The sequence below is a fragment of the Lissotriton helveticus genome, chromosome 3_2 (assembly GCF_964261635.1).
Source record: "Lissotriton helveticus chromosome 3_2, aLisHel1.1, whole genome shotgun sequence".
In the NCBI taxonomy this organism is placed as follows: domain Eukaryota; kingdom Metazoa; phylum Chordata; class Amphibia; order Caudata; family Salamandridae; genus Lissotriton; species Lissotriton helveticus.
The window spans coordinates 363,486,531-363,630,709 of record NC_136062.1 but is presented as its reverse complement, the minus strand read 5'-3'; positions in this window follow the sequence as shown (position 1 = coordinate 363,630,709).

Below are 144,179 nucleotides of genomic sequence, written 5' to 3'. Positions count from 1 at the left end.
GCATGTAAGAGTCGATAACCCTAGTAATGTGCAGATTTCTTTATTGACAGGCGTACATCTCACATCTGATATTCTATATATGTGAGGTTTGATACACTTGTAGTGAGCAGATCTTTACATGAACAGGTTCACATCTTACATTTGAGTCTCTGTGCATGTGAGCTTTAATAACCCTAGTACTGTGCAGATCATTTCATTAACAGGAGTACATCTTACTTCTGAGTCTCTGTGCATATGAGTTTTAAAAACCTTAGTACTGTGCAGATCTGTTCATCAGCAGACGTACCTCTTATGTCTGAGTATTTATTCATGTGAGTTTTAATAACCCTAGTTCTGTGCAGGTCTGTTCATAAACAGGCATACCTCTTACATCGGAGTATTGATGAATGTGAGTTTTAATAACACTAGTATTGTTCAGATCTGTTCATAAACAGGTGTACCTCTTACTTCTGAGTATTTATGCGTGTGAGTTTGAATAACCCTAGTATGGCGCGGATCTCTTCATTAATCTATGTACATCTTACATCTAAGTCTCTGTACATGTGAGTTTTTAAAAACCCTAGTACTGTGCAAATCTGTTCATAAGCAGGTGTACCTCTTGCTACATCTGAGTATTTATGCATGTGAGTTTTAATAACCCTAGTACTGTGCAGATCTGTTCATAAACAGTTGTACCTCTTACATCTGAACATTTATGGTTGTGAGTTTTAATGCCATAGTACTGTGCAGATCTCTTCATTAACAGGCGTACTTCTGAGACTCTATGCTTGTGAGTTTCGAAAACGATTGTGCAGATCTCTTTATTAACAGGCGTGCATCTTACATCTTAGTATTTATGCATGCGAGTTATAATAACCCTAGTACTGTGCAGATCTTTTCATAAACAGGCGTACCTCTTACATCTGAGTATTTATGCATGTTAGTTTCGATAACCCTAGTATTGTGCAGATATCTTTATTGACAGGCGCGCAACTTACATCTGAGATTCTATAAATGTGAGGTTTGATACGGTAGTAGTGTGCAGATCTTTCCATTAACAGGTCCACATCTTACATTTGAGTCTCTGTGCATGTGAATTTTAATTACCCTAGTACTGTGCAGATCATTTCATTAATAGGAGTACATCTTACTTCTGAGTCTCTGTGCATGTGAGTTTAAATAACCTTATGCATGTGCAGATCTGTTCATCAGCCTACGTACCTCTTACATCTGAGTATTTAAGCATGTGAGTTTTAATAACACTAGTATTGTTCAGATCTGATCATAAACAGGCATACCTCATACTTCTGAGTATTTATGCATGTGAGTTTGAATAACCCTAGTACTGTCCAGATCTCTTCATTAACACATGTACATCTTACATCTGAGTCTCTGTGCATGTGAGTTTTAAAAACCCTAGTACTGTGCAGAGCTGTTCATAACCCTAGTAATGTGCAGATTTCTTTATTGACAGGCGTACATCTCACATCTGATATTCTATATATGTGAGGTTTGATACACTTGTAGTGAGCAGATCTTTACATGAACAGGTTCACATCTTACATTTGAGTCTCTGTGCATGTGAGCTTTAATAACCCCAGTACTGTGCAGATCATTTCATTAACAGGAGTACATCTTACTTCTGAGTCTCTGTGCATGTGAGTTTTAATAACCTTAGTACTGTGCAGATCTGTTCATCAGCAGACGTACCTCTTATGTCTGAGTATTTATTCATGTGAGTTTTAATAACCCTAGTTCTGTGCAGGTCTGTTCATAAACAGGCATACCTCTTACATCTGAGTATTGATGCATGTGAGTTTTAATAACACTAGTATTGTTCAGATCTGTTCATAAACAGGTGTACCTCTTACTTCTGAGTATTTATGCGTGTGAGTTTGAATAACCCTAGTATGGCGCGGATCTCTTCATTAATCTATGTACATCTTACATCTAAGTCTCTGTGCATGTGAGTTTTTAAAAACCCTAGTACTGTGCAAATCTGTTCATAAGCAGGTGTACCTCTTGCTACATCTGAGTATTTATGCATGTGAGTTTTAATAACCCTAGTACTGTGCAGATCTGTTCATAAACAGTTGTACCTCTTACATCTGAACATTTATGGTTGTGAGTTTTAATGCCATAGTACTGTGCAGATCTCTTCATTAACAGGCGTACTACTGAGACTCTATGCTTGTGAGTTTCGAAAACGATTGTGCAGATCTCTTTATTAACAGGCGTGCATCTTACATCTTAGTATTTATGCATGCGAGTTTTAATAACCCTAGTACTGTGCAGATCTTTTCATAAACAGGCGTACCTCTTACATCTGAGTATTTATGCATGTTAGTTTCGATAACCCTAGTATTGTGCAGATATCTTTATTGACAGGCGCGCAACTTACATCTGAGATTCTATAAATGTGTGGTTTGACACAGACAGACCTCTTACTACATCTGAGTATTTATGCATGTGAGTTTTAATAACCCTAGTACTGTGCAGATCTGTTCATAAACAGGCGTACATCTTAGTTCTGAGTCTCTGTGCATGTGAGTTTTAATAACCTTAGTACTGTGCAGATCTGTTCATCAGCAGACGTACTTCTTACGTCTGAGTATTTATGCTCGTGAGTTTTAATAACGCTAGTTCTGTGCAGGTCTGTTCATAAACAGGCATACCTCTTACACATGAGTATTCATGCATGTGAGTTTTAATAACACTAGTATTGTTCAGATCTGTTCATAAACAGGCGTACCTCTTACTTCTGAGTATTTATCCATGTGAGTCTGAATAACCCTAGGACTGTACAGATCTCTTCATTAACAGATGTACATCTTACACCTGAGTCTCTGTGCATGTGAGTTTCAAAAACCCTAGTAATGTGCACATCTGTTCATAAACAGGCGAACCTCTTACATCTGAGTATTCATGGGTGTGAGTTTTAATGCCCTAGTACTCTGCAGAACTCTTCATTAACATGCGTTATTCTGAGACTCTATGCATGTGAGTTTCGATAACCATTGTGCAGATCCCTTCAATAACAGGCATACCTCTTACATCTGAGTATTCATGCATGCGAATTTAATAACCCTAGTACTGTACAGATCTGTTCATAAACAGGCGTACCTCTTACATCTGAGTATTTATGCATGTAAGTTTCGATAACCCTAGTATTGTGCAGATTTCTTTCTTGACAGGCGTGCATCTTACATGTGAGTTTCAATAAATGTGAGGTTTGATATGCTAGTATTGTGCAGATCTTTACATTAACAGGTTCGCATCTTAAATTTGAGTCTCTGTGTGTTGGACCTGGCCCTTTTTGGCAGATGCACCCCGAAACATTTTGCTTTTTCCTAGCCTGTTTCTGGAACCTGGGTTGGTGATTTTAGGCCTCTGCGCACTTTTTCACTGTGGTACAGTGTAAAGTGCGTGTGCTCTCTGTGTATGTGTGGTGAGTGACCTGCCCTCCCATAGGAATGAATGGGGAATATGTATGCCCATGGTAGTTCCTGATGTGTGGGGAGTGCAGGGTCGAGTGTGATATGTGTGAATTCGTGAGATTGAATGGTGCGTAATGGTGTATGCGGCATGGTTGTGTCTAGTCTAGAAATGCCACTTTTAGAAGTTGGCATATTTGTGTAGTGAGTCTGCTGGCACGTGATTGGCTGGTGAGCCTGACCCAGGAGTGCCTGGGCCTGCTTGTGGATTGACTGTCTGGTTTGAGTGTGACAGGGGCTGCAGAGCCCCCAGGAGGTTGTCTGAGTCAGCCCGTGGATGAAAGGCAGCATCTGCTGCCAGGGAAGTGGGAGGAGATAGCACCTGATAGTGAAGGGCTGTGCCTGCCTGCCACAATGCTGGCTCCACCTCCCTGCTGGGCGACTGTCACCTCTGTCCCCGACACTGAAGAGAGTCCCCTATAACCAGTCCTAGCTGGTTCTCACACTGCCTGCACAAAGACTTCAAAGACTTTTCTGTGCATAAGAAGGGGCTGTGTCCCCTTCCAAAATGTTCTTGTTTTTGGACTTGAATCTGCCAGGGGCGTGCTGCTGCTTGGGCTCAGGGGAATCCCTGGGCCCTGCCGAACCTCTGGACACCTGATGGACTTTCCTGGACTCTTGGGGGACCCCTCTGCCTTGCTTGGGCTGATGGAGGGACTTGGCTTTGCCCCCTGGGAATCTCTGGGACCTTTTTGCAGCATGGAGAAGCTGCATTTTCCTGCAGGAAGCGCTGTGCTTCCCCCTGAGCGCCTGGGAGCGCTCTGCCTGTTTGCTAGCGCTTTGGAGGGCTTTATTTCCCCCTAGCGCTGAGGAGCGCTTTATGTTTGCCCCTAGCGCTCAGAGGCGCTGTATTTGATTTTAGCGCTGGGGAGCTCTTTGGCCGGTGCCCACCCGGCATTGGCCCAGGATTGAGGAGCCTATCGAGTGCCCACCTCGATTTGATTAAGTATTTAAAGCTGGTGCCCACCCGGCATTGCCCCGTGTTCTCACCGCCGCGGCCTGGGGGCCTGAAATTGACTAGAAGCCGCGGAGAGAGAAACGAAGGGGCCGCGACCTGATTGGTCCTTCGCCGATAGGAGCCGCGCTCTGATTGGCCGTTGCAGGAGGCCTGTCCCCGAGAGTCGCGCTCCTAATGGCCGCATTGCCGGCAGAAGCTGTGACGTCAGGAGGGGCTCGTCCGTGGAGCCGCGACCTCATTGGTCGACCCCAAGGAAGCCTGTTGTTCCGCCCTCGTTGCCGGTCTCCTGTGTGGAGAGGGAGACCGGGAATGCAGCCTCGAACGGGGAGGGACTCAGGGAAGAGAGGAGGAAGCGTGGCCTGCTGCTGGGGCTCCCGTGTGCTGAGGGAGCCCCAGGGAGTGCAAGAAGACCGGCGCGCTGGACCGGTGAGTGGGGCAGATGAAAGGGAGGGGCGCCGGGACACATTGTCGGTGTCCGCCCCCCCCAGTAGCGCGAGCTCGCGCTCATGGTCAGTGTGAAGCCACGAGGGCTTCATGGGCGGCCCCAGTTGGCAGTGGGTCGCCCCAACGTGTGTAGAACCCTGAGAGGCTCCCTGCCCCTATTATTGTGTTTAGAGCCACGGAGGCTCTAGGGGGGCATATCTGATTCACGAGCCCAGCGAGGCTCGAGGGCCATTTTGTGTTTAGAGCCACGGAGGCTCTAGGGGGCACAGTTGTTTGAGAGCCTGAGGGCTCCATGGAGACTATTTTGTTTTAGAGCCTGTTTGGCTCCAGCGTTTGGCCCTTTTTAGTTAAAGGGGGCGTCGGGGCACATTGCCGGTGCCCGCCCCCCTCCTGCCTGCGAGGAAGTTGTTCAGAGCCTGTGTGGCTCCAACAGTGGCGCAGTTTGCGCCTAAGGGCCAGTGAGGGCCCTGGCGCAGTTTTGATGATTCCCAGCTGCCCAGCAATTAGTGGGCAGCTGCACCGTTTAGGCCCCTGACATTGAGACTCAGGGCATCCTAGCCCCAAGAAGGCTAGTTGGCCTAGGGACTGCCACAGGTGGTGGCTTATGTAGGGTTTGCGCAATTGTATGGTTATTGCACCTCTGAATGTGATTTTTTGCATCATGTGTTATTCCTGCACCTCTGAATGTTTTTAGACATCATGTGATTTTTGCGCTATTGTATTGTTCTGGTACCTCTGAATGTATTTTTATTGCATCATGTGCTTTGTTCTTAACACCGCTGAATGTGTAGGTTTATGCATCATGTGTTTCCCTTTACTACTCCTCTGAATGTATATTTATGCATCATGGGTAATGTGTTCTTTCCTAGACCCCTAAATGCTGTGTGATACTTAGGTGGTTCTTTTTAGTAGTCCTTAGGTGGTCCTAGTGAGGTCCTGGTCCCCTGCGTGACATTCTCCTAAGGTGGTTAGGGTTGCGTAGGTGGTACTTACCTGTTACCAGTAGATACTGGTTGTGTATTATAACTGTTATTTTGTTTTATATCTTATTTTCTATGATCTACAAAGTACTATTTCTAAAAGTGTTGATTCTGACAGTGGCCCATGTGGCCCTGTCCTGTACCTAATCCCTTGTGAATATTGCCCGTGCCAGTTGGCACAATGTACATGTGTGATTTCTATCTGATGTGGTTTCGACAATACAAGAGTTATTTTAATATAACCTTGTGTGGAGTTCCTTTTGTGGTGTGCCTAGGATGTTGTTGCTGTTGTGCGCTGGCGCAAATGCTTTACACATTGCCTCCGAGTTTAGCCTCACTGCTCGTGCCAAGCTACCAAGGAGGTGAGCAGGGGTTATCTTGGCGTGTGACTCCCTCGCCCTGACTAGAATGGTGGTTTCTGCCTGGCTTTGGCATCAGCCTTAGCCTACCAGAAATAGCCAGTTCTAACACTGTGCATGTGAATTTTAATAACCCTAGTACTGTGCAGATCTGTTCATAAGCAGGCATACCTGTTGCTACATCTGGGTATTTATGCATGTGAGTTTTAATAACCCTAGTACTGTGAAGATCTGCTCATAAACAGTCGTACCTCTCACATCTGAGCATTTATGGATGTGAGTTTTAATGCCCTAGTACTGTGCAGATCTCTTCATTAACAGGCGTACTTCTGAGACTCTATGTATATGAGTTTCGAAAACGAATGTGCAGATCTCTTCATTAACAGGCGTACATCTAACATCTGAGTTTTTAAGCATGCACGTTTTAATAACCCTAGCACTGTACAGATCTGTTCATAAACAGGCACACCTCTTACATCTGAGTATTTATACATGTAAGTATCGATAACCCTGGTATTGTGCAGATTTCTTTATTGACAGTCGTACATCTTACATCGGAGACCATATAAATGTGAGGTTTGAAACACTAGTAGTGTGCAGATCTTTCCATTAACAGGTCCACATCTTACATATGAGTTTCTGTGCATGTGAATTTTAATAACCTTAGTACTGTGCAGATCATTTCACGCTTCTCCACTGAGCCACGTGGAGAAGCGTGGCTCAGTGGTTAGAGGCGGCAGACCCGGAAGCTGAGATCAGCCGTGGACCAGGGTTCGATTCCCCTCCTCGGCGGGTCTCGGGCTCAAAATTCCACGGACTCGATAATTCTCGTTCCGGTGCCTACTCAACTCACGGGGTCACACTCTGCGACTCTGGGCAATAGCTTGCTTAATCTCCACTACGGCCCCTCGCGGCGGGATGCCTGGCTTTCACCTTGTGGACACCCTGCTGGGGTATCTCACAGGGGAATACCAGGACGGGTTCCCTAAGCAAGCGCCGAGATGCCTACGGGTAGTCGTGCGCTATACAAGAGCGTAATCATTTCATCATCATTTCATTTCATCATTTACAGGAGTACATCTTACTTCTGAGTCTCTGGCATTGTGAGGTTTAATAACCTTAGTACTCTGCAGATCTGTTCATCAGCAGACGTACCTCTTATGTCTGAGTATTTATGCATGTGAGTTTTAATAACCCTAGTTCTGTGCAGGTCTGTTCATAAACAGGCATACCTCTTACTACTGAGTATTTATGCATGAGACTTTGAATAACCGTAGTACTGTGTAGATCTGTTAATAAGCAGGCGTACCTCTTACTACATCTGAGTCTCTGTGCATGTGAGTTTTAAAAACCCTAGTACTGTGCAGATCTGTTCAAAAACAGGTGTACCTCTTTCTACATCTGAGTATTTTTGCATGTGAGTTTTAATAACCCTAGTATTGTACAGATCTGTTCATAAACAGTGGTACCTCTTACATCTGAGTATTTATTCATGTTAGTTTCAATAAGCCTAGTATTGTGCAGATTTCTTTATTGAAAGGTGCGCATCTTACATCTGATATTCTATAAATGTAATGTCTGATACGCTAGTAGTGTGCAGATATTTCCATTAACAGGTTCACATCTTACATTTGAGTCTCTGTGAATGTGAATTTTAATAACCCTAGTACTGTGCAGATCATTTCATTAACAGGAGTACATTTTACTTCTGAGTGTCTGTGCATGTGACTTTTATTAACCTTAGTACTGTGCAGATCTGTTCATAAGCAGACGTACCTCTTACGTCTGAGTATTTATGCATTTGAGTTTTAATAACCCTAGTTCTGTGCATGTCTGTCATATACAGGCATACCTCCTACATCTGAGGATTTATGTATGTGAGTTATAATAATACTAGTATTGTTCAGATCTGTTCATAAAAAGGCGTACGTCTTACTTCTGAGTATTTATGCATGTGAGTTTGAATAACTCTAGTACGTTGCGGATCTCTTCATTAATAGTGTACATCTTACGTCTGAGTCTCTGTGCATGTGAGTTTTTAAAAACCCTAGTACTGTGCAGATCTGTTCATAAGCAGGCATACCTGTTGCTACATCTGGGTATTTATGCATGTGAGTTTTAATAACCCTAGTACTGTGAAGATTTGTTCATAAACAGTCGTACCTCTTACATCTGAGCATTTATGGATGTGAGTTTTAATGCCCTAGTACTGTGCAGATCTCTTCATTAACAGGCGTACTTCTGAGACTCTATGCATATGAGTTTTGAAAACGAATGTGCAGATCTCTTCATTAACAGGCGTACATCTAACATCTGAGTTTTTAGGCATGCAAGTTTTAATAACCCTAGCACTGTACAGATCTGTTCATAAACAGGCACACCTCTTACATCTGATTATTTATGCATGTAAGTATCGATAACCCTGGTATTGTGCAGATTTCTTTCTTGACAGTCGTACATCTTACATCGGAGACTATATAAATGTGTGGTTTGATACGCTAGTAGTGTGCAGATCTTTCCATTAACAGGTCCACATCTTACATTTGAGTCTCTGTGCATGTGAATTTTAATAACCCTAGTAATGTGCAGATCTTTTCATAAACAGGCATACCTCCTACATTTGAGTATTTATGCATGTGAGTTTTAATAATACTAGTATTGTTCAGATCTGTTCATGAACAGGAGTACATCTTACTTCTGGGTATCTGTGCATGTGACTTTCATTAACCTTAAGTACTGTGCAGATCTGTTTATCAGCAGACGTACCTCTTACATCTGAGTATTTATGCATTTGAGTTTTAATAACCCTAGTTCTCTGCATGTCTGTTCATAAACAGGCATACCTCCTACATCTGAGTATTTATGCATGTGAGTTTTAATAATACTAGTATTGTTCAGATCTGTTCATAAAAAGGCGTACGTCTTACTTCTGAGTATTTATGCATGTGAGTTTGAATAACTCTAGTACAATGCGGATCTCTACATTAACAGATGTACATCTGACATCTGAGTCTCTGTGCATGTGAGTTTTTAAAAACCCTAGTACTGTGCAGATCTGTTAATAAGCAGGTGTACCTCTTACTACATCTGAGTATTTATGCATGTGAATTTTAATAACCCTAGTACTGAGAAGATCTGTTCATAAACAGGCGTACCTCTTACATGTGAGTTTTAATGCCCTAGTACTGTGCAGATCTCTTCATTAACAGGCTTACTTCTGAGACTCTATGTATGTGAGTTTTGATAACCATTGTGCAGATCTCTTCATTAACAGGCATACATCTTATATCTGAGTATTCATGCATGTGAGTTTTAATAACCCTAGTACTGTGCAGATCATTTCATAAACAGGCATACCTCTTACATTTGAGTATTTATGCATGTAAGTATCGATAACCCTAGTATTGTGCAGATTTCTTTATTGACAGTCGTACATCTTACATCAGAGACTATATAAATGTGTGGTTTGATATGCTAGTAGTGTGCAGATCTTTCCATTAACAGGTCCACATCTTACATTTGAGTCTCTGTGCATGTGAATTTTAATAACCCTAGTAATGTACAGATCTTTTCATAAACAGGCATACCTCCTACATCTGAGTATTTATGCATGTGAGTTTTAATAATACTAGTGTTGTTCAGATCTGCTCATAAACAGGCGTACCTCCTACTTCTGATTATTTATGCATGAGACTTTGAATAACCATACTACTGTTCAGATCTCTTCATTAACAGATGTACATCTTACATCTGAGTCTCTGTGCATGTGAGTTTTAATAACCCTAGTACTGTGCAGATCCGTTCATAAACAGGCGTACTTCTTACATCTGAGTATTTATGGATGTGAGTTTAAATGCTCTAGTACTCTGCAGATCTCTTCATTAACATGAAGAGGAGAGGGGTTGGCCTTACGTCTAAGGCGCTCGACCTCGGACCTGGGGATCTGGGTTCGAGTCACGGTAACGACGCCAAAAAACCCCTGTGATTCTGGGTGAATCACTCAATCTCCCCGTGCCTAAAATGAAAGTGTGTCCTCATGTAACGTAACTGGTGCTATGTAAAGCGCTCTGATAACTGATTCGGTTCGGTACTAGTTCATACTATATAAAACTCTGCAAAAAAAAAAAAAAACATGCGTAATTCTGAGATTCTATGCTTGTGAGTTTCAATAACCATTGTGCAGATCTCTTCATTAACAGGCGTACATCTTACATCTGAGTATTTATGCATGTTAGTTTCGATGACCCTAGTATTGTGCAGATTTCTTTATTGAAAGGTGCGCATCTTACATCTGATATTCTATAAATGTGATGTCTGATACGCTAGTAGTGTGCGATTTTTCCATTAACAGGTTCACATCTTACATTTGAGTCTCTGTGCATGTGAATTTTAATAACCCTAGTACTGTGCAAATTATTTCATTAACAGGAGTACATCTTACTTCTGAGTCTCTGTGCATGTGACTTTTATTAACCTTAGTACTGTGCAGATCTGTTCATCAGCAGACGTACCTCTTACGTCTGAGTATTTATGCATGTGAATTTTAATAACCCTAGTTCTGTGCAGGTCTGTTCAAAAACAGGCATACCTCCTAAATCTGAGTATTTATGCATGTGAGTTTTAATAATACTAGTATTATTCAGATCTGTTCATGAACAGACGTACCTCTTACTTCTGAGTATTTATGCATGTCAATTTGAATAACCCTAGTACTGTCCATATCTCTTCATTAACACATGTACATCTTACATCTGAGTCTCTGTGCATGTGAGTTTTAAAAACCCTAGTACTGTGCAGAGCTGTTCATAAACAGGCGTACTTCTTACTACATCTGCGTATTTATGCATGTTAGTTTTAATAACCCTAGTACTGTGCTGATCTGTTCATTAACAGGCGTACCTCTTACATCTGAGTATTTATGGATCTGAGTTGTAATGCCCTAGTACTCTGCAGATCTCTCCATTAACATGCGTAATTCTGAGACTCTATGCATGTGAGTTTCGATAACCATTGAGCAGATCTCTTCATTAACAGGTGTACATCTTACATCTGAGTATTTATGCATGCGAGTTTTAATAACACTAGTATTGTGCAGATCTTTTCATGAACAGGCATACCTCTTACATCTGAGTATTCATGCATGCGAGTTTGAATAACCCTAGTACTGTACAGATCTGTACATAAACATGTGTACCTCTTACAACAGAGTATTCATGCATGTTAGTATTGATAACACTAGTATTGTGCAGATTTCTTTATTGACAGGCGTGCAACTTACATCTGAGATTCTATAAATGTGAGGTTTGATACACTAGTAGTGTGACGATCTTTCCATTAACAGGTCCACATCTTACATTTGAGTCTCTGTGCATGTGAATTTTAATAACCCTAGTACTATGCAGATCATTTCATTAACAGGAGTACATCTTACTTCTGAGTCTCTGTACATGTGAGTTTTAATAACCTTATGCCTGTGCAGGTCTGTTCATTAGCAGACGTACCTCTTAAGTCTGAGTATTTATGCATGTGAGTTTTAATAACCCTAGTTCTGTGCAGGTCTGTTCATAAATAGGCATACCTCTTACATCTGTGTATTTATGCATGTGAGTTTTAATAACACTAGTATTGTTCAGATCTATTCATAAACAGGCGTACATCTTACATCTGAGTATTTATGCATGTGAGTTTGAATAAAACTAGGACTGTACAGATCTCTTCATTAACAGATGTACATCTTACACCTGAGTCTCTGTGCATGTAACTTTTAAAAACCTTAGCACTGTGGAGATCTGTTCATAAACAGGCGTACCTCTTACTACATCTGAGTATTTATGCATGTGAGTTTGAATAACCCTAGTACTGTCCAGATCTCTTCATTAACACATTTACATTTTACATCTGAGTCTCTGTGCATGTGAGTTTTAAAAACCCTAGTACTGTGCAGAGCTCTTCATAAACATGCGTACTTCTTACTACATCTGAGTATTTATGCATGTGAGTTTTAATAACCCTAGTACTGTGCAGATCTGTTCATAAACAGGATTCCCTCTTACATCTGAGTATTTATGGTTGTGACATTTAATGCCCTAGTGCTCTGCAGATCTCTTTATTTACATGCGTATTTCTGAGACTCTATGCATGTGAGTTTCGATAACCATTGTGCAGATATCTTCATTAACAGGCGTACATCTTACATCTGAGCATTTATGCATGCAAGTTTTAATAACCCTAGTACTGTACAGATCTGTTAATAAACAGGCATACCTCTTACATCTGAGTATCTATGCATGTTAGTTTCGATAACCCTAGTATTGTGCAGATTTTCTTTATTGACAGGCGTGCATCTTACATCTGAGATTCTATAAATGGGATGTCTGATACGCTAGTAGTGTGCAGATCTTTCCATTAACAGGTTCACATCTTACATTTGAGTTTCTGTGCATGTGAATTATAATAACCCTAGTACTGTGCAGATCATTTCATTAACAGGAGTGCATCTTACTTCTGAGTCTCTGTGCATGTAAGTTTTAATAACCTATGTACTGTGCAGATCTGTTCATCAGCAAACGTACCTCTTACTTCTGAGTATTTATGCATGTGAATTTTAATAACCATAGTTCTGTGCAGGTCTGTTCAAAATCAGGCATACCTCCTACATCTGAGTATTTATGCATGTGAGTTTTAATAATACTAGTATTGTTCAGATCTGTTCATAAACAGGCGTACCTCTTACTTCTGAGTATTTATGCATGTGAGTTTGAATAACCCTAGTACTGTCCAGATCTCTTCATTAACACATGTACATCTTACATCTGAGTCTCTGTGCATGTGAGTTTTAAAAACCCTAGTACTGTGCAGAGCTGTTCATAAACAGGCGTACTTCTTACTACATCTGAGTATTTATGCATGTGAGTTTTAATAACCCTAGTACTGTGCATATCTGTTCATAAACAGGCGTACCTCTTACATCTGAGTATTTATGGACCTGAGTTGTAATGCCCTAGTACTCTGCAGATCTTTTCATTAACATGAGTAATTCTGAGACTCTAAGTATGTGAGTTTCGATAACCATTGTGCAGATCTCTTCATTAACTGGCGTACATCTTACATCTGAGTATTTATGCATGCGAGTTTTAATAACACTAGTACTGTGCAGATCTTTTCATGAACAGGCATACCTCTTACATCTGAGTATTCATGCGTGCGAGTTTAAATAACCCTAGCACTGTATAGATCTGTTCATGAACAGGCGTACCTCTCACACCTGAGTATTTATGTATGTAAGTTTCGATAACCCTAGTATTGTGCAGATTTCTTTATTGACAGGCGTGCAAGTTACATCTGAGATTCTATAAATATGAGGTTTGATATGATAGTATTGTGCAGATCTTTACATTCAGAGGTACGCATCTAACATTTGAGTCTCTGTGCATGTGAATTTTAATAACCCTATTACTGTGCAGATCATTTCATTAACAGCAGTACATCTTACTTCTGAGTCTCTCTGCATGTGAGTTTTAATTACCTTAGTACTGTGCAGATCTGTTCATCAGCAGACGTACCTCTTACTTCTGAGTATTTATGCATGTGAATTTTAATAACTCTAGTTCTGTGCAGGTCTGTTCAAAATCAGGCATACCTCCTACATCTGAGTATTTATGCATGTGAGTTTTACTAATACTAGTATTGTTCAGATCTGTTCATAAACAGGCGTACATCTTATTTCTGAGTATTTATGCATGTGAGTTTGAATAACCCTAGTACTTTCCAGATCTCTTCATTAACACATGTACATCTTACATCTGAGTCTCTGTGCATGTGTGTTTTAAATACCCTAGTACTGTGCTGTTCATAAACAGGCGTACTTCTTACTACATATGAGTATTCATGCATGTGAGTTTTAATAACCCTAGTACTGTACAGATCTGTTCATGAACAGGCGTACCTCTTACACCTGAGTATTTATGCATGTAAGTCTCGATAACCCTAGTATTGTGCAGATTTCTTTATTGACAGACGTGCATCTAACAGCTGAGATTCTATAAATGTGAGGTTTGATATGATAGTATTGTGCAGATCTTTACATTCAGAGGTACGCATCTTACATTTGAGTCTCTGTGCATGTGAATTTTAATAACCATAGTACTGTGCAGATCATTTCATTAACAGGAGTACATCTTACTTCTGAGCCTCTGTGCATGTGAGTTTTAACGACCCTAGTACTGTGGAGATTTGTTCATAATCAGGCGTACCTCTTACATCTGAGTATTCATGCATGCGAGTTTGAATAAACCTAGTACTGTACAGATCTGTTCATGAACAGGCTTACCTCTTACACCTGTGTATTTATGCATGTAAGTTTCGATAATCCTAGTATTGTGCAGATTTCTTTATAGACAGGCGTGCATCTTAAATCTGAGATTCTATAAATGTGATGTTTGATATGATAGTATTGTGCAGATCTTTACATTCAGAGGTAGGCATCTTACATTTGAGTCTTTGTGCATGTGAATTTTAATAACCCTAGTACTGTGCAGATCATTTCATTAACAGGAGTACATCTTACTTCCGAGTCTCTGTGCATGTGAGTTTTAATAACCTTAGTACTGTGCAGATCTGTTCATCAGCAGACGTACCTCTTACGTCTGAGTATTTATGCCTGTGAATTTTAATAACCCTAGTTCTGTGCAGGTCTGTTCAAAAACAGGCATACCTCCTAAATCTGAGTATTTATGCATGTGAGTTTTAATAATACTAGTATTATTCAGATCTGTTCATGAACAGGCATACCTCTTACTTCTGAGTATTTATGCATGTGAATTTGAATAACCCTAGTACTGTCCATATCTCTTCATTAACACATGTACATATTACATCTGAGTCTCTGTGCATGTGAGTTTTAAAAACCCTAGTACTGTGCAGAGCTGTTCATAAACAGGCGTACTTCTTACTACATCTGCGTATTTATGCATGTTAGTTTTAATAACCCTAATACTGTGCTGATCTGTTCATTAACAGGCGTACCTCTTACATCTGAGTATTTATGGATCTGAGTTGTAATGCCCTAGTACTCTTCAGATCTCTCCATTAACATGCGTAATTCTGAGACTCTATGCATGTGAGTTTCGATAACCATTGAGCAGTTCTCTTCATTAACAGGCGTACATCTTACATCTGAGTATTTATGCATGCAAGTTTTAATAACACTAGTACTGTGCAGATCTTTTCATGAACAGGCATACCTCTTACATCTGAGTATTCATGCATGCGAGTTTGAATAACCCTAGTACTGTACAGATCTGTACATAAACATGCGTACCTCTTACAACTGAGTATTTATGCATGTTAGTATCGATAACCCTAGTATTGTGCAGATTTCTTTATTGACAGGCGTGCAACTTACATCTGAGATTCTATAAATGTGAGGTTTGATACACTAGTAGTGGGAAGATCTTTCCATTAACAGGTCCACATCTTACATTTGAGTCTCTGTGCATGTGAATTTTAATAACCCTAGTACTATGCAGATCATTTCATTAACAGGAGTACATCTTACTTCTGAGTCTCTGTGCATGTGAGTTTTAATAACCTTATGCCTGTGCAGGTCTGTTCATCAGCAGACGTACCTCTTAAGTCTGAGTATTTATGCATGTTAGTTTTAATAACCCTAGTTCTGTGCAGGTCTGTTCATAAATAGGCATACCTCTTACATCTGTGTATTTATGCATGTGAGTTTTAATAACGCTAGTATTGTTCAGATCTATTCATAAACAGGCGTACATCTTACATCTGAGTATTTATGCATGTGAGTTTGAATAAAACCTTGACTGTACAGATCTCTTCATTAACAGATGTACATCTTACACCTGAGTCTCTGTGCATGTAACTTTTAAAAACCCTAGCACTGTGTAGATCTGTTCATAAACAGGCGTACCTCTTACTACATCTGAGTTATTATGCATGTGAGTTTTAATAACCCTAGTACTGTGCAGATCTGTTCATAAACAAGATTCCCTCTTACATCTGAGTATTTATGGTTGTGAGATTTAATGCCCTAGTGCTCTGCAGATCTCTTTATTTACATGCGTATTTCTGAGACTCTATGCATGTGAGTTTCGATAACCATTGTGCAGATATCTTCATTAACAGGCGTACATCTTACATCTGAGTATTTATGCATGCAAGTTTTAATAACCCTAGTATTGTACAGATCTGTTAATAAACAGGCATACCTCTTACATCTGAGTATCTATGCATGTTAGTTTCGTAACCCTAGTATTGTGCAGATTTTTTTATTGACAGGCGCACATCTTACATCTGAGATTCTATAAATGTGATGTCTGATACGCTAGTAGTGTGCAGATCTTTCCATTAACAGGTTCACATCTTACATTTGAGTTTCTGTGCATGTGAATTATAATAACCCTAGTACTGTGCAGATCATTTCATTAACAGGAGTACATCTTACTTCTGAGTTTCTGCGCATGTAAGTTTTAATAACCTTAGTACTGTGCAGATCTGTTCATCAGCAAACGTACCTCTTACTTCTGAGTATTTATGCATGTGAATTTTAATAACCCTAGTTCTGTGCAGGTCTGTTCAAAATCAGGCATACCTCCTACATCTGAGTATTTATGCATGTGAGTTTTAATAATACTAGTATTGTTCAGATCTGTTCATAAACAGGCGTACCTCTTACTTCTGAGTGTTTATGCATTTGAGTTTGTATACCCCTAGTACTGTCCAGATCTCTTCATTAACACTTGTACATCTTACATCTGAGTCTCTGTGCATGTGAGTTTTAAAAACCCTAGTACTGTGCAGAGCTGTTCATAAACAGGCGTACCTCTCACTACATCTGAGTATTTATGCATGTGAGTTTTAATAACCCTAGTACTGTGCAGATCTGTTCATAAACAGGCATACCTCTTACATCTGAGTATTTATGGATGTGAGTTTTAATGCCCTAGTACTCTGCAGATCTCTTCATTAACAGGCGTAATTCTGAGACTCTATGCATGTGAGTTTCGATAACCATTATGCAGATCTCTTCAGTAACAGGCGTACATCTTACATATGAGTATTTATGCATGCAAGTTTTAATAACACTAGCACTGTGCAGATCTTTTCATGAACAGGCATACCTCTTACATCTGAGTATTCATGAATGCAAGTTTGAATCACCCTAGTACTGTACAGATCTGTACATGAAGAGGCGTACCACTTACACCTGAGTATTTATGCATGTGAGTTTCGATAACCATAGTATTGTGCAAATTTCTTTATTGACAGGCGTGCATCTTACATCTGAGATTCTATAAATGTGAGGTTTGATATTATGGTATTGTGCAGATCTTTACATTAACAGGTTCACATCTTACAATTGAGTCTCTGTGCATGTGAATCTTAATAACCATAGTACTGTGCAGATCAATTCATTAACAGGAGTACATCTTACTTCTGAGTCTCTGTGCATGTGAGTTTTAATAATCTTAGTACTGTGAAGATCTGTTCATCAGCAGACGTACCTCTTACGTCTGAGTATTTATGCATTTGAATTTTAATACCCCTGGTTCTGTGCAGATCTGTTCAAAAACAGGCATACCTCTTTCTTCTGATTATTTATGCATGTGAGTTTGAATAACCCTAGTACTGTCCAGATCTATTCTTTAACACATGTACATCTTACATCTGAGTCTCTGTGCATGTGAGTTTTAAAAACCCTAGTCCTGTGCAGAGCTGTTCATAAACAGGCCTACTTATTACTATATCTGAGTATTTATGCATGTGAGTATTATTAACCATAGTACTCTACAGATCTCTTCATTGACATGCGTAATTCTGAGTCTCTATGCATGTGAGTTTTGGAGTTCTGGACTTTTTGGTTCCGTCCAGAGGTGTCAGGGATAACACCCGAAGACCCCGGAGTTCCACCTGTCTCGGTGCACAAACAAACAGAAACACGGGCTTCTCGATGGTGGCGTCAAAGACCAAAGGTTTATTACTGCAGGGACACAGAAGTCACAGAAACTACACATGGGCAGTATCTAGGAGCCTGTTCAATTTGTACAAAGAGGGTTGCTCCTTATATACTAAATATTGGGCTTCAGGCAAATTCTTTACATGTTACCACAGTTCTAAACATTCGTGTCTTAAACAATAAATATTTGGCGTTGCACAGGAATCGTCAACAGTATCTGATGTCAAAACATTACGAATGAGGGGTTCCCACTAGTCCATCATAATCCCATGTCAATTCTTCATTCAAGACCCGGACCGCCTCATCGTAAATTTCGTTACCTCCCCCTAATAAAGGCCCAGAAGGAAAAGAGCAGAGCCAGGTGTGGAAGATAGAAAGACAGGATAAGAAATGTTTGTGGGTCGTAAATGGGCACGGTTACCAGCTTCGGCCGCCTAATCATGATCAGGCCAACGAACACAAGAACCAGTATAGCAGGACTGGCCTCAGGCTGGGGAGGCAGCTCTTGCCGAGTCATGCTGCCACAGCGTTGCTGGCCTAAGGTGCACGTGTCACTAGCAAGGTGAATCGCCGGTTAAGGCCTACGTGTCCTTAAATAAGAAGAAGTCATTGCGTGTCCATTGACTATGTGAGGGCAAGGAATACAAAATGGCTTCCGTGTTCTAAGATGGATGTCATGGGTAAATCACAAATGTGTTGGTAACAGGAGTGCTCTTGCTCGTAGCATAGCGAAAACACCAGGATATACTAAATGGATCATTTGCGGTTCACTGATACCAAAATTATGTATTTACGACAATGATTACAAACACGAGTAAAATCGTCACGGAACCTCAGACCCTCCTTTTGCCCTTACATAGGCAATTACTCAGTCTATATCAGAGTCAGAGTCTAATTCTATGCTCATTAGGTCAGTGACATGTTGTTGTATCATCATCCTGTCTCGTGCCTTTTCTCCTAATGCAGGTGGTTTTCTGAAACAGGTTGCAGCACAGAGACTACACAGAGCGGGACCACATTGGATAATAAGACAGCACGAGAACAGAAATACTAGGATGACACCAATGACCATCAGAACCTTCCATCCCCACGCTGATACCAGAGTCCAAAACCACTCCATGAAGGACCAGTTTCCCTTATCTACGTGTATAGAGTCGGAAATCTTATGTAGCTTAGAGATTGCTTCATAGACTGTTGGAGCATTATTTGGAATAAAGACACAGCAGCTCGATTGGATCATTCTGCATACCCCACCTCGATCTGCAAGTATTACGTCTAGAACCATACGGTTCTGCAACGTCATGAGACGATCCGCCTGAAGCTCAGCTGTTAAGTTACTAAGGGCACCAGCAGTTTCTGTAATAGTAGATTCAACTACCCGTGTTAGTTGACGTAGATTTCTACTGTTGGCCATAGGCCCCCAAAACGGAAGGAAACCTTTGAAGAAGTCTCCAGCTTCTTGACCAGCGGTATCTTCCTTGCTGAAGACACCTCGTGCTACTCTGGTCTTGTGATAATCTGAAGAAGCAGTGTATGTCGGAGGTAACAATCGAGCAATATAACATGAACCTGAAAAGTCAGCAGGCAGCCATGTATATGCTCTGTCCTGACAGATGAAGTAGGTACCCCTAGCAGTCAGAAAGGCAGGGGAGGAGTTAGACGGAAATACGTAAGTCTCAACGCACTCACTCCTCCCTAGCTGAGCTCTCAGATTTCTCCCATTTCCTTGCAAACAGACCTGACCTCGGTGAGGCACGACCCAAACTGAAGTGGAGCTTTTACGCTTGCTTTCTCCCAAACTAAGGCGATACTCTGTAGAGTTCCAACTCAAATACACCCGTAATTCATCTCTAGGGTAAGATGGAGTATTATTGACGTCTTTAATCATGTCAATAATTCCCTGGACTAAAGCTTTGTTGGCTGAGTTGTATTTAGTGGACCGTGGTGGACGCGGAGGATAGGTCTCAAGGGCATATGAAAAAATGGTCTGAAAGGCCTGAAATGATCCATTGTAGCTGAAAGGCAAGACTAGATAGGGAATGCCTTTATCCATAGTGTGGGGTATCAGGCCACACACCCAGCAGTCTGTTGTGTTAACTACCAGTTGGTGTTGATGCAAGAGCTGTACGAATGTATTGTTAATAAATTCTGAGCGTCGAGCTTGTTCGTGTTCAGGGAATGAGTGAAAAGAATGCATAGAAGAAACAGTTGAAGTAGTAGGATCAAGGGGAGGTACTGTAGTTACTGGCATGAAGATCAAATGTACGCCAAAGATGATTCCACCCACCAACGTTATCAAAACAATTAAAAATGTAACTGCACATTGCATTAGAAAGCATTTGCTGTGAAGTTTTCTGTACAGTCTATTTCTGCGAACATAAATTACATTCTCTCGTTGCAGCTCAGGAAGCTCCATCTTCTACGACCGTTCGCGACCACTGATGATGTGTACGTAGATGAAAATGCCTCTATCAGCCCTGGGAGTTCCCAGAACTAACAGAAAGATCGACCTTGTGTCTGACCCCCGCAGATTCAACTAGGTACACAGCCACGACCCTACGGCTACCCAGACGGCAAGGCAATTTTAAAACAAAAAGAAACAATACAAAGTATTAGCAAACTTCCTGGCCGGAGGCAATGTATCAAAAATTAAACATAAAAATGGGCAGTTTCCTGCTTTATTTGTCCATATTGCGAGAACGTAAGTTGTATCTCAGTTTTGCAGGAGCTGTCTGATCTGGAAACAATGTATTTTCAGCTGACGTTGCAATGTTCACGTTCGCAGATGGCAAATGTTCTTTTGGTGCAGATGGCAAATGTTCATTGGGTGTGGATGACAAATGTTCAGGGTTCAAAAGAGCAGTTTCAGGAGGAGAGTCAGAATTTGGTGAATCCGTGATCAGTTCTGCATCGCTGAAAGGTATGAACCTGGGGATTTGTTCCGTTTCAGAGGCACCGATTCCTTTCTTTACCCAGTTGTCGTAAGGAAGTGGCAGAGGCACACGTTTAGCATGTGTCGTATGGATCCAGTTTTTCCTTCCGGCCACACGAATAGCAGTTCTCGTTGCTAGCAGGACTTGGAAAGGGCCAATGAATCTGGGCTGAAGATTTTTTGTTCTTGCAAAATTTTTGATGACCACCTGATCACCCGGTTTCAGCTGATGGCCTGGACTCTCCGGTGGCTTTGGCAATGCATCGAAAACCTGTTGGTGAATAAGACTCAATTTAGCAGTCAAGTCGAAAAGGTAATCAATTAACATTGGGTATTCCAGCTGCTTAAATTCTTTCGGTCTAGGTACCCCCCAAACATTTGCAGGACGGCCAAAAACTATTTCATAAGGACTAAGCCCTACTCTAGAATGTACGGTTGCTCTTGTTGATAGCAAAGCCAAAGGCAATGCGTCTGGCCAGGACAAACCCGTGGATGCTTGTATCTTAGCAAGTTTCAGTTTAAGGGTGCCATTGTAACCCTCGACTAAACCCGCGGACTGGGGATGATTCGCACTATGAAACTTCTGTCTAATCCCTAGGCCGGCACACACACTCTGCATAACTTTCCCTACGAACTCACTTCCGTTATCTGACCATACAATCCGTGGCATTCCGTATCTGGGGAAGTATTCTTTAAGAAGAATTTTGGCAGTGGATAAGGCAGTATTGTCCTTCAGTGGGTATGCTTCGATCCATCTGGAGAAAGCACAAACTACCACTAGGACGTATTTCAGATTATTGCAACGATCCATGTGAATGAAGTCTAGCTGGATCACTTCAAAGGGGCAGGAAGGAGGAGCGAAGTGACCTGCAGGTGTGGGGATTCCCTTGCCAGGATTATGCATCAAGCATACCATACAATTTCTCACCACTCTCTCTGCACACTTACTAATCCCATCATTCTTCCAGACCGGAGCCAACATCTTACAAATCCCTTTTGAACTGATGTGCGCTGTTCCATGTGCCATCGTTACTACTGCAAGCACATACGCATCAGGCAACATCCAACGCTGTTGTTCCGACAAGTCAATCCAACACCCATTCGAGTCCAATTTACCCGTGCTCTCTCTCCATGCAAGCTTTTCCTCCTCAGTCGCCTCTTTCTGAATTTCCTTCACGCTTTCCACTGTGTCCTCACACATTCCAGACTCAGAAATCCATCTTGCAGACGTTGCAACATACATTCTACTCATCATATTTCTAGCTGTCTGTTTTGCAGTCTCATCAGCAAAAGCATTCCCACGACCAACATCATCCGTGATTGCTTTATGAGCACTGCATTTCACAATCGCAACTTCAGTCGGTAAGGTTAGAGATTCCAACAAGTCATTAACTAGCTGACCATGTTGAATCTTAGTCCCATGGGACGTAATGAAACCTCTCTCTTTCCACAAACGGCCAAAACTATGGGCCACGCCGAACGCGTACTGACTATCTGTGAACACATTCACTCTCTTTCCCTTAGCTAAAACGCACGCTCTTGTTAGCGCGATCAATTCTGCAGCCTGGGCAGAATTCTGACTCACTCTTGCAGTCTCCACAATCGTACTCAAGGTCGTTACTGCATAAGCAGCAGTCACATCACCATTCTCCAATTTGAAGCAAGACCCATCAACATACAACGTGCCATCTGGATCTGACAACGGAGTGTTTTTTAGATCAATTTGTCCTTTTGTTTCTTCCTCAGTTTTGAAACAACAGTCGTGTGGTTCGGAATCACTCGACTCTTGGCTAGTCGGCAACAATGTTGCTGGATTCAATACATTGCATCTTTTGATCTGAATATGACTAGCTAACAGTGTCAGTTCATAACCTGATAATCTAGCACTGGTAAGGTGTTGCGTCTTGGTTCGGTTCATGAGTGTATCCACAGCATGAGGAACCATAACTACTAGCATGTTGTTCATTACTAAACCAGCAGATTGTCGAATGGAAGCTGCAGCTGCGGCTGTAGCTCTCAAGCAACTAGGCAACGCTCTAGCTACTGGATCTAATGTTGATGAAAAATACGCACAAGGGCGTTGTTTATCACCAAATTTCTGCGTCAAAACACTCAATGCACAACCTTCTCTCTCGTGGACATAGAGCGTGAATGGCTTACTGTAGTCGGGTGTACCCAATACAGGTGCTGAACACAGTGCATTTCGTAACTCAAAAAAACTCTGCTGACATTCAGCAGACCATGGTACCGGACTCGGAACACCTTTCCCAGTCAAGGCTACCAATGGTTTTGCTAAAAGAGAAAAATTTGGGATCCATTGCCTACAATATGAGGTAATACCTAAAAAGGCACGTACTTCTCTCTGCGTGCTAGGAACATTCATCTGTGTAATTGCTTTTATTCTCTCTGGGGTCAACTTCCTTCCCTCCTTTGACAAGAGATGACCTAGGTAGGTCACTTCTTGGCAGCAGTATTGCATTTTTGAAGGTGACACCTTGTGATTCAAATCTGACAAGTGATGCAATAAAGAAATCGTAGCTGTTTTGCAAGTTTCCTTGTCATCGGCAGCCACTAGAAGATCATCGACATACTGTATTAAAGCAGAACCAAGAGGAAGTACGAAGGAATCTAACTGGCTTTTTAATGCTTGACTGTAAATGGATGGGCTTTCACAATAGCCTTGTGGAGCGCGTTTAAACCTAAAGCTTCGTCCTCCTAGAGAGAAACCGAAGATATCTCTGCTTTCCTCGGCTATCGGAATGCTGAAAAAGGCATTTTTCAAGTCGACAACCGAAAACCATGCTGCTGTAGCAGGAATCAACGTTAACAATGCAGTAATGTCTGGAACCACAGGAAACTGTGGGATCACAATTTTATTAACCTCTCTAAGATCAATTACGAACCTATATACTGGAGGCTTTGTTGGGTCAGTTCGTTTCAAAATAGGCAGTACAGGACTATTACAGACATTTCCTCTAGTCTCTTCTACAACATCTTTCTTGATCAGGTCTTGTACTATCAGTAGGAGCGCACGCTCACCTTCACTAGAGATTCTATATTGCGGAATTCGTGGACGTTTGACATTTGCTTTCAAAGTTACTACATAGGGTGGAATTTCCAAGAGACCTACATCATTAGGACCAGTCGCCCAAAGAGTATCAGGGAGTGAACTCAGCTCTGGTGGGAGCGCATCCATCGACAAGTACATCGGAGAGATTATTCTTTTACCCAACGTAAGTTGTACTCCTGCTGGAGAACAGTACAATGTCGCGTACAGGCGTTTTAACAAGTCTAAACCAAGCAGATTTTCGTTACAACCTGTCGTCAAAATCAGGGGTGCTTTCAATTGACAGGGTCCAACAGAAATAGACAAAGGACCAGAAACAGGGTTGTGAACAGGGGCGCCCGAAAAACCTACTGAAACGTTTGTTGAGCCAGACAAAGGTGCGCCAGGGAGTTTCGCATGTATGATAGAACTTTTTGCTGCACCAGTATCCAACAGAAACGGTTCGACTATACCTGATGTTGCTACTGCGACATAAGGCCCACTTTGATCTACTGGAACTGATACTACTCCCTCTCTTTGTCCATGGCTGTCCTAGTACTCGCTTTGCTGACCTTCCTCACTAGCTTCATAATAGTCTTCCACATGATATTGTGGAGACCTATTCTGTTGGGCAGATTGACCATTTCGCTGGTCGAAATAATTAGAGGGGCGATCACTTGTCTGTGGAGGCATAGCACCTCGTCCTCGACCTCTAGAGTTTTGCATAGAACTACCACGACCTCTCTGAGCTGCCGCAGCATTATTTTGTGCCCGAACTGGACACTCATTTTTGTAATGACCTTCCACTTTGCAATAAGCACATTGATTCCATTGGTATTGTGGTCTTTGAAAATTATATTCCGTTCTTTGATATGACCCTTGCTGCATATTCGTCTGATTCGTGCGAGGCGGATAAGCTTGCTGTAAAAGTACTTTAGTTTTTAAATCTTTCGTCTTTTTATCTGATTTTTCCTTCTCTTCTTTATCTCTATTTTCATAGTACTGAGCAGTCGCAAGTATTTGCGCAGTCGTAGAGACAGCCCACGCACTTTCAGAATTCTTTAACTTACTACTAAGTTCTGGCAACAGATTGTGCACGGATTTATCAACAAATAATCTCTGGCCTCCTTCTGTGCTCATATCCTGACCACTATGATCCACAAAAGTCTCTTCGAATCTTGTGAAAAAGTCGGAGACGCTTTCGTCTTTCTTTTGTTTGCACGCGGACAATTTGTCCCAGTTAACGCGCAATGCTGGCATCAAGGTTTTCATTAAATCGATTATTCTACCAGGCAAATTAGCAATTAAAGGTTCAGGTTTGGAACCACCTATTTGTTGACCATCCGCTGCAATTATAGCTGCCCAGTCACCACCTAGGGCAACTGGATGATTCTCTTTACGAATTTTAGCCCAAATTGGTTGCGGTACTACATTACCAAATAGCAGATCTATGTCAGCAAGATTCAATACACAAGCGTCAACTGTTTGAGCCAACTCTTTGTAGTACCCTGCAGGATTTTTACGCGGATCTGGCAAGGCCTGTTTCACTGCTAATACTTCAGCTCGCTTCCATGGAATATGTATCCATACTCTCTGGAATTGTGCCGGAGCGGCTGCAATACCAAGGTTTACATTAGCTTGCACAGCTTCACGCCAAATTGGTGGAACCTCTCTCATTGGGTATTGACGATTTTGTTTCGTACTGCGTTTCCCTAACTCTCTTGGTGAACGAAGGGATGAGTCAGTTCTATAACTTAGAACCAGTTCCATCGCTTCTTTTATATTTTGTCCAACTATCATACCTGCAGCAAACTCTTTCTGAACATTAATTAATTCTTCTAGATTTGATTCAGGGTCATCCTCTTCCAATTCCTCACGTAGAAGGAAACACATTTCATCGAACACATATCGTTGTGTCGGTTCGTTCCATTGCATAAATGTATCTAATACATCTTGTACATTATATCTTCCAACTTTCGAAACCCATCTAAGAGCAGTGGAATCTAATATTCCTCTTTCTTCAGTACTGGGAAGCTGACTACGCCTCTGCACAGAGTCAGAGGTAGGAGTCTTAATCAGAGTTTTATAGAAGGGAGATAGAATATTAGAGACAGAATCAGTGATTCTTCGACGAACAGAAAGCGGAGTCATAATATTAGCAGAGGCAGTAAATAGAGTAGCAGTTGGAACAGATAGATTAGGAACAGTAGGAGTAGCAGGAAAAATAGCTTGTGAAGTAGCAGGTGTGAGCGACACAGGCATAGGTAAAGAAGCCGGCAACCCTAGAAGAGGGGTTGTCGAAGGAACATTAATATTGACCACAGGAGGTACAGGAACTTGATTCGGGGGAGCGGGAACAGGGACACCAGGTTGTCCAGCAACCGGTAATTGAACATTCGGTATAGGTGGAGCCGTAGCACCCTGTGCATACGGTGGGGGTGATCGTAACAAGTAAGACAACAGGGGATCCTTTTCAGGGTCCTCTACTATCTTAGCCGTACTCGATGGCAAAGCAGGATAGCACTTGTCTATCGCTAAATTACGCTCTCTATCGGCCACCTCCATCGCTTTCTCAGACTCGTTGAGTTGCAGCTGCCTAGCAGACTGTTCTAAAGTCAACTCTTGCTCTTTCTGTTCTTTCTTCAACTTTTTAATTTCTCTCTGTTTAGATTCTTTTCGCCAATAACGAAAAGAATCAAACATTGCCGGCCGGGCTTTCTTCTTAAACAACCTTCTTTCTAGATTATCGAGAACTTCAGGTTCAAAACTACCATGTAGTGGCCAACTAAGGACACCATCTTTCTCTGTGAAGCGGATCCATACCTCATTATAAGAGATAGGGCCCACACCAAATTTGCAATATAGATCATAAAGGGGAGTTCCAATCGGAGGAACCAAACACGAGTCCTCCAACTGGGAATCACTGTTGCAACTAAAACAAGACAACATACAATTTTTCCGACTTACCATTTTATAATCCGGAACACAAAACAAACAAGACACAAACAGAAAAGATGCGCACTCGAACCAAGAACTTAGGCCTACCAGAACTGACAAATGTATCGATACCTGAACTGAACAGAATGATTATCGTAACCAGAATAACCAGTGATAATCTTACAGAACTGAACTGAACTGAGAACTAAAAGGATTATCCAAACAGGAGCAACCCTCACAAAATACTTAACTGAGGTACTGAAGACGTCACCAAGGAGAAACCCGTCACGTCTCGCCGTACTAAGGACTGCACCTCGGGTCCAAGACAGGGCGACGGTCAAGGCAACGGACCACTGCAGCCGTCTGAACGGGAACCCTCGTGGAAGAGAACGTCGGGGCCACTTTTGCGATATGCCGGGATCGATGAAGTGGGGCGCCTCCCTCTGAAATCTTCACACGAAGCTCCTCGAACTCTTCAGGCTTTTGGACCGGTACCGAATGACGTCGCCCCACGTTGGGCGCCAATTGGAGTTCTGGACTTTTTGGTTCCGTCCAGAGGTGTCAGGGATAACACCCGAAGACCCCGGAGTTCCACCTGTCTCGGTGCACAAACAAACAGAAACACGGGCTTCTCGATGGTGGCGTCAAAGACCAAAGGTTTATTACTGCAGGGACACAGAAGTCACAGAAACTACACATGGGCAGTATCTAGGAGCCTGTTCAATTTGTACAAAGAGGGTTGCTCCTTATATACTAAATATTGGGCTTCAGGCAAATTCTTTACATGTTACCACAGTTCTAAACATTCGTGTCTTAAACAATAAATATTTGGCGTTGCACAGGAATCGTCAACAGTATCTGATGTCAAAACATTACGAATGAGGGGTTCCCACTAGTCCATCATAATCCCATGTCAATTCTTCATTCAAGACCCGGACCGCCTCATCGTAAATTTCGTTACCTCCCCCTAATAAAGGCCCAGAAGGAAAAGAGCAGAGCCAGGTGTGGAAGATAGAAAGACAGGATAAGAAATGTTTGTGGGTCGTAAATGGGCACGGTTACCAGCTTCGGCCGCCTAATCATGATCAGGCCAACGAACACAAGAACCAGTATAGCAGGACTGGCCTCAGGCTGGGGAGGCAGCTCTTGCCGAGTCATGCTGCCACAGCGTTGCTGGCCTAAGGTGCACGTGTCACTAGCAAGGTGAATCGCCGGTTAAGGCCTACGTGTCCTTAAATAAGAAGAAGTCATTGCGTGTCCATTGACTATGTGAGGGCAAGGAATACAAAATGGCTTCCGTGTTCTAAGATGGATGTCATGGGTAAATCACAAATGTGTTGGTAACAGGAGTGCTCTTGCTCGTAGCATAGCGAAAACACCAGGATATACTAAATGGATCATTTGCGGTTCACTGATACCAAAATTATGTATTTACGACAATGATTACAAACACGAGTAAAATCGTCACGGAACCTCAGTTTCGATAACCATTGTGCAGATCTCTTCATTAACAGGCGTACATCTTACATCTGAGTATTTATGCATGTGAGTTTTAATAACACTAGTACTGTGCAGATCTTTTCAAGAACAGGCATACCTTTTACATCTGATTATTCATGCATGCGAGTTTGAATAACCCTAGTACTGTACAGATCTGTTCATGAACAGGCTTACCTCTTACACCTGAGTATTTATGCATGTAAGTTTCGATAACCCTAGTATTGTGCAGATTTCTTTATAGACAGGCGTGCATCTTAAATCTGAGATTCTATAAATGTGAGGTTTGATATGATAGTATTGTGCAGATCTTTACATTCAGAGGTAGGCATCTTACATTTGAGTCTCTGTGCTTGTGAATTTTAATAACCCTAGAACTGTGCAGATCATTTCAATAACAGGAGTACAACTTACTTCTGAGTCTCTGTGCATGTGAGTTTTAATAACCTTAGTACTGTGCAGATCTGTTCATTAGCAGACGTACCTCTTACGTCTGAGTATTTATGCATGTGAGTTTTAATAACCCTAGTTCTGTGCAGGTCTGTTCAAAAACAGGCATACCTCTTACATCTGAGTATGATGCATGTGAGTTTTAATAACCCTAGTACTGTGCAGATCTGTTCATAAACAGGCGTACCTCTTCCATCTGGGTATTTATGGTTGTGAGATTTAATGCCCTAGTACTCTGCAGATCTCTTCATTAACATGCATAATTCTGAGACTCTATGCATGTGAGTTTCGATAACCATTGTGCAGATATCTTTATTAACAGGCATACATCATACATCTGAGTATTTATGCATGCAAGTTTTAATAACTATAGTACTGTACAGATCTTTTCATAAACAGGCATACCTCTTACATCTGAGTATTTATGCATGCAAGTATTAATAACCCTAGTACTGTACAAATTTGTTCATAAACAGGCGTACCTCTTACATCTGAGTATCTATGCATGTTAGTTTCGATAACCCTAGTATTGTGCAGATTTCTTTATTGACAGGCACGCATCTTATATCTGAGATTCTATAATTGTGATGTCTGATACGCTAGTAGTGTGCAGATATTTCCATTAACAGTTTCACACCTTACATTTGAGTTTCTGTGCATGTGAATTTTAATAACCCTAGTACTGGGCAGATTATTTCATTAACAGGAGTACATCTTACTTCTGAGTCTCTCTGCATGTGAGTTTTTATAACCTCAGTACTGTGCAGATCTGTTCATCAGCAGACGTACCTCTTACGTAGGAGTATTTATGCATGTGAGTTTTAATAACCCTAGTTCTGTGCAGGTCTTTTCATAAACAGGCATACCTCTTACATCTGAGTATTGATGCATGTGAGTTTGAATAACACTAGGACTGTACAGATCTCTTCATTAACAGATGTACATCTTACACCTGAGTCTCTGTGCATGTGAGTTTTAAAAACCCTAGCACTGTGCAGATCTGTTCATAAACAGGCGTACCTCTTACAACATCTGAGTATTTATGCATGTGAGTTTTAATAACCCTAGTACTGTGCAGATCTCTTCATTAACAGGCATAATTATGAGACTCTATGCATGTGAGTTTTGATAACCAATGTGCAGATATCTTCATTAACAGGCATACATCTTACATCTGAGTATTTATGCATGCAAGTTTTAATAACTATAGTACTGTGCAGATCTTTTCATAAACAGGCATACCTCTTACATCTGAGTATTTATGCATGCGAGTTTTAATAACCCTAGTACTGTACAGATCTGTTCATGAACAGGCGTACCTCTAACACCTGAGTATTTATGCATGTAAGTTTTGATAACCCTAGTATTGTGTAGATTTCTTCATTAACAGGCGTGCAACTTACATCTGAGATTCTATAAATGTGAGGTTTGATATGATAGTATTGTGCAGATCTTTACATTCAGAGGTACGCATCTAACATTTGAGTCTCTGTGCATGTGAATTTTAATAACCCTAGTACTGTGCAGATCATTTCATTAACAGAAGTACATCTTCTGAGTTTCTCTGCATGTGAGTTTTTATTACCTTAGTACTGTGCAGATCTGTTCATCAGCAGACGTACCTCTTACGTCTCAGTATTTATGCATGTGAGTTTAATAAACCTAGTTCTGTGCAGGTCTGTTCATAAACAGGCATACCTCTAACATCTGAGTATTGATGCATGTGAGTCTTAATAACACTAGTATTGTTCAGATCTGTTCATAAACCGGCGTACCTCTTACTTCTGAGTATTTATGCGTGTGAGTTTGAATAACCCTAGTACGGTGCGGATCTCTTCATTAATAATGTACATATTACATCTGAGTCTCTGTGCATGTGAGTTTTTAAAGACCCTAGGACTGTGCAGATATGTTCATAAGCAGGAGTAACTCTTGCTACATCTGAGTATTTATGCATGTGAGTTTTAATAACCGTAGTAATGTGAAGATCTGTTTATAAACAGTCGTACCTCTTACATCTGAGCATTTATGGATGTGAGTTGTAATGCCCTAGTACTGTGCAGATCTCTTCATTAACAGGCGTACTTCTGAGACTCTATGCATGTGAGTTTCAAAAACGAATGTGCCGACCTCTTCATTAACAGTCGTACATCTTACATCTGAGTTTTTATGCATGCGAGTTTTAATAACACTAGTACTGTGCAGATCTTTTCATGAACAGGCCATCCTCTTACATCTGAGTATTCACGCATGCGAGTTTGAATAACCCTAGTACTGTACAGATCTGTTCATGAACAGGCGTACCTCTTACACCTGAGTATTTATGCATGTTAGTTTCGATAACCCTAGTATTGTGCAGATTTCTTTATTGACAGCCGTGCATCTTACAACAGAGATTCTATAAATGTGAGGTTTGATATGATAGTATTGTGCAGATCTTTACATTCAGAGGTACGCATCGTACATTTGAGTCTCTGTGCATGTGAATTTTAATAACCCTAGTACTGTGCAGAGCTGTTCATAAAAAGGCGTACTTCTTACTACATCTGAGTATTTATGCATGTGAGTTTTAATAACCCTAGTACTGTGCAGATCTGTTCCTAAACAGGTGTACCTCTTACATCTGAGTATTTATGGATGTGAGTTTTAATGCCCTAGTACTCTGCAGATCTCTTCATTAACATGCGTAATTCTGAGACTCTATGCATGTAACCATTGTGCAGATCTCTTCATTAACAGGCGTACATCTTACATCTGAATATTTATGCATGCGAGTTTTAATAACACTACTACTGTGCAGATCATTTCATGAACAGGCAATCCTCTTACATCTGAGTATTCATGCATGCGAGTTTGAATAACCCTAGTACTGTACAGATCTATATATGAACAGGCGTACCTCTTAAACCTGAGTATTTATGCATGTTAGTTTCGATAACCCTAGTATTGTGCAGATTTCTTTATTGACAGGCGTGCATCTTACAACTGAGATTCTATAAATGTGAGGTTTGATATGATAGTATTGTGCAGATCTTTACATTCAGAGGTACGCATCTTACATTTGAGTCTCTGTGCATGTGAATTTTAATAACCCTAGTACTGTGCAGATCATTTCATTAACAGGAGTACATCTTACTTCTGAGTCTCTGTGCATGTGAGTTTTAATTACCTTAGTACTGTGCAGATCTGTTTATCAGCAGACGTTCCTCTTACGTCTGAGTATTTATGCATGTGAGTTTTATTAACCCTAGTTCTGTGCAGGTCTATTCATAAACAGGCATACCTCTAATATCTGAGTATTGATGCATGTGAGTCTTAATAACACTAGTATTGTTCAGATCTGTTCATAAACAGGCGTACCTATTACTTCTGAGTCTCTGTGCATGTGAGTCTTTAAATACCCTAGTACTGTGCAGATCTGCTCATAAGCAGTCGTACCTCTTACATCTGAGCATTTATGGATGTGAGTTTTAATGCCCTAGTACTGTGCAGATCTCTTCATTACCAGGCGTACTTCTGAGACTCTATGTATGTGAGTTTCGAAAACGAATGAGCAGATCTCTTCATTAACAGGCGTACATCTTACATCTGAGTTTTTATGCATGCGAGTTTTGATAACCCTAGTACTGTACAGATCTGTTCATAAACAGGCATACCTCTTACATCTAAGTATTTATGCATGTAAATATCGATAACCCTAGTATTGTGCAGATTTATTTATTGACAGTCGTGCATCTTACATCTGAGATTCTATAAATGTGAGGTTTGATACACTAGTAGTGTGCAGATCTTTCCATTAACAGGTCCACATCTTACATTTGAGTCTCTGTGCATGTGAATTTTAATAACCCTAGTACTATGCTGATCATTTCATTAACAGGAGTACATCTGACTTCTGAGTCTCTGTGCATGTGAGTTTTATTAACCTTATGCCTGTGCAGATCTGTTCATCAGCAGACGTACCTCTTAAGTCTGAGTATTTATGCATGTGAGTGTTAATAACCCTAGTTCTGTGCAGGTCTGTTCATAAATAGGAATACCTCTTACGTCTGAGAATTTATGCATGTGAGTTTTAATAACATTAGTATTGTTCAGATCTGTTCATAAACAGGCGTACCTCTTACTTCTGAGTATTTATGCATGTGAGTTTGAATAACCCTAGTACTGTCCAGATCTCTTCATAAACACGTGTACATCTTACATCTGAGTCTCTGTGCATGTGAGTTTTAAAAACCCTAGTACTGTGCAGAGCTGTTCATAAACAGGCGTACCTCTTACTACATCTGAGTATTTATGCATGTGAGTTTTAATAACCCTAGTACCGTGCAGATCTGTTCATAAACAGGCGTACCTCTTACATCTGAGTATTTATGGATGTGAGTTTTAATGCCCTAGAACTCTGCAGATCTCTTCATTAACAGGCGTAATTCTGAGACTCTATGCATGTGAGCTTCGATAACCATTGTCCAGATCTCTTCATTAACAGGCGTACATCTTACATCTGAGTTTTTATGCATGCGAGTTTTAATAACACTAGTACTGTGCAGATCTTTTCATGAACAGGCATACCTCTTACATCTGAGTATTCATGCATGCGAGTTTGAATAACCCTAGTACTGTACAGATCTGTTCATGAACAGGCGTACCTCTTACACCTGAGTATTTATGCATGTAAATTTCGATAACCCTAGTATTGTGCAGATTTCTTTATTGACAGGCGTGCATCTTACATCTGAGATTCTATAAATGTGAGGTTTGATATGATAGTATTGTGCAGATCGTTACATTCAGAGGTACGCATCTTACATTTGAGTCTCTGTGCATGTGAATTTTAATAACCCTAGTACTGTGCAGAATATTTCATTAACAGGAGTATATCTTATTTCTGAGTCTCTGTGCATGTGAGTTTTAATTACCTTAGTACTGTGCAGATCTGTTTATCAGCAGACGTACCTCTTACTTCTGATTATTTATGCATGTGAGTTTGAATAACCCTAGTACTGTCCAGATCTCTTCTTTAACACATGTACATCTTACATCTGAGTCTCTGTGCATGTGAGTTTTAAAAACCCTAGTACTCTGCAGAGCTGTTCATAAACAGGCATACTTCTTACTACATCTGAATATTTATGCATGTGAGTTTTAAAAACCCTAGTACTGTGCAGAGCTGTTCATAAACAGACGTACTTATTACTACATCTGAGTATTTATGCATGTGAGTTTTAGTAACCATAGTACTCTACAGATCTCTTCATTAACATGCGTAATTCTGAGTCTCTATGCATGTGAGTTTCGATAACCATTGTGCAGATCTCTTCATTAACAGGCGTACATCTAACATCTGAGTATTTATGCATGTGAGTTTTATTAACACTAGTACTGTGCAGATCTTTTCAAGAACAGGCATACCTCTTACATCTGATTATTCATGCATGCGAGTTTGAATAACCCTAGTACTGTACAGATGTGTTCATGAACAGGCTTACCTCTTACACCTGAGTATTTATGCATGTAAGTTTCGATAACCCTAGTATTGTGCAGATTTCTTTATAGACAGGCGTGCATCTTAAATCTGAGATTCTATAATTGTGAGGTTTGATATGATAGTATTGTGCAGATCTTTACATTCAGAGGTAGGCATCTTACATTTGAGTCTCTGTGCATGTGAATTTTAATAACCCTAGTACTATGCAGATTATTTCATTAACAGGAGTACATCTTACTTCTGAGTCTCTGTGCATGTGAGTTTTAATTACCTTAGTACTGTGCAGATCTGTCCATCAGCAGACGTACCTTTTACTTCTGAGTATTTATGCATGTGAGTTTTAATAACCCTAGTTCTGTGCAGGTCTGTTCATAAACAGGCATACCTCTAACATCTGAGTATTGATGCATGTGAGTCTTAATAACACTAGTATTGTTCAGATCTGTTCATAAACAGGCGTACCTCTTACTTCTGAGTATTTATGCGTGTGAGTTTGAATAACCCTAGTACGGTGCGGATCTCTTCATTAATAGTGTACATCGTACATCTGAGTATTTATGCACGCGAGTTTTAATAACACTAGTACTGCTAAGATCTTTTCATGAACAGGGTTACCTCTTACTTCTGAGTATTTATGCATGTAAGTCTAGATAACCCTAGTATTCTACAGATTTCTTTATTGACAGGCGTACATCTAACATCTGATATTCTATAAATGTGAGGTTTGATACACGTAGTGTGCAGATCTTTCCAATAACAGGTTCACATCTTACATTTGAGTCTCTGTGTATGTGAATTTTAATAACCCTAGAACTGTGCAGAACATTTCATTAACAGGAGTACAACTTACTTCTGAGTCTCTGTGCATGTGAGTTTTAATAACCTTAGTACTGTGCAGGTCTGTCCATAAACAGGCATACCTCTTACATCTGAGTATTGATGCATGTGAGTTTTAATAACACTAGTATTGTTCAGATCTGTTCATAAACAGGCGTACCTCTTACTTCTGAGTATTTATGTGTGTGAGTTTGAATAAGCCTAGTACGGTGATGATCTCTTCATTAATAGATGTACATCTTACATCTAAGTCTCGGTGCATGGGAGTTTTTAAAAACCCTAGTACTGTGCAGATCTGTACATAAGCAGGCGTACCTCTTGCTACATCTGAGTATTTATGCATGTGAGTTTTAATAACCCAAGTACTGTGAAAATCTGTTCATAAACAGTCGTACTTCTTGCATCTGAGCATTTATGGTTGTGAGTTTTAATGCCCTAGTACTGTGCAGATCTCTTTATTAACAGGCATATTTCTGAGACTTTATGCATGTGAGTTTCGAAAACAATTGTGCAGATCTCTTCATTAACAGCATACATCTTACATCTGAGCATTTATGCATCCGAGTTTTAATAAAACTAGTGCTGTACAGAACTGTTCATAAACAGGCATACCTCTTACATCTGAGTATTTATGCATGTAAGTATCGATAACCCTAGTATTGTGCAGATTTCTTTATTGACAGTCGTGCATCTTACATCTGAGTATTTATGCATGCGAGTTGTAATAACCCTAGTACTGTGCAGATCTTTTTATAAACAGTCATACCTCTTACATCTGAGTATTTATGCATGCTAGTTTTAATAACCCTAGTACTGTACAGATCTGTTCATAAACAGGCGTACCTCTTACATCTGAGTATTTATGCATGTTAGTTTCGATAACCCTAGTATTGTGCAGATTTCTTTATTGACAGGCGTGCATCTTACAACAGAGATTCTATAAATGTGAGGTTTGATATGATAGTATTGTGCAGATCTTTACATTCAGAGGTACGCATCTTACATTTGAGTCTCTGTGCATTTGAATTTTAATAACCCTAGTACTGTGCAGAGCTGTTCATAAAAAGGCGTACTACTTACTACATCTGAGTATTTATGCATGTGAGTTTTAATAACCCTAGTACTGTGCAGATCTGTTCATAAACAGGCGTACCTCTTACATCTGAGTATTTATGGATGTGAGTTTTAATGCCCTAGTACTCTGCAGATCTCTTCATTAACATGCGTAATTCTGAGACTCTATGCATGTGAGTTTCGATAACCATTGTGCAGATCTCTTCATTAACAGGCGTACATCTTACATCTGAATATTTATGCATGCGAGTCTTAATAACACTAGTACTGTGCAGATCTTTTCATGAACAGGCAATCCTCTTACATCTGAGTATTCATGCATGCGAGTTTGAATAACCCTAGTACTGTACAGATCTATATATGAACAGGCGTACCTCTTAAACCTGAGTATTTATGCATGTTAGTTTCGATAACCCTAGTATTGTGCAGATTTCTTTATTGACAGGCGTGCATCTTACAACTGAAATTCTATAAATGTGAGGTTTGATATGATAGTATTGTGCAGATCTTTACATTCAGAGGTACGCATCTTACATTTGAGTCTCTGTGCTTGTGAATTTTGATAACCCTAGTACTGTGCAGATCATTTCATTAACAGGAGTACATCTTACTTCTGAGTCTCTGTGCATGTGAGTTTTAATTACCTTAGTACTGTGCAGATCTGTTTATCAGCAGACGTTCCTCTTACGTCTGAGTATTTATGCATGTGAGTTTTAATAACCCTAGTTCTGTGCAGGTCTGTTCATAAACAGGCATACCTCTAACATCTGAGTATTGATGCATGTGAGTCTTAATAACACTAGTATTGTTCAGATCTGTTCATAAACAGGCGTACCTCTTACTTCTGAGTATTTATGCGTGTGAGTTTGAATAACCCTAGTACGGTGCGGATCTCTTCATTAATAGTGTACATCGTACATCTGAGTATTTATGCACGCGAGTTTTAATAACACTAGTACTGCTAAGATCTTTTCATGAACAGGGTTACCTCTTACTTCTGAGTATTTATGCATGTAAGTCTAGATAACCCTAGTGTTCTACAGATTTCTTTATTGACAGGCGTACATCTAACATCTGATATTCTATAAATGTGAGGTTTGATACACTTGTAGTGTGCAGATCTTTCCAATAACAGGTTCACATCTTACATTTGAGTCTCTGTGTATGTGAATTTTAATAACCCTAGAACTGTGCAGAACATTTCATTAACAGGAGTACAACTTACTTCTGAGTCTCTGTGCATGTGAGTTTTAATAACCTTAGTACTGTGCAGGTCTGTCCATAAACAGGCATACCTCTTACATCTGAGTATTGATGCATGTGAGTTTTAATAACACTAGTATTGTTCAGATCTGTTCATAAACAGGCGTACCTCTTACTTCTGAGTATTTATGTGTGTGAGTTTGAAAAAGCCTAGTACGGTGCAGATCTCTTTATTAATAGATGTACATCTTACATCTAAGTCTCGGTGCATGGGAGTTTTTAAAAACCCTAGTACTGTGCAGATCTGTACATAAGCAGGCGTACCTCTTGCTACATCTGAGTATTTATGCATGTGAGTTTTAATAACCCTAGTACTGTGAAAATCTGTTCATAAACAGTCGTACTTCTTGCATCTGAGCATTTATGGTTGTGAGTTTTAATGCCCTAGTACTGTGCAGATCTCTTTATTAACAGGCATATTTCTGAGACTTTATGCATGTGAGTTTCGAAAACAATTGTGCAGATCTCTTCATTAACAGCATACATCTTACATCTGAGCATTTATGCATCCGAGTTTTAATAACCCTAGTGCTGTACAGAACTGTTCATAAACAGGCATACCTCTTACATCTGAGTATTTATGCATGTAAGTATCGATAACCCTAGTATTGTGCAGATTTCTTTATTGACAGTCGTGCATCTTACATCTGAGTATTTATGCATGCGAGTTGTAATAACCCTAGTACTGTGCAGATCTTTTTATAAACAGTCATACCTCTTACATCTGAGTATTTATGCATGCTAGTTTTAATAACCCTAGTACTGTACAGATCTGTTCATAAACAGGCGTACCTCTTACATCTGAGTATTTATGCATGTAAGTTTCGATAACCCTAGTATTGTGCAGATTTCTTTATTGACAGGCGTGCAAGTTACATCTGAGATTCTATAAATGTGAGGTTTGATATGATAGTATTGTGCAGATCTTTACATTCAGAGGTACGCATCTAACATTTGAGTCTCTGTGCATGTGAATTTTAATAACCCTATTACTGTGCAGATCATTTCATTAACAGCAGTACATCTTACTTCTGAGTCTCTCTGCATGTGAGTTTTAATTACCTTAGTACTGTGCAGATCTGTTCATCAGCAGACGTACCTCTTACTTCTGAGTATTTATGCATGTGAATTTTAATAACTCTAGTTCTGTGCAGGTCTGTTCAAAATCAGGCATACCTCCTACATCTGAGTATTTATGCATGTGAGTTTTACTAATACTAGTATTGTTCAGATCTGTTCATAAACAGGCGTACATCTTATTTCTGAGTATTTATGCATGTGAGTTTGAATAACCCTAGTACTTTCCAGATCTCTTCATTAACACATTTACATCTTACATCTGAGTCTCTGTGCATGTGTGTTTTAAATACCCTAGTACTGTGCTGTTCATAAACAGGCGTACTTCTTACTACATATGAGTATTCATGCATGTGAGTTTTAATAACCCTAGTACTGTACAGATCTGTTCATGAACAGGCGTACCTCTTACACCTGAGTATTTATGCATGTAAGTCTCGATAACCCTAGTATTGTGCAGATTTCTTTATTGACAGACGTGCATCTAACAGCTGAGATTCTATAAATGTGAGGTTTGATATGATAGTATTGTGCAGATCTTTACATTCAGAGGTACGCATCTTACATTTGAGTCTCTGTGCATGTGAATTTTAATAACCATAGTACTGTGCAGATCATTTCATTAACAGGAGTACATCTTACTTCTGAGCCTCTGTGCATGTGAGTTTTAACGACCCTAGTACTGTGGAGATTTGTTCATAATCAGGCGTACCTCTTACATCTGAGTATTCATGCATGCGAGTTTGAATAAACCTAGTACTGTACAGATCTGTTCAAGAACAGGCTTACCTCTTACACCTGTGTATTTATGCATGTAAGTTTCGATAATCCTAGTATTGTGCAGATTTCTTTATAGACAGGCGTGCATCTTAAATCTGAAATTCTATAAATGTGATGTTTGATATGATAGTATTGTGCAGATCTTTACATTCAGAGGTAGGCATCTTACATTTGAGTCTTTGTGCATGTGAATTTTAATAACCCTAGTACTGTGCAGATCATTTCATTAACAGGAGTACATCTTACTTCCGAGTCTCTGTGCATGTGAGTTTTAATAACCTTAGTACTGTGCAGATCTGTTCATCAGCAGACGTACCTCTTACGTCTGAGTATTTATGCCTGTGAATTTTAATAACCCTAGTTCTGTGCAGGTCTGTTCAAAAACAGGCATACCTCCTAAATCTGAGTATTTATGCATGTGAGTTTTAATAATACTAGTATTATTCAGATCTGTTCATGAACAGGCATACCTCTTACTTCTGAGTATTTATGCATGTGAATTTGAATAACCCTAGTACTGTCCATATCTCTTCATTAACACATGTACATATTACATCTGAGTCTCTGTGCATGTGAGTTTTAAAAACCCTAGTACTGTGCAGAGCTGTTCATAAACAGGCGTACTTCTTACTACATCTGCGTATTTATGCATGTTAGTTTTAATAACCCTAGTACTGTGCTGATCTGTTCATTAACAGGCGTACCTCTTACATCTGAGTATTTATGGATCTGAGTTGTAATGCCCTAGTACTCTTCAGATCTCTCCATTAACATGCGTAATTCTGAGACTCTATGCATGTGAGTTTCGATAACCATTGAGCAGTTCTCTTCATTAACAGGCGTACATCTTACATCTGAGTATTTATGCATGCGAGTTTTAATAACACTAGTACTGTGCAGATCTTTTCATGAACAGGCATACCTCTTACATCTGAGTATTCATGCATGCGAGTTTGAATAACCCTAGTACTGTACAGATCTGTACATAAACATGCGTACCTCTTACAACTGAGTATTTATGCATGTTAGTATCGATAACCCTAGTATTGTGCAGATTTCTTTATTGACAGGCGTGCAACTTACATCTGAGATTCTATAAATGTGAGGTTTGATACACTAGTAGTGGGAAGATCTTTCCATTAACAGGTCCACATCTTACATTTGAGTCTCTGTGCATGTGAATTTTAATAACCCTAGTACTATGCAGATCATTTCATTAACAGGAGTACATCTTACTTCTGAGTCTCTGTGCATGTGAGTTTTAATAACCTTATGCCTGTGCAGGTCTGTTCATCAGCAGACGTACCTCTTAAGTCTGAGTATTTATGCATGTTAGTTTTAATAACCCTAGTTCTGTGCAGGTCTGTTCATAAATAGGCATACCTCTTACATCTGTGTATTTATGCATGTGAGTTTTAATAACGCTAGTATTGTTCAGATCTATTCATAAACAGGCGTACATCTTACATCTGAGTATTTATGCATGTGAGTTTGAATAAAACCTTGACTGTACAGATCTCTTCATTAACAGATGTACATCTTACACCTGAGTCTCTGTGCATGTAACTTTTAAAAACCCTAGCACTGTGTAGATCTGTTCATAAACAGGCGTACCTATTACTACATCTGAGTTATTATGCATGTGAGTTTTAATAACCCTAGTACTGTGCAGATCTGTTCATAAACAAGATTCCCTCTTACATCTGAGTATTTATGGTTGTGAGATTTAATGCCCTAGTGCTCTGCAGATCTCTTTATTTACATGCGTATTTCTGAGACTCTATGCATGTGAGTTTCGATAACCATTGTGCAGATATCTTCATTAACAGGCGTACATCTTACATCTGAGTATTTATGCATGCAAGTTTTAATAACCCTAGTATTGTACAGATCTGTTAATAAACAGGCATACCTCTTACATCTGAGTATCTATGCATGTTAGTTTCGTAACCCTAGTATTGTGCAGATTTTTTTATTGACAGGCGCACATCTTACATCTGAGATTCTATAAATGTGATGTCTGATACGCTAGTAGTGTGCAGATCTTTCCATTAACAGGTTCACATCTTACATTTGAGTTTCTGTGCATGTGAATTATAATAACCCTAGTACTGTGCAGATCATTTCATTAACAGGAGTACATCTTACTTCTGAGTCTCTGCGCATGTAAGTTTTAATAACCTTAGTACTGTGCAGATCTGTTCATCAGCAAACGTACCTCTTACTTCTGAGTATTTATGCATGTGAATTTTAATAACCCTAGTTCTGTGCAGGTCTGTTCAAAATCAGGCATACCTCCTACATCTGAGTATTTATGCATGTGAGTTTTAATAATACTAGTATTGTTCAGATCTGTTCATAAACAGGCGTACCTCTTACTTCTGAGTGTTTATGCATTTGAGTTTGTATACCCCTAGTACTGTCCAGATGTCTTCATTAACACTTGTACATCTTACATCTGAGTCTCTGTGCATGTGAGTTTTAAAAACCCTAGTACTGTGCAGAGCTGTTCATAAACAGGCGTACCTCTCACTACATCTGAGTATTTATGCATGTGAGTTTTAATAACCCTAGTACTGTGCAGATCTGTTCATAAACAGGCATACCTCTTACATCTGAGTATTTATGGATGTGAGTTTTAATGCCCTAGTACTCTGCAGATCTCTTCATTAACAGGCGTAATTCTGAGACTCTATGCATGTGAGTTTCGATAACCATTATGCAGATCTCTTCAGTAACAGGCGTACATCTTACATATGAGTATTTATGCATGCAAGTTTTAATAACACTAGCACTGTGCAGATCTTTTCATGAACAGGCATACCTCTTACATCTGAGTATTCATGAATGCAAGTTTGAATCACCCTAGTACTGTACAGATCTGTACATGAAGAGGCGTACCACTTACACCTGAGTATTTATGCATGTGAGTTTCGATAACCATAGTATTGTGCAAATTTCTTTATTGACAGGCGTGCATCTTACATCTGAGATTCTATAAATGTGAGGTTTGATATTATGGTATTGTGCAGATCTTTACATTAACAGGTTCACATCTTACAATTGAGTCTCTGTGCATGTGAATCTTAATAACCATAGTACTGTGCAGATCAATTCATTAACAGGAGTACATCTTACTTCTGAGTCTCTGTGCATGTGAGTTTTAATAATCTTAGTACTGTGAAGATCTGTTCATCAGCAGACGTACCTCTTACGTCTGAGTATTTATGCATTTGAATTTTAATACCCCTGGTTCTGTGCAGATCTGTTCAAAAACAGGCATACCTCTTTCTTCTGATTATTTATGCATGTGAGTTTGAATAACCCTAGTACTGTCCAGATCTATTATTTAACACATGTACATCTTACATCTGAGTCTCTGTGCATGTGAGTTTTAAAAACCCTATTACTCTGCAGAGCTGTTCATAAACAGGCATACTTCTTACTACATCTGAGTATTTATGCATGTGAGTTTTATTAACCATAGTACTCTGCAGATCTCTTCATTAACATGCGTAATTCTGAGTCTCTATGCATGTGAGTTTCGATAACCATTGTGCAGATCTCTTCATTAACAGGCGTACATCTTACATCTGAGTATTTATTTATGCGAGTTTTAATAACACTAGTACTGTGCAGATCTTTTCATGAACAGGCATACCTCTTACATCTGATTATTCATGCATGCGAGTTTGAATAACCCTAGTACTGTACAGATCTGTTCATGAACAGGCTAACCTCTTACACCTGAGTATTTATGCATGTAAGTTTCGATAACCCTAGTATTGTGCAGATTTCTTTATAGACAGGCGTGCATCTTAAATCTGAGATTCTATAAATATGAGGTTTGATACACTTGTAGTGTGCAGATCTTTCCATTAACAGGTTCACATCTTACAATTGAGTCTCTGTGTATGTGAATTGTAATAACCCTAGAACTGTGCAGATCATTTCAATAACAGGAGTACAACTTACTTTTGAGTCTCTGTGCATGTGAGTTTAATTACCTTAGTACTGTGCAGATCTGTTCATCAGCAGACGTACATCTTACGTCTCAGTATTTATGCATGTGAGTTTAATAAACCTAGTTCTGTGCAGGTCTGTTCATAAACAGGCATACCTCTAATATGTGAGTATTGATGCATGTGAGTCTTAATAACACGAGTATTGTTCAGATCTGTTCATAAACAGGCGTACCTCTTACTTCTGAGTTTTTATGCGTGTGAGTTTAAATAACCCTAGTACGGTGCGGATCTCTTCATTAATAATGTACATCTTACATCTGAGTCTCTGTGCATGTGAGTTTTTAAAAACCCTAGGACTGTGCAGATCGGTTCATAAGCAGGCGTAACTCTTGCTACATCTGAGTATTTATGCATGTGAGTTTTAATAACCGTAGTAATGTGAAGATGTTTATAAACAGTCGTACCTCTTACATCTGAGCATTTATGGATGTGAGTTGTAATGCCCTAGTACTGTGCAGATCTCTTCATTAACAGGCGTACTTCTGAGACTCTATGCATTGTCGTGTATTTCTATAGGTTCTGAATCGATCCCCCTATTCCTGACCCTATTCTGGTTAAGCTACCTAGCTAGTTAACTAACAGTCAGCCCATGAGGCAAGAAATTCCCCATGATGCAGATACCGTTATCTGACGCAGTCACACTACGGCACAGGAACGTGTTATCTGATTAGGTCATAACGCTTGAGATCTAATTAGACAAGCGATATTCCTCCAGCCCCTGATAAGGCATACGACGTTCTCATAACAAATCAAACCTATGACAACCTGGATAATCCGTGCGGCCATTGTTTTGATTTCACAGAGAACTTTAGTAAAGAATGTGCTAACGAGCAAGTCGTATGACATCTTTATTGACGTACCTATGTCCATCCTTACGTCAATCCCGGCACCTTTAAGGTATAAATATTGCCGACCTTGCCCTATGCAAACACACGCGTGGTGACAAGACGGAGCAGCCATACTTGCCGAAGCCGAGAGCAGAAGCAGACCCCGCAGGCAGCAGCCCCGCCTTCCTGACGCGCTGAGAGACGCGCTGCTATCTCAAGCCGAGAGACCCAGCACCGGCGCTTCTGGGCAGCCCTCGCAGGCAGCCTGGAATATCGAGAGCAGAGAAAGAGATACCATTCCTCATTCATCTTAAATTCCAGGTACAGAACTGAATAACCCCTCCTAGAGAATTCTTTAGTTATTCACTTGGCAAAAACAAACTTAAACTAAACTGTAACTTTCTATTCCCGCCCACGCATTAGACTTAGGTCAGGTACACGGGGTAGGCGTATTTAGAAACACCAGTTGAGTACGTTTAGTCAAATGTATATGTGTATGTAAATATATTTTATTCATTTTAAACATCATATGGCTCAGAAACCATATCAATGTTTTTACAGTATTATTTTATACTATTGCTTCTAATGTATGCACTTTACTTAACTATAAGTATTGCAATAATATCGATCCATTTCTCTTGTACGAGAAAAGAGACTGATCAATAAATAACATCTTTTATTGAACACGCCCGTCTCTTCCTTTTCTCTACATTCTGATGAGACTAAGAATGCACGTACTGACTGAGTAAAATAATTGCCTTGTGCTCACACGACTCTCGAGATTGACTCTTGATTAGGGGAGAGCAAAGTTGTCATGTTCTATGGTTGTCAGAAACTAAATCCCTTCTTGTCTAATCAGGGGAGTTAATCCTTCCTTGAACATTCGAGAAAGTTTCTAGCGAACTCTGAGCTTAGCTGGCAAACCCAAAAATTAAGTCTAGTATCGACAGTAGTAGACCTAGTTAACGTCTGGCCTAGGCCTTTACTGCTGTAGGCACTATTCCAATGCGCAGAGCCTATTGGGAAAATAGGAGCTACACTACATGGCGCCCAACGCGTTTGGAAAGGGCGATAAAACTAACGTAAGACATTTAGAGTAACTCAGTCGTGCTTTCTCACTCAGACCCCTTTTCCCAAATACTCCAAAGACGTCTGGAGTGGGTGAAAGGTTATAATATCCTCCAAAACCTCGCAGGAGGGAACTCCTATGTATGGTTCTTGGTCTAGTCAACGTTGAAGGATAAAACAGTTCCAAAATATTGTGCATCTAATCTCTGTTTCCATAAAGAAACCTGATCTGCAAACAAAAATAATACCATCCTGTCAGTAAAATGGGAGACAGCGATGGAGAAAGAGAGGCAATTAGATTAGCTACTGAAATAGCAGATGCTGATGCTACCATGCAAGCAGCAGACGCGGATATAATACTTATTCCGGTCATTAAAAGGAGATCTATAACCTTAAAACTTATAGAAAATGGACTGACACCTAGAGGTGGCACAGTCATATTCGTAATTGAGGCACACGAATATCGGCAGACAGAGGTATACTATACATGGATACATTTTCCAGCAGCAAATGCTGTAACAAAGTACTTCCACTATTACAAAGTAGAGGAACCTCCTGAAACGTACACTCCTTTCGAGGAGGTGGAAGTACCACTCAAATTCCAAGAGCATTTGCTCTTATTTGATGGCGCCCTAATACATAACAATCACATTACAAGGCTCGGTCCTTTAGGAAGACCAGGAGCAACGTGGCCGGTCCTAGCCGGATACACACCACATCCAGACATCGAAAGAATGCCTGCAGCAGAGCTATTAATACAGCTAAAACAACTACTAAAAATTCATAGACAATTAGTTCAGTATGTAATGCGGACTTCAACAATTCAGCCAGCGATTAAAATTCCACAGCTGACCCCTCACCAGGGGAACACAAATAAAATCACACCACAGAACATCCAATCCTGCCTAGGTAAAGTTCCAGCTAAACGGGAACAAATACCATTCTGGTTGGCACAGAAAATTACCCAAATAGAGGCGGTGTTTCCTGACACCACCCCATTAGAAAAACACAGGATTCTGACTATATGTCTCCCAATGGGAATCGCACCACACATTGAGGACTGTGACACTTGGGGTACAGTCTTTGCTTCCATCTACACAAAAACGCACGGTGTCCCATCCATTTCGGTGATACCAGATGTGCTAAAACAAATTCAAGATGAATACGGTCCAGAACCTGCTTTAACTCTTGGTATGAAATTACTGAAAGACTTCAAGCAGGTCTCGGCTATATTACTAGCCAACATAAAGGGTGAAGCAGCAAACGTGGCGATCCGCCAGAGGTTAAAAGAGACAGATATAGCAGACCAACCAGCTGAAATTGCCAGAATCATAGAAAAATCCTATGAAGAACTAGGCAGAGATAGTCTAGGTGGAATACCAGTAAAACCGCAACTGACTACAAGTCCAGAAAAAATATTTTTTAATAATAATTCACCAAAAAAGAACTGGGATGGAAATAAACAATCCAATCCTAAAGAAAAGAAATTCCAGTCCAGAGGAAGGTCTCCTAGGCGAAGAGAGAAATCTCCAAACCCGAGACAAAGGTCACCTCAGAGTGAACCCTCTGGGAATAGATATAACCTTAGAAATAGGGATAATATTAAAAAACCTGATAGATATCAAGACATTGATACACGTCCCTCTCAATCTTTTCAGAATTCCTCGCAGAAATCGGAAAGAAGAGGACGATCAGAAGAGCACGCCAAGTCCAAAGACAAGGAACCTGCTCAACTGAAAAAGAAATCACAATTTCCAAAAAAGAAGGTAGCCAGTATCAAGGTAGTTAACAATGCCGAGAATACTGAGGACACAACTGAAAAACGGAGAATGGGCTCAGACAATGCTAGACAGCGCAGCAGAGGTGAGCATAGCTCGCAAAGTCCTTATGAATCATCTGGAGACAGTGGACACGAATGAATACCTTCAAGTGGAAACTGCAGATACCAGAGTTAGCAAGCCCCACAAAATATACGAGATAACATTACGTATAGAGGGAGATAAGACTAGGAAAATAAGGGGACTATTTTGGGATAACCTATCCAAGGGCTATGACATCCTTCTAGCTGAAAAAGACTGGCCACCAGAGTTTGTCAGGGAGTGCCCTCATGGCGAAGAAGTAATTATGCCTGCCTTCTCGAATCAAATACCGATTCATAAAAAATATACACTTGCTAGAAAGTGGGCAGTGGCCTTAGCACCTGCTTTATATAAAAATCATGTAGGATGGGATGAGGATTCTCCTCCTCACAAAGTCCAGTTAAAATCACAACCTACTGCACAAAGGCAGTACCCAATTAAGCAAGAAGCTAAAAAACAAGTAAATGAAATACTAGATCAGCTAGAATACCAAGGGGTGATTGAAACTTGCACCTCACAAATGAACAATCCTTTGTTTCCGGTCTCCAAACCAGACAATTCGTACCGTCTAGTTTTGGATTACCGACACCTTAACACATGTTGCAAAACTTTTGCAGTGCAAAACTCACACAGTGCTGCACTAATGAATAACATAGTGCGCAAAAAATACAAAACAACCTTGGACATCTCCAACGGATTCTTTTGTCAAAACATAGCACCAGAGAGCAGATATTTAACTGCATTTTCAGTAAATGGCACTCAAAAACAATTCTGTCGGTTAGCCCAGGGGTACAAGAACAGCCCGGGGGTATTCTCAGCAAGAGTAACAGAATTACTACAACTATATGATGATGAAGCATTATCTTATGTCGATGACATTTACTTAACAGATGATGACTTGGAAACTCACTTGAAAAGAGTGAACACCATAATACTTGGTTTCGCTGCAGAGGGTTACAAATTCAACTTCAAAAAGTCCAGAATTGCCCATCTGACGGTCCTATTCTTAGGATATGAGTTATCAAGTGAAGGCAAAAGCCTGGCAGACAATTTCCTAGAGAAATGTGCCGTAATCCAAGCTCCTAAAACACTAAAAAACCTACAGTCAATTCTAGGCTTCCTAAATTTCGGAAGAACATATATTGCAAATTACGCAGAAAGGGTCAAACCCCTTTACGATCTAATTAAACCAGATTTTAAAAGATCCAGTTGGACTCAAGCACACACAGAAATTTTGAGATCCTTACAAACAGACATGCTAATTAAAACAAAATTAGAAACCCGTGATAATACACGCAACCTTGTGATCCGAGTCATCCCAGGGAGATACGGATTCACATACCTAACCTCTAATGAGGGAGATAAGGTACCAATTGCATTCAAATCACATTTGTACACAAAAGCTGAACAGAGATTCAACAACAAAGGAAAAATTGTTCAAGCAGTTCAAACCGCAATAGCTAGAGAAAAAGACATAGCTGACGGTAGACATATCACAGTCAGAACAGCAGAATCAGCCTTTGAGGCATTAACAACACCGTGTAATTTACCAACAACAACATTGGATCCAGAATGGTTACAATGGGTAAATTCAATCACAACGGACAAAGTATATTACTTCTTTGATCCAGAACTAGAAGAATTAAAAAATCTAAAATATGAAAAAACGTATCCTCTGCCAATCGACATTCTGCCTCTACGACATTACGCCTGTGTAATCTATACAGACGGACATGCTCAACCCTCCGTTTGGGGAGAACATGCATACAATCCCACATGTGAGATTACAAAAGAAGTGTGGCACGGAGGTAAACTAAGACCTCTATTAACAAAATCACACTCAGTAGAAACTAATTCAGAACTACAAACTGAAATATTAGCTTTGAAAATGGCGCTAGATAATGCGGATCGCGAATTCCCGACACTTATAGTGTCAGATTCATATTTCTGCGTCAAAGCATATAACAAGGATTTGCAGACCTGGATTCAGAACGATTACAAAGATGACACGGATGCACCAATAAAGCAGAGACTTCTCTGGGAACAAGTAGCTCTTTTGAAAAAAGAACTACCAAAGACTCACGTGACACACTCACTGAGTCACCAGCGTGATGGCGTTCACGTTGTAGGGAATTCATTGGCTGAAACAGCCGCAGCGGCAGCCAGTAAACCGGCTCCCGTAGATCGAAAAAAGCGTACATTAAAATACATTGACGGCGAAACATTGCTGGCAGTAAAAACATCATCAAAAGGCGACTGCTCGGCGTTACCGATCAACTATCCACTCAATTACACATACATCATAGATGCAAACTCCATTCCTTTTGCTCGAATCCCTGGAGTGGGGGATAGAGTGATTCCAAACATGGACAGGAGAAACTTGTTAATCGCAGACGCACACATGGGCGAGGGTCTCAGACACCTTAAATTAAAGGATTCTCTGGAAGAATTACAATCACGGTACTGGTGGCCAGGCATGAGCCTGCACTACACCATGTTTGTAAAAAACTGCCCAAACTGCAACAGAGATCGCAGTGGGGAGAGAAGCAGTTTAATACCTCGTCGTATCAAGGCAGATAACATCACCACTAAAAAGAATGGCTTGCGATTAACATATACAGGCTAGTTCCCACTTATAATGTAGATCCACAACACTCGGCTGACGTCCGGACTGTTATACAAGATTTGCGAGTCTAAATGGCATATACGCTAAGAGCATGCTACGTTCGACCATTGTTTTCACTCAGGCAATCCAGCCTGGGGGGGAAAGAATGGCCAAATGAGCACAGCCCAGCGGGAATCTTCTCACTTCCTTCCTGAGGGTATGGGATGGTGTAAAGAAAAAACCAAGACAGAAAGCAATCTATAATAGAAAGGATATTAGGTTCGGGAGCTGGGTGGGTCAAACATCTAATAAGTGTCCAACGTAGTCTTAATAACTTGCCAAGAAATTCTCTGAAGGGATTCAGTCCGTACGAATTATTATTCGGAACTAGGATGTTGATCTCTGACCTTGATAGTCAGACTTCAGTGGTAACAGAAAAAAGCTTTGATGTCAAAGACCGTTTGGCTATTTTGCAGGACTTAAACAAAACAAGAAAGGACCTGAGCAACATACAGTTGAAACAACAGCCAACGACCACTGAAGATTCACCACCTGTCCCAGCAAGACCTGTCTGGATTCCAAAAGTCGGGGATCTAGTCAGGGAAAAGATCGCGGTAAAGAAGGAATTTGGGCCTTCTTACAGAAAAGCAGTTCCTGTCTTGTCTGTCAACGGGACAAGATCAGTTGTACTACCGCCACTTGCTGGAAAAAAGGAGAACCGAGTTGTATCCATCGACCTGGTAAAACCACAACATGTGGCCGATAACCAACAGTAGGCCAAGTGGACTCCCAATAAGTAGCAGAACACCAAGGTTTGCTACCAGTACAGAGGTCCTATCAAAGAGGCTCATCACATTCGAAACGCCTACGGAAGAACAACAAGGACTATGCAACAATGCAATAGAACTTAGACCTCTGAAAACCCAAATAAAGACATTTAGCAGAGACACACCAATCTATACAGAAGTACCAAGTGAAAATGCGAGAAACAAAAATCCTGAACCAATTGGAACAATTGACAGAACTGCATCCGGTTACTTCATCAACTTTGATGATTCCTCTGACGGCTTCAGCGAACAAAAGACACAGCCATCATCAAAATCCTTTAAAGACAAAGCTAAGGAACTTTTGAAACAACTGAAAGAAACATATCTAGTTTCTCCATGGATTGAATTTTGGGTGGGTTTTGGTGCATTTATCCTCATACTTTGGCTCATCATGGTATTTACCTTGGGACGCTTCATTGAGGGAAAATATGCTAAAATGGACACAGCAAGTCAGAACATCAACTTGGTCCTCAAACCACACACATCTTCACACGTCGAGAAAAGAGAACTTTCTTCAGAACTTTCTTCAGCCAACTTCACAGCAATTCCAATATCTGGTGGGGTAGCCTGGGACAACACTGACTATGAAATTTATGGTCCGGTCGAGATCCTGAAATATCCACACCAAATCAAGATCTCCTTGAGTGACTTTGCAAAACCAAACTCATTTGCTGATGATTGGGACTTTGAAAGTATAAACAATATGATGTCTGACTTAGTAATGTCTGCTAAATTTACAAAACATGATTATTTGCAGGGTTCTACAAATTATGACAGCATGTACTGCTATAACCATTATGGTAACCATTTCTTGCATAAATCTGCACAACCTAGAAATGTTTTAAATTTTAATCAATGGGAACATTGTGCTACACCTCCAAGAGGGAGCTCTAGAACCATGTATGGCAAATATTCATATTTTTCAGGTTTTAACATAACTAATGCTGAAACATTTTATTACAAATTGTCAAACAAGACAGGGATGAAAACCATGATAACCAACACAAAATTGATATATTCAGATTCTTTCTTTGAAAAAATGAATACTTTTGGATTTGATTATTGGGACAAACATGTTGATTTGAAAAGTGTTTGGGGTACAAAAGAATGGCAAGTACAGGGTATAGAAGCTTTGTTTAGAGCCTGCATGATCCCAGAACAAATGATATTTTTAAATGACACCGTTCAACAAACCACCTGTCTTGGCTTAGCCAAAATCAAAGATTTAAATAACCTGTCTATTCCAAAGCCAACAATGTTTAGCAATAACTCTGAAACAGATGAAGAAATAGACATAAACCATATACTTAACCAAAACAGAACACATCCTGATTGGAAACAATGGTTGATCTGGCCCACAGATACAAATAACTGTCAAGATAGATTCCTGAATAAAACACAGGGTTTCAAAATGACCAGGCCAGACCCTAGATATCCCCAAAGACATCACCCAGGGATAATAACAACCTACAGTGTGGGCAAATTATGCCTTCAATGGCTACAAACTTCCACACTGCCTGAAATTAAGCAACACCTAACTTTACTTACTGATGGTGCTGACTTGCGTGATTTCATAATGGGACCACGCAAACAGCGTCAAAAGCTTTTCATAGCAGCCTCTGTATATGCAGCATACAATGAGGCCTGGAAGGTTACTCAAATTGAGACAGCAGAAAGAATACGGGAAATTGACCGTATTAATTTGGAAAAATCACTTTCTGTAGTGGACAATGGGTTAATGACTCTGTCCTCCAGAATTTTTTCATTGGACAGCATTGTGTCTTCAGCAATCGATATATTATCGCAAGACTTACTGTTATTACAACATGGTCAGTCACAATTGCGTTCTATTGTACAGCTTGGCTGGACGTTACAAAATCTGCGTTCAGGCTATGTGCCTTGGCGTTTAATCAACACAACGTCACTATTCCAAATCTTTAACCTTACTGATAGACAAATCGGTATGGCTCAGAAGGGTGCTGATTATACAATCTTGAGCATTGAAAAACTAGAAAGATTACCGTTGACAATGTCAGAACGACCTGTCAGTGAATGGATAATCCACGGAATCATAAATATTCCAATCTCAACCTTCAGGTTTCAATACTGCCAAAAATATATACAGGCTGGCATGTACGAGAAATTGGGAAAGGGGTACCTTAAAACAACATGGAACCTGCCCTATTCACATGCATGTGTCAGTAACAAAGGACAGAAAGTGTTTCTTAGTGGCAACAATTGTGCTATGTCACTAAGCGGCACGCTTCTGTGTAACGGTATTAGTTTGCACGGAGCCTGTGAAGGGAATTCATACAACCTTTCATGTCACCAGCAAGGCGCACCTGCAACTGAAATAGAACCATTCTTTCAAAGACTCTATAATGGGAGTTACATTCTTATTGTAGACCGCAGATGCTGTAGTCTTATGCCCGGGACTCCTTATCTCGTCACTACGACGGCGAAGGTCAAGTGCTGTGGACGTTCTTTGTTTCCCAGCTCCTTTCCAGACAGGGAGGCAAGGGCATGGCCCGGTTTGAAAATTACTTCTATTCGAATAGACACTTTAAGCAGAATGAAAACAGTGCTTCTTCAGACGCCTACAAGGCTCACGTCATCTAAAGAAACGTATGATCTACAAGTCGCAAGGACGACTGCAGAGATACATACATTATTATCAACTAATTCCCCCGTACATTTCGCGGAAATCCTGAGCGAAATCTTAAATATTTCTGATACCACAGGGGTCTCAAAGGTATTTAAGACAGTATTTTCGATGGCATTAACACCATTCAAAGCCATACTGGGTATTTTTCCAGACTTCGTCCATTCGATTTTTGGCGGACTTCCCCTGATCCTAGGACTAATTGCAGGAATCCTATTCCTAGTCCTTATTTTTCGTTATGGCAACCCATGTCACAGATCAAACTCTCGCGACAATGGAAAATACGATCCTAGCCATTGGATACTGGGACCGGATATCAAAAATCCTGGGACTATCCCGGCTTAGAGACCTAAACATGACTTGGTTTCTATCATTTCGACCAATGTGGCAAAGGTGTGTTTTACCTGTACTAAGGTGTCTGCTATGCGGAGAAGAATGCGTGTTAGACACCTGTCTGACGCTACAATCGGATGCGCCGGTGGATGCAGATACACTGTTGGTTCCTACCAAGGTTCACGCACTGTGCTGCCCTCAAAGGCTGCCAATTCTGATGACGGCATTCCTGGAATCTTCACCACTGCGATTGAAGAGTAGTGAAGTTCAAGATGAAAGCAGCATCGAACAGGTACGACCTTCTGTCAGCAATGCAAATCAGAATGTCAATGGAGACAATCATGCGCATGAATGCATGGTTACCCCTATTTCCGACTTAGAGGAACTTTCCCATGAAGCTGTTGACAGTTTTTTCGAAAGCCTGAATGATATGATGTTCTCTCCGGAACAGAAATAGAGACTTTTGAGTAAACTCGCACACGGCGTTCCCTGAATTCGGCCTTCAACTTTAAAAATAAAGTCACATGAACAATTACAATCCAGTTCACGGACAGCAACTTTTTTCAGCAAGCCCCTAAAATATTTTTCTATATATTTTTTCCCGGGACACTGATTTTCTGCTTAAAGTAAGAGACTATTCCTAGAGAACTAAGATTTCTATTTTAGATACTTTATAGACTTTATAGACTTTAGCTGCCCGCTGGTATGTTCGCAATAGATTTTATGTGATGAAATGGTTTCGACTTTTTTCTGTATAGCCATATTAAGAGCCATTTCATGTGTATTTCTCATATACCAACAAGCAATAATGCATAACAATGCGTGTTTACTTTTGCATTTAATTCATAGCTTAAGTGCATACAATATATATGACTGCAATTTTTTCAGTATATTTGAAAATTTCGAAATGCATTTATGTATTTTGGGGTGGTAAGGTATACACTATACTCTATAGTATGTTGTACTATGTTATACTATGCATGGATTAGTAGATATGACCATAGTTAGCGTGGAGTGGGTGTCGTGTATTTCTATAGGTTCTGAATCGATCCCCCTATTCCTGACCCTATTCTGGTTAAGCTACCTAGCTAGTTAACTAACAGTCAGCCCATGAGGCAAGAAATTCCCCATGATGCAGATACCGTTATCTGACGCAGTCACACTACGGCACAGGAACGTGTTATCTGATTAGGTCATAACGCTTGAGATCTAATTAGACAAGCGATATTCCTCCAGCCCCTGATAAGGCATACGACGTTCTCATAACAAATCAAACCTATGACAACCTGGATAATCCGTGCGGCCATTGTTTTGATTTCACAGAGAACTTTAGTAAAGAATGTGCTAACGAGCAAGTCGTATGACATCTTTATTGACGTACCTATGTCCATCCTTACGTCAATCCCGGCACCTTTAAGGTATAAATATTGCCGACCTTGCCCTATGCAAACACACGCGTGGTGACAAGACGGAGCAGCCATACTTGCCGAAGCCGAGAGCAGAAGCAGACCCCGCAGGCAGCAGCCCCGCCTTCCTGACGCGCTGAGAGACGCGCTGCTATCTCAAGCCGAGAGACCCAGCACCGGCGCTTCTGGGCAGCCCTCGCAGGCAGCCTGGAATATCGAGAGCAGAGAAAGAGATACCATTCCTCATTCATCCTAAATTCCAGGTACAGAACTGAATAACCCCTCCTAGAGAATTCTTTAGTTATTCACTTGGCAAAAACAAACTTAAACTAAACTGTAACTTTCTATTCCCGCCCACGCATTAGACTTAGGTCAGGTACACGGGGTAGGCGTATTTAGAAACACCAGTTGAGTACGTTTAGTCAAATGTATATGTGTATGTAAATATATTTTATTCATTTTAAACATCATATGGCTCAGAAACCATATCAATGTTTTTACAGTATTATTTTATACTATTGCTTCTAATGTATGCACTTTACTTAACTATAAGTATTGCAATAATATCGATCCATTTCTCTTGTACGAGAAAAGAGACTGATCAATAAATAACATCTTTTATTGAACACGCCCGTCTCTTCCTTTTCTCTACATTCTGATGAGACTAAGAATGCACGTACTGACTGAGTAAAATAATTGCCTTGTGCTCACACGACTCTCGAGATTGACTCTTGATTAGGGGAGAGCAAAGTTGTCATGTTCTATGGTTGTCAGAAACTAAATCCCTTCTTGTCTAATCAGGGGAGTTAATCCTTCCTTGAACATTCGAGAAAGTTTCTAGCGAACTCTGAGCTTAGCTGGCAAACCCAAAAATTAAGTCTAGTATCGACAGTAGTAGACCTAGTTAACGTCTGGCCTAGGCCTTTACTGCTGTAGGCACTATTCCAATGCGCAGAGCCTATTGGGAAAATAGGAGCTACACTACAGCATGTGAGTTTCAAAAACGAATGTGCCGACCTCTTCATTAACAGTCGTACATCTTACATCTGAAATTTTATGCATGCGAGTTTTATTAACACTAGTACTGTGCAGATCTTTTCATGAACAGGCAATCCTCTTACATCTGAGTATTCATGCATGCGAGTTTGAATAACCCTAGTACTGTACAGATCTGTTCATGAACAGGCGTACCTCTTACACCTGAGTATTTATGCATGTTAGTTTCGATAACCCTAGTATTGTGCAGATTTCTTTATTGACAGGCGTGCATCTTACAACAGAGATTCTATAAATGTGAGGTTTGATATGATAGTATTGTGCAGATCTTTACATTCAGAGGTACGCATCTTACATTTGAGTCTCTGTGCATGTGAATTTTAATAACCCTAGTACTGTGCAGATCATTTCATAAGCAGGCGTACCTCTTACATCTGAGTATTTATGGATGTGAGTTTTATTGCCCTAGTACTCTGCAGATCTCTTCATTAACATGCGTAATTCTGAGACTCTATGCATGTGAGTTTCGATAACCATTGTGCAGATCTCTTCATTAACAGGCGTACATCTTACATCTGAATATTTATGCATGCGCGTTTTAATAACACTAGTAATGTGCAGATCTTTTCATGAACAGGCAATCCTCTTACATCTGAGTATTCATGCATGCGAGTCTGAATAACCCTAGTACTGTACAGATCTATATATGAACAGGCGTACCTCTTAAACCTGAGTATTTATGCATGTTAGTTTCGATAACCCTAGTATTGTGCAGATTTCTTTATTGACAGGCGTGTATCTTACAACTGAGATTCTATAAATGTGAGGTTAGATATGATAGTATTGTGCAGATCTTTACATTCAGAGGTACGCATCTTACATTTGAGTCTCTGTGCATGTGAATTTTAATAACCCTAGTACTGTGCAGATCATTTCATTAACAGGAGTACATCTTACTTCTGAGTCTCTGTGCATGTGAATTTTAATAACCCTAGTACTGTGCAGATCATTTCATTAACAGGAGTACATCTTACTTCTGAGTCTCTGTGCATGTGAGTTTTAATTACCTTAGTACTGTGCAAGATCTGTTTATCAGCAGACGTACCTCTTACGTCTGAGTATTTATGCATGTGAGTTTAACCCTAGTTCTGTGCAGGTCTATTCATAAACAGGCATACCTCTAATATCTGAGTATTGATGCATGTGAGTCTTAATAACACTAGTATTGTTCAGATCTGTTCATAAACAGGCGTACCTCTTACTTCTGAGTCTCTGTGCATGTGAGTCTTTAAATACCCTAGTACTGTGCAGATCTGCTCATAAGCAGTCGTACCTCTTACATCTGAGCATTTATGGATGTGAGGTTTAATGCCCTAGTACTGTGCAGATCTCTTCATTACCAGGCGTACTTCTGAGACTCTATGCATGTGAGTTTCGAAAACGAATGAGCAGATCTCTTCATTAACAGGTGTACATCTTACATCTGAGTTTTTATGCATGCGAGTTTTAATAACCCTAGTACTGTACAGATCTGTTCATAAACAGGCATACCTCTTACATCTAAGTATTTATGCATGTAAATATCGATAACCCTAGTATTGTGCAGATTTCTTTATTGACAGTCGAGCATCTTACATCTGAGATTCTATAAATGTGAGGTTTGATACGCTAGTAGTGTGCAGATCTTTCCATTAATAGGTCCACATCTTACATTTGAGTCTCTGTGCATGTGAATTTTAATAACCCTAGTACTATGCAGATCATTTCATTAACAGGAGTACATCTGACTTCTGAGTCTCTGTGCATGTGAGTTTTAATAACCTTATGCCTGTGCAGATCTGTTCATCAGCAGACGTACCTCTTAAGTCTGAGTATTTATGCATGTGAGTTTCAATAACCCTAGTTCTGTGCAGGTCTGTTCATAAATAGGCATACCTCTTAAGTCTGAGTATTTATGCATGTGAGTTTTAATAACATTAGTATTGTTCAGATCTGTTCATAAACAGGCGTACCTCTTACTTCTGAGTATTTATGCATGTGAGTTTGAATAACCCTAGTACTGTCCAGATCTCTTCATTAACACGTGTACATCTTACATCTGAGTCTCTGTGCATGTGAGTTTTAAAAACCCTAGTACTGTGCAGAGCTGTTCATAAACAGGCGTACCTCTTAATACATCTGAGTATTTATGCATGTGAGTTTTAATGCCCTAGTACTCTGCAGATCTCTTCATTAACAGGCGTAATTCTGAGACTCTATGCATGTGAGTTTCGATAACCATTGAGCAGATCTCTTCATTAACAGGCGTACATCTTACATCTGTGTATTTATGCATGCGAGTTTTAATAACACTAGTACTGTGCAGATCTTTTCATGAACAGGCATACCTCTTACATCTGAGTATTCATGCATGCGAGTTTGAATAACCCTAGTACTGTACAGATCTGTTCATGAACAGGCGTACCTCTTACACCTGAGTATTTATGCATGTAAATTTCGATAACCCTAGTATTGTGCAGATTTCTTTATCGACAGGCGTGCATCTTACATCTGAGATTCTATAAATGTGAGGTTTGATATGATAGTATTGTGCAGATCTTTACATTCAGAGGTACGCATCTTACATTTGAGTCTCTGTGCATGTGAATTTTAATAACCCTAGTACTGTGCAGATTATTTCATTAACAGGAGTATATCTTATTTCTGAGTCTCTGTGCATGTGAGTTTTAATTACCTTAGTACTGTGCAGATCTGTTTATCAGCAGACGTACCTCTTACTTCTGAGTATTTATGCATGTGAGTTTTAATAACCCTAGTTCTGTGCAGGTCTGTTCATAAACAGGCATACCTCTAACATCTGAGTATTGATGCATGTGAGTCTTAATAATATTAGAATTGTTCAGATCTGTTCATATACAGGCGTACCTCTTACTTCTGATTATTTATGCATGTGAGTTTGAATAACCCTAGTACTGTCCAGATCTCTTCTTTAACACATGTACATCTTACATCTGAGTCTCTGTGCATGTGAGTTTTAAAAACCCTAGTACTCTGCAGAGCTGTTCATAAACAGGCATACTTCTTACTACATCTGAATATTTATGCATGTGAGTTTTAAAAACCCTAGTCCTGTGCAGAGCTGTTCATAAACAGGCCTACTTATTACTACATCTGAGTATTTATGCATGTGAGTATTATTAACCATAGTACTCTACAGATCTCTTCATTGACATGCGTAATTCTGAGTCTCTATGCATGTGAGTTTCGATAACCATTGTGCAGATCTCTTCATTAACACGCGTACATCTTACATCTGAGTATTTATGCATGTGAGTTTTAATAACACTAGTACTGTGCAGATCTTTTCAAGAACAGGCATACCTTTTACATCTGATTATTCATGCATGCGAGTTTGAATAACCCTAGTACTGTACAGATCTGTTCATGAACAGGCTTACCTCTTACACCTGAGTATTTATGCATGTAAGTTTCGATAACCCTAGTATTGTGCAGATTTCTTTATAGACAGGCGTGCATCTTAAATCTGAGATTCTATAAATGTGAGGTTTGATATGATAGTATTGTGCAGATCTTTACATTCAGAGGTAGGCATCTTACATTTGAGTCTCTGTGCTTGTGAATTTTAATAACCCTAGAACTGTGCAGATCATTTCAATAACAGGAGTACAACTTACTTCTGAGTCTCTGTGCATGTGAGTTTTAATAACCTTAGTACTGTGCAGATCTGTTCATTAGCAGACGTACCTCTTACGTCTGAGTATTTATGCATGTGAGTTTTAATAACCCTAGTTCTGTGCAGGTCTGTTCAAAAACAGGCATACCTCTTACATCTGAGTATGATGCATGTGAGTTTTAATAACCCTAGTACTGTGCAGATCTGTTCATAAACAGGCGTACCTCTTCCATCTGGGTATTTATGGTTGTGAGATTTAATGCCCTAGTACTCTGCAGATCTCTTCATTAACATGCATAATTCTGAGACTCTATGCATGTGAGTTTCGATAACCATTGTGCAGATATCTTTATTAACAGGCATACATCATACATCTGAGTATTTATGCATGCAAGTTTTAATAACTATAGTACTGTACAGATCTTTTCATAAACAGGCATACCTCTTACATCTGAGTATTTATGCATGCAAGTATTAATAACCCTAGTACTGTACAAATTTGTTCATAAACAGGCGTACCTCTTACATCTGAGTATCTATGCATGTTAGTTTCGATAACCCTAGTATTGTGCAGATTTCTTTATTGACAGGCACGCATCTTATATCTGAGATTCTATAATTGTGATGTCTGATACGCTAGTAGTGTGCAGATATTTCCATTAACAGTTTCACACCTTACATTTGAGTTTCTGTGCATGTGAATTTTATTTAACCCTAGTACTGGGCAGATTATTTCATTAACAGGAGTACATCTTACTTCTGAGTCTCTCTGCATGTGAGTTTTTATAACCTCAGTACTGTGCAGATCTGTTCATCAGCAGACGTACCTCTTACGTAGGAGTATTTATGCATGTGAGTTTTAATAACCCTAGTTCTGTGCAGGTCTTTTCATAAACAGGCATATCTCTTACATCTGAGTATTGATGCATGTGAGTTTGAATAACACTAGGACTGTACAGATCTCTTCATTAACAGATGTACATCTTACACCTGAGTCTCTGTGCATGTGAGTTTTAAAAACCCTAGCACTGTGCAGATCTGTTCATAAACAGGCGTACCTCTTACAACATCTGAGTATTTATGCATGTGAGTTTTAATAACCCTAGTACTGTGCAGATCTCTTCATTAACAGGCATAATTATGAGACTCTATGCATGTGAGTTTTGATAACCAATGTGCAGATATCTTCATTAACAGGCATACATCTTACATCTGAGTATTTATGCATGCAAGTTTTAATAACTATAGTACTGTGCAGATCTTTTCATAAACAGGCATACCTCTTACATCTGAGTATTTATGCATGCGAGTTTTAATAACCCTAGTACTGTACAGATCTGTTCATGAACAGGCGTACCTCTAACACCTGAGTATTTATGCATGTAAGTTTTGATAACCCTAGTATTGTGTAGATTTCTTCATTAACAGGCGTGCAACTTACATCTGAGATTCTATAAATGTGAGGTTTGATATGATAGTATTGTGCAGATCTTTACAATCAGAGGTACGCATCTAACATTTGAGTCTCTGTGCATGTGAATTTTAATAACCCTAGTACTGTGCAGATCATTTCATTAACAGAAGTACATCTTCTGAGTTTCTCTGCATGTGAGTTTTTATTACCTTAGTACTGTGCAGATCTGTTCATCAGCAGACGTACCTCTTACGTCTCAGTATTTATGCATGTGAGTTTAATAAACCTAGTTCTGTGCAGGTCTGTTCATAAACAGGCATACCTCTAACATCTGAGTATTGATGCATGTGAGTCTTAATAACACTAGTATTGTTCAGATCTGTTCATAAACCGGCGTACCTCTTACTTCTGAGTATTTATGCGTGTGAGTTTGAATAACCCTAGTACGGTGCGGATCTCTTCATTAATAATGTACATCTTACATCTGAGTCTCTGTGCATGTGAGTTTTTAAAGACCCTAGGACTGTGCAGATATGTTCATAAGCAGGAGTAACTCTTGCTACATCTGAGTATTTATGCATGTGAGTTTTAATAACCGTAGTAATGTGAAGATCTGTTTATAAACAGTCGTACCTCTTACATCTGAGCATTTATGGATGTGAGTTGTAATGCCCTAGTACTGTGCAGATCTCTTCATTAACAGGCGTACTTCTGAGACTCTATGCATGTGAGTTTCAAAAACGAATGTGCCGACCTCTTCATTAACAGTCGTACATCTTACATCTGAGTTTTTATGCATACGAGTTTTAATAACACTAGTACTGTGCAGATCTTTTCATGAACAGGCCATCCTCTTACATCTGAGTATTCACGCATGCGAGTTTGAATAACCCTAGTACTGTACAGATCTGTTCATGAACAGGCGTACCTCTTACACCTGAGTATTTATGCATGTTAGTTTCGATAACCCTAGTATTGTGCAGATTTCTTTATTGACAGCCGTGCATCTTACAACAGAGATTCTATAAATGTGAGGTTTGATATGATAGTATTGTGCAGATCTTTACATTCAGAGGTACGCATCGTACATTTGAGTCTCTGTGCATGTGAATTTTAATAACCCTAGTACTGTGCAGAGCTGTTCATAAAAAGGCGTACTTCTTACTACATCTGAGTATTTATGCATGTGAGTTTTAATAACCCTAGTACTGTGCAGATCTGTTCCTAAACAGGTGTACCTCTTACATCTGAGTATTTATGGATGTGAGTTTTAATGCCCTAGTACTCTGCAGATCTCTTCATTAACATGCGTAATTCTGAGACTCTATGCATGTAACCATTGTGCAGATCTCTTCATTAACAGGCGTACATCTTACATCTGAATATTTATGCATGCGAGTTTTAATAACACTACTACTGTGCAGATCATTTCATGAACAGGCAATCCTCTTACATCTGAGTATTCATGCATGCGAGTTTGAATAACCCTAGTACTGTACAGATCTATATATGAACAGGCGTACCTCTTAAACCTGAGTATTTATGCATGTTAGTTTCGATAACCCTAGTATTGTGCAGATTTCTTTATTGACAGGCGTGCATCTTACAACTGAGATTCTATAAATGTGAGGTTTGATATGATAGTATTGTGCAGATCTTTACATTCAGAGGTACGCATCTTACATTTGAGTCTCTGTGCATGTGAATTTTAATAACCCTAGTACTGTGCAGATCATTTCATTAACAGGAGTACATCTTACTTCTGAGTCTCTGTGCATGTGAGTTTTAATTACCTTAGTACTGTGCAGATCTGTTTATCAGCAGACGTTCCTCTTACGTCTGAGTATTTATGCATGTGAGTTTTATTAACCCTAGTTCTGTGCAGGTCTATTCATAAACAGGCATACCTCTAATATCTGAGTATTGATGCATGTGAGTCTTAATAACACTAGTATTGTGCAGATCTGTTCATAAACAGGCGTACCTATTACTTCTGAGTCTCTGTGCATGTGAGTCTTTAAATACCCTAGTACTGTGCAGATCTGCTCATAAGCAGTCGTACCTCTTACATCTGAGCATTTATGGATGTGAGTTTTAATGCCCTAGTACTGTGCAGATCTCTTCATTACCAGGCGTACTTCTGAGACTCTATGTATGTGAGTTTCGAAAACGAATGAGCAGATCTCTTCATTAACAGGCGTACATCTTACATCTGAGTTTTTATGCATGCGAGTTTTGATAACCCTAGTACTGTACAGATCTGTTCATAAACAGGCATACCTCTTACATCTAAGTATTTATGCATGTAAATATCGATAACCCTAGTATTGTGCAGATTTCTTTATTGACAGTCGTGCATCTTACATCTGAGATTCTATAAATGTGAGGTTTGATACACTAGTAGTGTGCAGATCTTTCCATTAACAGGTCCACATCTTACATTTGAGTCTCTGTGCATGTGAATTTTAATAACCCTAGTACTATGCCGATCATTTCATTAACAGGAGTACATCTGACTTCTGAGTCTCTGTGCATGTGAGTTTTATTAACCTTATGCCTGTGCAGATCTGTTCATCAGCAGACGTACCTCTTAAGTCTGAGTATTTATGCATGTGAGTGTTAATAACCCTAGTTCTGTGCAGGTCTGTTCATAAATAGGAATACCTCTTACGTCTGAGAATTTATGCATGTGAGTTTTAATAACATTAGTATTGTTCAGATCTGTTCATAAACAGGCGTACCTCTTACTTCTGAGTATTTATGCATGTGAGTTTGAATAACCCTAGTACTGTCCAGATCTCTTCATAAACACGTGTACATCTTACATCTGAGTCTCTGTGCATGTGAGTTTTAAAAACCCTAGTACTGTGCAGAGCTGTTCATAAACAGGCGTACCTCTTACTACATCTGAGTATTTATGCATGTGAGTTTTAATAACCCTAGTACCGTGCAGATCTGTTCATAAACAGGCGTACCTCTTACATCTGAGTATTTATGGATGTGAGTTTTAATGCCCTAGAACTCTGCAGATCTCTTCATTAACAGGCGTAATTCTGAGACTCTATGCATGTGAGCTTCGATAACCATTGTCCAGATCTCTTCATTAACAGGCGTACATCTTACATCTGAGTTTTTATGCATGCGAGTTTTAATAACACTAGTACTGTGCAGATCTTTTCATGAACAGGCATACCTCTTACATCTGAGTATTCATGCATGCGAGTTTGAATAACCCTAGTACTGTACAGATCTGTTCATGAACAGGCGTACCTCTTACACCTGAGTATTTATGCATGTAAATTTCGATAACCCTAGTATTGTGCAGATTTCTTTATTGACAGGCGTGCATCTTACATCTGAGATTCTATAAATGTGAGGTTTGATATGATAGTATTGTGCAGATCGTTACATTCAGAGGTACGCATCTTACATTTGAGTCTCTGTGCATGTGAATTTTAATAACCCTAGTACTGTGCAGATTATTTCATTAACAGGAGTATATCTTATTTCTGAGTCTCTGTGCATGTGAGTTTTAATTACCTTAGTACTGTGCAGATCTGTTTATCAGCAGACGTACCTCTTACTTCTGAGTATTTATGCATGTGAGTTTTAATAACCCTAGTTCTGTGCAGGTCTGTTCATAAACAGGCATACCTCTAACATCTGAGTATTGATGCATGTGAGTCTTAATAATACTAGTATTGTTCAGATCTGTTCATATACAGGCGTACCTCTTACTTCTGATTATTTATGCATGTGAGTTTGAATAACCCTAGTACTGTCCAGATCTCTTCTTTAACACATGTACATCTTACATCTGAGTCTCTGTGCATGTGAGTTTTAAAAACCCTAGTACTCTGCAGAGCTGTTCATAAACAGGCATACTTCTTACTACATCTGAATATTTATGCATGTGAGTTTTAAAAACCCTAGTACTGTGCAGAGCTGTTCATAAACAGACGTACTTATTACTACATCTGAGTATTTATGCATGTGAGTTTTAGTAACCATAGTACTCTACAGATCTCTTCATTAACATGCGTAATTCTGAGTCTCTATGCATGTGAGTTTCGATAACCATTGTGCAGATCTCTTCATTAACAGGCGTACATCTTACATCTGAGTATTTATGCATGCGAGTTTTAATAACACTAGTACTGTGCAGATCTTTTCAAGAACAGGCATACCTCTTACATCTGATTATTCATGCATGCGAGTTTGAATAACCCTAGTACTGTACAGATCTGTTCATGAACAGGCTTACCTCTTACACCTGAGTATTTATGCATGTAAGTTTCGATAACCCTAGTATTGTGCAGATTTCTTTATAGACAGGCGTGCATCTTAAATCTGAGATTCTATAATTGTGAGGTTTGATATGATAGTATTGTGCAGATCTTTACATTCAGAGGTAGGCATCTTACATTTGAGTCTCTGTGCATGTGAATTTTAATAACCCTAGTACTATGCAGATTATTTCATTAACAGGAGTACATCTTACTTCTGAGTCTCTGTGCATGTGAGTTTTAATTACCTTAGTACTGTGCAGATCTGTCCATCAGCAGACGTACCTTTTACTTCTGAGTATTTATGCATGTGAGTTTTAATAACCCTAGTTCTGTGCAGGTCTGTTCATAAACAGGCATACCTCTAACATCTGAGTATTGATGCATATGAGTCTTAATAACATTAGTATTGTTCAGATCTGTTCATAAACAGGCGTACCTCTTACTTCTGAGTATTTATGCGTGTGAGTTTGAATAACCCTAGTACGGTGCGGATCTCTTCATTAATAGTGTACATCGTACATCTGAGTATTTATGCACGCGAGTTTTAATAACACTAGTACTGCTAAGATCTTTTCATGAACAGGGTTACCTCTTACTTCTGAGTATTTATGCATGTAAGTCTAGATAACCCTAGTATTCTACAGATTTCTTTATTGACAGGCGTACATCTAACATCTGATATTCTATAAATGTGAGGTTTGATACACTTGTAGTGTGCAGATCTTTCCAATAACAGGTTCACATCTTACATTTGAGTCTCTGTGTATGTGAATTTTAATAACCCTAGAACTGTGCAGAACATTTCATTAACAGGAGTACAACTTACTTCTGAGTCTCTGTGCATGTGAGTTTTAATAACCTTAGTACTGTGCAGGTCTGTCCATAAACAGGCATACCTCTTATATCTGAGTATTGATGCATGTGAGTTTTAATAACACTAGTATTGTTCAGATCTGTTCATAAACAGGCGTACCTCTTACTTCTGAGTATTTATGTGTGTGAGTTTGAATAAGCCTAGTACGGTGATGATCTCTTCATTAATAGATGTACATCTTACATCTAAGTCTCGGTGCATGGGAGTTTTTAAAAACCCTAGTACTGTGCAGATCTGTACATAAGCAGGCGTACCTCTTGCTACATCTGAGTATTTATGCATGTGAGTTTTAATAACCCAAGTACTGTGAAAATCTGTTCATAAACAGTCGTACTTCTTGCATCTGAGCATTTATGGTTGTGAGTTTTAATGCCCTAGTACTGTGCAGATCTCTTTATTAACAGGCATATTTCTGAGACTTTATGCATGTGAGTTTCGAAAACAATTGTGCAGATCTCTTCATTAACAGCATACATCTTACATCTGAGCATTTATGCATCCGAGTTTTAATAACCCTAGTGCTGTACAGAACTGTTCATAAACAGGCATACCTCTTACATCTGAGTATTTATGCATGTAAGTATCGATAACCCTAGTATTGTGCAGATTTCTTTATTGACAGTCGTGCATCTTACATCTGAGTATTTATGCATGCGAGTTGTAATAACCCTAGTACTGTGCAGATCTTTTTATAAACAGTCATACCTCTTACATCTGAGTATTAATGCATGCTAGTTTTAATAACCCTAGTACTGTACAGATCTGTTCATAAACAGGCGTACCTCTTACATCTGAGTATTTATGCATGTTAGTTTCGATAACCCTAGTATTGTGCAGATTTCTTTATTGACAGGTGTGCATCTTACAACAGAGATTCTATAAATGTGAGGTTTGATATGATAGTATTGTGCAGATCTTTACATTCAGAGGTACGCATCTTACATTTGAGTCTCTGTGCATGTGAATTTTAATAACCCTAGTACTGTGCAGAGCTGTTCATAAAAAGGCGTACTACTTACTACATCTGAGTATTTATGCATGTGAGTTTTAATAACCCTAGTACTGTGCAGATCTGTTCATAAACAGGCGTACCTCTTACATCTGAGTATTTATGGATGTGAGTTTTAATGCCCTAGTACTCTGCAGATCTCTTCATTAACATGCGTAATTCTGAGACTCTATGCATGTGAGTTTCGATAACCATTGTGCAGATCTCTTCATTAACAGGCGTACATCTTACATCTGAATATTTATGCATGCGAGTCTTAATAACACTAGTACTGTGCAGATCTTTTCATGAACAGGCAATCCTCTTACATCTGAGTATTCATGCATGCGAGTTTGAATAACCCTAGTACTGTACAGATCTATATATGAACAGGCGTACCTCTTAAACCTGAGTATTTATGCATGTTAGTTTCGATAACCCTAGTATTGTGCAGATTTCTTTATTGACAGGCGTGCATCTTACAACTGAAATTCTATAAATGTGAGGTTTGATATGATAGTATTGTGCAGAGCTTTACATTCAGAGGTACGCATCTTACATTTGAGTCTCTGTGCTTGTGAATTTTGATAACCCTAGTACTGTGCAGATCATTTCATTAACAGGAGTACATCTTACTTCTGAGTCTCTGTGCATGTGAGTTTTAATTACCTTAGTACTGTGCAGATCTGTTTATCAGCAGACGTTCCTCTTACGTCTGAGTATTTATGCATGTGAGTTTTATTAACCCTAGTTCTGTGCAGGTCTATTCATAAACAGGCATACCTCTAATATCTGAGTATTGATGCATGTGAGTCTTAATAACACCAGTATTGTTCAGATCTGTTCATAAACAGGCGTACCTCTTACTTCTGAGTCTCTGTGCATGTGAGTTTTTAAATACCCTAGTACTGTGCAGATCTGCTCATAAGCAGTCGTACCTCTTACATCTGAGCATTTATGGATGTGAGTTTTTATGCCCTAGTAAAGTGCAGATCTCTTCATTACCAGGCGTACTTCTGAGACTCTATGCATGTGAGTTTCGAAAACGAATGAGCAGATCTCTTCATTAACAGGCGTACATCTTACATCTGAGTTTTTATGCATGCGAGTTTTAATAACCCTAGTACTGTACAGATCTGTTCATAAACAGGCATACCTCTTACATCTAAGTATTTATGCATGTAAATATCGATAACCCTAGTAATGTGCAGATTTCTTTATTGACATTCGTGCATCTTACATTTGAGATTCTATAAATGTGATGTTTGATACGCTAGTATTGTGCAGATCTTTCCATTAACAGGTCCACATCTTACATTTGAGTCTCTGTGCATGTGAATTTTAATAACCCTAGTACTATGCAGATCATTTCATTAACAGGAGTACATCTGACTTCTGAGTCTCTGTGCATGTGAGTTTTAATAACCTTATGCCTGTGCAGATCTGTTCATCAGCAGACGTACCTCTTAAGTCTGAGTATTTATGCATGTGAGTGTTAATAACCCTAGTTCTGTGCAGGTCTGTTCATAAATAGGCATACCTCTTACGTCTGAGTATTTATGCATGTGAGTTTTAATAACATTAGTATTGTTCAGATCTGTTCATAAACAGGCGTACCTCTTACTTCTGAGTATTTATGCATGTGAGTTTGAATAACCCTAGTACTGTCCAGATCTCTTCTTTAACACATGTACATCTTACATCTGAGTCTCTGTGCATGTGAGTTTTAAAAACCCTAGTACTCTGCAGAGCTGTTCATAAACAGGCATACTTCTTACTACATCTGAATATTTATGCATGTGAGTTTTAAAAACCCTAGTACTGTGCAGAGCTGTTCATAAACAGGCGTACTTATTACTACATCTGAGTATTTATGCATGTGAGTTTTAGTAACCATAGTACTCTACAGATCTCTTCATTAACATGCGTAATTCTGAGTCTCTATGCATGTGAGTTTCGATAACCATTGTGCAGATCTCTTCATTAACAGGCGTACATCTTACATCTGAGTATTTATGCATGCGAGTTTTAATAACACTAGTACTGTGCAGATCTTTTCAAGAACAGGCATACCTCTTACATCTGATTATTCATGCATGCGAGTTTGAATAACCCTAGTACTGTACAGATCTGTTCATGAACAGGCTTACCTCTTACACCTGAGTATTTATGCATGTAAGTTTCGATAACCCTAGTATTGTGCACATTTCTTTATAGACAGGGGTGCATCTTAAATCTGAGATTCTATAAATGTGAGATTTGATATGATAGTATTGTGCAGATCTTTACATTCAGAGGTAGGCATCTTACATTTGAGTCTCTGTGCATGTGAATTTTAATAACCCTAAACAGGCGTACCTCTTACTTCTGAGTATTTATGTGTGTGAGTTTGAATAAGCCTAGTACGGTGATGATCTCTTCGTTAATAGATGTACATCTTACATCTAAGTCTCGGTGCATGGGAGTTTTTAAAAACCCTAGTACTGTGCAGATCTGTACATAAGCAGGCGTACCTCTTGCTACATCTGAGTATTTATGCATGTGAGTTTTAATAACCCAAGTACTGTGAAAATCTGTTCATAAACAGTCGTACTTCTTGCATCTGAGCATTTATGGTTGTGAGTTTTAATGCCCTAGTACTGTGCAGATCTCTTTATTAACAGGCATATTTCTGAGACTTTATGCATGTGAGTTTCGAAAACAATTGTGCAGATCTCTTCATTAACAGCATACATCTTACATCTGAGCATTTATGCATCCGAGTTTTAATAACCCTAGTGCTGTACAGAACTGTTCATAAACAGGCATACCTCTTACATCTGAGTATTTATGCATGTAAGTATCGATAACCCTAGTATTGTGCAGATTTCTTTATTGACAGTCGTGCATCTTACATCTGAGTATTTATGCATGCGAGTTGTAATAACCCTAGTACTGTGCAGATCTTTTTATAAACAGTCATACCTCTTACATCTGAGTATTTATGCATGCTAGTTTTAATAACCCTAGTACTGTACAGATCTGTTCATAAACAGGCGTACCTCTTACATCTGAGTATTTATGCATGTTAGTTTCGATAACCCTAGTATTGTGCAGATTTCTTTATTGACAGGCGTGCATCTTACAACAGAGATTCTATAAATGTGAGGTTTGATATGATAGTATTGTGCAGATCTTTACATTCAGAGGTACGCATCTTACATTTGAGTCTCTGTGCATTTGAATTTTAATAACCCTAGTACTGTGCAGAGCTGTTCATAAAAAGGCGTACTACTTACTACATCTGAGTATTTATGCATGTGAGTTTTAATAACCCTAGTACTGTGCAGATCTGTTCATAAACAGGCGTACCTCTTACATCTGAGTATTTATGGATGTGAGTTTTAATGCCCTAGTACTCTGCAGATCTCTTCATTAACATGCGTAATTCTGAGACTCTATGCATGTGAGTTTCGATAACCATTGTGCAGATCTCTTCATTAACAGGCGTACATCTTACATCTGAATATTTATGCATGCGAGTCTTAATAACACTAGTACTGTGCAGATCTTTTCATGAACAGGCAATCCTCTTACATCTGAGTATTCATGCATGCGAGTTTGAATAACCCTAGTACTGTACAGATCTATATTGGAGTTCTGGACTTTTCGGTTCCGTCCAGAGGTGTCAGGGATAACACCCGAAGACCCCGGAGTTCCACCTGTCTCGGTGCACAAACAAACAGAAACACGGGCTTCTCGATGGTGGCGTCAAAGACCAAAGGTTTATTACTGCAGGGACACAGAAGTCACAGAAACTACACATGGGCAGTATCTAGGAGCCTGTTCAATTTGTACAAAGAGGGTTGCTCCTTATATACTAAATATTGGGCTTCAGGCAAATTCTTTACATGTTACCACAGTTCTAAACATTCGTGTCTTAAACAATAAATATTTGGCGTTGCACAGGAATCGTCAACAGTATCTGATATCAAAACATTACGAATGAGGGGTTCCCACTAGTCCATCATAATCCCATGTCAATTCTTCATTCAAGACCCGGACCGCCTCATCGTAAATTTCGTTACCTCCCCCTAATAAAGGCCCAGAAGGAAAAGAGCAGAGCCAGGTGTGGAAGATAGAAAGACAGGATAAGAAATGTTTGTGGGTCGTAAATGGGCACGGTTACCAGCTTCGGCCGCCTAATCATGATCAGGCCAACGAACACAAGAACCAGTATAGCAGGACTGGCCTCAGGCTGGGGAGGCAGTTCTTGCCGAGTCATGCTGCTACCGCGTTGCTGGCCTAAGGTGCACGTGTCACTCGCAAGGTGAATCGCCGGTTAAGGCCTACGTGTCCTTAAATAAAAAGAGGTCATTGCGTGTCCATTGACTATGTGAGGGCAAGGAATACAAAATGGCTTCCGTGTTCTAAGATGGATGTCATGGGTAAATCACAAATGTGTTGGTAACAGGAGTGCTCTTGCTCGTGGCATAGCGAAAACACCAGGATATACTAAATGGATCATTTGCGGTTCACTGATACCGAAATTATGTATTTACGACAATGTTTACAAACACGAGTAAAATCGTCACGGAACCTCAGACCCTCCTTTTGCCCTTACATAGGCAATTACTCAGTCTATATCAGAGTCAGAGTCTAATTCTATGCTCATTAGGTCAGTGACATGTTGTTGTATCATCATCCTGTCTCGTGCCTTTTCTCCTAATGCAGGTGGTTTTCTGAAACAGGTTGCAGCACAGAGACTACACAGAGCGGGACCACATTGGATAATAAGACAGCACGAGAACAGAAATACTAGGATGACACCAATGACCATCAGAACCTTCCATCCCCACGCTGATACCAGAGTCCAAAACCACTCCATGAAGGACCAGTTTCCCTTATCTACGTGTATAGAGTCGGAAATCTTATGTAGCTTAGAGATTGCTTCATAGACTGTTGGAGCATTATTTGGAATAAAGACACAGCAGCTCGATTGGATCATTCTGCATACCCCACCTCGATCTGCAAGTATTACGTCTAGAACCATACGGTTCTGCAACGTCATGAGACGATCCGCCTGAAGCTCAGCTGTTAAGTTACTAAGGGCACCAGCAGTTTCTGTAATAGTAGATTCAACTACCCGTGTTAGTTGACGTAGATTTCTACTGTTGGCCATAGGCCCCCAAAACGGAAGGAAACCTTTGAAGAAGTCTCCAGCTTCTTGACCAGCGGTATCTTCCTTGCTGAAGACACCTCTTGCTACTCTGGTTTTGTGATAATCTGAAGAAGCAGTGTATGTCGGGGGTAACAATCGAGCAATATAACATGAACCTGAAAAGTCAGCAGGCAGCCATGTATATGCTCTGTCCTGACAGATGAAGTAGGTACCCCTAGCAGTCAGAAAGGCAGGGGAGGAGTTAGACGGAAATACGTAAGTCTCAACGCACTCACTCCTCCCTAGCTGAGCTCTCAGATTTCTCCCATTTCCTTGCAAACAGACCTGACCTCGGTGAGGCACGACCCAAACTGAAGTGGAGCTTTTACGCTTGCTTTCTCCCAAACTAAGGCGATACTCTGTAGAGTTCCAACTCAAATACACCCGTAATTCATCTCTAGGATAAGATGGAGTATTATTGACGTCTTTAATCATGTCAATAATTCCCTGGACTAAAGCTTTGTTGGCTGAGTTGTATTTAGTGGACCGTGGTGGACGCGGAGGATAGGTCTCAAGGGCATATGAAAAAATGGTCTGAAAGGCCTGAAATGATCCATTGTAGCTAAAAGGCAAGACTAGATAGGGAATGCCTTTATCCATAGTGTGAGGTATCAAGCCACACACCCAGCAGTCTGTAGTATTAACTACCAGTTGGTGTTGATGCAAGAGCTGTACAAATGTATTGTTAATAAATTCTGAGCGTCGAGCTTGTTCGTGTTCAGGAAATGAGTGAAAAGAATGCATAGAAGAAACCGTAGAAGTAGTAGGATCAAGGGAAGGTACTGTAGTTACTGGCATAAAAATCAAATGTACACCAAAGACGATTCCACCCACCAACGTTATCAAAACAATTAAAAATGTAACTGCACATTGCATTAGAAAGCATTTGCTGTGTAGTATTCTGTACAGTCTATTTCTGCGAACATAAATTACATTTTCTCGTTGTAGCTCAGGAAGCTCCATCTTCTACGACCGTTCGCGACCACTGATGATGTGTACGTAGATGAAAATGCCTCTATCAGCCCTGGGAGTTCCCAGAACTAACAGAAAGATCGACCTTGTGTCTGACCCCCGCAGATTCAACTAGGCACACAGCCACGACCCTACGGCTACCCAGACGGCAAGGCAATTTTAAAACAAAAAGAAAGTATTAGCAAACTTCCTGGCTGGAGGCAATGTATAGCAAATTCAAATCTGAAAATAGGCAGTTTCCTGCTTTATTTGTCCATATTGCGAGAACGTAAGTTGTATCTCAGTTTTGCAGGAGCTGTCTGATCTGGAAACAATGTATTTTCAGCTGACGTTGCAATGTTCACGTTCGCAGATGGCAAATGTTCTTCTGGTGCAGATGGCAAATGTTCATTGGGTGTGGATGACAAATGTTCAGGGTTCAAAAGAGCAGTTTCAGGAGGAGAGTCAGAATTTGGTGAATCCGTGATCAGTTCTGCATCGCTGAAAGGTATGAACCTGGGGATTTGTTCCGTTTCAGAGGCACCGATTCCTTTCTTTACCCAGTTGTCGTAAGGAAGTGGCAGAGGCACACGTTTAGCATGTGTCGTATGGATCCAGTTTTTCCTTCCGGCCACACGAATAGCAGTTCTCGTTGCTAGCAGGACTTGGAAAGGGCCAATGAATCTGGGCTGAAGATTTTTTGTTCTTGCAAAATTTTTGATGACCACCTGATCACCCGGTTTCAGCTGATGGCCTGGACTCTCCGGTGGCTTTGGCAATGCATCGAAAACCTGTTGGTGAATAAGACTCAATTTAGCAGTCAAGTCGAAAAGGTAATCAATTAACATTGGGTATTCCAGCTGCTTAAATTCTTTCGGTCTAGGTACCCCCCAAACATTTGCAGGACGGCCAAAAACTATTTCATAAGGACTAAGCCCTACTCTAGAATGTACGGTTGCTCTTGTTGATAGCAAAGCCAAAGGCAATGCGTCTGGCCAGGACAAACCCGTGGATGCTTGTATCTTAGCAAGTTTCAGTTTAAGGGTGCCATTGTAACCCTCGACTAAACCCGCGGACTGGGGATGATTCGCACTATGAAACTTCTGTCTAATCCCTAGGCCGGCACACACACTCTGCATAACTTTCCCTACGAACTCACTTCCGTTATCTGACCATACAATCCGTGGCATTCCGTATCTGGGGAAGTATTCTTTAAGAAGAATTTTGGCAGTGGATAAGGCAGTATTGTCCTTCAGTGGGTATGCTTCGATCCATCTGGAGAAAGCACAAACTACCACTAGGACGTATTTCAGATTATTGCAACGATCCATGTGAATGAAGTCTAGCTGGATCACTTCAAAGGGGCAGGAAGGAGGAGCGAAGTGACCTGCAGGTGTGGGGATTCCCTTGCCAGGATTATGCATCAAGCATACCATACAATTTCTCACCACTCTCTCTGCACACTTACTAATCCCATCATTCTTCCAGACCGGAGCCAACATCTTACAAATCCCTTTTGAACTGATGTGCGCTGTTCCATGTGCCATCGTTACTACTGCAAGCACATACGCATCAGGCAACATCCAACGCTGTTGTTCCGACAAGTCAATCCAACACCCACTCGAGTCCAATTTACCCGTGCTCTCTCTCCATGCAAGCTTTTCCTCCTCAGTCGCCTCTTTCTGAATTTCCTTCACGCTTTCCACTGTGTCCTCACACATTCCAGACTCAGAAATCCATCTTGCAGACGTTGCAACATACATTCTACTCATCATATTTCTAGCTGTCTGTTTTGCAGTCTCATCAGCAAAAGCATTCCCACGACCAACATCATCCGTGATTGCTTTATGAGCACTGCATTTCACAATCGCAACTTCAGTCGGTAAGGTTAGAGATTCCAACAAGTCATTAACTAGCTGACCATGTTGAATCTTAGTCCCATGGGACGTAATGAAACCTCTCTCTTTCCACAAACGGCCAAAACTATGGGCCACGCCGAACACGTACTGACTATCTGTGAACACATTCACTCTCTTTGCCTTAGCTAAAACGCACGCTCTTGTTAGCGCGATCAATTCTGCAGCCTGGGCAGAATTCTGACTCACTCTTGCAGTCTCCACAATCGTACTCAAGGTCGTTACTGCATAAGCAGCAGTCACATCACCATTCTCCAATTTAAAGCAAGACCCATCAACATACAACGTGCCATCTGGATCTGACAACGGAGTGTTTTTTAGATCAATTCGTCCTTTTGTTTCTTCCTCAGTTTTGAAACAACAGTCGTGTGGTTCGGAATCACTCGACTCTTGGCTAGTCGGCAACAATGTTGCTGGATTCAATACATTGCATCTTTTGATCTGAATATGACTAGCTAATAGTGTCAGTTCATAACCTGATAATCTAGCACTGGTAAGGTGTTGCGTCTTGGTTCGGTTCATGAGTGTATCCACAGCATGAGGAACCATAACTACTAGCATGTTGTTCATTACTAAACCAGCAGATTGTCGAATGGAAGCTGCAGCTGCGGCTGTAGCTCTCAAGCAACTAGGCAATGCTCTAGCTACTGGATCTAATGTTGATGAAAAATACGCACAAGGGCGTTGTTTATCACCAAATTTCTGCGTCAAAACACTCAATGCACAACCTTCTCTCTCGTGGACATAGAGCGTGAATGGCTTACTGTAGTCGGGTGTACCCAATACAGGTGCTGAACACAGTGCATTTCGTAACTCAGAAAAACTCTGCTGACATTCAGCAGACCATGGTACCGGACTCGGAACACCTTTCCCAGTCAAGGCTACCAATGGTTTTGCTAAAAGAGAAAAATTTGGGATCCATTGCCTACAATATGAGGTAATACCTAAAAAGGCACGTACTTCTCTCTGCGTGCTAGGAACATTCATCTGTGTAATTGCTTTTATTCTCTCTGGGGTCAACTTCCTTCCCTCCTTTGACAAGAGATGACCTAGGTAGGTCACTTCTTGGCAGCAGTATTGCATTTTTGAAGGTGACACCTTGTGATTCAAATCTGACAAGTGATGCAATAAAGAAATCGTAGCTGTTTTGCAAGTTTCCTTGTCATCGGCAGCCACTAGAAGATCATCGACATACTGTATTAAAGCAGAACCAAGAGGAAGTACGAAGGAATCTAACTGGCTTTTTAATGCTTGACTGTAAATGGATGGGCTTTCACAATAGCCTTATGGAGCGCGTTTAAACCTAAAGCTTCGTCCTCCTAGAGAGAAACCGAAGATATCTCTGCTTTCCTCGGCTATCGGAATGCTGAAAAAGGCATTTTTCAAGTCGACAACTGAAAACCATGCTGCTGTAGCAGGAATCAACGTTAACAATGCAGTAATGTCTGGAACCACAGGAAACTGTGGGATCACAATTTTATTAACCTCTCTAAGATCAATTACGAACCTATATACTGGAGGCTTTGTTGGGTCAGTTCGTTTCAAAATAGGCAGTACAGGACTATTACAGACATTTCCTCTAGTCTCTTCTACAACATCTTTCTTGATCAGGTCTTGTACTATCAGTAGGAGCGCACGCTCACCTTCACTAGAGATTCTATATTGTGGAATTCGTGGAAGTTTGACATTTGCTTTCAAAGTTACTACATAGGGTGGAATTTCCAATAGACCTACATCATTAGGACCAGTCGCCCAAAGAGTATCAGGGAGTGAACGCAGCTCTGGTGGGAGCGCATCCATCGACAAGTACATCGGAGAGATTATTCTTTTACCCAACGTAAGTTGTACTCCTGCTGGAGAACAGTACAATGTCGCGTACAGGCGTTTTAACAAGTCTAAACCAAGCAGATTTTCGTTACAACCTGTCGTCAAAATCAGGGGTGCTTTCAATTGACAGGGTCCAACAGAAATAGACAAAGGACCAGAAACAGGGTTGTGAACAGGGGCGCCCGAAAAACCTACTGAAACGTTTGTTGAGCCAGACAAAGGTGCGCCAGGGAGTTTCGCATGTATGATAGAACTTTTTGCTGCACCAGTATCCAACAGAAACGGTTCGACTATACCTGATGTTGCTACTGCGACATAAGGCCCACTCTGATCTACTGGTACTGATACTACTCCCTCTCTTTGTCCATGGCTGTCCTAGTACTCGCTTTGCTGACCTTCCTCACTAGCTTCATAATAGTCTTCCACATGATATTGTGGAGACCTATTCTGTTGGGCAGATTGTCCATTTCGCTGGTCGAAATAATTAGAGGGGCGATCACTTGTCTGTGGAGGCATAGTACCTCGTCCTCGACCTCTAGAGTTTTGCATAGAACTACCACGACCTCTCTGAGCTGCCGCAGCATTATTTTGTGCCCGAACTGGACACTCATTTTTGTAATGACCTTCCACTTTGCAATAAGCACATTGATTCCATTGGTATTGTGGTCTTTGAAAATTATATTCCGTTCTTTGATATGACCCTTGCTGCATATTCGTCTGATTCGTGCGAGGCGGATAAGCTTGCTGTAAAAGTACTTTAGTTTTTAAATCTTTCGTCTTTTTATCTGATTTTTCCTTTTCTTCTTTATCCCTATTTTCATAGTACTGGGCAGTCGCAAGTATTTGCGCAGTCGTAGAGACAGCCCACGCACTTTCAGAATTCTTTAATTTACTACTAAGTTCTGGCAACAGATTGTGCACGAATTTATCAACAAATAATCTCTGGCCTCCTTCTGTGCTCATATCCTGACCACTATGATCCACGAAAGTCTCCTCGAATCTTGTGAAAAAGTCGGAGACGCTTTCGTCTTTCTTTTGTTTGCACGCGGACAATTTGTCCCAGTTAACGCGCAATGCTGGCATCAAGGTTTTCATTAAATCGATTATTCTACCAGGCAAATTAGCAATTAAAGGTTCAGGTTTGGAACCACCTATTTGTTGACCATCCGCTGCAATTATAGCTGCCCAGTCACCACCTAGGGCAACTGGATGATACTCTTTACGAATTTTAGCCCAAATTGGTTGCGGTACTACATTACCAAATAGCAGATCTATGTCAGCAAGATTCAATACACAAGCGTCAACTGTTTGAGCCAACTCTTTGTAGTACCCTGCAGGATTTTTACGCGGATCTGGCAAGGCCTGTTTCACTGCTAATACTTCAGCTCGCTTCCATGGAATATGTATCCATACTCTCTGGAATTGGGCCGGAGCGGCTGCAATACCAAGGTTTACATTAGCTTGCACAGCTTCACGCCAAATTGGTGGAACCTCTCTCATTGGATATTGACGATTTTGTTTCGTACTACGTTTCCCTAACTCTCTTGGTGAACGAAGGGATGGGTCATTCCTATAACTTAAAATCAGTTCCATCGTTTCTTTTATATTTTGACCAACTATCATACCTGCAGCAAACTCTTTCTGAACATTAATTAATTCTCCTAGATTTGATTCAGGGTCATCCTCTTCCAATTCCTCACGTAGAAGGAAACACATTTCATCGAACACATATCGTTGTGTCGGTTCGTTCCATTGCATAAATGTATCTAATACATCTTGTACATTATATCTTCCAACTTTCGAAACCCATCTAAGAGCAGTGGAATCTAGTATTCCTCTTTCTTCAGTACTGGGAAGCTGACTACGCCTCTGCACAGAGTCAGAGGTAGGAGTCTTAATCAGAGTTTTATAGAAGGGAGATAGAATATTAGAGACAGAATCAGTGATTCTTCGACGAACAGAAAGCGGAGTCATAATATTAGCAGAGGCAGTAAATAGAGTAGCAGTTGGAACAGATAGATTAGGAACAGTAGGAGTAGCAGGAAAAATAGCTTGTGAAGTAGCAGGTGTGAGCGACACAGGCATAGGTAAAGAAGCCGGCAACCCTAGAAGAGGGGTTGTCGAAGGAACATTAATATTGACCACAGGAGGTACAGGAACTTGATTCAGGGGAGCGGGAACAGGGACACCAGGTTGTCCAGCAACCGGTAATTGAACATTCGGTATAGGTGGAGCCGTAGCACCCTGTGCATACGGTGGGGGTGATCGTAACAAGTAAGACAACAGGGGATCTTTTTCAGGGTCCTCAACTATCTTAGCCGTACTCGATGGCAAAGCAGGATAGCACTTGTCTATCGCTAAATTACGCTCTCTATCGGCCACCTCCATCGCTTTCTCAGACTCGTTGAGTTGCAGCTGCCTAGCAGACTGTTCTAAAGTCAACTCTTGCTCTTTCTGTTCTTTCTTCAACTTTTTAATTTCTCTCTGTTTAGATTCTTTTCGCCAATAACGGAAAGAATCAAACATTGCCGGCCGGGCTTTCTTCTTAAACAACCTTCTTTCTAGATTATCGAGAACTTCAGGTTCAAAACTACCATGTAGTGGCCAACTAAGGACACCATCTTTCTCTGTGAAGCGGATCCATACCTCATTATAAGAGATAGGGCCCACACCAAATTTGCAATATAGATCATAAAGGGGAGTTCCAATCGGAGGAACCAAACACGAGTCCTCCAACTGGGAATCACTGTTGCAACTAAAACAAGACAACATACAATTTTTCCGACTTACCATTTTATAATCCGGAACACAAAACAAACAAGACACAAACAGAAAAGATGCGCACTCGAACCAAGAACTTAGGCCTACCAGAACTGACAAATGTATCGATACCTGAACTGAACAGAATGATTATCGTAACCAGAATAACCAGTGATAATCTTACAGAACTGAACTGAACTGAGAACTAAAAGGATTATCCAAACAGGAGCAACCCTCACAAAATACTTAACTGAGGTACTGAAGACGTCACCAAGGAGAAACCCGTCACGTCTCGCCGTACTAAGGACTGCACCTCGGGTCCAAGACAGGGCGACGGTCAAGGCAACGGACCACTGCAGCCGTCTGAACGGGAACCCTCGTGGAAGAGAACGTCGGGACCACTTTTGCGATATGCCGGGATCGATGAAGTGGGGCGCCTCCCTCTGAAATCTTCACACGAAGCTCCTCGAACTCTTCAGGCTTTTGGACCGGTACCGAATGACGTCGCCCCACGTTGGGCGCCAAATGGAGTTCTGGACTTTTCGGTTCCGTCCAGAGGTGTCAGGGATAACACCCGAAGACCCCGGAGTTCCACCTGTCTCGGTGCACAAACAAACAGAAACACGGGCTTCTCGATGGTGGCGTCAAAGACCAAAGGTTTATTACTGCAGGGACACAGAAGTCACAGAAACTACACATGGGCAGTGTCTAGGAGCCTGTTCAATTTGTACAAAGAGGGTTGCTCCTTATATACTAAATATTGGGCTTCAGGCAAATTCTTTACATGTTACCACAGTTCTAAACATTCGTGTCTTAAACAATAAATATTTGGCGTTGCACAGGAATCGTCAACAGTATCTGATGTCAAAACATTACGAATGAGGGGTTCCCACTAGTCCATCATAATCCCATGTCAATTCTTCATTCAAGACCCGGACCGCCTCATTGTAAATTTCGTTACCTCCCCCTAATAAAGGCCCAGAAGGAAAAGAGCAGAGCCAGGTGTGGAAGATAGAAAGACAGGATAAGAAATGTTTGTGGGTCGTAAATGGGCACGGTTACCAGCTTCGGCCGCCTAATCATGATCAGGCCAACGAACACAAGAACCAGTATAGCAGGACTGGCCTCAGGCTGGGGAGGCAGTTCTTGCCGAGTCATGCTGCTACCGCGTTGCTGGCCTAAGGTGCACGTGTCACTCGCAAGGTGAATCGCCGGTTAAGGCCTACGTGTCCTTAAATAAAAAGAGGTCATTGCGTGTCCATTGACTATGTGAGGGCAAGGAATACAAAATGGCTTCCGTGTTCTAAGATGGATGTCATGGGTAAATCACAAATGTGTTGGTAACAGGAGTGCTCTTGCTCGTGGCATAGCGAAAACACCAGGATATACTAAATGGATCATTTGCGGTTCACTGATACCGAAATTATGTATTTACGACAATGTTTACAAACACGAGTAAAATCGTCACGGAACCTCAATATATGAACAGGCGTACCTCTTAAACCTGAGTATTTATGCATGTTAGTTTCGATAACCCTAGTATTGTGCAGATTTCTTTATTGACAGGCGTGCATCTTACAACTGAAATTCTATAAATGTGAGGTTTGATATGATAGTATTGTGCAGATCTTTACATTCAGAGGTACGCATCTTACATTTGAGTCTCTGTGCTTGTGAATTTTGATAACCCTAGTACTGTGCAGATCATTTCATTAACAGGAGTACATCTTACTTCTGAGTCTCTGTGCATGTGAGTTTTAATTACCTTAGTACTGTGCAGATCTGTTTATCAGCAGACGTTCCTCTTACGTCTGAGTATTTATGCATGTGAGTTTTATTAACCCTAGTTCTGTGCAGGTCTATTCATAAACAGGCATACCTCTAATATCTGAGTATTGATGCATGTGAGTCTTAATAACACCAGTATTGTTCAGATCTGTTCATAAACAGGCGTACCTCTTACTTCTGAGTCTCTGTGCATGTGAGTCTTTAAATACCCTAGTACTGTGCAGATCTGCTCATAAGCAGTCGTACCTCTTACATCTGAGCATTTATGGATGTGAGTTTTTATGCCCTAGTAAAGTGCAGATCTCTTCATTACCAGGCGTACTTCTGAGACTCTATGCATGTGAGTTTCGAAAACGAATGAGCAGATCTCTTCATTAACAGGCGTACATCTTACATCTGAGTTTTTATGCATGCGAGTTTTAATAACCCTAGTACTGTACAGATCTGTTCATAAACAGGCATACCTCTTACATCTAAGTATTTATGCATGTAAATATCGATAACCCTAGTAATGTGCAGATTTCTTTATTGACATTCGTGCATCTTACATTTGAGATTCTATAAATGTGATGTTTGATACGCTAGTAGTGTGCAGATCTTTCCATTAACAGGTCCACATCTTACATTTTAGTCTCTGTGCATGTGAATTTTAATAACCCTAGTACTATGCAGATCATTTCATTAACAGGAGTACATCTGACTTCTGAGTCTCTGTGCATGTGAGTTTTAATAACCTTATGCCTGTGCAGATCTGTTCATCAGCAGACGTACCTCTTAAGTCTGAGTATTTATGCATGTGAGTGTTAATAACCCTAGTTCTGTGCAGGTCTGTTCATAAATAGGCATACCTCTTACGTCTGAGTATTTATGCATGTGAGTTTTAATAACATTAGTATTGTTCAGATCTGTTCATAAACAGGCGTACCTCTTACTTCTGAGTATTTATGCATGTGAGTTTGAATAACCCTAGTACTGTCCAGATCTCTTCTTTAACACATGTACATCTTACATCTGAGTCTCTGTGCATGTGAGTTTTAAAAACCCTAGTACTCTGCAGAGCTGTTCATAAACAGGCATACTTCTTACTACATCTGAATATTTATGCATGTGAGTTTTAAAAACCCTAGTACTGTGCAGAGCTGTTCATAAACAGGCGTACTTATTACTACATCTGAGTATTTATGCATGTGAGTTTTAGTAACCATAGTACTCTACAGATCTCTTCATTAACATGCGTAATTCTGAGTCTCTATGCATGTGAGTTTCGATAACCATTGTGCAGATCTCTTCATTAACAGGCGTACATCTTACATCTGAGTATTTATGCATGCGAGTTTTAATAACACTAGTACTGTGCAGATCTTTTCAAGAACAGGCATACCTCTTACATCTGATTATTCATGCATGCGAGTTTGAATAACCCTAGTACTGTACAGATCTGTTCATGAACAGGCTTACCTCTTACACCTGAGTATTTATGCATGTAAGTTTCGATAACCCTAGTATTGTGCAGATTTCTTTATAGACAGGGGTGCATCTTAAATCTGAGATTCTATAAATGTGAGATTTGATATGATAGTATTGTGCAGATCTTTACATTCAGAGGTAGGCATCTTACATTTGAGTCTCTGTGCATGTGAATTTTAATAACCCTAGTACTGTGCAGATTATTTCATTAACAGGAGTACATCTTACTTCTGAGTCTCTGTGCATGTGAGTTTTAATTACCTTAGTACTGTGCAGATCTGTCCATCAGCAGACGTACCTCTTACTTCTGAGTATTTATGCATGTGAGTTTTAATAACCCTAGTTCTGTGCAGGTCTGTTCATAAACAGGCATACCTCTAACATCTGAGTATTGATGCATGTGAGTCTTAATAACACTAGTATTGTTCAGATCTGTTCATAAACAGGCGTACCTCTTACTTCTGAGTATTTATGCGTGTGAGTTTGAATAACCCTAGTACGGTGCGGATCTCTTCATTAATAGTGTACATCGTACATCTGAGTATTTATGCACGCGAGTTTTAATAACACTAGTACTGCTAAGATCTTTTCATGAACAGGGTTACCTCTTACTTCTGAGTATTTATGCATGTAAGTCTAGATAACCCTAGTGTTCTACAGATTTCTTTATTGACAGGCGTACATCTAACATCTGATATTCTATAAATGTGAGGTTTGATACACTTGTAGTGTGCAGATCTTTCCAATAACAGGTTCACATCTTACATTTGAGTCTCTGTGTATGTGAATTTTAATAACCCTAGAACTGTGCAGAACATTTCATTAACAGGAGTACAACTTACTTCTGAGTCTCTGTGCATGTGAGTTTTAATAACCTTAGTACTGTGCAGGTCTGTCCATAAACAGGCATACCTCTTACATCTGAGTATTGATGCATGTGAGTTTTAATAACACTAGTATTGTTCAGATCTGTTCATAAACAGGCGTACCTCTTACTTCTGAGTATTTATGTGTGTGAGTTTGAATAAGCCTAGTACGGTGCAGATCTCTTCATTAATAGATGTACATCTTACATCTAAGTCTCGGTGCATGGGAGTCTTTAAAAACCCTAGTACTGTGCAGATCTGTACATAAGCAGGCGTACCTCTTGCTACATCTGAGTATTTATGCATGTGAGTTTTAATAACCCTAGTACTGTGAAAATCTGTTCATAAACAGTCGTACTTCTTGCATCTGAGCATTTATGGTTGTGAGTTTTAATGCCCTAGTACTGTGCAGATCTCTTTATTAACAGGCATATTTCTGAGACTTTATGCATGTGAGTTTCGAAAACAATTGTGCAGATCTCTTCATTAACAGCATGCATCTTACATCTGAGCATTTATGCATCCGAGTTTTAATAACCCTAGTGCTGTACAGAACTGTTCATAAACAGGCATACCTCTCACATCTGAGTATTTATGCATGTAAGTATCGATAACCCTAGTATTGTGCAGATTTCTTTATTGACAGTCGTGCATCTTACATCTGAGTATTTATGCATGCGAGTTGTAATAACCCTAGTACTGTGCAGATCTTTTTATAAACAGTCATACCTCTTACATCTGAGTATTTATGCATGCTAGTTTTAATAACCCTAGTACTGTACAGATCTGTTCATAAACAGGCGTACCTCTTACATCTGAGTATTTATGCATGTTAGTTTCGATAACCCTAGTATTGTGCAGATTTCTTTATTGACAGGCGTGCATCTTACAACAGAGATTCTATAAATGTGAGGTTTGATATGATAGTATTGTGCAGATCTTTACATTCAGAGGTACGCATCTTACATTTGAGTCTCTGTGCATTTGAATTTTAATAACCCTAGTACTGTGCAGAGCTGTTCATAAAAAGGCGTACTACTTACTACATCTGAGTATTTATGCATGTGAGTTTTAATAACCCTAGTACTGTGCAGATCTGTTCATAAACAGGCGTACCTCTTACATCTGAGTATTTATGGATGTGAGTTTTAATGCCCTAGTACTCTGCAGATCTCTTCATTAACATGCGTAATTCTGAGACTCTATGCATGTTAGTTTCGATAACCATTGTGCAGATCTCTTCATTAACAGGCGTACATCTTACATCTGAATATTTATGCATGCGAGTCTTAATAACACTAGTACTGTGCAGATCTTTTCATGAACAGGCAATCCTCTTACATCTGAGTATTCATGCATCCGAGTTTTAATAACCCTAGTGCTGTACAGAACTGTTCATAAACAGGCATACCTCTTACATCTGAGTATTTATGCATGTAAGTATCGATAACCCTAGTATTGTGCAGATTTCTTTATTGACAGTCGTGCATCTTACATCTGAGTATTTATGCATGCGAGTTGTAATAACCCTAGTACTGTGCAGATCTTTTTATAAACAGTCATACCTCTTACATCTGAGTATTTATGCATGCTAGTTTTAATAACCCTAGTACTGTACAGATCTGTTCATAAACAGGCGTACCTCTTACATCTGAGTATTTATGCATGTTAGTTTCGATAACCCTAGTATTGTGCAGATTTCTTTATAGATATTAGGGATACTAGGGATATTCTTTGAATAACCCTAGTACGGTGCGGATCTCTTCATTAATAGTGTACATCGTACATCTGAGTATTTATGCACGCGAGTTTTAATAACACTAGTACTGCTAAGATCTTTTCATGAACAGGGTTACCTCTTACTTCTGAGTATTTATGCATGTAAGTCTAGATAACCCTAGTGTTCTACAGATTTCTTTATTGACAGGCGTACATCTAACATCTGATATTCTATAAATGTGAGGTTTGATACACTTGTAGTGTGCAGATCTTTCCAATAACAGGTTCACATCTTACATTTGAGTCTCTGTGTATGTGAATTTTAATAACCCTAGAACTGTGCAGAACATTTCATTAACAGGAGTACAACTTACTTCTGAGTCTCTGTGCATGTGAGTTTTAATAACCTTAGTACTGTGCAAGTCTGTCCATAAACAGGCATACCTCTTACATCTGAGTATTGATGCATGTGAGTTTTAATAACACTAGTATTGTTCAGATCTGTTCATAAACAGGCGTACCTCTTACATCTGAGTATTTATGCATGTAAGTATCGATAACCCTAGTATTGTGCAGATTTCTTTATTGACAGTCGTGCATCTTACATCTGAGTATTTATGCATGCGAGTTGTAATAACCCTAGTACTGTGCAGATCTTTTTATAAACAGTCATACCTCTTACATCTGAGTATTTATGCATGCTAGTTTTAATAACCCTAGTTCTGTGCAGGTCTGTTCATAAATAGGCATACCTCTTACGTCTGAGTATTTATGCATGTGAGTTTTAATAACATTAGTATTGTTCAGATCTGTTCATAAACAGGCGTACCTCTTACTTCTGAGTATTTATGCATGTGAGTTTGAATAACCCTAGTACTGTCCAGATCTCTTCTTTAACACATGTACATCTTACATCTGAGTCTCTGTGCATGTGAGTTTTAAAAACCCTAGTACTCTGCAGAGCTGTTCACAAACAGGCATACTTCTTACTACATCTGAATATTTATGCATGTGAGTTTTAAAAACCCTAGTACTGTGCAGAGCTGTTCATAAACAGGCGTACTTATTACTACATCTGAGTATTTATGCATGTGAGTTTTAGTAACCATAGTACTCTACAGATCTCTTCATTAACATGCGTAATTCTGAGTCTCTATGCATGTGAGTTTCGATAACCATTGTGCAGATCTCTTCATTAACAGGCGTACATCTTACATCTGAGTATTTATGCATGCGAGTTTTAATAACACTAGTACTGTGCAGATCTTTTCAAGAACAGGCATACCTCTTACATCTGATTATTCATGCATGCGAGTTTGAATAACCCTAGTACTGTACAGATCTGTTCATGAACAGGCTTACCTCTTACACCTGAGTATTTATGCATGTAAGTTTCGATAACCCTAGTATTGTGCAGATTTCTTTATAGACAGGGGTGCATCTTAAATCTGAGATTCTATAAATGTGAGATTTGATATGATAGTATTGTGCAGATCTTTACATTCAGAGGTAGGCATCTTACATTTGAGTCTCTGTGCATGTGAATTTTAATAACCCTAGTACTGTGCAGATTATTTCATTAACAGGAGTACATCTTACTTCTGAGTCTCTGTGCATGTGAGTTTTAATTACCTTAGTACTGTGCAGATCTGTCCATCAGCAGACGTACCTCTTACTTCTGAGTATTTATGCATGTGAGTTTTAATAACCCTAGTTCTGTGCAGGTCTGTTCATAAACAGGCATACCTCTAACATCTGAGTATTGATGCATGTGAGTCTTAATAACACTAGTATTGTTCAGATCTGTTCATAAACAGGCGTACCTCTTACTTCTGAGTATTTATGCGTGTGAGTTTGAATAACCCTAGTACGGTGCGGATCTCTTCATTAATAGTGTACATCGTACATCTGAGTATTTATGCACGCGAGTTTTAATAACACTAGTACTGCTAAGATCTTTTCATGAACAGGGTTACCTCTTACTTCTGAGTATTTATGCATGTAAGTCTAGATAACCCTAGTGTTCTACAGATTTCTTTATTGACAGGCGTACATCTAACATCTGATATTCTATAAATGTGAGGTTTGATACACTTGTAGTGTGCAGATCTTTCCAATAACAGGTTCACATCTTACATTTGAGTCTCTGTGTATGTGAATTTTAATAACCCTAGAACTGTGCAGAACATTTCATTAACAGGAGTACAACTTACTTCTGAGTCTCTGTGCATGTGAGTTTTAATAACCTTAGTACTGTGCAGGTCTGTCCATAAACAGGCATACCTCTTACATCTGAGTATTGATGCATGTGAGTTTTAATAACACTAGTATTGTTCAGATCTGTTCATAAACAGGCGTACCTCTTACTTCTGAGTATTTATGTGTGTGAGTTTGAATAAGCCTAGTACGGTGCAGATCTCTTCATTAATAGATGTACATCTTACATCTAAGTCTCGGTGCATGGGAGTTTTTAAAAACCCTAGTACTGTGCAGATCTGTACATAAGCAGGCGTACCTCTTGCTACATCTGAGTATTTATGCATGTGAGTTTTAATAACCCTAGTACTGTGAAAATCTGTTCATAAACAGTCGTACTTCTTGCATCTGAGCATTTATGGTTGTGAGTTTTAATGCCCTAGTACTGTGCAGATCTCTTTATTAACAGGCATATTTCTGAGACTTTATGCATGTGAGTTTCGAAAACAATTGTGCAGATCTCTTCATTAACAGCATACATCTTACATCTGAGCATTTATGCATCCGAGTTTTAATAACCCTAGTGCTGTACAGAACTGTTCATAAACAGGCATACCTCTTACATCTGAGTATTTATGCATGTAAGTATCGATAACCCTAGTATTGTGCAGATTTCTTTATTGACAGTCGTGCATCTTACATCTGAGTATTTATGCATGCGAGTTGTAATAACCCTAGTACTGTGCAGATCTTTTTATAAACAGTCATACCTCTTACATCTGAGTATTTATGCATGCTAGTTTTAATAACCCTAGTACTGTACAGATCTGTTCATAAACAGGCGTACCTCTTACATCTGAGTATTTATGCATGTTAGTTTCGATAACCCTAGTATTGTGCAGATTTCTTTATTGACAGGCGTGCATCTTACAACAGAGATTCTATAAATGTGAGGTTTGATATGATAGTATTGTGCAGATCTTTACATTCAGAGGTACGCATCTTACATTTGAGTCTCTGTGCATTTGAATTTTAATAACCCTAGTACTGTGCAGAGCTGTTCATAAAAAGGCGTACTACTTACTACATCTGAGTATTTATGCATGTGAGTTTTAATAACCCTAGTACTGTGCAGATCTGTTCATAAACAGGCGTACCTCTTACATCTGAGTATTTATGGATGTGAGTTTTAATGCCCTAGTACTCTGCAGATCTCTTCATTAACATGCGTAATTCTGAGACTCTATGCATGTGAGTTTCGATAACCATTGTGCAGATCTCTTCATTAACAGGCGTACATCTTACATCTGAATATTTATGCATGCGAGTCTTAATAACACTAGTACTGTGCAGATCTTTTCATGAACAGGCAATCCTCTTACATCTGAGTATTCATGCATCCGAGTTTTAATAACCCTAGTGCTGTACAGAACTGTTCATAAACAGGCATACCTCTTACATCTGAGTATTTATGCATGTAAGTATCGATAACCCTAGTATTGTGCAGATTTCTTTATTGACAGTCGTGCATCTTACATCTGAGTATTTATGCATGCGAGTTGTAATAACCCTAGTACTGTGCAGATCTTTTTATAAACAGTCATACCTCTTACATCTGAGTATTTATGCATGCTAGTTTTAATAACCCTAGTACTGTACAGATCTGTTCATAAACAGGCGTACCTCTTACATCTGAGTATTTATGCATGTTAGTTTCGATAACCCTAGTATTGTGCAGATTTCTTTATAGACAGGGGTGCATCTTAAATCTGAGATTCTATAAATGTGAGGTTTGATATGATAGTATTGTGCAGATCTTTACATTCAGAGGTAGGCATCTTACATTTGAGTCTCTGTGCATGTGAATTTTAATAACCCTAGTACTGTGCAGATTATTTCATTAACAGGAGTACATCTTACTTCTGAGTCTCTGTGCATGTGAGTTTTAATTACCTTAGTACTGTGCAGATCTGTCCATCAGCAGACGTACCTCTTACTTCTGAGTATTTATGCATGTGAGTTTTAATAACCTTAGTTCTGTGCAGGTCTGTTCATAAACAGGCATACCTCTAACATCTGAGTATTGATGCATGTGAGTCTTAATAACACTAGTATTGTTCAGATCTGTTCATAAACAGGCGTACCTCTTACTTCTGAGTATTCATGCGTGTGAGTTTGAATAACCCTAGTACGGTGCGGATCTCTTCATTAATAGTGTACATCGTACATCTGAGTATTTATGCACGCGAGTTTTAATAACACTAGTACTGCTAAGATCTTTTCATGAACAGGGTTACCTCTTACTTCTGAGTATTTATGCATGTAAGTCTAGATAACCCTAGTGTTCTACAGATTTCTTTATTGACAGGCGTACATCTAACATCTGATATTCTATAAATGTGAGGTTTGATACACTTGTAGTGTGCAGATCTTTCTAATAACAGGTTCACATCTTACATTTGAGTCTCTGTGTATGTGAATTTTAATAACCCTAGAACTGTGCAGAACATTTCATTAACAGGAGTACAACTTACTTCTGAGTCTCTGTGCATGTGAGTTTTAATAACCTTAGTACTGTGCAGGTCTGTCCATAAACAGGCATACCTCTTACATCTGAGTATTGATGCATGTGAGTTTTAATAACACTAGTATTGTTCAGATCTGTTCATAAACAGGCGTACCTCTTACTTCTGAGTATTTATGTGTGTGAGTTTGAATAAGCCTAGTACGGTGCAGATCTCTTCATTAATAGATGTACATCTTACATCTAAGTCTCGGTGCATGGGAGTTTTTAAAAACCCTAGTACTGTGCAGATCTGTACATAAGCAGGCGTACCTCTTGCTACATCTGAGTATTTATGCATGTGAGTTTTAATAACCCTAGTACTGTGAAAATCTGTTCATAAACAGTCGTACTTCTTGCATCTGAGCACTTATGGTTGTGAGTTTTAATGCCCTAGTACTGTGCAGATCTCTTTATTAACAGGCATATTTCTGAGACTTTATGCATGTGAGTTTCGAAAACAATTGTGCAGATCTCTTCATTAACAGCATACATCTTACATCTGAGCATTTATGCATCCGAGTTTTAATAACCCTAGTGCTGTACAGAACTGTTCATAAACAGGCATACCTCTTACATCTGAGTATTTATGCATGTAAGTATCGATAACCCTAGTATTGTGCAGATTTCTTTATTGACAGTCGTGCATCTTACATCTGAGTATTTATGCATGCGAGTTGTAATAACCCTAGTACTGTGCAGATCTTTTTATAAACAGTCATACCTCTTACATCTGAGTATTTATGCATGCTAGTTTTAATAACCCTAGTACTGTACAGATCTGTTCATAAACAGGCGTACCTCTTACATCTGAGTATTTATGCATGTTAGTTTCGATAACCCTAGTATTGTGCAGATTTCTCTATTGACAGGCGTGCATCTTACAACAGAGATTCTATAAATGTGAGGTTTGATATGATAGTATTGTGCAGATCTTTACATTCAGAGGTACGCATCTTACATTTGAGTCTCTGTGCATTTGAATTTTAATAACCCTAGTACTGTGCAGAGCTGTTCATAAAAAGGCGTACTACTTACTACATCTGAGTATTTATGCATGTGAGTTTTAATAACCCTAGTACTGTGCAGATCTGTTCATAAACAGGCGTACCTCTTACATCTGAGTATTTATGGATGTGAGTTTTAATGCCCTAGTACTCTGCAGATCTCTTCATTAACATGCGTAATTCTGAGACTCTATGCATGTGAGTTTCGATAACCATTGTGCAGATCTCTTCATTAACAGGCGTACATCTTACATCTGAATATTTATGCATGCGAGTCTTAATAACACTAGTACTGTGCAGATCTTTTCATGAACAGGCAATCCTCTTACATCTGAGTATTCATGCATCCGAGTTTTAATAACCCTAGTGCTGTACAGAACTGTTCATAAACAGGCATACCTCTTACATCTGAGTATTTATGCATGTAAGTATCGATAACCCTAGTATTGTGCAGATTTCTTTATTGGCAGTCGTGCATCTTACATCTGAGTATTTATGCATGCGAGTTGTAATAACCCTAGTACTGTGCAGATCTTTTTATAAACAGTCATACCTCTTACATCTGAGTATTTATGCATGCTAGTTTTAATAACCCTAGTACTGTACAGATCTGTTCATAAACAGGCGTACCTCTTACATCTGAGTATTTATGCATGTTAGTTTCGATAACCCTAGTATTGTGCAGATTTCTTTATAGACAGGGGTGCATCTTAAATCTGAGATTCTATAAATGTGAGGTTTGATATGATAGTATTGTGCAGATCTTTACATTCAGAGGTAGGCATCTTACATTTGAGTCTCTGTGCATGTGAATTTTAATAACCCTAGTACTGTGCAGATTATTTCATTAACAGGAGTACATCTTACTTCTGAGTCTCTGTGCATGTGAGTTTTAATTACCTTAGTACTGTGCAGATCTGTCCATCAGCAGACGTACCTCTTACTTCTGAGTATTTATGCATGTGAGTTTTAATAACCCTAGTTCTGTGCAGGTCTGTTCATAAACAGGCATACCTCTAACATCTGAGTATTGATGCATGTGAGTCTTAATAACACTAGTATTGTTCAGATCTGTTCATAAACAGGCGTACCTCTTACTTCTGAGTATTTATGCGTGTGAGTTTGAATAACCCTAGTACGGTGCGGATCTCTTCATTAATAGTGTACATCGTACATCTGAGTATTTATGCACGCGAGTTTTAATAACACTAGTACTGCTAAGATCTTTTCATGAACAGGGTTACCTCTTACTTCTGAGTATTTATGCATGTAAGTCTAGATAACCCTAGTGTTCTACAGATTTCTTTATTGACAGGCGTACATCTAACATCTGATATTCTATAAATGTGAGGTTTGATACACTTGTAGTGTGCAGATCTTTCCAATAACAGGTTCACATCTTACATTTGAGTCTCTGTGTATGTGAATTTTAATAACCCTAGAACTGTGCAGAACATTTCATTAACAGGAGTACAACTTACTTCTGAGTCTCTGTGCATGTGAGTTTTAATAACCTTAGTACTGTGCAGGTCTGTCCATAAACAGGCATACCTCTTACATCTGAGTATTGATGCATGTGAGTTTTAATAACACTAGTATTGTTCAGATCTGTTCATAAACAGGCGTACCTCTTACTTCTGAGTATTTATGTGTGTGAGTTTGAATAAGCCTAGTACGGTGCAGATCTCTTCATTAATAGATGTACATCTTACATCTAAGTCTCGGTGCATGGGAGTTTTTAAAAACCCTAGTACTGTGCAGATCTGTACATAAGCAGGCGTACCTCTTGCTACATCTGAGTATTTATGCATGTGAGTTTTAATAACCCTAGTACTGTGAAAATCTGTTCATAAACAGTCGTACTTCTTGCATCTGAGCATTTATGGTTGTGAGTTTTAATGCCCTAGTACTGTGCAGATCTCTTTATTAACAGGCATATTTCTGAGACTTTATGCATGTGAGTTTCGAAAACAATTGTGCAGATCTCTTCATTAACAGCATACATCTTACATCTGAGCATTTATGCATCCGAGTTTTAATAACCCTAGTGCTGTACAGAACTGTTCATAAACAGGCATACCTCTTACATCTGAGTATTTATGCATGTAAGTATCGATAACCCTAGTATTGTGCAGATTTCTTTATTGACAGTCGTGCATCTTACATCTGAGTATTTATGCATGCGAGTTGTAATAACCCTAGTACTGTGCAGATCTTTTTATAAACAGTCATACCTCTTACATCTGAGTATTTATGCATGCTAGTTTTAATAACCCTAGTACTGTACAGATCTGTTCATAAACAGGCGTACCTATTACATCTGAGTATTTATGCATGTTAGTTTCGATACCCCTAGTATTGTGCAGATTTCTTTATTGACAGGCGTGCATCTTACAACAGAGATTCTATAAATGTGAGGTTTGATATGATAGTATTGTGCAGATCTTTACATTCAGAGGTACGCATCTTACATTTGAGTCTCTGTGCATTTGAATTTTAATAACCCTAGTACTGTGCAGAGCTGTTCATAAAAAGGCGTACTACTTACTACATCTGAGTATTTATGCATGTGAGTTTTAATAACCCTAGTACTGTGCAGATCTGTTCATAAACAGTCATACCTCTTACATCTGAGTATTTATGCATGCTAGTTTTAATAACCCTAGTACTGTACAGATCTGTTCATAAACAGGCGTACCTCTTACATCTGAGTATTTATGCATGTTAGTTTCGATAACCCTAGTATTGTGCAGATTTCTTTATTGACAGGCGTGCATCTTACAACAGAGATTCTATAAATGTGAGGTTTGATATGATAGTATTGTGCAGATCTTTACATTCAGAGGTACGCATCTTACATTTGAGTCTCTGTGCATTTGAATTTTAATAACCCTAGTACTGTGCAGAGCTGTTCATAAAAAGGCGTACTACTTACTACATCTGAGTATTTATGCATGTGAGTTTTAATAACCCTAGTACTGTGCAGATCTGTTCATAAACAGGCGTACCTCTTACATCTGAGTATTTATGGATGTGAGTTTTAATGCCCTAGTACTCTGCAGATCTCTTCATTAACATGCGTAATTCTGAGACTCTATGCATGTGAGTTTCGATAACCATTGTGCAGCTCTCTTCATTAACAGGCGTACATCTTACATCTGAATATTTATGCATGCGAGTCTTAATAACACTAGTACTGTGCAGATCTTTTCATGAACAGGCAATCCTCTTACATCTGAGTATTCATGCATGCGAGTTTGAATAACCCTAGTACTGTACAGATCTATATATGAACAGGCGTACCTCTTAAACCTGAGTATTTATGCATGTTAGTTTCGATAACCCTAGTATTGTGCAGATTTCTTTATTGACAGGCGTGCATCTTACAACTGAAATTCTATAAATGTGAGGTTTGATATGATAGTATTGTGCAGATCTTTACATTCAGAGGTACGCATCTTACATTTGAGTCTCTGTGCTTGTGAATTTTCATAACCCTAGTACTGTGCAGATCATTTCATTAACAGGAGTACTGAGGTTCCGTGACGATTTTACTCATGTTTGTAACATTGTCGGAAATACATAATTTTGGTATCAGTGAACCGCAAATGATCCATTTAGTATATCCTGGTGTTTTCGCTATGCTACGAGCAAGAGCACTCCAGTTACAAACACATTTCTGTTCTACCCGTGGCATCCATTTTAGAACACGGAAGCCATTTTGTATTCCTTGCCCTCACATAGTCAATGGACACGCAATGATCTCTTTTTCATTAAAGGACACGTAGGCTTTAACCGGCAATTCACCTTGCTAGTGACACGTGCACCTTAGGCCAGCAACGCTGTAGCAGCATGACTCGGCAAGAACTGCCTCCCCAGCCTGAGGCCAGTCCTGCTATACTGGTTCTTGTGTTCGTTGGCCTGATCATGATTAGGCGGCCGAAGCTGGTAACCGTGCCCATTTACGACCCACAAACATTTCTTATCCTGTCTTTCTATCTTCTACACCTGGCTCTGCTCCTTTCCTTCTGGGCCTTTATTAGGGGGAGGTAACGAAATTTACGATGAGGCGGCCCGGGTCTTGAATGAAGAATTGACATGGGATTATGATGGACTAGTGGGAACCCCTCATTCGTAATGTTTTGACATCAGATACTGTTGACGATTCCTGTGCAACGCCAAATATTTATTGTTTAAGACACGAATGTTTAGAACTGTGGTAACATGTAAAGAATTTGCCTGAAGCCCAATATTTAGTATATAAGGAGCAATCCTCTTTGTACAAATCGAACAGGCTCCTAGATACTGCCCATGTGTAGTTTCTGTGACTTCTATGTCCCTGCAGTAATAAACCTTTGGTCTTTGACGCCACCATCGAGAAGCCCGTGTTTCTGTTTGTATGTGTACCAAGACAGGTTGAACTCCGGGGTCTTCGGGTGTTGTCCCTGACACCTCTGGACGGAACCAAAAAGTCCAAAACTCCATTTGGCGCCCAACTCGGGGCGACGTCATTCGGTACCGGTCCAAAAGCCTGAAGAGTTCGAGGAGCTTCGTGTGAAGATTTCAGAGGGAGGCGCCCCACTTCATCGATCCCGGCATATCGCAAAAGTGGCCCCGACGTCCTCTTCCACGAGGGTTCCCGTTCAGACGGCTGCAGTGCTCCGTTGCCTTGACCGTCGCCCTGTCTTGGACCCGAGGTGCAGTCCTCAGTACGGCGAAACGTGACGGGTTTCTCCTTGGTGACGTCTTCAGTGCCTCAGTTAAGTATTCAGTGGTTGCTAGTTAAATATTTTGTGAGGATTGCTCCTGTTTGGATAATCCTTTTAGTTCTCAGTTCAGTTCAGTTCTGTAAGGTTATCACTGGTTATTCTGGTTACGATAATCATTCTGTTCAGTTCAGGTATCGATACATTTGTCAGTTCTGGTAGGCCTAAGTTCGTGGTTCGAGTGCGCATCTTTTCTGTTTGTGTCTTGTTTGTCTTGTGTTCCGGATTATAAAATGGTAAGTCGGAAAAATTGTATGTTGTCTTGTTTTAGTTGCAACAGTGATTCCCGGTTGGAGGACTCGTGTTTGGTTCCTCCGATTGGAACTCCCCTTTATGATCTATATTGCAAATTTGGTGTGGGCCCTATCTCTTATAATGAGGTATGGATCCGCTACACAGAGGAAGACGGTGTCCTTAGTTGGCCACTACATGGTAGTTTCGAACCTGAAGTTCTCGATAATCTAGAAAGAAGGTTGTTTAAGAAGAAAGCCCGGCCGGCAATGTTTGATTCTTTCCGTTATTGGCGAAAAGAATCTAAACAGAGAGAAATTAAAAAGTTGAAGAAAGAACAGAAAGAGCAAGAGTTGACTTTAGAACAGTCTGCTAGGCAGCTGCAACTCAACGAGTCTGAGAAAGCGATGGAGGTGGCCGATAGAGAGCGTAATTTAGCGATAGACAAGTGCTATCCTGCTTTGCCATCGAGTACGGCTAAGACAGTAGAGGACCCTGAAAAGGATCCCCTGTTGTCTTACTTGTTACGATCACCCCCACCGTATGCACAGGGTGCTACGGCTCCACCTATACCGAATGTTCAATTACCGGTTGCTGGACAACCTGGTGTCCCTGTTCCCGCTCCCCTGAATCTAGTTCCTGTACCTCCTGTGGTCAAGATTAATGTTCCTTCGACAACCCCTCTTCTAGGGTTGCCGGCTTCTTTTCCTATGCCTGTGTCACTCACACCTGCCACTTCACAAGCTATTTTGCCTGCTACTCCTACTGTTCCTGATCTATCTATTCCAACTACTACTCTATTCACTGCCTCTGCAAGTATTATGACTCCGCTTTCTGTTCGACGAAGAATCACTGATTCTGTCTCCAATATTCTATCTCCCTTCTATAAAAATCTGATTAAGACTCCTACCTCTGACTCTGTGCAGAGACGTAGTCAGCTTCCCAGTACTGAAGAAAGAGGAATACTAGATTCCACTGCCCTTAGATGGGTTTCGAAAGTTGGAAGATATAATGTACAAAATGTATTAGATACATTTATGCAATGGAACGAACCGACACAACGATATGTGTTCGATGAAATGTGTTTCCTTCTACGTGAGGAATTGGAAGAGGATGACCCTGAATCAAATTTAGGAGAATTAATTAATGTTCAGAAAGAGTTTGCTACAGGTATGATAGTTGGTCAAAATATAAAAGAAGCGATGGAACTAATTTTAAGTTATAGATCCGACTCATCCCTTCTTTCACCGAGAGAGTTAGAGAAACGTAGTACGAAACGAAATCGTCAATATCCAATGAGAGAGGTTCCACCAATTTGGCGCGAAGCTGTGCAAGCTAATGCACCGCTTGGTATTGCAGCCGCTCCGGCCCAATTCCAGAGAGTCTGGATACATATTCCATGGAAACGAGCTGAAGTGTTAGCAGTAAAACAGGCCTTGCCAGATCCGCGTAAAAATCCTGCAGGGTACTACAAAGAGTTGGCTCAAACAGTTGACGCTTGTGTATTGAATCTTGCTGACATAGATCTGCTATTTGGTAACGTAGTACCGCAACCAATTTGGGCTAAAATTCGTAAAGAGAATCATCCAGTTGCCCTAGGTGGTGACTGGGCAGCTATAACTGCAGCGGATGGTCAACAAATAGGTGGTTCCAAACCTGAACCTTTAATTGCTAACTTGCCTGGTAGAATAATCGATTTAATGAAAACCTTAATGCCTGCATTACGCGTTAACTGGGATAAATTGTCCGCATGCAAACAAAAGAAAGACGAAAGCGTCTCCGACTTTTTCACAAGATTCGAAGAGACTTTCGTAGATCATAGTGGTCAGGATATGAGCACAGAAGGGGGCCAGAGATTATTTGTTGATAAATTTGTGCACAATCTGTTGCCAGAACTTAGTGGTAAATTAAAGAATTCTGAAAGTGCGTGGGCTGTCTCTACGACTGCGCAAATACTTGCGACTGCTCAGTACTACGAAAATAGGGATAAAGAAGAGAAGGAAAAATCAGATAAAAAGACGAAAGATTTAAAAACTAAAGTACTTTTACAGCAAGCTTATCCGCCTCGCATGAATCAAACTAATATGCAGCAAGGGTCATATCAAAGAACGGATTATAATTTTCAAAGGCCACAATACCAATGGAATCAATGTGCTTATTGCAAAAAGGAAGGTCATTACAAAAGTGATTGTCCAGTTCGGGCGCAAAATAATGATGCGGCCGCTCAGAGAGGTCGTGGTAGTTCTATGCAAAACTCTAGAGGTCGAGGACGAGGTGCTATGCCTCCACAGACAAGTGATCGCCCCTCTAATTATTTCGACCAGCGTAATGGACAATCTGCCCAACAGAATAGGTCTCCACAGTATCATGTTGAAGACTATTATGAAGCTAGTGAGGAAGGTCAGCAAAGTGAATACTAGGACAGCCATGGACAAAGAGAGGGAGTAGTATCAGTACCAGTAGATCAGAGTGGGCCTTATGTCGCGGTAGCAACATCAGGTATAGTCGAACCGTTTCTGTTGGATACTGGTGCAGCAAAAAGTTCTATCATACATGCGAAACTCCCTGGCGCACCTTTGTCTGGCTCAACAAACGTTTCAGTAGGTTTTTCGGGCGCCCCTGTTCACAACCCTGTTTCTGGTCCTTTGTCTATTTCAGTTGGACCCCGTCAATTGAAAGCACCCCTGATTTTGACGACAGGTTGTAACGAAAATCTGCTTGGTTTAGACTTGTTAAAACGCCTGTACGCGACATTATACTGTTCTCCAGCAGGAGTACAGCTTACGTTGGGTAAAAGAATAATCTCTCCGATGTACTTGTCGATGGATGCGCTCCCACCAGAGCTGCGTTCACTCCCTGATACTCTTTGGGCGACTGGTCCTAATGATGTAGGCCTATTGGAAATTCCACCCTATGTAGTAACTTTGAAAGCAAATGTCAAACTTCCACGAATTCCACAATACAGAATCTCTAGTGAAGGTGAGCGTGCGCTCCTACTGATAGTACAAGACCTGATCAAGAAAGATGTTGTAGAAGAGACTAGAGGTAATGTCTGTAATAGTCCTGTACTGCCTATTTTGAAACGAACTGACCCTACAAAGCCTCCAGTATATAGGTTCGTAATTGATCTTAGAGAGGTTAATAAAATTGTGATCCCACAGTTTCCTGTGGTTCCAGACATTACTGCATTGTTAACGTTGATTCCTGCTACAGCAGCATGGTTTTCGGTTGTCGACTTGAAAAATGCCTTTTTCAGCATTCCGATAGCCGAGGAAAGCAGAGATATCTTCGGTTTCTCTCTAGGAGGACGAAGTTTTAGATTTAAACGCGCTCCACAAGGTTATTGTGAAAGCCCATCCATTTACAGTCAAGCATTAAAAAGCCAGTTAGATTCCTTCGTACTTCCTCGTGGTTCTGCTTTAGTACAGTATGTCGATGATCTTCTAGTGGCTGCCGATGACAAGGAAACTTGCAAAACAGCTACGATCTCTTTATTGCATCACTTGTCAGATTTGAATCACAAGGTGTCACCTTCAAAAATGCAATACTGCTGCCAAGAAGTGACCTACCTAGGTCATCTCTTGTCAAAGGAGGGAAGGAAGTTGACCCCAGAGAGAATAAAAGCAATTACACAGATGAACGTTCCTAGCACGCAGAGAGAAGTACGTGCAAAGCAATTACACAGATGAACGTTCCTAGCACGCAGAGAGAAGTACGTGCCTTTTTGGGTATTACCTCATATTGTAGGCAATGGATCCCAAATTTTTCTCTTCTAGCAAAACCATTGGTAGCCTTGACTGGGAAAGGTGTCCCGAGTCCGGTACCATGGTCTGCTGAATGTCAACAGAGTTTTTCTGAGTTACGGAATGCACTGTGTTCAGCACCTGTATTGGGTACACCCGACTACAGTAAGCCATTCACGCTCTATGTCCACGAGAGAGAAGGTTGTGCATTGAGTGTTTTGACGCAGAAATTCGGTGATAAACAACGCCCTTGTGCGTATTTTTCATCAACATTAGATCCAGTAGCTAGAGCATTGCCTAGTTGCTTGAGAGCTACAGCCGCAGCTGCAGCTTCCATTCGACAATCTGCTGGTTTAGTAATGAACAACATGTTAGTAGTCATGGTTCCTCATGCTGTGGATACACTCATGAACCGAACCAAGACGCAACACCTTACCAGTGCTAGATTATCAGGTTATGAACTGACACTGTTAGCTAGTCATATTCAGATCAAAAGATGCAATGTATTGAATCCAGCAACATTGTTGCCGACTAGTGAAGAGTCGAGTGATCCCGAACCACACGACTGTTGTTTCAGAACTGAGGAAGAAACAAAAGGACGAATCGACCTAAAAGACACTCCGTTGTCAGAACCAGATGGCACGTTGTATGTTGACGGGTCTTGCTTCAAATTGGAGAATGGTGATGTGACTGCTGCTTATGCAGTAACGACTTTGAGTACGATTGTGGAGACTGCAAGAGTGAGTCAGAATTCTGCCCAGGCTGCAGAATTGATCGCGCTAACAAGAGCGTGCGTTTTAGCTAAGGGAAAGAGAGTGAACGTGTTCACAGATAGTCAGTACGCGTTCGGCGTGGCCCATAGTTTTGGCCGTTTGTGGAAAGAGAGAGGTTTCATTACGTCCCATGGGACTAAGATTCAACATGGTCAGCTAGTTAATGACTTGTTGGAATCTCTAACCTTACCGACTGAAGTTGCGATTGTGAAATGCAGTGCTCATAAAGCAATCACGGATAATGTTGGTCGTGGGAATGCTTTTGCTGATGAGACTGCAAAACAGACAGCCAGAAATATGACGAGTAGAATGTATGTTGCAACGTCTGCAAGATGGATTTCTGAGTCTGGAATGTGTGAAGACACAGTGGAAAGCGTGAAAGAAATTCAGAAAGAGGCGACTGAGGAGGAAAAACTTGCATGGAAAGAGAGCACGGGTAAATTGGACTCGAGTGGGTGTTGGATTGACTTGTCGGAACAACAGCGTTGGATGTTGCCTGATGCGTATGTGCTTGCAGTAGTAACGATGGCACATGGAACAGCGCACATCAGTTCAAAAGGGATTTGTAAGATGTTGGCTCCGGTCTGGAAGAATGACGGGATTAGTAGGTGTGCAGAGAGAGTGGTGAGGAATTGTATGGTATGCTTGATGCATAATCCTGGCAAGGGAATCCCCACACCTGCAGGTCACTTCGCTCCTCCTTCCTGCCCCTTTGAAGTGATCCAGCTAGACTTCATTCACATGGATCGTTGTAATAACCTGAAATACGTCCTAGTGGTAGTTTGTGCTTTCTCCAGATGGATCGAAGCATACCCACTGAAGGACAATACTGCCTTATCCACTGCCAAAATTCTTCTTAAAGAATACTTCCCCAGATACGGAATGCCACGGATTGTATGGTCAGACAACGGAAGTGAGTTCGTAGGGAAAGTTATGCAGAGTGTGTGTGCCGGCCTAGGGATTAGACAGAAATTTCATAGTGCGAATCATCCCCAGTCCGCGGGTTTAGTCGAGGGTTACAATGGCACCCTTAAACTGAAACTCGCTAAGATACAAGCATCCACGGGTTTGTCCTGGCCAGACGCATTGCCTTTGGCTTTGCTATCAACAAGAGCAACTGTACATTCTAGAGTAGGGCTTAGTCCCTACGAAATAGTTTTCGGTCGTCCTGCAAATGTTTGGGGGGTACCTAGACCGAAAGAATTTAAGCAGCTGGAATACCCAATGTTAATTGATTACCTTTTCGACTTGACTGCTAAATTGAGTCTTATTCACCAACAGGTTTTCGATGCATTGCCAAAGCCATCGGAGAGTCCAGGCCATCAGCTGAAACCGGGTGATCAGGTGGTCATCCGAAATTTTGCAAGAACGAAAAATCTTCAGCCCAGATTTATTGGCCCGTTCCAAGTCCTGCAAGCAACGAGAACTGCTATTCGTGTGGCCGGAAGAAGAAATTGGATCCATACGACTCATGCTAAACGTGTGCCTCTGCCACTTCCTTACGACAACTGGGTAAAGAAAGGAATCGGTGCCTCTGAAACGGAACAAATCCCCAGGTTCATACCTTTCAGTGATGCAGAACTGATCACGGATTCACCAAATTCTGACTCTCCTCCTGAAACTGCTCTTTTGAACCCTATACATTTGTCATCTGTACCAAAAGAACATTTGTCATCTGCGAACGTGAACATTGCAACGTCAGCTGAAAATACATTGTTTCCAGATCAGACAGCTCCTGCAAAACTGAGATACAACTTACGTTCTCGCAATATGGACAAATAAAGCAGGAAACTGCCTATTTTCAGATTTGAATTTGCTATACATTGCCTCCAGCCAGGAAGTTTGCTAATACTATGTATTGTTTCTTTTTGTTTTAAAATTGCCTTGCCGTCTGGGTAGCCGTAGGGTCGTGGCTGTGTGCCTAGTTGAATCTGCAGGGGTCCGACACAAGGTCGATCTTTCTGTTAGTTCTGGGAACTCCCAGGGCTGATAGAGGCATTTTCATCTACGTACACATCATCAGTGGTCGCGAACGGTCGTAGAAGATGGAGCTTCCTGAGCTACAACGAGAAAATGTAATTTATGTTCGCAGAAATAGACTGAACAGAATACTACACAGCAAATGCTTTCTAATGCAATGTGCAGTTACATTTTTAATTGTCTTTGGTGTACATTTGATTTTTATGCCAGTAACTACAGTACCTTCCCTTGATCCTGCTACTTCTACGGTTTCTTCTATGCATTCTTTTCACTCATTTCCTGAACACGAACAAGCTCGACGCTCAGAATTTATTAACAATACATTTGTACAGCTCTTGCATCAACACCAACTGATGAATTGCTGGTGTATTTGACTTGGAACTCTACAGAGTACCGCCTTGGTTTGGGAGAAAGCAAGCGTAAAAGCTCCACTTCAGTTTGGGTCGTGCCTCACCGAGGTCAGGTCTGTTTGCAAGGAAATGGGAGAAATCCGAGAGCTCAGCTAGGGAGCAGTGAGTGCGTTGAGACTTACGTATTTCCGTCTGACTCCTCCCCTGCCTTTCTGACTGCTAGGGGTACCTACTTCATTTGTCAGGACAGAGCATATACATGGCTGCCTGCTGACTTTTCAGGTTCATGTTATATTGCTCGATTGTTACCTCCGACATACACTGCTTCTTCAGATTATCACAAAACCAGAGTAGCAAGAGGTGTCTTCAGCAAGGAAGATACCGCTGGTCAAGAAGCTGGAGACTTCTTCAAAGGTTTCCTTCCGTTTTGGGGGCCTATGGCTAATAGTAGAAGTATACGTCAACTAACACGAGTAGTTGAATCTACTATTACAGAAACTGCTGGTGCCCTTAGTAACTTAACAGCTGAGCTTCAAGCGGATCGTCTCATGACGTTGCAGAACCGTATGGTTCTAGACGTAATACTTGCAGATCGAGGTGGGGTATGCAGAATGATCCAATCGAGCTGCTGTGTCTTTATTCCAAATAATGCTCCAACAGTCTATGAAGCAATCTCTAAGCTACATAAGATTTCCGACTCTATACACGTAGATAAGGGAAACTGGTCCTTCATGGAGTGGTTTTGGACTCTGGTATCAGAGTGGGGATGGAAGGTTCTGATGGTCATTGGTGTCATCCTAGTATTTCTGTTCTCGTGCTGTCTTATTATCCAATGTGGTCCCGCTCTGTGTAGCCTCTGTGCTGCAACCTGTTTCAGAAAACCACCTACATTAGGAGAAAAGACACGAGACAGGATGATGATACAACAACATGTCACTGACCTAATGAGCATAGAATTAGACTCTGACTCTGATATAGACTAAGTAATTGCCTATGTAAGGGCAAAAGGAGGGTCTGAGGTTCCGTGACGATTTTACTCATGTTTGTAACATTGTCGGAAATACATAATTTTGGTATCAGTGAACCGCAAATGATCCATTTAGTATATCCTGGTGTTTTCGCTATGCTACGAGCAAGAGCACTCCAGTTACAAACACATTTCTGTTCTACCCGTGGCATCCATTTTAGAACACGGAAGCCATTTTGTATTCCTTGCCCTCACATAGTCAATGGACACGCAATGATCTCTTTTTCATTAAAGGACACGTAGGCTTTAACCGGCAATTCACCTTGCTAGTGACACGTGCACCTTAGGCCAGCAACGCTGTAGCAGCATGACTCGGCAAGAACTGCCTCCCCAGCCTGAGGCCAGTCCTGCTATACTGGTTCTTGTGTTCGTTGGCCTGATCATGATTAGGCGGCCGAAGCTGGTAACCGTGCCCATTTACGACCCACAAACATTTCTTATCCTGTCTTTCTATCTTCTACACCTGGCTCTGCTCCTTTCCTTCTGGGCCTTTATTAGGGGGAGGTAACGAAATTTACGATGAGGCGGTCCGGGTCTTGAATGAAGAATTGACATGGGATTATGATGGACTAGTGGGAACCCCTCATTCGTAATGTTTTGACATCAGATACTGTTGACGATTCCTGTGCAACGCCAAATATTTATTGTTTAAGACACGAATGTTTAGAACTGTGGTAACATGTAAAGAATTTGCCTGAAGCCCAATATTTAGTATATAAGGAGCAATCCTCTTTGTACAAATCGAACAGGCTCCTAGATACTGCCCATGTGTAGTTTCTGTGACTTCTGTGTCCCTGCAGTAATAAACCTTTGGTCTTTGACGCCACCATCGAGAAGCCCGTGTTTCTGTTTGTATGTGTACCAAGACAGGTTGAACTCCGGGGTCTTCGGGTGTTGTCCCTGACACCTCTGGACGGAACCAAAAAGTCCAGAACTCCAGTACATCTTACTTCTGAGTCTCTGTGCATGTGAGTTTTAATTACCTTAGTACTGTGCAGATCTGTTTATCAGCAGACGTTCCTCTTACGTCTGAGTATTTATGCATGTGAGTTTTATTAACCCTAGTTCTGTGCAGGTCTATTCATAAACAGGCATACCTCTAATATCTGAGTATTGATGCATGTGAGTCTTAATAACACCAGTATTGTTCAGATCTGTTCATAAACAGGCGTACCTCTTACTTCTGAGTCTCTGTGCATGTGAGTCTTTAAATACCCTAGTACTGTGCAGATCTGCTCATAAGCAGTCGTACCTCTTACATCTGAGCATTTATGGATGTGAGTTTTTATGCCCTAGTAAAGTGCAGATCTCTTCATTACCAGGCGTACTTCTGAGACTCTATGCATGTGAGTTTCGAAAACGAATGAGCAGATCTCTTCATTAACAGGCGTACATCTTACATCTGAGTTTTTATGCATGCAAGTTTTAATAACCCTAGTACTGTACAGATCTGTTCATAAACAGGCATACCTCTTACATCTAAGTATTTATGCATGTAAATATCGATAACCCTAGTAATGTGCAGATTTCTTTATTGACATTCGTGCATCTTACATTTGAGATTCTATAAATGTGAGGTTTGATACGCTAGTAGTGTGCAGATCTTTCCATTAACAGGTCCACATCTTACATTTGAGTCTCTGTGCATGTGAATTTTAATAACCCTAGTACTATGCAGATCATTTCATTAACAGGAGTACATCTGACTTCTGAGTCTCTGTGCATGTGAGTTTTAATAACCTTATGCCTGTGCAGATCTGTTCATCAGCAGACGTACCTCTTAAGTCTGAGTATTTATGCATGTGAGTGTTAATAACCCTAGTTCTGTGCAGGTCTGTTCATAAATAGGCATACCTCTTACGTCTGAGTATTTATGCATGTGAGTTTTAATAACATTATTATTGTTCAGATCTGTTCATAAACAGGCGTACCTCTTACTTCTGAGTATTTATGCATGTGAGTTTGAATAACCCTAGTACTGTCCAGATCTCTTCTTTAACACATGTACATCTTACATCTGAGTCTCTGTGCATGTGAGTTTTAAAAACCCTAGTACTCTGCAGAGCTGTTCATAAACAGGCATACTTCTTACTACATCTGAATATTTATGCATGTGAGTTTTAAAAACCCTAGTACTGTGCAGAGCTGTTCATAAACAGGCGTACTTATTACTACATCTGAGTATTTATGCATGGGAGTTTTAGTAACCATAGTACTCTACAGATCTCTTCATTAACATGCGTAATTCTGAGTCTCTATGCATGTGAGTTTCGATAACCATTGTGCAGATCTCTTCATTAACAGGCGTACATCTTACATCTGAGTATTTATGCATGCGAGTTTTAATAACACTAGTACTGTGCAGATCTTTTCAAGAACAGGCATACCTCTTACATCTGATTATTCATGCATGCGAGTTTGAATAACCCTAGTACTGTACAGATCTGTTCATGAACAGGCTTACCTCTTACACCTGAGTATTTATGCATGTAAGTTTCGATAACCCTAGTATTGTGCAGATTTCTTTATAGACAGGGGTGCATCTTAAATCTGAGATTCTATAAATGTGAGATTTGATATGATAGTATTGTGCAGATCTTTACATTCAGAGGTAGGCATCTTACATTTGAGTCTCTGTGCATGTGAATTTTAATAACCCTAGTACTGTGCAGATTATTTCATTAACAGGAGTACATCTTACTTCTGAGTCTCTGTGCATGTGAGTTTTAATTACCTTAGTACTGTGCAGATCTGTCCATCAGCAGACGTACCTCTTACTTCTGAGTATTTATGCATGTGAGTTTTAATAACCCTAGTTCTGTGCAGGTCTGTTCATAAACAGGCATACCTCTAACATCTGAGTATTGATGCATGTGAGTCTTAATAACACTAGTATTGTTCAGATCTGTTCATAAACAGGCGTACCTCTTACTTCTGAGTATTTATGCGTGTGAGTTTGAATAACCCTAGTACGGTGCGGATCTCTTCATTAATAGTGTACATCGTACATCTGAGTATTTATGCACGCGAGTTTTAATAACACTAGTACTGCTAAGATCTTTTCATGAACAGGGTTACCTCTTACTTCTGAGTATTTATGCATGTAAGTCTAGATAACCCTAGTGTTCTACAGATTTCTTTATTGACAGGCGTACATCTAACATCTGATATTCTATAAATGTGAGGTTTGATACACTTGTAGTGTGCAGATCTTTCCAATAACAGGTTCACATCTTACATTTGAGTCTCTGTGTATGTGAATTTTAATAACCCTAGAACTGTGCAGAACATTTCATTAACAGGAGTACAACTTACTTCTGAGTCTCTGTGCATGTGAGTTTTAATAACCTTAGTACTGTGCAGGTCTGTCCATAAACAGGCATACCTCTTACATCTGAGTATTGATGCATGTGAGTTTTAATAACACTAGTATTGTTCAGATCTGTTCATAAACAGGCGTACCTCTTACTTCTGAGTATTTATGTGTGTGAGTTTGAATAAGCCTAGTACGGTGCAGATCTCTTCATTAATAGATGTACATCTTACATCTAAGTCTCGGTGCATGGGAGTTTTTAAAAACCCTAGTACTGTGCAGATCTGTACATAAGCAGGCGTACCTCTTGCTACATCTGAGTATTTATGCATGTGAGTTTTAATAACCCTAGTACTGTGAAAATCTGTTCATAAACAGTCGTACTTCTTGCATCTGAGCATTTATGGTTGTGAGTTTTAATGCCCTAGTACTGTGCAGATCTCTTTATTAACAGGCATATTTCTGAGACTTTATGCATGTGAGTTTCGAAAACAATTGTGCAGATCTCTTCATTAACAGCATACATCTTACATCTGAGCATTTATGCATCCGAGTTTTAATAACCCTAGTGCTGTACAGAACTGTTCATAAACAGGCATACCTCTTACATCTGAGTATTTATGCATGTAAGTATCGATAACCCTAGTATTGTGCAGATTTCTTTATTGACAGTCGTGCATCTTACATCTGAGTATTTATGCATGCGAGTTGTAATAACCCTAGTACTGTGCAGATCTTTTTATAAACAGTCATACCTCTTACATCTGAGTATTTATGCATGCTAGTTTTAATAACCCTAGTACTGTACAGATCTGTTCATAAACAGGCGTACCTCTTACATCTGAGTATTTATGCATGTTAGTTTCGATAACCCTAGTATTGTGCAGATTTCTTTATTGACAGGCGTGCATCTTACAACAGAGATTCTATAAATGTGAGGTTTGATATGATAGTATTGTGCAGATCTTTACATTCAGAGGTACGCATCTTACATTTGAGTCTCTGTGCATTTGAATTTTAATAACCCTAGTACTGTGCAGAGCTGTTCATAAAAAGGCGTACTACTTACTACATCTGAGTATTTATGCATGTGAGTTTTAATAACCCTAGTACTGTGCAGATCTGTTCATAAACAGGCGTACCTCTTACATCTGAGTATTTATGGATGTGAGTTTTAATGCCCTAGTACTCTGCAGATCTCTTCATTAACATGCGTAATTCTGAGACTCTATGCATGTGAGTTTCGATAACCATTGTGCAGATCTCTTCATTAACAGGCGTACATCTTACATCTGAATATTTATGCATGCGAGTCTTAATAACACTAGTACTGTGCAGATCTTTTCATGAACAGGCAATCCTCTTACATCTGAGTATTCATGCATCCGAGTTTTAATAACCCTAGTGCTGTACAGAACTGTTCATAAACAGGCATACCTCTTACATCTGAGTATTTATGCATGTAAGTATCGATAACCCTAGTATTGTGCAGATTTCTTTATTGACAGTCGTGCATCTTACATCTGAGTATTTATGCATGCGAGTTGTAATAACCCTAGTACTGTGCAGATCTTTTTATAAACAGTCATACCTCTTACATCTGAGTATTTATGCATGCTAGTTTTAATAACCCTAGTACTGTACAGATCTGTTCATAAACAGGCGTACCTCTTACATCTGAGTATTTATGCATGTTAGTTTCGATAACCCTAGTATTGTGCAGATTTCTTTATAGACAGGGGTGCATCTTAAATCTGAGATTCTATAAATGTGAGGTTTGATATGATAGTATTGTGCAGATCTTTACATTCAGAGGTAGGCATCTTACATTTGAGTCTCTGTGCATGTGAATTTTAATAACCCTAGTACTGTGCAGATTATTTCATTAACAGGAGTACATCTTACTTCTGAGTCTCTGTGCATGTGAGTTTTAATTACCTTAGTACTGTGCAGATCTGTCCATCAGCAGACGTACCTCTTACTTCTGAGTATTTATGCATGTGAGTTTTAATAACCCTAGTTCTGTGCAGGTCTGTTCATAAACAGGCATACCTCTAACATCTGAGTATTGATGCATGTGAGTCTTAATAACACTAGTATTGTTCAGATCTGTTCATAAACAGGCGTACCTCTTACTTCTGAGTATTTATGCGTGTGAGTTTGAATAACCCTAGTACGGTGCGGATCTCTTCATTAATAGTGTACATCGTACATCTGAGTATTTATGCACGCGAGTTTTAATAACACTAGTACTGCTAAGATCTTTTCATGAACAGGGTTACCTCTTACTTCTGAGTATTTATGCATGTAAGTCTAGATAACCCTAGTGTTCTACAGATTTCTTTATTGACAGGCGTACATCTAACATCTGATATTCTATAAATGTGAGGTTTGATACACTTGTAGTGTGCAGATCTTTCCAATAACAGGTTCACATCTTACATTTGAGTCTCTGTGTATGTGAATTTTAATAACCCTAGAACTGTGCAGAACATTTCATTAACAGGAGTACAACTTACTTCTGAGTCTCTGTGCATGTGAGTTTTAATAACCTTAGTACTGTGCAGGTCTGTCCATAAACAGGCATACCTCTTACATCTGAGTATTGATGCATGTGAGTTTTAAAACCACTAGTATTGTTCAGATCTGTTCATAAACAGGCGTACCTCTTACTTCTGAGTATTTATGTGTGTGAGTTTGAATAAGCCTAGTACGGTGCAGATCTCTTCATTAATAGATGTACATCTTACATCTAAGTCTCGGTGCATGGGAGTTTTTAAAAACCCTAGTACTGTGCAGATCTGTACATAAGCAGGCGTACCTCTTGCTACATCTGAGTATTTATGCATGTGAGTTTTAATAACCCTAGTACTGTGAAAATCTGTTCATAAACAGTCGTACTTCTTGCATCTGAGCATTTATGGTTGTGAGTTTTAATGCCCTAGTACTGTGCAGATCTCTTTATTAACAGGCATATTTCTGAGACTTTATGCATGTGAGTTTCGAAAACAATTGTGCAGATCTCTTCATTAACAGCATACATCTTACATCTGAGCATTTATGCATCCGAGTTTTAATAACCCTAGTGCTGTACAGAACTGTTCATAAACAGGCATACCTCTTACATCTGAGTATTTATGCATGTAAGTATCGATAACCCTAGTATTGTGCTGACAGTCGTGCATCTTACATCTGAGTATTTATGCATGCGAGTTGTAATAACCCTAGTACTGTGCAGATCTTTTTATAAACAGTCATACCTCTTACATCTGAGTATTTATGCATGCTAGTTTTAATAACCCTAGTACTGTACAGATCTGTTCATAAACAGGCGTACCTCTTACATCTGAGTATTTATGCATGTTAGTTTCGATAACCCTAGTATTGTGCAGATTTCTTTATTGACAGGCGTGCATCTTACAACAGAGATTCTATAAATGTGAGGTTTGATATGATAGTATTGTGCAGATCTTTACATTCAGAGGTACGCATCTTACATTTGAGTCTCTGTGCATTTGAATTTTAATAACCCTAGTACTGTGCAGAGCTGTTCATAAAAAGGCGTACTACTTACTACATCTGAGTATTTATGCATGTGAGTTTTAATAACCCTAGTACTGTGCAGATCTGTTCATAAACAGGCGTACCTCTTACATCTGAGTATTTATGGATGTGAGTTTTAATGCCCTAGTACTCTGCAGATCTCTTCATTAACATGCGTAATTCTGAGACTCTATGCATGTGAGTTTCGATAACCATTGTGCAGATCTCTTCATTAACAGGCGTACATCTTACATCTGAATATTTATGCATGCGAGTCTTAATAACACTAGTACTGTGCAGATCTTTTCATGAACAGGCAATCCTCTTACATCCGAGTATTCATGCATCCGAGTTTTAATAACCCTAGTGCTGTACAGAACTGTTCATAAACAGGCATACCTCTTACATCTGAGTATTTATGCATGTAAGTATCGATAACCCTAGTATTGTGCAGATTTCTTTATTGACAGTCGTGCATCTTACATCTGAGTATTTATGCATGCGAGTTGTAATAACCCTAGTACTGTGCAGATCTTTTTATAAACAGTCATACCTCTTACATCTGAGTATTTATGCATGCTAGTTTTAATAACCCTAGTACTGTACAGATCTGTTCATAAACAGGCTTACCTCTTACATCTGAGTATTTATGCATGTTAGTTTCGATAACCCTAGTATTGTGCAGATTTCTTTATAGACAGGGGTGCATCTTAAATCTGAGATTCTATAAATGTGAGGTTTGATATGATAGTATTGTGCAGATCTTTACATTCAGAGGTAGGCATCTTACATTTGAGTCTCTGTGCATGTGAATTTTAATAACCCTAGTACTGTGCAGATTATTTCATTAACAGGAGTACATCTTACTTCTGAGCCTCTGTGCATGTGAGTTTTAATTACCTTAGTACTGTGCAGATCTGTCCATCAGCAGACGTACCTCTTACTTCTGAGTATTTATGCATGTGAGTTTTAATAACCCTAGTTCTGTGCAGGTCTGTTCATAAACAGGCATACCTCTAACATCTGAGTATTGATGCATGTGAGTCTTAATAACACTAGTATTGTTCAGATCTGTTCATAAACAGGCGTACCTCTTACTTCTGAGTATTTATGCGTGTGAGTTTGAATAACCCTAGTACGGTGCGGATCTCTTCATTAATAGTGTACATCGTACATCTGAGTATTTATGCACGCGAGTTTTAATAACACTAGTACTGCTAAGATCTTTTCATGAACAGGGTTACCTCTTACTTCTGAGTATTTATGATTGTAAGTCTAGATAACCCTAGTGTTCTACAGATTTCTTTATTGACAGGCGTACATCTAACATCTGATATTCTATAAATGTGAGGTTTGATACACTTGTAGTGTGCAGATCTTTCCAATAACAGGTTCACATCTTACATTTGAGTCTCTGTGTATGTGAATTTTAATAACCCTAGAACTGTGCAGAACATTTCATTAACAGGAGTACAACTTACTTCTGAGTCTCTGTGCATGTGAGTTTTAATAACCTTAGTACTGTGCAGGTCTGTCCATAAACAGGCATACCTCTTACATCTGAGTATTGATGCATGTGAGTTTTAATAACACTAGTATTGTTCAGATCTGTTCATAAACAGGCGTACCTCTTACTTCTGAGTATTTATGTGTGTGAGTTTGAATAAGCCTAGTACGGTGCAGATCTCTTCATTAATAGATGTACATCTTACATCTAAGTCTCGGTGCATGGGAGTTTTTAAAAACCCTAGTACTGTGCAGATCTGTACATAAGCAGGCGTACCTCTTGCTACATCTGAGTATTTATGCATGTGAGTTTTAATAACCCTAGTACTGTGAAAATCTGTTCATAAACAGTCGTACTTCTTGCATCTGAGCATTTATGGTTGTGAGTTTTAATGCCCTAGTACTGTGCAGATCTCTTTATTAACAGGCATATTTCTGAGACTTTATGCATGTGAGTTTCGAAAACAATTGTGCAGATCTCTTCATTAACAGCATACATCTTACATCTGAGCATTTATGCATCCGAGTTTTAATAACCCTAGTGCTGTACAGAACTGTTCATAAACAGGCATACCTCTTACATCTGAGTATTTATGCATGTAAGTATCGATAACCCTAGTATTGTGCTGACAGTCGTGCATCTTACATCTGAGTATTTATGCATCCGAGTTTTAATAACCCTAGTGCTGTACAGAACTGTTCATAAACAGGCATACCTCTTACATCTGAGTATTTATGCATGTAAGTATCGATAACCCTAGTATTGTGCAGATTTCTTTATTGACAGTCGTGCATCTTACATCTGAGTATTTATGCATGCGAGTTGTAATAACCCTAGTACTGTGCAGATCTTTTTATAAACAGTCATACCTCTTACATCTGAGTATTTATGCATGCTAGTTTTAATAACCCTAGTACTGTACAGATCTGTTCATAAACAGGCGTACCTCTTACATCTGAGTATTTATGCATGTTAGTTTCGATAACCCTAGTATTGTGCAGATTTCTTTATTGACAGGCGTGCATCTTACAACAGAGATTCTATAAATGTGAGGTTTGATATGATAGTATTGTGCAGATCTTTACATTCAGAGGTACGCATCTTACATTTGAGTCTCTGTGCATTTGAATTTTAATAACCCTAGTACTGTGCAGAGCTGTTCATAAAAAGGCGTACTACTTACTACATCTGAGTATTTATGCATGTGAGTTTTAATAACCCTAGTACTGTGCAGATCTGTTCATAAACAGGCGTACCTCTTACATCTGAGTATTTATGGAGGTGAGTTTTAATGCCCTAGTACTCTGCAGATCTCTTCATTAACATGCGTAATTCTGAGACTCTATGCATGTGAGTTTCGATAACCATTGTGCAGATCTCTTCATTAACAGGCGTACATCTTACATCTGAATATTTATGCATGCGAGTCTTAATAACACTAGTACTGTGCAGATCTTTTCATGAACAGGCAATCCTCTTACATCTGAGTATTCATGCATGCGAGTTTGAATAACCCTAGTACTGTACAGATCTATATATGAACAGGCGTACCTCTTAAACCTGAGTATTTATGCATGTTAGTTTCGATAACCCTAGTATTGTGCAGATTTCTTTATTGACAGGCGTGCATCTTACAACTGAAATTCTATAAATGTGAGGTTTGATATGATAGTATTGTGCAGATCTTTACATTCAGAGGTACGCATCTTACATTTGAGTCTCTGTGCTTGTGAATTTTCATAACCCTAGTACTGTGCAGATCATTTCATTAACAGGAGTACATCTTACTTCTGAGTCTCTGTGCATGTGAGTTTTAATTACCTTAGTACTGTTTTATATATATATATATATATAAATAACTTAATACAGTACAACCTCTGGGCTCACCTGCAATAAAGGACACCACCCGGTCTACTCCATCATCCCTGTGGGTTTATCACAACAGCCCAAATACATTTAACATTCGGCACACACCTGCAAAAGAAAAAGTCACCTTCACCTGCCCAGTGGGCACAAAAGCCTTAACTATAAAACCACCTAGGCAGTACATAACGGTAGTATCAATCATAAGCAGGGGCGCAATAACCTAAGCACCCAGCATTGACATACGGTGTGGCCGTGTCTCAGGGGGGCATCGATAATTCCCTGGGGGACCCTATGGGCTAGTTATCGGCCTCCTCCTACTGGCACAGTCTACTGGGGCCACAGACTCCGCTGGGGCCCAACGTTGCAGGTACCCACTGCCAGACGGGGCACCTGATAAGGTAACTCAGTCCCCGGGGGAGGGCACCGGCAATGTACCCCGTTGCCCTCCTCCCTCCACCAACTTAAGACAGGCCCACACTCACCGGCAGTCCAGGGACTCCTTGGCGGTAGGGGCAGGCACCGACAATGTGCCTCGAGGCCCCTGCCGCACAGCGTTTAACTCACGGGGCTTCCCCGACCAACCGGGAGCCTCGCGGGTCCTGCAGCACCCTCACATCAGGGTGGAAGGAAGGAGGGGTTCGCGCTTCCTCAAGCGCCCCTCCCAGCGGTATCTTTCGGCTTCTCCCGGGCCCTTCTTCCTCACAGGGGCCCGGGGTTTTCAAACGGCGTCGGCGGGGCCACCGGGGACGGCGCAGGGACCTGGCCCGCGAGGGGGAAGCCTGCCTGGCTTTCCTCCCTCCTCCTTCGGGTCGCTTCTTCCGTGTCCGCGGGCTGGCACCGACAGTGTGCCCCGGCCCCGCCTTCTCCACTGGCCCCTCACTCTGGGGCTCAGACCGGCGGGGTGGCCTCCCGCGACGGTCGCTTCTCTCGGGGCTCCCTCCTCGTCACGGGGGCCCCGCAACAAAGCTTCACCCGGGTCCCCCTCCTACCTCACGGGGACCCGGGGCTCTGACTCGACTCCTTCCTGCCTTCCCGGCCGCCCGGATCGACGACCAATCTCTGCGCGGCGTTGGCGGGGGCGGGGGCGGGCCAATGACGCGGCCGGACGCCCCCGTCACATGGACAGGTCGAGGCTGGCTTCTTGGGCCCAGCGCGGCCCTTTCTCTACTCCGGCGTCCTGACAGGAATTTTGACGGCGGCCTGACCAAGGCTCCGGGGGCCCTGCGCAGCTCACTCAGGATGACGGCGGCCCTCTCCTGGCATCGAGGGCCGCCGGGGCAACTCCAGTTCTCCTCAGGACAGCCTCGGCTGCGGCGGTGAGTGGGGCAGCAGCGCTTTCAGCGCGGAGGAGCTTCACAGCGCTTGAATGGCACACGATGCCAGCGCTTCTTAGGGGGCATGCAGCGCTCGGTCAGCCCAGCAGTTCCCGGGCAGCATAGCGCTTCAGCAGGCGGTCATAGCGCTTCTCAGGGGCATACAGTCTCTAGCGCTGATACCAGTGGCAGTAACCCTGGGCACAGAAGCGCACTCTAACACAGTGCCAGGCAGCCACTTTGGGTCCCGAGCACACAGCGCTTCACTGATGTCAGCTACCATATGTACAGCGCCTCATAACTTCACAGCGCTTCGCAAAGGGCACCCAAGATAGCGCTAAGAGACACTAATACAGCGCTTCTCTTCCCACAGTGCTGGGTAGTCAGTCCAGGGCTTCTAAGGACACGCAGCTCCTCCCAATCCAGCGCTTAAGGCAATGCAGCAGCAGCACTTCCAAAGGGGCCACAGCTTCCTGGGGGCACCAACCTCCCCAAACAGCGTCTGACAGGCGCACCTCACGGAGGGGGCGAACAGTTCCACAGCCAGCTCCAGGGGCACACTCCTCACCTCCTGGGGGGTTCAAGCCCACAGCATTCCTCCTCATGTGGGCACCTCTTTCCCTCCGCGCTGGCGTAGTTCAAGGTCCCACAGCGTCAGTGTCCTGGGTAGGGGCCCTCCCTTGTCAGGGGCCCATGGGGACAGCAGCGGGGGGGGGTTTATAGGGGTGCAGGGCCCAGCTCACAGGCCCATGTGGCGGTAGCACCTCACAACAGGTCCCCTTCCTTCCTTGTCCCAGCGCTGACTGACTCTCTGGTGACACTTCCCCCTATTTATACCCTCCTCCCAGGCAGTGCCAGGACCTTCTAGAATGTTGGCACATCTAGCCTAAACTGGTTCTAGGGGAGGGGGTGAGCACCCTGGGTGCCAGGCTTTCCCTCCAAAACTAGGGGTAGCTGGGTAATATTATCTAGACTGCTAACCTATGTCAGTCCAGTGGCAAAACCCATGGCCATGGCATCCATTTTAAAAGCAATACATTTCAGTCAGGTACATTTCCAAAATGGGGGTGCAGTTTTAAAATGGGGGATTTTACAAGTGCTCACATTACTTCAGGTAATTACATTTTTCACAAGATGTCTCACACCACTCATGGCCTATACAGGTTTAATCCCATGGGGGAGACATTCAAATTAGGGGGTCAAAAGCGAAAAATTTTGGAGGGAAAAGGCCAAGTCCAACACGACTCCCCCCCAGCCAAAAGCCAGGGTAGACATATCAATGCCTTGATGGGCTTCCCTGCTTGGGGCGGAAAAAGGTGGACGCAGGCCTGCAACTACAGGAGCACCTGCAGTCTCTCCTCCACTCTGGAACCCAATGGTTCTCTTTCGCATCCCTCCTTTCACCAACATAACCACCCCACTGGTGTTCCCTAGTGGGATGTTTCTCCTTCCTAGAGTGGGAGGCTCTAGCCTCAGGCTTGTAATTCCCTTGGACCACTCTCCTCTCTCCAAATTGCCACTGGTCCACCCATCTGGGGTCTACACCCTCAGACTGACCAGCCCTTAGGGGCGAGGCTCTCCTCCCCCTACTTCTCCTCCTAGGGTTCCTCCATCTCCTACGCTGGGGGACACCCTCACACAACTCTCTCCCCAACCTGGAGCCGCAACCCACAGGCTGAACCGGTGACAGGGGCGAGTCCTCCCTCTCCCTGCACCCCCTCCCAGAGTCCCGCACCCTCCTAACTGGAGTAGTACCCCTGGGAGTCACTTCCGGGGGGACTCTGGTTACAGAGGTCCCTCCCACCAGGGCAGGCAAACCCTGTCCCTGGCCACCCAACCCAGGATCTGCGCCCTGTGGCTGAGCTGGTGACAGAGAAGAGACCTTCCTCCCTCTGCACCCCCTCCCAGAGTTCCGCACCCTCCCACTGGGAGTAGTACCCCTAGGAGTCAAATTGGTAGGGACCTGAATTACAGGTACCCCACCCTCCAGGTCAGGCAACCCCTTAACCTGGAACCCCAGTCCAGGATCTAAACCCTGTGACTGGTCAGACCCCCGAACCACTGGAGCTCCGATTATTGATGCTCCGGGTCCTCCTGACATGAGGGGATCCCTTCCTCTGGATGACGCATCGGGACAGCCTAGTCTCCCAACCGGAGGTTCTCTTAAAGAACACTCCAGGCCCGGTGACCACAGCTGGGGTATCTCGGGACACCTCCCCGTCTCGCTCCCTTCAGGATCACTCCCCTCAGCCTTCCCAGACGCTCTGGCACTTACCCAGAGGTCTGCCTCCCGTGCAAGTTCCCTGGGGTCTGAGAACCCGCACCGCAACAGATGGTGACGCAGTCTTGGGACACAACTCCTCAGCATGTGCTCCCGGATAACGGCATGGCACAGCCCTTCCCAATCCTCCACTGCTCTCCTCACCACCCAATCCTCCAGTACAGTCCAACACTCCTCCTCGAACTCTCCCCAGGACTGATGGAACAGCTTTCCCCTGCCCCTAAACACTAACCCGTCCTCCTCTTCCGGGGAATCAGGCACAGTCTCTTGGGCTTCGGGAGTGGGACTCCTTGCACTGGACCTACACTCGCTGCCACCACTGGATCCCACCCTCTTCGGTGAATCCAGACTCCTAAAACCACTCTCAGGGGACAACCTACCCACCTGAGCTGATCTCTCTCTGGCGAAGGCCCTCTCCGCCTCCGCCATCCTCTCCAGCGCTAGGACTTTTTCAGTCTCTAGTCGCTGCTCTTCTACCCTCAGCTGCGCTAAGCCCTCGGCATGCCTGAGCTTTGCCAGCGCCAGCTGATACTCCCTTTCTTCCCTCCTATTTACCCACTCTTCTGGGGACAGGGAAAGGGATGGGGCAGTGCCCCCGGGACTGGACCCAGTGCGAGACTCCCTATCTTCGGTGTCCTCCACAGCTACTGGCGTCTCTGCCCTGCTAGACTCTTGCTCCTCCTCATCGGAGCATTTACCTCCCAGGGTTCTGGATGGGGAGCCCTCACTCTGGTCTCTAACCCACTGACCCTTCAACACTTCGGGGGGGTAGTCAGACAAGTCCCCATTAACCTCTAAGGGCTCTCCCCTCTTGAGGGCCTCATAGAGAAACAAATTCCTCCTAATGTTCCCTACTGGGGGTATCCCTCTCTCCAGGAGGAAGTCTATCACCTCCTGTTCGGTGTACTCCATCAGTTCCACTTCCTGGTAAATCAACCCCATCGTGGCGAGGTACACCCGGGACACACCCTCCCAGTGGAACAAGGGGACAATTCCGAATATTCTTCAGGAGGAAGCAATCAAAAACAATATTCAAACAATAATCCCCACCACAAGGCTCTACTTGTGGTGTAACCTGTGGCCGCTGTGGTACTGCGCAAACACAAGTCCTATCCCACCGCTGCCACCAAATGTTGGAATTGGGGGTTGCCCAAGTCTCAAAGGGGGTAGCATGGCATCGAGCGGGCAGGCCAAACTTGGAGGACATGTGAAGCACTCACGCAGTACCCTCAGTCAACACACCAGGCACACCACAAAAGAGGCAGGACACCAGTTTGAGTTGGAAAAAGATACGTCATTTAGTAGGGTTTCCAACCTGCAAGTCAAAAATGCATTAACAGTGTCCTCATAACACGGCGCCAACTGGCACCAGAGCCAAGTATTTCAGAGGGGGAATTATTTACATAGGAACAAAAAGGGTTTGAGTCCATAGTCCATAGCTGTAAGGAAAAAGGATGGTTAATAAAACATTAGACCTGAAGCCAATCTGGCGGGGCCAACTCAGGCTCTCATCCTTAGGGGGTTGTAAATGCAGAATACCACATTAGCATAGGTATATATATCATGCACAATCACGCCAAACCACCCCTGTAAAAGAAAACATCAGGGCATCATAGTACCTCTTAAATAGGAGCACCTGTAATAAAATAAAAGCAAGGCTTGCTCCTTAACAGGGGATGGGACTAGGGGCCTGGAACAACATGTCAGGCCAACCTCTGGGCTCACCTGCAATAAAGGACACCACCCGGTCTACTCCATCATCCCTGTGGGTTTATCACAACAGCCCAAATACATTTAACATTCGGCACACACCTGCAAAAGAAAAAGTCACCTTCACCTGCCCAGTGGGCACAAAAGCCTTAACTATAAAACCACCTAGGCAGTACATAACGGTAGTATCAATCATAAGCAGGGGCGCAATAACCTAAGCACCCAGCATTGGCATAAGGTGTGGCCGTGTCTCAGGGGGGCATCGATAATTCCCTGGGGGACCCTATGGGCTAGTTATCGGCCTCCTCCTACTGGCACAGTCTACTGGGGCCACAGACTCCGCTGGGGCCCAACGTTGCAGGTACCCACTGCCAGACGGGGCACCTGATAAGGTAACTCAGTCCCCGGGGGCGGGCACCGGCAATGTACCCCGTTGCCCCCCTCCCTCCACCAACTTAAGACAGGCCCACACTCACCGGCAGTCCAGGGACTCCTTGGCGGTAGGGGCAGGCACCGACAATGTGCCTCGAGGCCCCTGCCGCACAGCGTTTAACTCACGGGGCTTCCCCGACCAACCGGGAGCCTCGCGGGTCCTGCAGCACCCTCACATCAGGGTGGAAGGAAGGAGGGGTTCGCGCTTCCTCAAGCGCCCCTCCCAGCGGTATCTTTCGGCTTCTCCCGGGCCCTTCTTCCTCACAGGGGCCCGGGGTTTTCAAACGGCGTCGGCGGGGCCACCGGGGACGGCGCAGGGACCTGGCCCGCGAGGGGGAAGCCTGCCTGGCTTTCCTCCCTCCTCCTTCGGGTCGCTTCTTCCGTGTCCGCGGGCTGGCACCGACAGTGTGCCCCGGCCCCGCCTTCTCCACTGGCCCCTCACTCTGGGGCTCAGACCGGCGGGGTGGCCTCCCGCGACGGTCGCTTCTCTCGGGGCTCCCTCCTCGTCATGGGGGCCCCGCAACAAAGCTTCACCCGGGTCCCCCTCCTACCTCACGGGGACCCGGGGCTCTGACTCGACTCCTTCCTGCCTTCCCGGCCGCCCGGATCGACGACCAATCCCTGCGCGGCGTTGGCGGGGGCGGGCCAATGACGCGGCCGGACGCCCCCGTCACATGGACAGGTCGAGGCTGGCTTCTTGGGCCCAGCGCGGCCCTTTCTCTACTCCGGCGTCCTGACAGGAATTTTGACGGCGGCCTGACCAAGGCTCCGGGGGCCCTGCGCAGCTCACTCAGGATGACGGCGGCCCTCTCCTGGCATCGAGGGCCGCCGGGGCAACTCCAGTTCTCCTCAGGACAGCCTCGGCTGCGGCGGTGAGTGGGGCAGCAGCGCTTTCAGCGCGGAGGAGCTTCACAGCGCTTGAATGGCACACGATGCCAGCGCTTCTTAGGGGGCATGCAGCGCTCGGTCAGCCCAGCAGTTCCCGGGCAGCATAGCGCTTCAGCAGGCGGTCATAGCGCTTCTCAGGGGCATACAGTCTCTAGCGCTGATACCAGTGGCAGTAACCCTGGGCACAGAAGCGCACTCTAACACAGTGCCAGGCAGCCACTTTGGGTCCCGAGCACACAGCGCTTCACTGATGTCAGCTACCATATGTACAGCGCCTCATAACTTCACAGCGCTTCGCAAAGGGCACCCAAGATAGCGCTAAGAGACACTAATACAGCGCTTCTCTTCCCACAGTGCTGGGTAGTCAGTCCAGGGCTTCTAAGGACACGCAGCTCCTCCCAATCCAGCGCTTAAGGCAATGCAGCAGCAGCACTTCCAAAGGGGCCACAGCTTCCTGGGGGCACCAACCTCCCCAAACAGCGTCTGACAGGCGCACCTCACGGAGGGGGCGAACAGTTCCACAGCCAGCTCCAGGGGCACACTCCTCACCTCCTGGGGGGTTCAAGCCCACAGCATTCCTCCTCATGTGGGCACCTCTTTCCCTCCGCGCTGGCGTAGTTCAAGGTCCCACAGCGTCAGTGTCCTGGGTAGGGGCCCTCCCTTGTCAGGGGCCCATGGGGACAGCAGCGGGGGGGGGGTTTATAGGGGTGCAGGGCCCAGCTCACAGGCCCATGTGGCGGTAGCACCTCACAACAGGTCCCCTTCCTTCCTTGTCCCAGCGCTGACTGACTCTCTGGTGACACTTCCCCCTATTTATACCCTCCTCCCAGGCAGTGCCAGGACCTTCTAGAATGTTGGCACATCTAGCCTAAACTGGTTCTAGGGGAGGGGGTGAGCACCCTGGGTGCCAGGCTTTCCCTCCAAAACTAGGGGTAGCTGGGTAATATTATCTAGACTGCTAACCTATGTCAGTCCAGTGGCAAAACCCATGGCCATGGCATCCATTTTAAAAGCAATACATTTCAGTCAGGTACATTTCCAAAATGGGGGTGCAGTTTTAAAATGGGGGATTTTACAAGTGCTCACATTACTTCAGGTAATTACATTTTTCACAAGATGTCTCACACCACTCATGGCCTATACAGGTTTAATCCCATGGGGGAGACATTCAAATTAGGGGGTCAAAAGCGAAAAATTTTGGAGGGAAAAGGCCAAGTCCAACACCTTAGTACTGTGCAGATCTGTTTATCAGCAGACGTTCCTCTTACGTCTGAGTATTTATGCATGTGAGTTTTATTAACCCTAGTTCTGTGCAGGTCTATTCATAAACAGGCATACCTCTAATATCTGAGTATTGATGCATGTGAGTCTTAATAACACCAGTATTGTTCAGATCTGTTCATAAACAGGCGTACCTCTTACTTCTGAGTCTCTGTGCATGTGAGTCTTTAAATACCCTAGTACTGTGCAGATCTGCTCATAAGCAGTCGTACCTCTTACATCTGAGCATTTATGGATGTGAGTTTTTATGCCCTAGTAAAGTGCAGATCTCTTCATTACCAGGCGTACTTCTGAGACTCTATGCATGTGAGTTTCGAAAACGAATGAGCAGATCTCTTCATTAACAGGCGTACATCTTACATCTGAGTTTTTATGCATGCGAGTTTTAATAACCCTAGTACTGTACAGATCTGTTCATAAACAGGCATACCTCTTACATCTAAGTATTTATGCATGTAAATATCGATAACCCTAGTAATGTGCAGATTTCTTTATTGACATTCGTGCATCTTACATCTGAGATTCTATAAATGTGAGGTTTGATACGCTAGTAGTGTGCAGATCTTTCCATTAACAGGTCCACATCTTACATTTGAGTCTCTGTGCATGTGAATTTTAATAACCCTAGTACTATGCAGATCATTTCATTAACAGGAGTACATCTGACTTCTGAGTCTCTGTGCATGTGAGTTTTAATAACCTTATGCCTGTGCAGATCTGTTCATCAGCAGACGTACCTCTTAAGTCTGAGTATTTATGCATGTGAGTGTTAATAACCCTAGTTCTGTGCAGGTCTGTTCATAAATAGGCATACCTCTTACGTCCGAGTATTTATGCATGTGAGTTTTAATAACATTAGTATTGTTCAGATCTGTTCATAAACAGGCGTACCTCTTACTTCTGAGTATTTATGCATGTGAGTTTGAATAACCCTAGTACTGTCCAGATCTCTTCTTTAACACATGTACATCTTACATCTGAGTCTCTGTGCATGTGAGTTTTAAAAACCCTAGTACTCTGCAGAGCTGTTTATAAACAGGCATACTTCTTACTACATCTGAATATTTATGCATGTGAGTTTTAAAAACCCTAGTACTGTGCAGAGCTGTTCATAAACAGGCGTACTTATTACTACATCTGAGTATTTATGCATGTGAGTTTTAGTAACCATAGTACTCTACAGATCTCTTCATTAACATGCGTAATTCTGAGTCTCTATGCATGTGAATTTTAATAACCCTAGTACTGTGCAGATTATTTCATTAACAGGAGTACATCTTACTTCTGAGTCTCTGTGCATGTGAGTTTTAATTACCTTAGTACTGTGCAGATCTGTCCATCAGCAGACGTATCTCTTACTTCTGAGTATTTATGCATGTGAGTTTTAATAACCCTAGTTCTGTGCAGGTCTGTTCATAAACAGGCATACCTCTAACATCTGAGTATTGATGCATGTGAGTCTTAATAACACTAGTATTGTTCAGATCTGTTCATAAACAGGCGTACCTCTTACTTCTGAGTATTTATGCGTGTGAGTTTGAATAACCCTAGTACGGTGCGGATCTCTTCATTAATATTGTACATCGTACATCTGAGTATTTATGCACGCGAGTTTTAATAACACTAGTACTGCTTAGATCTTTTCATGAACAGGGTTACCTCTTACTTCTGAGTATTTATGCATGTAAGTTTAGATAACCCTAGTATTCTACAGATTTCTTTATTGACAGGCGTACATCTAACATCTGATATTGTATAAATGTGAGGTTTGATACACTTGTAGTGTGCAGATCTTTCCAATAACAGGTTCACATCTTACATTTGAGTCTCTGTGTATGTGAATTTTAATAACCCTAGAACTGTGCAGATCATTTCATTAACAGGAGTACAACTTACTTCTGAGTCTCTGTGCATGTGAGTTTTAATAACCTTAGTACTGTGTAGGTCTGTCCATAAACAGGCATACCTCTTACATCTGAGTATTGATGCATGTGAGTTTTAATAACACTAGTATTGTTCAGATCTGTTCATAAACAGGCGTACCTCTTACTTCTGAGTATTTATGTGTGTGAGTTTGAATAACCCTAGTACGGTGCGGATCTCTTCATTAATAGATGTACATCTTACATCTAAGTCTCGGTGCATGTGAGTGTTTAAAAACCCTAGTACTGTGCAGATCTGTACATAAGCAGGCGTACCTCTTGCTACATCTGAGTATTTAAGCATGTGAGTTTTAATAACCCTAGTACTGTGAAAATCTGTTCATAAACAGTCGTACTTCTTACATCTGAGCATTTATGGTTGTGAGTTTTAATGCCCTAGTACTGTGCAGATCTCTTTATTAACAGGCATATTTCTGAGACTTTATGCATGTGAGTTTCGAAAACAATTGTGCAGATCTCTTCATTAACAGCATACATCTTACATCTGAGCATTTATGCATGCGAGTTTTAATAACCCTTGTGCTGTAGAAATCTGTTCATAAACAGGCATACCTCTTACATCTGAGTATTTATGCTTGTAAGTATCGATAACCCTAGTATTGTGCAGATTTCTTTATTGACAGTCGTGCATCTTACATCTGAGTATTTATGCATGCGAGTTGTAATAACCCTAGTACTGTGCAGATCTTTTTATAAACAGTCATACCTCTTACATCTGAGTATTTATGCATGCTAGTTTTAATAACCCTAGTACTGTACAGATCTGTTCATAAACAGGCGTACCTCTTACATCTGAGTATTTATGCATGTTAGTTTCGATAACCCTAGTATTGTGCAGATTTCTTTATTGACAGGCGTGCATCTTACAACTGAGATTCTATAAATGTGAGGTTTGATATGATAGTATTGTGCAGATCTTTACATTCAGAGGTACGCATCTTACATTTGAGTCTCTGTGCATGTGAATTTTAATAACCCTAGTACTGTGCAGATCATTTCATTAACAGGAGTACATCTTACTTCTGAGTCTCTGTGCATGTGAGTTGTTATTACCTTAGTACTGTGCAGATCTGTTTATCAGCAGACGTACCTCTTACGTCTGAGTATTTATGCATGTGAGTTTTATTAACCCTAGTTCTGTGCAAGTCTGTTCATAAACAGGCATACCTCTTACATCTGAGTATTGATGCATGTGAGTTTTAATAACACTAGTATTGTTCAGATCTGTTCATAAACATGCGTACCTCTTACTTCTGAGTATTTATGCATGTGAGTTTGAATAACACTAGGACTGTACAGATCTCTTCATTAACAGATCGTAGTATTGTGCAGATCTTTACATTCAGAGGTACGCATCTTAAATTTGAGTCTCTGTGCATGTGAGTTTTAAAAACCCTAGCACTGTGCAGATCTGTTCATAAACAGGCGTACTTCTTACTACATCTGAGTATTTATGCATGTGAGTTTTAATAACCCTAGTACTGTGCAGATCTGTTCATAAACAGGCGTACCTCTTACATCTGAGTATTTATGGTTGTGAGATTTAATGCCCTAGTACTCTGCATAATTCTGAGACTCTATGCATGTGAGTTTCGATAACCATTGTGCCGACCTCTTCATTAACAGTCGTACATCTTACATCTGAGTTTTTATGCATGCGAGATTTAATAACACTAGTACTGTGCAGATCTTTTCATGAACAGGCAATCCTCTTACATCTGAGTATTCATGCATGCGAGTTTTAATAACCCTAGTACTGTACAGATCTGTTCATGAACAGGCGTACCTCTAACACCTGAGTATTTATGCATGTTATTTTCGATAACCCTAGTATTGTGTAGATTTCTTTATTAACAGGCGTGCAACTTACATCTGAGATTCTATAAATGTGAGGTTTGATATGATAGTATTGTGCAGATCTTTACATTCAGAGGTACGCATCTAACATTTGAGTCTCTGTGCATGTGAATTTTAATAACCCTAGTACTGTGCAGATCATTTCATTAACAGGAGTACATCTTACTTCTGAGTCTCTCTGCATGTGAGTTTTAATTACCTTAGTACTGTGCAGATCTGTTCATAAACAGGCGTACCTCTTACTTCTGAGTATTTATGCGTGTGAGTTTGAATAACCCTAGTACGGTGCGGATCTCTTCATTAATAATGTACATCTTACATCTGAGTCTCTGTGCATGTGAGTTTTTAATAACCCTAGGACTGTGCAGATCTGTTCATAAGCAGGTGTAACTCTTGCTACATCTGAGTATTCATGCATGTGAGTTTAAATGACCGTAGTAATGTGAAGATCTGTTTATGAACAGTCGTACCTCTTACATCTGAGCATTTATGGATGTGAGTTGTAATGCCCTAGTACTGTGCAGATCTCTTCATTAACAGGCGTACTTCTGAGACTCTATGCATGTGAGTTTCGAAAAAGAATGTGCGGACCTCTTCATTAACAGTTGTACATCTTACATCTGAGTTTTTATGCATGCGAGTTTTAATAACACTAGAACTGTACAGATCTCTTCATTAACAGATGTACATCTTACACCTGAGTCTCTGTGCATGTGAGTTTTAAAAACCCTAGCACTGTGGAGATCTGTTCATAAACAGGCGTACCTCTTACTACATCTGAGCATTTATGCATGTGAGTTTTAATAACCCCAGTACTGTGCAGATCTGTTCATAAACAGGCGTACCTCTATCATCTGAGTATTTATGGTTGTGAGATTTAATGCCCTAGTACTCTGCAGATCTCTTCATTAACATGCATAATTCTGAGGCTCTATGCATGTGAGTTTCGATAACCATTGTGCAGATATCTTCATTAATAGGCGTACATCATACATCTGAGTATTTATGCATGCAAGTTTTAATAACTATAGTACTGTGCAGATCTTTTCATAAACAGGCATACCTCTTTCATCTGAGTATTTATGCATGCGAGTATTAAATAACCCTAGTACTGTACAAATCTATTCATAAACAGGCGTACCTCTTACATCTGAGTATCTATGCATGTTAGTTTCGATAACCCTAGTATTGTGCAGATTTCTTTATTGACAGGCACGCATCTTACATGTGAGATTCTATCAATGTGATATCTGATACGCTAGTAGTGTGCAGATCTTTCCATTAACAGGTTCACACCTTACATTTGAGTTTCTGTGCATGTGAATTTTAATAACCCTAGTACTGGGCAGATCATTTAATTAACAGTAGTACATCTTACTTCTGAGTCTCTCTGCATGTGAGTTTTAATAACCTAACCTTAGTACTGTGAGATCTGTTCATCTGCAGACGTACCTCTTACGTCTGAGTATTTATGCATGTGAGTTTTAATAACTCTAGTTCTGTGCAGGTCTGTTCATAAACAGGCATACCTCTTACATCTGAGTATTGATACATGTGAGTTTTAATAACACTAGTTCTGTACAGATCTGTTCATGAACAGGTGTACCTCTTACACCTGAGTATTTATGCATGTCAGTTTCGATAACCCTAGTATTGTGCAGATTTCTTTATTGACAGGCGTGCATCTTACATCTGAGATTCTATAAATGTGAGGTTTGATATTATGGTATTGTACATATCTTTACATTCAGAGGTAAGCATCTTACATTTGAGTCTCTGTGCATGTGAATTTTAATAACCCTAGTACTGTGCAGAGCTGTACATAAAAAGGCGTACTTCTTACTACATCTGAGTATTTATGCATGTGAGTTTTAATAACCCTAGTACTATGCAGATCTGCTCATAAACAGGAGTACCTCTTACATCTGAGTATTTATGGATGTGAGTTTAAATGCTCTAGTACTCTGCAGATCTCTTCATTAACATGCGTAATTCTGAGACTGTATGCTTGTGAGTTTCGATAACCATTGTGGAGATCTTTTCATTAACAGGCATACATCTTACATCTGAGTATTTATGCATGCGAGTTTTAATAACCCTAGTACTGTGAAGATCTCTTCATTAACAGGCGTACATCTTACATCTGAGTATTTATGCATGCGAGTTTTAATACCACTAGTACTGCTTAGATCTTTTCATGAACAGGGTTACCTCTTACTTCTGAGTATTTATGCATGTAAGTTTAGATAACCCTAGTATTCTACAGATTTCTTTATTGACAGGCGTGCATCTAACATCTGATATTCTATAAATGTGAGGTTTGATACACTTGTAGTGTGCAGATCTTTCCATTAACAGGTTCACATCTTACATTTGAGTCTCTGTGTATGTGAATTTTAATAACCCTAGAACTGTGCAGATCATTTCATTAACAGGAGTACAACTTACTTCTGAGTCTCTGTGCATGCGAGTTTTAATAACCCTAGTACTGTGAAGATCTCTTCATTAACAGGCGTACATCTTACATCTGAGTATTTATGCATGCGAGTTTTAATAACACTAGTACTGCTTAGATCTTTTCATGAACAGGGTTACCTCTTACTTCTGAGTATTTATGCATGTAAGTTTAGATAACCCTAGTATTCTACAGATTTCTTTATTGACAGGCGTGCATCTAACATCTGATATTCTATAAATGTGAGGTTTGATACACTTGTAGTGTGCAGATCTTTCCATTAACAGGTTCACATCTTACATTTGAGTCTCTGTGTATGTGAATTTTAATAACCCTAGAACTGTGCAGATCATTTCATTAACAGGAGTACAACAACTTCTGAGACTCTGTGCATGTGAGTTTTAATAACCTTAGTACTGTGCAGGTCTGTTCATAAACAGGCATACCTCTTACATCTGAGTATTGATGCATGTGAGTTTTAATAACCCTAGTACTGTGCAGATCTGTACATAAGCAGGCGTACCTCTTGCTACATCTGAGTATTTATGCATGTGAGTTTTAAAAACCCTAGTACTGTGAAGATCTGTTCATAAACAGTCATACTTCTTACATCTGAGCATTTATGGTTGTGAGTTTTAATGCCCTAGTACTGTGCAGATCTCTTTATTAACAGGCATATTTCTGAGACTTTATGCATGTGAGTTTCGAAAACAATTGTGCAGATCTCTTCATTAACAGCATACATTTTACATCTGAGCATTTATGCATGCGAGTTTTAATAACCCTAGTGCTGTACAGATCTGTTCATAAACAGGCATACCTCTTACATCTGAGTATTTATGCATGTAAGTATCGATAACCCTAGTATTGTGCAGATTTCTTTATTGACTGTCGTGCATCTTACATCTGAGTATTTATGCATGCGAGTTGTAATAACCCTAGTACTGTGCAGATCTTTTTATAAACAGTCATACCTCTTACATCTGAGTATTTATGCATGCAAGTTTTAATAACCCTAGTACTTTACAGATCTGTTCATAAACAGGCGTACCTCTTACATCTGAGTATTTATGCATGTTAGTTTCGATAACCCTAGTATTGTGCAGCTTTCTTCATTGACAGGCGCCCATCTTACATCTGAGATTCTATAAATGTGAGGTATGATACGCTAGTAGTGTGCAGATCTTTCCATTAACAGGTTCACATCTTACATTTGAGTCTCAGTGCATGAGAATTTTAATAACCCTAGTACTGTGCAGATCATTTCATTAAGAGGAGTACATCTTACTTCTGAGTCTCTGTGCATCTGAGTTTTAATAACCTTAGTACTGTGCATATCTGTTCATCAGCAGAAGTACCTCTTACGTCTGAGCATTTATGCATGTGAGTTTTAATAACCCTAGTACTGTGCAGATCTGTTCATAAACAGGCGTACCTCTTACATCTGAGTATTTATGGATGTGAGTTTTAATGCCCTAGTACTCTGCAAATCTCTTCATTAACAGGCGTAATTCTGAGACTCTATTCATGTGAGTTTCGATAACCATTGTGCAGATCTCTTCATTAACAGGCGTACATCTTACATATGAGTATTTATGCATGCAAGTTTTAATAACACTAGTACTGTGCAGATCTTTTCATGAACAGGCATACCTCTTACATCTGAGTATTCATGCATGCGAGTTTGAATCACCCTAGTTCTGTACAGATCTGTTCATGAACAGGTGTACCTCTTACACCTGAGTATTTATGCATGTCAGTTTCGATAACCCTAGTATTGTGCAGAATTCTTTATTGACAGGCGTGCATCTTACATCTGAGATTCTATAAATGTGAGGTTTGATATTATGGTATTGTACAGATCTTTACATTAACAGGTTCACATCTTACATTTGAGTCTCTGTGCATGTGAATTTTAATAACCATAGTACTGTGCAGATCAATTCATTAACAGGAGTACATCTTACTTCTGAGTCTCTGTGCATGTGAGTTTTAATAACCTTAGTACTGTGCAGATCTGTTCATCAGCAGATGTACCTCTTACATCTGAGCATTGATGCATGTGAGTTTTAATAACACTAGTATTGTTCAGATCTGTTCATAAACAGGCGTACATCTTACACCTGAGTCTCTGTGCATGTGAGTTTTAAAAACCCTAGCACTGTGGAGATCTGTTCATAAATAGGCGTACCTCTTACTACATCTGAGTATTTATGCATGTGTGTTTTAATAACCCTAGTACTGTGCAGATCTTCATAAACAGGCGTACCTCTTCCATCTGAGTATTTATGGTTGTGAGATTTAATGCCCTAGTACTCTGCAGATCTCTTCATTATCATGCATAATTCTGAGACTCTATACATGAGAGTTTCGATAACCATTGTGCAGATATCTTCATTAACAGGCGTACATCATACATCTGAGTATTTATGCATGCAAGTTTTAATAACTATAGTACTGTGCAGATCTTTTCATAAACAGGCATACCTCTTACATCTGAGTATTTATGCATGCAAGTATTAATAACCCTAGTACTGTACAAATCTGTGCATAAACAGGCGTACCTCTTACATCTGAGTATCTATGCATGTTAGTTTCGATAACCCTAGTATTGTGCAGATTTCTTTATTGACAGGCGTGCATCTTACAACTGAGATTCTATAAATGTGAGGTTTGATATGATAGTATTGTGCAGATCTTTACATTCAGAGGTACGCATCTTACATTTGAGTCTCTGTGCATGTGAATTTTAATAACCCTAGTACTGTGCAGATCATTTCATTAACAGGAGTTGTTATTACCTTAGTACTGTGCAGATCTCTTTATCAGCAGACGTACCTCTTACGTCTGAGTATTTATGCATGTGAGTTTTATTAACCCTAGTTCTGTGCAGGTCTGTTCATAAACAGGCATACCTCTTACATCTGAGTATTGATGCATGTGAGTTTTAATAACACTAGTATTGTTTAGATCTGCTCATAAACATGCGTACCTCTTACTTCTGAGTATTTATGCATGTAAGTTTAGATAACCCTAGTATTCTACAGATTTCTTTATTGACAGGCGTGCATCTAACATCTGATATTCTATAAATGTGAGGTTTGATACACTTGTAGTGTGCAGATCTTTCCATTAACAGGTTCACATCTTACATTTGAGTCTCTGTGTATGTGAATTTTAATAACCCTAGAACTGTGCAGATCATTTCATTAACAGGAGTACAACAACTTCTGAGACTCTGTGCATGTGAGTTTTAATAACCTTAGTACTGTGCAGGTCTGTTCATAAACAGGCATACCTCTTACATCTGAGTATTGATGCATGTGAGTTTTAATAACCCTAGTACTGTGCAGATCTGTACATAAGCAGGCGTACCTCTTGCTACATCTGAGTATTTATGCATGTGAGTTTTAAAAACCCTAGTACTGTGAAGATCTGTTCATAAACAGTCATACTTCTTACATCTGAGCATTTATGGTTGTGAGTTTTAATGCCCTAGTACTGTGCAGATCTCTTTATTAACAGGCATATTTCTGAGACTTTATGCATGTGAGTTTCGAAAACAATTGTGCAGATCTCTTCATTAACAGCATACATTTTACATCTGAGCATTTATGCATGCGAGTTTTAATAACCCTAGTGCTGTACAGATCTGTTCATAAACAGGCATACCTCTTACATCTGAGTATTTATGCATGTAAGTATCGATAACCCTAGTATTGTGCAGATTTCTTTATTGACTGTCGTGCATCTTACATCTGAGTATTTATGCATGCGAGTAGTAATAACCCTAGTACTGTGCAGATCTTTTTATAAACAGTCATACCTCTTACATCTGAGTATTTATGCATGCAAGTTTTAATAACCCTAGTACTTTACAGATCTGTTCATAAACAGGCGTACCTCTTACATCTGAGTATTTATGCATGTTAGTTTCGATAACCCTAGTATTGTGCAGCTTTCTTCATTGACAGGCGCCCATCTTACATCTGAGATTCTATAAATGTGAGGTATGATACGCTAGTAGTGTGCAGATCTTTCCATTAACAGGTTCACATCTTACATTTGAGTCTCTGTGCATGAGAATTTTAATAACCCTAGTACTGTGCAGATCATTTCAGTAACAGGAGTACATCTTACTTCTGAGTCTCTGTGCATCTGAGTTTTAATAACCTTAGTACTGTGCATATCTGTTCATAAACAGGCGTACTTCTTACTACATCTGAGTATTTATGCATGTGAGTTTTAATAACCCTAGTACTGTGCAGATCTGTTCATAAACAGGCGTACCTCTTACATCTGAGTATTTATGGTTGTGAGATTTAATGCCCTAGTACTCTGCATAATTCTGAGACTCTATGCATGTGAGTTTCGATAACCATTGTGCCGACCTGTTCATTAACAGTCGTACATCTTACATCTGAGTTTTTATGCATGCGAGATTTAATAACACTAGTACTGTGCAGATCTTTTCATGAACAGGCAATCCTCTTACATCTGAGTATTCATGCATGCGAGTTTTAATAACCCTAGTACTGTACAGATCTGTTCATGAACAGGCGTACCTCTAACACCTGAGTATTTATGCATGTTATTTTCGATAACCCTAGTATTGTGTAGATTTCTTTATTAACAGGCGTGCAACTTACATCTGAGATTCTATAAATGTGAGGTTTGATATGATAGTATTGTGCAGATCTTTACATTCAGAGGTACGCATCTAACATTTGAGTCTCTGTGCATGTGAATTTTAATAAACCTAGTACTGTGCAGATCATTTCATTAACAGGAGTACATCTTACTTCTGAGTCTCTCTGCATGTGAGTTTTAATTACCTTAGTACTGTGCAGATCTGTTCATAAACAGGCGTACCTCTTACTTCCGAGTATTTATGCGTGTGAGTTTGAATAACCCTAGTACGGTGCGGATCTCTTCATTAATAATGTACATCTTACATCTGAGTCTCTGTGCATGTGAGTTTTTAATAACCCTAGGACTGTGCAGATCTGTTCATAAGCAGGTGTAACTCTTGCTACATCTGAGTATTCATGCATGTGAGTTTAAATGACCGTAGTAATGTGAAGATCTGTTTATGAACAGTCGTACCTCTTACATCTGAGCATTTATGGATGTGAGTTGTAATGCCCTAGTACTGTGCAGATCTCTTCATTAACAGGCGTACTTCTGAGACTCTATGCATGTGAGTTTCGAAAAAGAATGTGCCGACCTCTTCATTAACAGTTGTACATCTTACATCTGAGTTTTTATGCATGCGAGTTTTAATAACACTAGAACTGTACAGATCTCTTCATTAACAGATGTACATCTTACACCTGAGTCTCTGTGCATGTGAGTTTTAAAAACCCTAGCACTGTTGAGATCTGTTCATAAACAGGCGTACCTCTTACTACATCTGAGCATTTATGCATGTGAGTTTTAATAACCCCAGTACTGTGCAGATCTGTTCATAAACAGGCGTACCTCTTCCATCTGAGTATTTATGGTTGTGAGATTTAATGCCCTAGTACTCTGCAGATCTCTTCATTAACATGCATAATTCTGAGGCTCTATGCATGTGAGTTTCGATAACCATTGTGCAGATATCTTCATTAATAGGCGTACATCATACATCTGAGTATTTATGCATGCAAGTTTTAATAACTATAGTACTGTGCAGATCTTTTCATAAACAGGCATACCTCTTTCATCTGAGTATTTATGCATGCGAGTATTAAATAACCCTAGTACTGTACAAATCTATTCATAAACAGGCGTACCTCTTACATCTGAGTATCTATGCATGTTAGTTTCGATAACCCTAGTATTGTGCAGATTTCTTTATTGACAGGCACGCATCTTACATGTGAGTTTCTATCAATGTGATATCTGATACGCTAGTAGTGTGCAGATCTTTCCATTAACAGGTTCACACCTTACATTTGAGTTTCTGTGCATGTGAATTTTAATAACCCTAGTACTGGGCAGATCATTTAATTAACAGTAGTACATCTTACTTCTGAGTCTCTCTGCATGTGAGTTTTAATAACCTAACCTTAGTACTGTGAGATCTGTTCATCTGCAGACGTACCTCTTACGTCTGAGTATTTATGCATGTGAGTTTTAATAACTCTAGTTCTGTGCAGGTCTGTTCATAAACAGGCATACCTCTTACATCTGAGTATTGATACATGTGAGTTTCAATAACACTAGTTCTGTACAGATCTGTTCATGAACAGGTGTACCTCTTACACCTGAGTATTTATGCATGTCAGTTTCGATAACCCTAGTATTGTGCAGATTTCTTTATTGACAGGCGTGCATCTTACATCTGAGATTCTATAAATGTGAGGTTTGATATTATGGTATTGTACATATCTTTACATTCAGAGGTAAGCATCTTACATTTGAGTCTCTGTGCATGTGAATTTTAATAACCCTAGTACTGTGCAGAGCTGTACATAAAAAGGCGTACTTCTTACTACATCTGAGTATTTATGCATGTGCGTTTTAATAACCCTAGTACTATGCAGATCTGCTCATAAACAGGAGTACCTCTTACATCTGAGTATTTATGGATGTGAGTTTAAATGCTCTAGTACTCTGCAGATCTCTTCATTAACATGCGTAATTCTGAGACTGTATGCTTGTGAGTTTCGATAACCATTGTGGAGATCTTTTCATTAACAGGCATACATCTTACATCTGAGTATTTATGCATGCGAGTTTTAATAACCCTAGTACTGTGAAGATCTCTTCATTAACAGGCGTACATCTTACATCTGAGTATTTATGCATGCGAGTTTTAATACCACTAGTACTGCTTAGATCTTTTCATGAACAGGGTTACCTCTTACTTCTGAGTATTTATGCATGTAAGTTTAGATAACCCTAGTATTCTACAGATTTCTTTATTGACAGGCGTGCATCTAACATCTGATATTCTATAAATGTGAGGTTTGATACACTTGTAGTGTGCAGATCTTTCCATTAACAGGTTCACATCTTACATTTGAGTCTCTGTGTATGTGAATTTTAATAACCCTAGAACTCTGCAGATCATTTCATTAACAGGAGTACAACTTACTTCTGAGTCTCTGTGCATGCGAGTTTTAATAACCCTAGTACTGTGAAGATCTCTTCATTAACAGGCGTACATCTTACATCTGAGTATTTATGCATGCGAGTTTTAATAACACTAGTACTGCTTAGATCTTTTCATGAACAGGGTTACCTCTTACTTCTGAGTATTTATGCATGTAAGTTTAGATAACCCTAGTATTCTACAGATTTCTTTATTGACAGGCGTGCATCTAACATCTGATATTCTATAAATGTGAGGTTTGATACACTTGTAGTGTGCAGATCTTTCCATTAACAGGTTCACATCTTACATTTGAGTCTCTGTGTATGTGAATTTTAATAACCCTAGAACTGTGCAGATCATTTCATTAACAGGAGTACAACAACTTCTGAGACTCTGTGCATGTGAGTTTTAATAACCTTAGTACTGTGCAGGTGTGTTCATAAACAGGCATACCTCTTACATCTGAGTATTGATGCATGTGAGTTTTAATAACCCTAGTACTGTGCAGATCTGTACATAAGCAGGCGTACCTCTTGCTACATCTGAGTATTTATGCATGTGAGTTTTAAAAACCCTAGTACTGTGAAGATCTGTTCATAAACAGTCATACTTCTTACATCTGAGCATTTATGGTTGTGAGTTTTAATGCCCTAGTACTGTGCAGATCTCTTTATTAACAGGCATATTTCTGAGACTTTATGCATGTGAGTTTCGAAAACAATTGTGCAGATCTCTTCATTAACAGCATACATTTTACATCTGAGCATTTATGCATGCGAGTTTTAATAACCCTAGTGCTGTACAGATCTGTTCATAAACAGGCATACCTCTTACATCTGAGTATTTATGCATGTAAGTATCGATAACCCTAGTATTGTACAGATTTCTTTATTGACTGTCGTGCATCTTACATCTGAGTATTTATGCATGCGAGTTGTAATAACCCTAGTACTGTGCAGATCTTTTTATAAACAGTCATACCTCTTACATCTGAGTATTTATGCATGCAAGTTTTAATAACCCTAGTACTTTACAGATCTGTTCATAAACAGGCGTACCTCTTACATCTGAGTATTTATGCATGTTAGTTTCGATAACCCTAGTATTGTGCAGCTTTCTTCATTGACAGGCGCCCATCTTACATCTGAGATTCTATAAATGTGAGGTATGATACGCTAGTAGTGTGCAGATCTTTCCATTAACAGGTTCACATCTTACATTTGAGTCTCAGTGCATGAGAATTTTAATAACCCTAGTACTGTGCAGATCATTTCATTAACAGGAGTACATCTTACTTCTGAGTCTCTGTGCATCTGAGTTTTAATAACCTTAGTACTGTGCATATCTGTTCATCAGCAGAAGTACCTCTTACGTCTGAGCATTTATGCATGTGAGTTTTAATAACCCTAGTACTGTGCAGATCTGTTCATAAACAGGCGTACCTCTTACATCTGAGTATTTATGGATGTGAGTTTTAATGCCCTAGTACTCTGCAAATCTCTTCATTAACAGGCGTAATTCTGAGACTCTATTCATGTGAGTTTCGATAACCATTGTGCAGATCTCTTCATTAACAGGCGTACATCTTACATATGAGTATTTATGCATGCAAGTTTTAATAACACTAGTACTGTGCAGATCTTTTCATGAACAGGCATACCTCTTACATCTGAGTATTCATGCATGCGAGTTTGAATCACCCTAGTTCTGTACAGATCTGTTCATGAACAGGTGTACCTCTTACACCTGAGTATTTATGCATGTCAGTTTCGATAACCCTAGTATTGTGCAGAATTCTTTATTGACAGGCGTGCATCTTACATCTGAGATTCTATAAATGTGAGGTTTGATATTATGGTATTGTACAGATCTTTACATTAACAGGTTCACATCTTACATTTGAGTCTCTGTGCATGTGAATTTTAATAACCATAGTACTGTGCAGATCAATTCATTAACAGGAGTACATCTTACTTCTGAGTCTCTGTGCATGTGAGTTTTAATAACCTTAGTACTGTGCAGATCTGTTCATCAGCAGATGTACCTCTTACATCTGAGCATTGATGCATGTGAGTTTTAATAACACTAGTATTGTTCAGATCTGTTCATAAACAGGCGTACATCTTACACCTGAGTCTCTGTGCATGTGAGTTTTAAAAACCCTAGCACTGTGGAGATCTGTTCATAAATAGGCGTACCTCTTACTACATCTGAGTATTTATGCATGTGTGTTTTAATAACCCTAGTACTGTGCAGATCTTCATAAACAGGCGTACCTCTTCCATCTGAGTATTTATGGTTGTGAGATTTAATGCCCTAGTACTCTGCAGATCTCTTCATTATCATGCATAATTCTGAGACTCTATACATGAGCGTTTCGATAACCATTGTGCAGATATCTTCATTAACAGGCGTACATCATACATCTGAGTATTTATGCATGCAAGTTTTAATAACTATAGTACTGTGCAGATCTTTTCATAAACAGGCATACCTCTTACATCTGAGTATTTATGCATGCAAGTATTAATAACCCTAGTACTGTACAAATCTGTGCATAAACAGGCGTACCTCTTACATCTGAGTATCTATGCATGTTAGTTTCGATAACCCTAGTATTGTGCAGATTTCTTTATTGACAGGCGTGCATCTTACAACTGAGATTCTATAAATGTGAGGTTTGATATGATAGTATTGTGCAGATCTTTACATTCAGAGGTACGCATCTTACATTTGAGTCTCTGTGCATGTGAATTTTAATAAACCTAGTACTGTGCAGATCATTTCATTAACAGGAGTACATCTTACTTCTGAGTCTCTGTGCATGTGAGTTGTTATTACCTTAGTACTGTGCAGATCTCTTTATCAGCAGACGTACCTCTTACGTCTGAGTATTTATGCATGTGAGTTTTATTAACCCTAGTTCTGTGCAGGTCTGTTCATAAACAGGCATACCTCTTACATCTGAGTATTGATGCATGTGAGTTTTAATAATGCTAGTATTGTTTAGATCTGTTCATAAACATGCGTACCTCTTACTTCTGAGTATTTATGCATGTGAGTTTGAATAACACTAGGACTGTACAGATCTCTTCATTAACAGATCGTAGTATTGTGCAGATCTTTACATTCAGAGGTACGCATCTTACATTTGAGTCTCTGTGCATGTGAGTTTTAAAAACCCTAGCACTGTGCATATCTGTTCATAAACAGGCGTACCACTTACTACATCTGAGTATTTATGCATGTGAGTTTTAATAACCCTAGTACTGTGCAGATCTGTTCATAAACAGGCGTACCTCTTACATCTGAGTATTTATGGTTGTGAGATTTAATGCCCTAGTACTCTGCCGATCTCTTCATTAACAGGCATCATTCTGAGACTCTATGCATGTGAGTTTCGATAACCATTGTGCTGACCTCTTCATTAACAGTCGTACATCTTACATCTGAGTTTTTATGCATGCAAGTTTTAATAACACTAGTACTGTGCAGATCTTTTCATGAACAGGCATACCTCTTACATCTGAGTATTCATGCATGCGAGTTTGAATCACCCTAGTTCTGTACAGATCTGTTCATGAACAGGTGTACCGCTTACACCTGAGTATTTATGCATGTCAGTTTCGATAACCCTAGTATTGTGCAGAATTCTTTATTGACAGGCGTGCATCTTACATCTGAGATTCTATAAATGTGAGGTTTGATATTATGGTATTGTACAGATCTTTACATTAACAGGTTCACATCTTACATTTGAGTCTCTGTGCATGTGAATTTTAATAACCATAGTACTGTGCAGATCAATTCATTAACAGGAGTACATCTTACTTCTGAGTCTCTGTGCATGTGAGTTTTAATAACCTTAGTACTGTGCAGATCTGTTCATCAGCAGATGTACCTCTTACATCTGAGCATTGATGCATGTGAGTTTTAATAACACTAGTATTGTTCAGATCTGTTCATAAACAGGCGTACATCTTACACCTGAGTCTCTGTGCATGTGAGTTTTAAAAACCCTAGCACTGTGGAGATCTGTTCATAAATAGGCGTACCTCTTACTACATCTGAGTATTTATGCATGTGTGTTTTAATAACCCTAGTACTGTGCAGATCTTCATAAACAGGTGTACCTCTTCCATCTGAGTATTTATGGTTGTGAGATTTAATGCCCTAGTACTCTGCAGATCTCTTCATTATCATGCATAATTCTGAGACTCTATACATGAGAGTTTCGATAACCATTGTGCAGATATCTTCATTAACAGGCGTACATCATACATCTGAGTATTTATGCATGCAAGTTTTAATAACTATAGTACTGTGCAGATCTTTTCATAAACAGGCATACCTCTTACATCTGAGTATTTATGCATGCAAGTATTAATAACCCTAGTACTGTACAAATCTGTGCATAAACAGGCGTACCTCTTACATCTGAGTATCTATGCATGTTAGTTTCGATAACCCTAGTATTGTGCAGATTTCTTTATTGACAGGCGTGCATCTTACAACTGAGATTCTATAAATGTGAGGTTTGATATGATAGTATTGTGCAGATCTTTACATTCAGAGGTACGCATCTTACATTTGAGTCTCTGTGCATGTGAATTTTAATAACCCTAGTACTGTGCAGATCATTTCATTAACAGGAGTACATCTTACTTCTGAGTCTCTGTGCATGTGAGTTGTTATTACCTTAGTACTGTGCAGATCTCTTTATCAGCAGACGTACCTCTTACGTCTGAGTATTTATGCATGTGAGTTTTATTAACCCTAGTTCTGTGCAGGTCTGTTCATAAACAGGCATACCTCTTACATCTGAGTATTGATGCATGTGAGTTTTAATAACACTAGTATTGTTTAGATCTGTTCATAAACAGGCTTACCTCTTACATCTGAGTATTTATGGTTGTGAGATTTAATGCCCTAGTACTCTGCCGATCTCTTCATTAACAGGCATCATTCTGAGACTCTATGCATGTGAGTTTCGATAACCATCGTGCTGACCTCTTCATTAACAGTCGTACATCTTACATCTGAGTTTTTATGCATGCAAGTTTTAATGCCCTAGTACTCTGCAGATCTCTTCATTATCATGCATAATTCTGAGACTCTATACATGAGAGTTTTGAATACCATTGTGCAGATATCTTCATTAACAGGCGTACATCATACATCTGAGTATTTATGCATGCAAGTTTTAATAACTATAGTACTGTGCAGATCTTTTCATAAACAGGCATTCCTCTTACATCTGAGTATTTATGCATGCAAGTATTAATAACCCTAGTACTGTACAAATCTGTGCATAAACAGGCGTACCTCTTACATCTGAGTATCTATGCATGTTAGTTTCGATAACCCTAGTATTGTGCAGATTTCTTTATTGACAGGCGTGCATCTTACAACTGAGATTCTATAAATGTGAGGTTTGATATGATAGTATTGTGCAGATCTTTACATTCAGAGGTACGCATCTTACATTTGAGTCTCTGTGCATGTGAATTTTAATAACCCTAGTACTGTGCAGATCATTTCATTAACAGGAGTACATCTTACTTCTGAGTCTCTGTGCATGTGAGTTGTTATTACCTTAGTACTGTGCAGATCTCTTTATCAGCAGACGTACCTCTTACGTCTGAGTATTTATGCATGTGAGTTTTATTAACCCTAGTTCTGTGCAGGTCTGTTCATAAACAGGCATACCTCTTACATCTGAGTATTGATGCATGTGAGTTTTAATAACACTAGTATTGTTTAGATCTGTTCATAAACATGCGTACCTCTTACTTCTGAGTATTTATGCATGTGAGTTTGAATAACACTAGGACTGTACAGATCTCTTCATTAACAGATCGTAGTATTGTGCAGATCTTTACATTCAGAGGTACGCATCTTACATTTGAGTCTCTGTGCATGTGAGTTTTAAAAACCCTAGCACTGTGCTTATCTGTTCATAAACAGGCGTACCACTTACTACATCTGAGTATTTATGCATGTGAGTTTTAATAACCCTAGTACTGTGCAGATCTGTTCATAAACAGGCGTACCTCTTACATCTGAGTATTTATGGTTGTGAGATTTAATGCCCTAGTACTCTGCCGATCTCTTCATTAACAGGCATCATTCTGAGACTCTATGCATGTGAGTTTCGATAACCATTGTGCTGACCTCTTCATTAACAGTCGTACATCTTACATCTGAGTTTTTATGCATGCAAGTTTTAATAACACTAGTACTGTGCAGATCTTTTCATGAACAGGCAATCCTCTTACATCTGAGTATTCATGCATGCGAGTTTTAATAACCCTAGTACTGTACAGATCTGTTCATGAACAGGCGTACCTCTAACACCTGAGTATTTATGCATGTTATTTTCGATAACCCTAGTATTGTGTAGATTTCTTTATTAACAGGCGTGCAACTTACATCTGAGATTCTATAAATGTGAGGTTTGATATGATAGTATTGTGCAGATCTTTACATTCAGAGGTACGCATCTAACATTTAAGTCTCTGTGCATGTGAATTTTAATAACCCTAGTACTGTGCAGATCATTTCATTAACAGGAGTACATCTTACTTCTGAGTCTCTCTGCATGTGAGTTTTAATTACCTTAGTACTGTGCAGATCTGTTCATAAACAGGCGTACCTCTTACTTCTGAGTATTTATGCGTGTGAGTTTGAATAACCCTAGTACGGTGCGGATCTCTTCATTAATAATGTACATCTTACATCTGAGTCTCTGTGCATGTGAGTTTTTAATAACCCTAGGACTGTGCAGATCTGTTCATAAGCAGGCGTAACTCTTGCTACATCTGAGTATTTATGCATGTGAGTTTAAATGACCGTAGTAATGTGAAGATCTGTTTATGAACAGTCGTACCTCTTACATCTGAGCATTTATGGATATGAGTTGTAATGCCCTAGTACTGTGCAGATCTCTTCATTAACAGGCGTACTTCTGAGACTCTATGCATGTGAGTTTTAAAAACCCTAGTACTGTGCAGATCTGTTCATAAACAGGCAATCCTCTTACATCTGAGTATTCATGCATGTGAGTTTGAATAACACTAGAACTGTACAGATCTCTTCATTAACAGATGTACATCTTACACCTGAGTCTCTGTGCATGTGAGTTTTAAAAACCCTAGCACTGTGGAGATCTGTTTATAAACAGGCGTACCTCTTACTACATCTGAGCATTTATGCATGTGAGTTTTAATAACCCTAGTACTGTGCAGATCTGTTCATAAACAGGCGTACCTCTTCCATCTGAGTATTTATGGTTGTGAGATTTAATGCCCTAGTACTCTGCAGATCTCTTCATTAACATGCATAATTCTGAGACTCTATGCATGTGAGTTTCGATAACCATTGTGCAGATATCTTCATTAACAGGCGTACATCATACATCTGAGTATTTATGCATGCAAGTTTTAATAACTATAGTACTGTGCAGATCTTTTCATAAACAGGCATACCTCTTTCATCTGAGTATTTATGCATGCGAGTATTAAATAACCCTAGTACTGTACAAATCTATTCATAAACAGGCGTACCTCTTACATCTGAGTATCTATGCATGTTAGTTTCGATAACCCTAGTATTGTGCATATTTCTTTATTGACAGGCACGCATCTTACATGTGAGATTCTCTAAATGTGATATCTGATACGCTAGTAGTGTGCAGATCTTTCCATTAACAGGTTCACACCTTACATTTGAGTTTCTGTGCATGTGAATTTTAATAACCCTAGTACTGGGCAGATCATTTCATTAACATGAGTACATCTTACTTCTGAGTCTCTCTGCATGTGAGTTTTAATAACCTAACCTTAGTACTGTGCAGATCTGTTCACCTGCAGACGTACCTCTTACGTCTGAGTATTTATGCATGTGAGTTTTAATAACCCTAGTTCTGTGCAGGTCTGTTCATAAACAGGCATACCTCTAACATCTGAGTATTGATGCATGTGAGTTTTAATAACACTAGTTCTGTACAGATATGTTCATGAACAGGCGTACCTCTTACACCTGAGTATTTATGCATGTCAGTTTCGATAACCCTAGTATTGTGCAGATTTCTTTATTGACAGGCGTGCATCTTACATCTGAGATTCTATAAATGTGA